This window comes from Nansenia antarctica, assembly GCF_963989245.1.
Source record: "Nansenia antarctica genome assembly, chromosome: 3".
Lineage (NCBI taxonomy): Eukaryota > Metazoa > Chordata > Actinopteri > Argentiniformes > Microstomatidae > Nansenia > Nansenia antarctica.
In genome coordinates, this window is record NC_137688.1 from 57,106,792 (window position 1) to 57,250,970 (window position 144,179).

The 144,179-nt window shown below is 41.6% G+C and overlaps 1 protein-coding gene across 7 annotated transcripts; it reads left to right on the top strand.

The window, feature by feature from the left end:
* Positions 1 to 13,852: 13,852 nt before the first annotated feature.
* epha7 (eph receptor A7) lies at positions 13,853 to 74,890 on the top strand. Of its 7 annotated transcripts, none has more exons than XM_080526393.1 (16): positions 13,853 to 13,902; positions 14,784 to 15,453; positions 34,611 to 34,766; positions 39,816 to 40,151; positions 64,531 to 64,655; positions 65,800 to 65,968; positions 66,953 to 67,097; positions 67,984 to 68,039; positions 69,853 to 69,978; positions 70,426 to 70,611; positions 71,000 to 71,061; positions 71,246 to 71,455; positions 71,691 to 71,906; positions 73,428 to 73,621; positions 74,318 to 74,473; positions 74,759 to 74,890. In XM_080526393.1, exons 2-16 carry the CDS (start codon positions 14,850 to 14,852, stop codon positions 74,871 to 74,873), a joined length of 2,856 nt encoding a protein of 951 aa, XP_080382519.1. In that variant the 5' UTR covers positions 13,853 to 13,902; positions 14,784 to 14,849; the 3' UTR covers positions 74,874 to 74,890. The 7 variants fall into 7 exon arrangements, with proteins under 7 accessions (XP_080382519.1, XP_080382520.1, XP_080382522.1 ...); XM_080526394.1 differs by having other exon boundaries at positions 66,953 to 67,061; XM_080526396.1 differs by having other exon boundaries at positions 13,854 to 13,902; positions 65,800 to 66,016; positions 66,953 to 67,061; positions 71,757 to 71,906.
* The last annotated feature ends 69,289 nt before the right edge of the window (positions 74,891 to 144,179 follow it).

Genomic DNA, 144,179 nt, shown 5'->3' on the forward strand with positions numbered 1-144,179 from the left:
AAACTATTATGGTTCCACTGAAACTAGAGTTACAGTACAGTATGTACATTGTTGTAATTATGTTATAGTTTGACCCTGATTCATATAAAACAGACACATATACCGTACGACCTGCAAGATATCTGCTTTCATACAGTACAATTATATCTGGATACATTTGAGTTGCAGGGGACAGTGCATCCAAAACATATTAGAAAGTCCACAGTACCATAACAGAAATCCTCAGAGGAAATGTAGTTGCATTTTGGGTTGTCTTTCGTGTCAAATAAACCGGTCTACCAAATAAACCAGTCTTCTCCACCTTCATGCTGCAAACATACCAGTCTGTTTTTGTCACAGAATTGTGTCACTTGTAGCTATGAGATAGACAGTGCTACTTAGCATTTAAGTACAAGTTGTAACATTCCATGCCATTACAGCTTTCTGATGTAATCTACAATTAATGATTTACGTGGAGCATACTGTGCATGGTATGTGATAAGAAAACATTACCTGCAATTAAATGTAAGTAGGGAATAAAAAAAGCCACACTATCATTTTCCAGAAGTTAGTTCTTGTGTTCTGGTTTTAGAGAGGAAAAACTACAGCTGCAACTATATGGGGCAGGACTCTGATGGAATGTCCAAGTTGTTCCAGAAAGAAGATGAATTATTGTGCATGTCTGTTGTCGACATGGGATATGCGGTATCCTGAAGTCTACATTTGTTATTGCCAGAAGTGAAAGAAAAACAGGGACTGGAAAACCTATATGTGATTGTGAGTGTCCTGGGTACCGAAGAGCAAAACTAGATGCACCCTTCTGACAGCTCGTACTTCTATGTCTGAGACAGCGTGACAGGTAAAGAAAGGAAAGAATGTTGAAAGAGATAGAGATAGGATCTGAAAGATGAGAAAGATAACAAATAGAAGAAAAAAACAAGACTTTCTAGGGTAACATAGGGTTCATGATTCACTTTTCTTTTACACAATGAACTTTGCTAACGAAAACATCAAGTGGGGTTTTCTGAGTGCTTAGAGCTTTTACGATACACATAAATGCTTGGAAGCTAAACTGTTATACCTACACCGCATTAAATGTTCAGAAAATAAAAGCCCTTTCATTATGACCGGGCATCATAGCGATGTAAAAGACCAACCAGAGGGTAAATGTCACTAAGTGTTTAAGCCACAATGGTCAGCTCTGTCCGACCAGTGAGAGAGATGGGGGATAGATGTGACCTGCATACATATATTCAGAAAACATGTTCTCAGCACAGAGGCACAGAGAGGGACACTTTGATCGGCGTGCCTGTGCAGGAGGAGTGAGCTTTCGGCATGTTCATGGCTAGTCATCAAATATTCAAGAGAATAACACTATGACGTTAGGGATCTTCATGCCCTAACAAGTAAGATGAGAGGTAATCAACAAACATTATTTGAAAATGCCTTAACTCTACCTCAGCATAACAGACTTATAGAAACGAAATGTTTACAGTCTTCACAATTCTAGAATTCCAACACTATGCATTACTGTTGAACTTACAGTTGTATAGCACATGGCAGTTACACGGATGACCTGCCCATGGGAATAGAACACAATTATTTTTTGCTAAAGCAGCAGGGGCAAAGAACATTTCTCTAAACAATGCATTTACCCTGGTACATGAGGACATTTATAAGAGAGATGCTCAGGAGGGAATGAGGTGTAATAGCTGTGGTGAGTGTCACTCAAGTGTCACCAATTTGACAGGAAGTACATTATCCCCCAAGCCAGGGAGACATAAATGTCCATTGAGGAGAGCTTAGGCTAGCGGGTAAAGTTGATGAGCTGTTAAAATGACTTATTATGTTTTCAGATGCCATATCTATTGTGTCAAGGGAACAGGATTTCAATTTAACGGCAAATATAACTTTACATCCATTTAAACCCATAAAGTGCTCTCAGGGCTCTTTTGTTATATGGTGGCTATTATTAAGCGAAGCTCTTGGAATGAGGAATAATTACGAATCTATTTTTTTTTTTAGAACATTGGGTTTTCTAATACTCTGATGTTGAGCTATCTCTGGGAATTAAAAGTGTGTCTGTTCTTGTGCTTTGTGTCTCAGAGTGCTGGTTTAGATTTCAAATGTTGAATCAGGCATTTAAGAAGATGTGAAAGACAATTGTTTCATGATTTAATTATCCGATAACATTGTCCTGTACAGTAGGTATGCTTTTCGAATTAAATTCATGTATCTTGGTCTTAATCCTGACCAAAACCCAAGTATTTTCTCTCCTTTCTTCAACAATTCTTGGATTCACAAAGTTAAGCTGATTGGTATCTCTGCCATGTCTGCTGTCTTTCTATGTTTGTTCCTCTTGGCATAACCTCAGATTTTGTGAGCTTGAAAGCTTTGTATTATGTCCTCATATAGGCTAGATACCTTTTTGAAACATATATTTGTACGTGTATTGTGTCAACTTGTTTCTAAGACAAAAGTCAATGTGCAAACCCTACAACCTTGGGGCTATGTGTTTGACCAAATCTGTATTATAGCCATAATCTACCAAATCATGTTACATTCCTGACCATTTTCACCTTATACACACTCTACCAGGAGGACACTAGGCTAGGTGAGAGTGAAAGGGACTCTAGAGGTCCTTCATGTCACTTTCTGGTGACCGTTCTAAATAAAACTCATACCTAATAATTTCCCTTCATTTAGCTCACCATAATTAGTTTGCCCTTTCAAATTAAAAGTGCATTCCAAACACAAACCCAGTTTTGGAGGTGACAATATATCATATTCAATAAATATACAATATACAAAATGAATTAGCATGTGAAAATATGCCACTTGTTAACTTGCGTGTGACTTTGGGGTTTGCGTGGCTGTCAGCAAGAAGTGGTGAGCCTCTCTATGATGTACACAAAGAAAAAGGAGGGAGGGTTGGTTCAGAGCGGGAACAGCAGCAGAGAAGATGGGAGCGTGGGGAGAAAAAAGGGGGGAGTGTGAGAAATAAAGATACCAAGAGCGGTATGCCGTAGTGGTTAGAAATGAGAGATGTTAGGGGGAGACACACACAAACAGAGGAAGAGGAATGCAGAAATGTATATGTATATGAAGAAAAGAGGTAGAGACAGATAAGTGCAGTCCATTTACACACACAATGTTGTGCAGAGAGCAGGGCTCTAGTGCCCTGTACTCAGAGCCGTGTGTGAGAGAGAGGGCAGGGCGGAGTACTGGTGCAGCCCGGCCCCCTTGCTTCAAAGCCATGCTCCTCTCAGCACTTCTGCCTGCTCTTTCACCCCAACCAAGAATTAACCCAATCAGAAGATGAAAAAAGAACAGAGGAGCAGGGCTAGATGTGGGCCGATCTCTTTAAAGCTTACATAATCCCTTTTGTTTCCCTGAAGGGGAAAAAAATGAACTGAATGTGAAGTCAAAAGTCCACCCGGATGCCTTAATGACAGAGATGAGCAGAAAGTTTGGAGCCAGCCAGTGGCATCTCATTAATGTGCACACAGGTTACAGCTGGTCTTAATGGATATCTTCCTGCTCCTTTATTTAGTCTCCCTTCTGAGTCTCGGCAGATAATGTAAAAAAAAAAGAAACGAAGGAGTAGTGTTTTTGAGGAGAAGGTTTGAAAGAATAGCAGACGGACAATTGATGTTTTAATGATAGCAGGTTCTTCCCAAGGTGTCTCGTTTCCATTATCTGAAAGCTCTAGGCTTCTTTGGAATCTGGAGAAGATAAGCATTATTTTACATTGATTCACCAGATGAAGGAACTTGACGATTTCTCTCCATATGCAAAGACATGCTAAACTAATGATGGTGATGGATAGGGGATAACTACTGTACTAATTAGCTTTGCAGGGCAATCTTCAGAAATGACATGAACTGTAACAGCTCACAGCTGAAAGGAGTTAGAATCAGAATCAACATCAGAATTGCTTTTATTACATCAATGTACGGGTAAGTACACAGAGTACAATTATTGGGTTCAGGTTCTTCGACATTGGCATTGCTGTAGAATACAAAATCAATAATAAAATAAAGCAGGGTATAAAATCAACTAAATCAACAATCAACAATAGCAGCAATAGCAGCAATAATAGCAATAGCAGCAGACTGTAAATCAACAGTAATAGAATAAAGTAAATGAGTAGGGTGATAATAGAAACAAGTAGGATGAGGTAATAAGGTGATAAGCTGATAGTAGTTGTGCTTACAGTGGGACCAGTCATGATGCTGTAGAACAGTAGTGCAAAAATGCTGTGCAGGTTAAAATGTCATGAAATGCAATATCATACAGTATGCAATAATATAGTTCAGATATGATACAGTACAGGAAGTTCAAGTAGTAGTCAGGTGGTGCAAAAGTGCTGTGCAGGTTGCAATGAGGTAATACACTATCATACGGTGTGCAATGTGGTACAGATAGGAGCAGTACAGAAAGTTCAAGTAGAAATAGTGTTCATGTAATCAGGTAGTGCAGGTAGTCATAATGTATATTATGAATGCAGTGGGGATGGCTTGGGGGAGACAGTCTATTGCCTTCTACCAGTGCATTTCCCTAGGAGCCTGGTTGCTTGAGGGAAATAGCTGTTCGACATCCTCTGGGTTTTAGCCCCGAGGCTACGGTACCATTTCCCCGACGGCAGTAGTTCGAACAGTTTCTGATTTGGGTGGCTGGGGTCTTTGATAATCCTGAGGGCCTTTCTAACACACCGGTCGCTGTAGGTGTGCTGGATGCGTCCTAACGATTCCCACCCGAGTTGGGGTAGACCACGCCAACTTCTGGAATATGTAGGGGTGGGACCCGCATCCCTTGTTCTCTGTAAAGCGCATTGTGTTGCCTCTGGGTATGAAATGTCTGCAGCTTCCTGCCTACGGTCCTTTAGAGATGGCACATGCTTACAATGCTTAAGATAATATTTTGCTTTTGGTATTATTGATAATGTTCATGCAAGGTTAAAAATGTCAGTAGGCCTAGTCTAGTAGCCTGCGTCTTATTCATTGCTGTAGCTTCAAGACTCCCCCCTTAAGTGTTAATCAGCCCCAGTCCCCAGACAGAGGAGCCTTGCTGGCGAAACCAACAAAAACGTTGTGTTGTAGATGCTATTATTTTAGCAATTTATTCTAAGTGTTGGTTAGCTAGCTAGCTATGCACTCGTTGGAGGGCTTTGAACGATTTTAGGTTAAAGAAGACGCTTGAACTAACGTTAGCTAGACTAGCTAAGGCTCACGTAGTCAATGGAGTTTAACATGGTCAGTTATGCTTAGCTAGCACGCTAACGCGTTAGCATAGGCTAACGAGAGAATAAATATCTGATTTGTGTTTCAAGTACATGGTGGACATTAGGAGTACGCTACAGTGACATATTACGTGGTTGATTGAAACGGTAATGTTTAAAATAGCCACGCAGTCCGCGAAAATGTATGCCGTTTCCATAGGGATGCAGCCTGCGGGGCGGAAGAACAAGATACAGAGAACAAGGGATGCGGGTCCCACCCCTACATATTCCAGAAGTTGGCGTGGTCTACCCCAACTCGGGTGGGAATCGTTAGGAAGCGTCCTGCGTCGAGGGAAGCACGCAACCGCTGATCTTCTCGGCTGTGCGCACTACCCTTTGCAGCGCTTTGCTGTTTTGGGCTGTGCAGTTCCCGTACCAGGCAGTGATACACCCTGTCAGGATGCTCTCTGTTGTGCCTCTGAAGAAGGCCCCCAGTATCTTAGGCCCTAAGCAACACTTTTTCAGCCGCCTGAGATGGGAGAGGCGACGTTGTGCTTTTTTCACCACTTGGTTGGTGTGTACATCCCAAGTAAGGTTGTTGGTGAAGTGAACCCCCAGGAATTGTATGCTGTTAACCCTCTCTACAGCAGACCTGTTGATGGAGATGAGGTCTTGTGCCTGGCTCGTTTTCCTGAAGTCCACCACCAGCTCGTTGGTCTTGTCAGCGTTGAGAGCAAGGTTATTGGCCTGGCTGTACTGAGCCAGACGGTCAACTTCACTTCTGTAGGCCGTCTCGTCGCCACCAGTGATCAGGCCAATCACTATCGTGTCATCGGTGAACTTGATTACTGTGTTGGAGCTGTGGGTGGCTGTGAGTGAAACATAATTTCATGTTTCCATTTGTTGTATTGGTGAATTCTACAGGGGAGTAAAAGGATGCAGAGGTAGACTGCAGAGGAGTAGCATCTGCATACTGTAGTGTTGCAGCCATGCCACTCCCCTGTTGCTCAGACCAATATTTGATAATGGTGGGAAATCAATAAGTCACAGGCTCCAGGACTTAACTGTATCTTGTCAGCCTTTATTACCACAAATGCTTTGGTGAGGTTGATTATAGTGTACATGTCTATTCTCATATGAACTTATGAACAGTATTTCCCAAAAAATGTTTAGCATTTCACCTGGGTTGTTCCACATAAGAAACAGAAACCAGACAATGCTACAGTAGCTGAAGAAAACATATTTAATTGACACACTAATTCAATGTGAGTGAAGAATAAACATGCAAATAACATTCCTAAAAGAGTGGGTGAAATACACAGTACATAAGAGAAAACAATATCTGAAATATGAATATCTGACTATCTAAAAGAAGAAATGGATAATAAATTGTGCAGGGATGAAGTGATAAAAGGAAGATTGTGAGAGAGGATATTTATTTGTTGAGAGCCGCCATTGCCGCCATTGACAGACAGCCCATAGAGAGAGACAGAGCTTGCAACTGCGCTGTCTCTCTGGCCGCCATTGGACTCTCTGGGGGAGACGCAGAGGAGACGCAGGCCAACCATCACCAAACTGGAGGCCGTCAGCATTTCAGGGAAGGCAGCTGGAGAAACAGTGTAATAAAACACCTTTCTGCTAGACATCCTTCAGATTCATGGGGGCCACCTTCTACTCGTTCACGCTATGGTAATCCTAACTGAGTCCCCTAGCAGTTTTTTTCCTCTTAGGTAGTTGATTTATAAGAGACAGTCGAGTAACGCTATACTGTTACCACATTTGGATCGGGGTGACAGTCTGCAATACCTGAGAGAGAGAGCCCTTTATTCAAGCTCAGTAACCCACTCCTTTTTTTGTCAGCGAAATTAGATTTATCAGGGAATGAACAGCTGAATAATACTACCGACAAATATCTGAGTTTGCAGTTGTGCATTTCTATCTCTATTCTAGAAGAATACAGTCACTATGCCACCAAGCTGAAGTAATGGAGCAGGTTATTAATAAATGTATGGTAACATGTCGCCTAACACTGTACTGTATAAAACACGTGTACACACGCTATGCTTGCATACATTATTACAGAGGAATATGATTATAATGTAAAGTGTTCCAGGAACAGTGGTCTGTGAGATGGAATAAGAGGTTTTTAAGTTCTTAGTGTCATTGTCACTCTACCGTACATCATAGGATGTACATGAAGTTATGAACTCCTCAGAGGTTTCATCACAGGGTACAACACAATGAAACAGTAAAGTAGACCATCATAACATCTGATCCCTAGTCAGACAACCTGTCAGTTCCCTCTTCGTGCTTTCATCTGTTTCAGACAATGTAAAGATTGCATTGTCAGGAACAGGTGAGAAAATGCTCATGTACTGTATATCGGTCTGATAAAGCAAAGCTCAATCAAAACGCTTGTACATGAGTACAAACAGCTCTTCAATATTGACCATAACTGCTTTCATTGTAGAAAACCACTGTTCCAAATGGTCCGCAATCTTATTTTTAGCCAAAGTGACCATAGTGTATTATTCATTTCAGCTCAAAGTGACAGGCAGGCATGTAAGACCATGGAAGTGGTGTTTTTCTTATTACGCCAATATATACAGGATGACATATACAGTAATTACCCTGGCAGAGCCAATCACATCGCTGCTCCTGAGACATGCAGGGAGAAACCAAACCACCACATGGTTTCTGTACAGACACATGGTTGCTGTATGTCTATGTCTGGAAGTCTTCATCTGTCACTTCAAAAATCCCAAAGTCTCAGGGAAAGCCCAGAGCCCAATGACATCAGTACGTTAGGCACTGACCCAGTCATCAAGTACCTCTGAGGGCCCAGCACAACAATGGCCTCTCATAGAATAGATGGGCTCCATTCAAAACTAGAATTAGAATGACAAATGCTTACAGAATGTAATACAGTAAATGGAAACCAAAGTATTTATAATTGTGTCTATCCCCATTTTTTTTAATGTATTGGTAAGTTTTAAAATCAGTGAATAAAGGCAATATTTTGTGTACATACTCCATATTGTGTTTGAGAGCTTTAATTAATTTCCACTCGCTATGAAATTATGCTTGGTTTCAAAGCACAAACATTGTTGGTGCTTAACTTTAATGTGAACACATCGATCAATGGGTGTTTTTTTCTCCACTGGTGTCACTTTTTCATCGTTTGAGGCTCCATTAGTCCTCAGTTGTGTCTGTAATTTTCATTTCCGACTGCTGCTCTTCCTGTAATTAAATTAAATATTAAAAACGTAAATTGTTTTTAGATTTTGATGACAATTAGTCAAGCTAAACAGCCTTTTTTTATTCACTGACAGATCACTGTAGCGTGGGTCCAACCCCCCATACACACACGAAGAGCACAGTGTACATTCTCTCTTTAGTACAAATGCTTCTGAAGGAACTTCGCTTCCATCCCGGAATAAAATGACATACTTGATAGAAATATGCTTAGTAAAGATACGTTTGTATATCACTCCTTTTGAACGGAAACATTGGATCACAACATATTAAGGATTTCCAACATATCTTCCCTCCTATTTTCTATTAGCCACTTTTTCATATTAACTTAATTGTGACCCACGGCATGCATTGGATGCCTATATCTCTTTAAATACTGAGGAAATTGGTTGGCATGATGATTACTGTTTCGCCAATGCTTTGCATTTTCAAACTTCACCCCGGCAGAGACAGACTCCGACAGGAATGTGATTACATCAACAAACCGGTGTCAGGTGCAAATGGGTGTGAGCTGCCCCACAACAATACCAGTGCATTTTCAACACTTGAGATTTCCTATGGGACCGACATAACATATTACTGAACTATAAAAAGAACTAAATTGCCCGCTAGCACAAACCAAACCACCATTTGACAGGACCTCTGGGCTGTTTCTCATGGTCCGCTATTAAAGCATTGGGTGGTGTTTTCCTTCAGGGCCTCACAGACTTCAGCTTGCCCCCACCCAGCCTGGACATCCGGACAAGCCTGTAGCACACTGCTGTGGAGGTGTTTCCCACTACTTACACACACAGCCAGAGGTGCATGGGAACACGGCAGAGCAGTAGAAGTATTCAGCCTTTTTTTATACATCTCAGCAGTTGTTGAGTTTCTCAGGGGTGAGAAACACGTAATTTAGTCCCGGGGTGAGAGAAGCTCCAACAGACGTGTGTGCATGTCACTGCCTGCTGATGAGGACAGGTCTTGTTGTTAGATATTGTAGATCTCACTGGAGGGGAAACCAGCGAATGAATTCATGGATGATATCATATCGTATCATATAATAAAGTATTGTGTATTTGTGTGTGTATAATTGAACCTTTAGCTACTGTTCTGTAACTCTTCCGTTGGTCACAGATGGTGAAGTCTTCTTGTTTACATTTTTAATATGTCCATCCAAAGTCATAAACTCATGTCACATTCCCACCAATATCTGCAACTGGGGGGTCCTCCGAAGCCTGAATGGACCCATTAAGTGTCTGTCAGTTCACAGCTTGCAATAACATTTAGCTTCAACTCCACATACTGGGTTCTGCAGCGACAGCTGCATCTTTCCCTCTAGCCACTACATAATCATTGTTGCCTGATATGATGGACACTTGTTTTGATCAGTGAAACAGCTTCTAGAAGGCAACTCAAATACTATGTTGTGCATACTGTATATGCACATGTAAACCGAGATCTTTCATTTGTCTCATACTGTATGGGGGCTCTTCTGCGATAAGCAATCAACTCACAAGAAGATAGGCCCTTGTTGCAGCTGATAGCTTTACTAGGAAACACTGATCACACCACAGCTTCCCTTGCACTTGAGTGTCACTTCCATATGACCACAGCATGATCATACTGTAATACAAGGGCCCAATTAGAGAGCACCATGGCAACAGTAAGTAAGAGCTGCTAAAAACAAATAGAGGAAACGCATCTGGCAGCTTCTAATGAATGGAAATCTAATATTATCTTATCTCCTTGAAATGGCAAGGAATATTGTTGCATAGATCACATTGTGAATGGACATACTGTATATGTTAATGTATCAATGTTGGAGAGATACCAATATCATTGAAAGAATGGCTTATCCTTTGTGTACAAACATATATTTCCCCCTGTATCTCATACCAGTGTGTTCTAGAGACAATGGGAAGCCTTGTTATGCTTGAGCCTGTCAGGGATTGGATTGTGCCAAATATTGAGAATGAATAGCAAATAGTGATGAATATTCACTTCTCTTTCATATAAACCTACAAGGCAAATTAGAATTTACCTTTGATAAATAGCCTCCAATCAACAGGTCTAAAATTAAACATCCCTAAACTGAATTATGTAAAATCTCTTTACAATTAACAATTGAAGGCACAGCTTATGTTATGGGGTTGTAACATCAAAAACATACAAAATGTTGTATTATTAAAATAACTTTAAGTCAGTTTAACACTCCAATAATTAGTGATACGGCATAATGCAGTTCTGGAGCATGTATCAAGGGTAAAAAGGATTAACAACAATTTGCATAATAAACAGGCCAAACAAAAAACTGAGGTAAATAAACCTTGAAATAAGTCCATGTCTGTTTATTAAACAGTTTATTAATCAATATTTATTATAAGCCATAATTACATCTGTTTTACTTGTACGGGGTAATGGAGATTAATTAGTGACCTGCAACAAATGCTGCACGGGCTAATGAGTTGTCTTTTATACTTTAATTTATCTGCGATTTGCCAAGTAATCTGAGTGAGTGGAAATGAACATTGCACTTTTTAATTATGCTTTTGTGTTTATCTTGATTCTTTAGTGCCACTTAAAACCCTAGCAGTTCAATATTTACTGTAAAAGTCTCTAATGCATGAACACATCCTCTCAATGCCCAGTCTCAGTGGGACGCCCCCAATCTTAAGGTGACCTTCTGAAGATGCATACTTCTCCTGCAATTCCACCAATTACAAAACATGGGCCAGTTTTAAAATAGTATTTTTATATACTGCACTTAGTATGGCACTTACTCATTGTTACATTGTACTCACAGCTACGGTATGGCCGTTGTCCTTAACCTGACCCCTCCCTGCCATAACCAAATACAGTGTACAGCACATAGGCCTACAGTGTAACTGCAATATTGTCTACACTGCATTAGTAGTATTTTTACTATACTGTAATACAAAGGAACTTACAGTACAGCTTTGTCAAACAACTGATCTAAATAAACTGCTATCCTGCCTTGAAAAAAAGGTCATAGGCGGTTTCTTTGAGTCCGTTTTTTTGACAAAGCTACTTAATAGGCCAACACATTGTTTTAAACTTTATTGAAGCATCCTAGGCATAAACATATCCTGAACCACGTTTTACTAAGAGAGAGAGAGAGAGAGAGAGAGAGAGAGAGAGAGAGAGAGAGAGAGAGAGAGAGAGAGAGAGAGAGAGAGAGAGAGAGAGAGAGAGAGAGAGAGAGAGAGAGAGTGTGGCCCTATGCATATAATGTGTCTATATTTTTTGTCTTAATTGATTATTGAAATGAATAGAAGAAAGGATAACATGTTTCTAATTTAATTCACCCAAATCAAAATCCACCATGTCATATAAGGTGGTCTACTTCATGCATTATGTTCTGAACCACCTCTGTGACATACGTATTGGTCGCTGAGATTGCTTGGTCTTTTTTCTTACGAGCCCTGAGTGGATATTTCTCCTGTCTGTGTCGCTGAGTGACATCATGTGTGTTCCAGTCTCCGCCCAGCAGCTGGCGATGCTATTTGAGTGAGAGACGGCAGTATCTTGTACATAGAGCTGGTTTAGCTTCGTAAATGGGAAGCACACGTTACGGTGGAGAAGCGAATACTCTCTAGCAAACTTACAATTACACCATGGTTTCCACGTCGAGTACGTGTTTGTGGATTACATTTTGGTTTCATTTATGTTGTTATATGGACACTGGAAAAGCACAGAATGCAAAAGAAGGTAAGTAATAAAGTTTGCTTCCCTCTCATCATCGCGTCATCCATAGCCTACATCCTGAAAACTGAAGCGGTCGCGTTGTGAAGTGTCATCCAAAGCAATAACGGGATTTGGCAATAATAATGTTTGCCTTATGTTTGCCTCCGCAAGTACATTAATAATTATTCTTGAATTTGTTTCAACATAGACATGTGTCACGTCTCAACATGAACTCGATGACTGGCTATAATGGATATATATCTCTGTCTGTGCCATAGTCCGTGCGTATTCACGGCGTTGTGACAAACAACCCGTTGTATTTTATTGCGGGGTTTTACGCATGGCAACGTACCCAAAATAAGCTGTATGTGTGGCTCGTGGTTAGGCTAGGTTTTAGTTTTCAAGGCATATATAGCCTACTTTTAGTCATACTGTCATTCCACACAGCGTCTGCTTGCTTACTGTAGGCTAATGATTTGAAATCAACTTTAGGGAAGATGGATAGACTGTCACAATCGCATTAGACAACTTAAAAAGGCTATGTGGACACAGTATGCCTCCTTACCTCTCGTTAGAGTGCATGTTAGGGAGATCTTCAAGACGTTTCGGCTATTTGATCCAAAGTAGCCTAACATGCACAGAGCGGAACCAGGAAAGTTGCCCAAATCAAAGAAAAGACAGGCTACAGTCGAACGACTGTTGAACACAGCTGTTGACAGAAATAATGAACTAGATTGCTCTGAGCCTACGAAATTCCCATATGAATAAAATGCTACAATTAGAGAGATGTTGAAATGAAATGACCTTCACTTATCGTGAATCATAAGAAACAGCGTATTATCTTTTCTGGGATGTTATTCTCATATGTCCATTTAAAGTTGGACAATTTTGAAAACATTATTTGTTTTATGTAATATATACGTCGTCGCATCCGATCGATAATTCGGTTAATATTTCCCGTTTTTCAAAAAGCACTTCTCACAGCCTTTTGATAGAAATCGGCAGTGCGCTCTAGCCTACGTATCCGATGCTCTTTTCGGTTAATGTCTCGGATGTAAATGTCCGGTAATGTGCTATTTAGGGTGCTGCATACCTACAAATAAATCAGATTATTTAAACTGTCCCTTTACAGTGACTCATATCACCGATAATGATCGAGCTGTTCTATAGTGCGCCTGACGCTCGTGGGCTGGAAGGTAACAGCAAACGAGGAGTCATGCATTGCTTTTTAATGCCCTAGATTTATAGGCAGGTGTTCTCTCATGACCACTATACCTGCACCAAAAAGACACACAGAGATAGATGAATAGATTAACCACTTTTCATGTTACATTTATACCTAAGCGCTTTATCACTACTCGGTGCTCTCTGTAGGCTATAGTTTTTGCTTTTTAATTACATTTAAAAGTGTATTGCTTTACATATTATGTGCTACCAGTGTCTCATCTGATGATTTCAGTTACTATAGTTATCACTGAGTGCCACTGGCACTGACTGAATTGTGCAAGAGAGCTATTGCCAAAAGCCCGTCTGCTCAACCTGTAATTGTGCATTTTAATAGCTGGAAAATGGGTCATGCGTATCTACTCATAGAGGCTATAGATTTGTAAAGGGCCCTTTATTAACGATATTCAGTGGCCTGACAGCGCCACATTCAGAGATGTAATCACCTGCTCCTTTATTTCCTGTCGGTAGTGATTCTGTTGGATTCCAAGGCGCAGCAGACAGAGCTGGAGTGGATTTCCTATCCTCCGAGTGGGGTGAGTGGAACACTATGAGAAGTGATTGCAATACTCCAATGATAAATGCGATGTTGAATATTACCACGCTCCGTGTCAACACTGACGAGCAATGTATGATCATTTCAATGGAAAATGTCAACATTGTGTATGTTAACTAGGTAGCATTTACCTCGCTTTCATTATGGATAGGCCTATGGGGCTTCAGTGTTATTGTAAGCGGAACTATCTCGAGGCAAGTTTTTTTTCTTCTTCAAATGTATTGTCCATGTGTATTAACATGAAACATACTACATCAAGTCAAGTAATTTAGTTAAAATTATATCCCTGGAACTTTTCACTCTGCAATAGTATTCTAAATAGATTTCTGAATAATAAACAAAGTATGCATTATGGAAAGTCAATTGTACACAATTGTACAATTGTACTACAATTGTAGGCTATACTTGTGCTTAATTGTTATGATTAGCAATTTATGATTCTCATTTTTATTTAATTACTCAGTTGCTGTTATCTGACACTGCACCCTTATTTATTTTTGTTTTCTAATATTTGGTTGGGCCTACTCTGTTAAGTATTTAGATTATGATTTTTTTGTATGATAATTGCCCACACTTTTCCATATAGTGTAAACCCAAAATGTAGTAGGCCTACAACACTTTTTGGAATGTGCTACTTTTATCAATGTTTTTGTTGGACATCCTCAATATAGTGGCAATTGAATTGTGTCTCATCATCTTTACGTTGTTAGTATCACTCCGTATTACCATTTTATTAAATGCATAGTTTTGTAGGACTGCTTGAAAACCACTTGTATAGCAAAGTAATTTAGATTTCATTGTAAAATTAGGGATGAGAGTAAATTCACCTTCACTTAACACGTTTTTGCTCTTTTCTTTCAGTGGGAAGAGATCAGTGGGTTGGATGAAAACTATACCCCCATTCGCACATACCAGGTTTGCCAGGTCATGGAGCCCAATCAGAATAACTGGCTTCGGACTAACTGGATAGAAAAGGGTGATGCCCAGAGGATTTTTGTGGAACTGAAGTTCACCTTGAGGGATTGTAACAGTCTACCCGGTGTGGTGGGGACTTGCAAAGAGACGTTCAACTTGTATTACCAGGAAACGGATTCAGAGGCTGGCAGGAATATACGAGAGAACCAGTATGTGAAAATTGACACAATCGCTGCTGATGAAAGCTTCACTCAGGGGGACCTGGGAGAGAGGAAGATGAAGCTGAATACAGAAGTGCGCATAATTGGTCCCCTGTCCAGACGAGGGTTTTACCTGGCCTTCCAGGATGTAGGGGCGTGCATAGCTCTGGTCTCTGTCAAAGTTTATTACAAGAAGTGCTGGTCGATCATTGAGAATCTGGCCACTTTCCCAGATACGGTGACCGGATCGGTGTTCTCTTCGCTGGTCCCGGTTGAGGGCACGTGTGTTAGTGATGCTGAGGAAGAGACCGATAACTCCCCCAAGATGCACTGCAGCGCTGAGGGGGAATGGCTGGTGCCTATAGGGAAATGTATATGCAAAGCAGGATTTCATCAGAAGGGCGATGCATGTGAACGTGAGTAACTACTCTTTTATTCATCTTTATCACAATATTCTTTCCACGTTAGAAGTAGGATAATGTTTTACTTCCTCAAACTCTGATTCACAGGGAGCTTGGTGGCATAGCACACTAAGGCATTAGCCATGTAATCGCAGGGTCCCCGGTGCGATTCCGGCCGTCAACATCCTGTATGTCATCCCTCCTCTTTCTCTCCCATCCTTCCTGTCAATCTCTACTGTCTCTATCCCATTAAAGCAGAAATGCAATAAAAACATATACTGTATATATATATACAGTATATATGTATGTAACTCTAACAACAATTGTTTTAATATTGAGCAATATTTCTTAACCCCAAACATTGTTTTATTCAGGGAAATGTTCTACTTATTTGTTAAGGAGTGTCCTATTGAAATATAGTTTTTCAATTTATTTTTTGCGAATTGTTTCCTGTTCAAACGTCAAAGTTGTACAGAGGATCACACAAGCCTAGAAACCAGAATAATCTGTGTAGCATTTGCATTTTAAATTATGCAAAGCAGCCAAATGACAATTTAGGCCTAGCTGAATAGTTGTGTTTGCAAATAAAATTAAACTAGCTGATTTGACAGCAATAATGATGGATAAAGTATGGAGGCCAGAAATCCTTAGTGTAATAATTGGAATCCATGTTAATTGTTTGATTACCAGGCTCTTAATTTATAGCCGTTGGTTCTGTTGACACTGGGATTAACTGATAACTTGCTCTTCAGTTTAGCTCAGTGCTCCTCGGTTAGAGCACTTCCCTGTCTAACTGGCATCAGGCCAAGGCAATCACTTGCAGAATACACAGGTCTGGAGGAAGTCCAGACAATCTTTCAGTATCCCTCTGCCCCTTCCAAACGACCCTGACAGAGCGGAAAACAAATAGCTGCCATACTGTGGCATTTAGGCCCCAGGATATTTATAAAGGACCCTAACAGGAAACACAATTATTGTGGCTGTGGATGTGCATTTTGTGTTGTTGTGTCGTATGAACCACGTGACCCTGGCCTCTGCAATTAGCATTAAAAATGCTCTGTCATTTGAATTGCAATGGATTATTTTCAGTGGCCACCTGACTGGTAAAACGAACATGACTGTGGATTAAAAGGGGAACCTCTTAGGTCTCAGAGTGGCCTGGCTTGTTAGCCTAGCTTTTTAGCAAAATGGGCAAACTCCATCTACAGTAAGAAGCTTATGAGGGGTACTGACCGTTACCCTGTGAAATGTATTGTATGTAGTAATCTATTAGCCTATATTGTTAAAATCAAATAGGTTATGTTATATTACATTTGGTAAGAGGTTGAAACTTATCTAAATCCAGGTCGGTTTTTTTCCGGTTGTTTTTTTCGTTTGTTTAGATTATTTGGGTATCTAGGTATGCATACTGTGTCTGCCCTGGGGAGGAAAGCAATTTGTGCCATTTTGTGATTCATGTCCTCTAAGCAAACAGTGTACTGTAATAGGAAATAGCTTTCTGAAAGTAAAAAAGAAACCTGCTTCTCTGCTCGTAAAGCACTGTACCCACAGCCAGTTAGAACAGAACTATTGTTCTCCAAGCAATTATCCAATCTAACTATCAGCTCAGTGTGTGTGTTAGGGTTGGGCGGTAATCCCATTTTTGACACTGTTCAACTGCCCCCAAATCTTACCGCGGTATACAGTATTACTGCGGGATTAAAAATCACATTGTAGGGCTTTGAGGGAGCCGCCAATTTTAAATTATGAATTTGTGACAGCGACTGGTGAAAGGTGGACCAAGTCAGCACAGTCATCTTTCAGTTACAGATTCAGTTTACAGATTATGAAAGTGCAGATCACCAACACTGACCCGAGTACAAAGCGCAGAACATGTTACGGCAGACAAATTGCATATATATCCTTCTCCTGAGGAGAAGCGGTCACGTGACACACATTTATGATTGCTTCTAAATAGTTAGTTTTAAACAAAAAGTTCTGTCATCACTTTCATAGCATCTTCAACCACACAGCCAGTGGTGCTGGACAAGCACTCTTATATTTATGCGCACATTGCACAGCAGAATCTTTTTATGACGGTATTGAAACGGACACCGTTGCTATTTTCAAATACTGTGGTATACTGTATTACTGTATTACTGCCCAACCCTAGTATGTGTGTGTGTGTGTGTGTGTGTGTGTGTGTGTGTGTGTGTCAGTGTGTGTGCGTGTGCGTGTGCGTGTGTTGTTTCTGTCAGGGAGAGGGGGACTGGTGTACGTGAATTCCATTCTTATTCAGTACTATACCATTATGAATTTTGTTTCCATTGGGGCGTAACTGGCCATTGTATTAAGGAGTAGCTAGTTAATCTGAATAAAATGAAAACCATATTGCAGCATCAGCATCTCCTCTTAGATATCCAGTGATATTAAATTGCCCATTCAGAAGTTTCCCTATAGCAAATCTAGGAGCGAGTCCAAGCGTATCCATAGTTGAACACCACAAGTGTGTTGGGTCCGAGGAAACAGGCCTGTAAAAGGCAGAGGATTCTGCCCTTTGTACCTGTCAGTAGCTTGCCCTGGCCCTGTAAAAGTACAGCTGCTCGTGCGTGAGTCTGCAGCCCTCTTCCAGGACTCTCTCATGGCATCTTGCCTGAGATACTGCGGCTCACTGTAGGAGAATAGATACATATTCTGTCATTGTCCTATTTTTCGATATCTGCAGTATCACAGAATTGCAAAATGGCCGTCACTGAAATATTAAACAGAAGGGTGCAGGAGGAGCAAGAGTTGAGCTGTCAGTCATGTCATTCGAGGAGCCCCCCTCTGTGGATACATAGGCCTCCTCCAAAATGTGTTGTGATCCACTCATTCATCACCGTCAGTGGAGAGGGACTGCTTGTCTTTCACTCCTCTCCCCTCCCCGTATCCTCTGTCTTTCTTTAACTTTTGTGTGGCAGTCTGTAGCAACTAAATGGCAGTCTTCTTCTCTCTCTCCCTGTTAGTAGAACCAGTGTTATGGGTGTTGAAAAAGGCCATTTGAAGTGTCCTGCAGCCTGCGCAGGGTTTATTTGCATAGAACTGTGTGGTGCTAAAATAGTGGCCATTCATTTGCAGGTCCTGTTTAGCAGTGGCCACTCACTGAAATGGAGCCACTGAGTCGTTAAGAAAAAGAGGGCCCTTGTGGACAGACATTGGTGTCTTTGTTTTGCTGAGTTTTGCTCAATCCCAGGAATGTATGGTGTCCAATTTTAACACATCACATAATTGCACTCCCTAAGTAACCAACTCCTGAGAAAATGATTAACTGTTGACCTACTCAACTTTCCCAAAGTGTGGGAGGCCTGTATCTGGGGTAAACAGATACAACAAGACTTATCCCACTGCTATCTGGTACAAGCTAACAAGAGCATTAACGGAAGGATACAGCCTCCTGCAGACACCGACACCATCCATCTTGGGTGTCAGAAACCTGGACAGAAGTTAGTCTGAGTCTGATTGATGGCTCAGGCCCTGAGGGGAAGGGCCTAGCTGTTCGGGTTGACCACAAAAGCCAAGGTGTGTGGATGCGTCAGGCAGCCAGGCAGGCATGCCCAGCTCCAGCTCCCAGGCAAGGCCATACTTAGCATTTTAAATGAAGCCAGGAGTCAGGGGGTCCTCATGCATCTTGACGCTGCCCTGATTGATAAGGTGTAAATGTAACACGGCAAATGGCCGTTCTTAACCAACGGCTCCCAAGCTTAATTATGCAAATGGAGGTCCATATGAAAACCCCCAGGAGACCCAACTGGACTTAAATCACTCAAGATTGAAATCATTTTGGTGATGGATGGTAGCTAGTCTTGTCACCTCCAGTGTCAGTTTGCTGTGAATGGCTGCATTCTTCCACAGCCCAGGGTTTTTCCTCTTTTTTGTTTTGACCTGGCAGGTATCTCCCGGATAGACACAGATGTGCTATTGTATCTTTATGGTATTTATACATAACAAAAACAAAACATGGCAGACAGCATGACAAAGTCTTAAGAGTAATCGGTTTTGGAGATTTTTTAGCAGGCTGAATATAAACCCATGAACTGACATTATCAAATCATTATTATATTATTATTTTATAATGAGAATTTAAATGGTTCTTTTTTACAATACCCAACACACATACACACACTTAACATAGCTACAGTGTAACAGTCTGTTTAGTACACAAAGAACAAGTCACTGGGAAATCAATTCTAGGTTTTCATGCTACAGAGCACTTCTAAGCACATTTTAAACCCCCCCCTCTCCCTTCTCCGGGTGTAAGTGAAGAAAAAGTGTGAGGTTATGTAATAAGTTATTGATTTTCCTCTTTAAGGAAGATTGAAGTGCAGCCTCCCAGAAGAGCATCCCCACTGACAACAGGGCCCTCCCTGCCGGCACACAAGGTGCTAAGTCCTGGGCCAAGTCACATATCACTTTCACCCACATGCCACTGGGACACAGGACTAAACGCCCAGACATTGTCTTCTGACATCGTGTTCGCCTGTCTGATCGCATCCCTCCCCAACAGTCAGCAGGCAAGCAATTACAAAAAAGACATCTGTGCCACAGTTTAGATAGCTAAAGAGAGTAAAGCCTACAATTGCAAGAGGTATGGAAGCGGGATCGATGGAGATGTCTGAACCTGTTAGTGCAAGTGGAGATGAGGGCCGCTGCACCACTGGGAGGGGGCTTTTGTTGTGCAGGAGAGGGGGCCGGAGAGGTGACTCTACTGGTGATCAGGGGTCAACTGCTGCGATCATCCATCTTCCGTCTTGGCAGTGTCCTGTCAGCCGGGGTGCTCACGTTACTAAGCACTGGAGGCAGGCCTCCATTGTAGGTTGGGGCTTGTTTGCAGCCATGTGTAAATGAAGTTAATATTCCCTGACCTTATGCATAGCCAATGGCAGACCCCAGTGTCACCTTGGAAATAACGCCATCTGACAGAAAGTGGCAAAGGTCTCTCTTTTAGGGTCAACAATGTCTTTCTCACATATCTCACCACAAGTCTTTGTTTTGGTGAAAAATACAGACTGTTTACCCGTATTCTGTCTATTCATGACATTTGACTTGGTTGTCTCTGACTTGGTGTGGCAGGTCTGATATCATGACACATTTGCAGATGATTAATGTGTCTCAGTTCTGACATCACTCAAATAGTAGTTCTATACAAGGATAATTGCAGTTTTGCACAATGTTATTCAGCAGTGGGTTTCCCATAATACTGTCTTTTGGACAAGTTGTGTGTCCCCACAACCGTTAAGGGGATTTACTTTACTGTCCACCGCTTTATATTCATATATACATGAGTTAGTTCCAGCAGCTTATCAAGCGAGGTGAAAGAAAAACCTATTATCAATGTCCAGGCACTGTGTGTTGTCTATTTCAGGGGACTTACTGGTTATTTTTAGGTCTGTGTTTTAGAACCTCTTTTTATCCATTTTATCTCTGGATATATAATATCTGTGAGAATGAAGAACAGTAGGAGAAAACATTAATACGATTTCTCATGATTTGATATATACCCTATGCATTATGCTAAAGTTACAAGTTAAGTATGTGAATCAATGCATACGCACAACTCTATTTTTGAGGATGACTTTGAAACAAATATTTACCAAACCGAAGTTAAATGGAAATGAGCTGCCCAGTGAAACTTTTGTTTGGAAAATGAGGCATTTTATTTAATTGGACTAAATTGACATGGCATTGCGATCCCACAGAATGTCCGCCTGGCAGCATACGTAGCGAGTAGCCTTTGTATCCACGGAAACATTTTATTTGTATTCTTTTATTTCTCATTCGGAAGTGGTGGTGTATATTTAAGGGGGAGAGACATTGGATTAAAATGAATACCCTGTTTAGTATAGCTCTCCAAATCACAATTTAAAACATTCTCTTTACATTCTCTGAGGTAGGAACTATGTTTGGGCTACTAATGAGAAGCAGAAGAAACTAAAATGTTCTCATAACAAAAGCAGAAACACTGCACTAAGGAATAAAGAACAAGCTACTTTATGAAGCAACCAATGACTGGGCTTTCCGTGCTAGGTTAGTACTGTAGCAAACCAAACGCTAAGTAGGCCTAAATTCACAGTATGATAAAAAGCTAATGTTCTGCACTAAAACTGCCCCCTCCCCCACAAATAATTAGATTTGCTCCTATAGGCCTAAGCAAAGCAGCACAGTGTATCACGTATTCAGTTATTGTCTAATTCACTTATTGTCTAATTATCATTATTATAATCCATAAATGTGTGATTAGCATTTGTTTGAACTGGATCACTGACGGTTGTAGCTGGGAGACTGAGTGTAGCTGTGGATCGATGGCCCTCCAGGCCCCGTGGGGGGACTCGCCTGTGTCTGTGTGCACGGCGCACACGGACATCTGAGGGCAAACAGGCGCCTTTGTGTGTCAGTGGAGGCCATGGGGGCCGGACCACAGTGGGACTAGCGGCTGGTTTGACATTGTCCCTGTGTTCAGTCCTCTCTCACATCAGTAGGACCACAGGGATTGGAGTTGGGTGGGGGATAGGAGGGGGAGGGCGTGGGGGGGGGGGGGGGCTGGATTGGCACAATTTGGAGATAATGCTTAGTTGCTGACAGGGGACATTTTCAGTGCTGATTCGTTGTGGCTGCAGGGGGCTTTGGGCGGGTTAGACCTTTGGGCCCGTCTGTTTTTATCTCCAGAAAAGCAGTCTCTTCTCTTCTCCCACTCAGATGTCTTTCAGCAGAGGTCTTCTTAGAGCTGACCACATCCTCTATTGAAGGTAGCTGGCTAGCTGGCCTAAAGGCTTCTTCTCCCGTTGGCCGTGTGAATTAAATGAACTAAACAAAAGATGATTAGGCAGGGACATTTTCCATGTCACTGAATATTCATTAGAATAATAATAAAAAAAAGCCTTAAACCACATGCTGAATTAAAGAAGTGAAGACCACTCAGGAAGAAGACGTAGATCCTCCTCTATCTGACACAAGAGTCACCTTCTGCTCAGGCAGAAAGAGAGCCATACATCCTGTAATGGCACTGATTTATCAAATGTTCAAATGTCTTTGATTTTCCATCTGCAAATCCATGCAGTAAATCAGTTGGATAGCATTGGGAGGAAACGGGTGCTAAGGTTTATTGTTCCATAGTTGTATTACTGTCAGCAACAGCACATGCAGCAGCATAGGCTGTGATACAGATATTCTGGACGTTTGGTTATGTGGGCGTTTGTGTTATGGGCGTTTGTGTTATGACAAAATGTTATGTTCTCTTCACACCTACCATGTGAACCTTACTACTGCTTGTTACTAGGGATGCACGATATTATCGGCACCGATAATGGGAAATTAATGTTTATCGGTATTTATCGGTTTTATAAAATTTTAGCCGATATGAAGCCGGAAATATTTCTGTTTCCGGTTTCCGCGCTCATGATGCTGCGCCTGCGTACAGGCACGCAGTGTATAGACCAGAGCGAAACATGAGAGCTTCCCCGGTGTGGACATTCTGCAGAGTTTCTGAGGCAGATATATATATAATAGTGCGTTTGCAATTTGCAATACATGTTCGACAAAGGTTCGGAGAGGAGGGCAAAGGTCTACGAGTTACAACACAACGAATCTCATAAGTCACCTTAAGATTCACCATTGCAAGCACGCTGTATGGAAGGAATATCTAAGCCGCCGCTATTTTGCAGAGTAGCAGAAGGTAGCCTAGCCGCGAACAAAAAAAGCTGCGGTGAGAATGTGAATGTAGGACAAGTTGTTTACAAGGAAAACATGCACTTTTTGTTTTCCCATGTCAGTGCAATTTATTTTGAATTCTTATGCAAAACGTTTGATGGGCTTTATCACAACCTACCTCATCCTCATGCACTAAAAGTAGCATAGCCCAGCCCTTTTCAGTTGCTTTATTAAGCATACTAGTGTAGCCTACTATGTGCCTTGTGTCATTCTGTTTATCTGCAGACTAAGCAGCCATTTGGCACTAGTTTCTGTAAAAGTTCTATACAATTTTTGGTTCTTTAAAAGTCTTTATTTTTGTATTGACTGATGCACTTTATTTATTTATTTTTTGATATTTTATTTATGCATTTTCAATTTACAGGGATAGACAAGATGCACTTTATTTTTGACACTTTTTTTGATCTAATTACTCTTAGGTGAGCCTTTTTTGTTTTCATGAAAGGAGGCCAGATCTTGGCTAAAAAAAGCATTGTGCACTGTCTATAACAGATTCTGTTTGTTAGAGGAAATAATAAATGAACATTTGAAGAGTCAGAAGTGTTCTCTTTGTTGTGTTAACAATAGTGAGATTTGGTGAGATCACTATGGAATATTAAATCATCAATCTTTGCTCACTACATAGCCTTTCTTACCTTCAGGTGTGCATGAACTACAGGTTATCAACTGTGAAATTATATCTGTTCTCATATCGGTTCTCATATCGGTTATCGGCCACGAAAAGCGGGTAAACATCGGTATCGGTTGGAAAAAAATGCATATCGTGCATCCCTACTTGTTACTTATTCAGATGTCACCGGATCTATTGATTCGCTGATGAATTACCATACTGAAGATCTCTAGCACTGCAAAGTATAATACACAATGACTGTTCAGATCCACATTTTTTTTTTTAACATTGATCTCTTAGCTTTAGATTTGACATATGAATAATGAGGAGCATAAGGCTTAAGATACTTTCTCAGCCGACACACATGTAATCGTCAAAAAATTATGTAGCTATTCAACAGTACCGTAATTGCAAGGATACTTGCCCTGCTGTTTCGCTTAATGTAAATTAAATTCAACTTTGCTTTGGAGTAAAACAAAATTAAATGTTCCTCTCTGGCTTAGATTTAAGCTTAATGATGTGTATATTTCTTTCATTCTGAAGCCCAAACTCTTTCAACCTAAAAACAAGATTAAACGTTTGTTTAGTTACCATCAACTTTTATACTGGTAAGTACTTTTCAGTTACGTGGCTTTGATCTTAGACCAGTACATCCGATCAGACACTTCCTCAGGGTTTTCGCTGCTTAGAGGGCAAAGCTGTATGCCCTCTAACACAGTGTAAGGGAATGCTAATCTTCTCTTTGTTTCTCATGGAAAAGCTACTTATCTGCCCCTAAGCACAGGTACCTCCGATGAATGGAGCGGTTGTCTGAATGTTCAGAGCACACCTCTAGCCAAACAGAGCCATTCCAGTTATATGTGGGGGGTTATGGGAGAATTAGGGACAATACGCTAGTTTGAGTTTTTTTAGTTTTTTTTTAACCATTTAATCTGCCGTTTCTAAGACTCTTAATCCAAGTTTTTTTTTTCTCACTGTAGGCTTCCTCCAGAAGCTTCTCTATCCATCCAAAGCCGCAGGAGGTGTAGGTGTTTGAATTGAGCTTGTTTGGAAGGGTTAGACATTGAAACTCTATCTCCATCCCCTGTGAAGAGGTTTCCAACATAGGGCCTCAGTTCTTTCCTCTCCTTTGTGTGTTGCGCTACTGTTTCCAGGAGGTGGGTAGGCGCCTCACCTCTCTGAGGTGGAAGATTAACATGTCTGGGGGCAAAAGCCCAGCTGTTCAGCTTTAGTTTTTCTTTTTTTTGTAATGTTGAAAAATAGATTTTCGAAAAATCTTGAATTTTTTTAAGAAGAGGTGGAAAAGTCTCAACACCTGTTGCTCAGTGGATGCTGTGAAATTGAGCAAAAGTTTTACTCTCTGAGACTACATTTGTCCCAAAAAATACCACAGGGCTTTAGTGTGTACATTACAGTGTACATAAAATCAGTCAGTAAACAGAGTTTGATGATGGATGTCCATACATAGTATTTATTGAGGCAAGAACACACAAGACAAATCTAATCATACCAACATATGCACCCTTTAGGCAACATTAAGTAATGCATAAGAAATAGACTTTGTGAGGGCTATAGACACCTTTCTCTAGTCACAACACATTGTCATAGTCATAATTGGATGCCCAAAGAAATAAACTAAACATGGACCTGAAGCAGGATATTGAAATAGCATTTCATGGTTCTATGAACATGTTTGGAATTACTGGCAAAATAATGTTTGTGGCAAAATTAACATTGAACATTGCAGTGTGATTCAACAACATGTCGCAGGTTAATAGTGACAACGATTTGTTTATGCTAGGTAGCTAGACAGCTGAGCATTGAGGTCAGAACAAGCAAAACAAGGAAAGGAGAAAGAACACTCAGAGGAAATGTAACAACCCCCTAAGACAAGCTTCCCATCTTTGCAGAGACTTGTGTTTATAGTTGATATTTATAAAGACATTTCCCTATCGTGGCATCGGCAGAGGCGACTGTTTAAGGATGGCAATGGCGTTTTTGAAATAAGAAAATAAACGGTTTCCTTTATTGCGTTTGACCTGCTCCACCTGGCATTCATCAGCGGTGGGGCTTGCATGTTGGTCCTGTCGGCTACTCTCTACCTCGGCCTCCTTTATCACTCTAATGGGGTGCTATCTCCAAGCTGCTCTCTCTCTCTCTCTTGGTCTCCGCAGCCTGCTCCGCTCGCCCCGACACGCATTCTTTCCACATCCATCCTGACACACGGGCGGATTTAACACATAATCAGGCCGGACGGGAGGACGGCCAAGGGGGAGGTACAGCCCTGACACGGAGACGGTCAGGGCCGCACCAGTCAAGCTCACTCCATCACACTGTGGGTCAGAGAGTTGGAGCGTAACGCTCACCTCCACTCTCACCCTTACAAGTCCTCCCTCTCTCCCTTTGAACCCCAGACCATAGTGCAATGAGACAGATGTGGGAGAAACTCAATATTACCCGGTGCCCATTTGGGGCCCTGTGGTGTAGTCCACCTTTGTTCTCAGTGGTTGATGAGGATAACTACCCTGATTAGATTTGAGGGTTAATGGAGACTGGAGAGAGTTGTTTTTGCCTATTTCACAGACCGCAAAGAAAGGGAAAACCTTTGCTTTTCTGTAACGGTAATACTGGCTGGAAGGTCCTTTGTCTAACATGATCTGTCAATCAAAGTGCATGATTAACCTAAAGGGAAAGCAGTTCAAGTGCCATTGCGTCACACAAGGACATTAGAAATGATTATGATCTGGTATGGTCACAGGAAGCAATATGTCAGGCTGTCACCAAATGTCACGCCAGGTTGAGAATCTCATCCATCCCTTTTGTTGTTTTCCCTCTTTGTCCTTGATCCAGATTATCATTCAATCGGCAAACAGTTGCAGTTGTGTACAATTCAAGAATGTTAAGAAGCTCAAAAGGATAGCTCATAGGAAAACCAATAAAATAAACCTGTCTGTAACACAATTGCAAAATGACATTTTGAGTGCGTGTTTGTTCGAGATAATGCCATTTTGTTTTATCCTGTCATTGTGGATTGTGATTGAGACATTTCCAGTTCGAGTTTAGGTCTACTCCTAACTGGTGATCTGAGGGCTTTTTTTTTGCTCCATCAGTGCACTGTATGCAGCCTGTACCCCCCCCCCCCCCCCCCCCCCAAATCGCTGAATGAGAGCGCTTGACCACCGGAAGAAAAACATCATGATGCCTCTGTTGCTTTCTGAGAAGCCTGGTGGTGGAACGCCGACTTGTATTTTTCCTGCTGTTTTCTCTACTTAACCTCGGGCCTGTTCTCTGAGGACTGACTAATTTCTCAGTGTGGTAAACGAGGCTGGTGATGTCTGCTGCTCAGTGTCTCTCAGGCTGCATTTACACCGCCTGGTAGAAGTGACACAATTCCGAATTTGTACCCATATGTGGCACAGATCGGATATGTAACATGTACAGTACGTGTAAGCAGTAAAAAAGCACATTGAATCTGATATTCTCAGATCCGATTCAGGCCTCAATCTCATACTGGCCTCAGATATGAATCGGATATGTGTAATTTCGACTGCAATCTAACCAGGCAGGTCGCATAACTCTCAATTTTGATTTGCACGTCATTGAAAATACGACGGTCTTCGCATTTTGATGACGTTTGAAGTGAGTTTCACTGACTTCAACAATGAAATCCTCTTTCTTCTCCACCTTAAAATGTGCGCAATATTTTGCGGACCTCTAAACATACTTCGGAAAGAAATGGCTTTATATTACAGTTTTTTACGGTCACTAAGTCACAGTGTTCAATACTGAAGCCACAGATTCACAACTCTTCATACAGTCTGCATTAGTAACACTCATGTTTTATCCTTTTTTTTCCGTATCATATTTGCAGAAAGTAAGTTACGGTACATTTACTTCAAAGTACACTACATGTACTTGTGTAAAATGAAAAGTGAAAAATAAAGTGGAAGATAAAAAATAAAAACAGAAATTCCAGGGCTACAATACAATAGCAATCACACCAAAAATGTCTCACTCCTGAGGGTTTTGGTCCACCCTCTGGTCTGCATCTGGTCACATCTAATGTCTTCCCTGGCAATGCATCTAGTCTATTTCATTTCATTGTATTCTGCTAATATTTTCTAGACATTTCAATATGATTACTGCAAATAGTGAAAATACCACCGCTCATCCGTTATCAGACTTTGCTGAGGTGCTGGAACTGAAGAGTATCAATAGAGTGCAAAATAACAGCATCTGCACACTCAAACATTGTGCAAAAAAACAGTTTATTGCGAGCTTTCTGTCATATATGATAGGAATACGATTACTGCAAAATTGCAACAAATAATTCCGTTTTGAACGTGTTCTTCACAGTTTTGAACACAATGGTTTAACAATGAAAAAATGTGTTGCAAATACCGTATTTTCCACACTATAAGGCGCACTTAAAAGCCTTTAATTTTCTCAAAAAACGACAGTGCGCCTTATAATCCGGAGCGCCTTATATATGGATCAATTGGTTAATTGGTTGATCCATACTGGTTGTACACAGATGGCCACAGTTAGAGGACAAACTCGAACAGTGGGTTGTTGAACAGAGAGCAGCAAGTAGAAGCGTCTCTACAGTCACTATTCGAATGAAGGCAACAGCGCTAGCAGGTTGGTGCTTTCAACTTGAAGTTTTAAAGTACCCACTCGATATAATAAACAACAGTTTAACGATCACTAAACACTTATCATTTGTTTATTGGATTCATTATTCTCGTTTGCCGGAGGCTACCGGTAAGGGAGGGTTGACTTGTAAACATACTTTCGTTGTAGCTCGTGTTCAAAAGCAAGAACTGTGTGTTCATCTATTTGTGTAGTTATGTGTTTTTAGCATGTCGATGTTCTCTCAGCATGTTGTGACGTTATTAAAATACAGTTTAGACCTTCGTAGCGATGTGTTTTGTTAGCCGCTAGATGTTAGCAGCGTTCGTAGCTGTGGCTGCGTTCAGAGTCACTTTTCTCCCATTCAGTGTTTGAGGTGCACCAACATTCAAATACGCCTGTCGTGTTCAATGTGACTCTGATTTCAATGTATGACACATCATTTGAAAGCTTACAATCTGTAGTTTAAGCACATGTAAAATGAAAAATTACGTTGCACATTTCACCAGGAGCTGTCACATATTGGTTGTTGGTTATAATTGTATAGCCTATTGGTTGTTTTCTGGTGTTGTTTTCTTGTTTTGCTCTGTTTGTAGTCTACTTGATGTCTTTTTATCAGCTGTTAAATCACCACAGCGGTTAATCCACTAATAGAGATAATAGCAGATTGAAAATGCTTGTAGCCAACTACTCTTTAGCTCGTGGTCGCAGCTATTGCGAATTGCTATTCACGCTGTCAGCTGTGAATCACCACAGGTCCTTGACGCTTGTTGCAAAAATGGATGACGAACGGCTGATACTTGAGATGGAAAAATATATATTTTGATATGCGACAAATGACGGTGGAGCAGGTAGAACGTTGACGGTGACGCAACGCTCAGGTGGAGCATGGACAACGGGAGGTTGACGCAACGCCGATGGCGAGGTGACACAACGCAGTAGGTGGAGCTTGGGCGTAACGCAACCCCTGTCAAACGTTTGACTGCAGTATCTTCTATTCTATGCGCCTTATAATCCGGTGCGCCCTATATATGAAAACAGTTCTAAAATAGGCCATTCATTGAAGGTGCGCCTTATAATCCGGTGCGCCTTATAGTGCGGAAAATACGGTACATAGTATTTTGCAGGTGGGGGAGTTTGAATGAGAGAAGTGTTATGGAGTTTGGGGAACGTAGTCATTGAATGCATTTTGTATGAAAGCAATGCACAAATCACAGAGAAAGAGTCACAGTTTTGTTCACATGGGTTTCTGCTCTGCTGACTGTATGAAGAGTTGTGAATCTGTGGCTTCAGTATTGAACACTGTGACTTAGCGACCGTAAAAAACTGTAAATGGTAAATCGGCCTAGTTGTACGACAGAGAACCATTGATTCCAATGTCACAGTATACTGTTTTCATAACTTTTTCAAGTAAAATAATAGACATTTATAAAAATGTTCATATCAATATGTTTATTGCGTCACACCAGAGGACTACGTAATTGGTCCCATTTCTAACAGTGCTGGAAACCTACCAATATTATGATCAATATATTTGAGCTAAAACTTACCTTCTGTTCAGACTGTGTGCTCCAGTGATGTCTTCTGTATAGGGATGTCCCGATCCCATTTTTTCACTACCGATACCGATACCGATACCTGGGCTTCAGGTATCTGCGATACCGATCCGATATTAGTATTTATTGTTTTACTCCTGAATAATAACAAATACTTCCCCAGTATAGTCCACAACAACAGTTGGCTATTAAAGACTGCCAGCCTTTATTCAAGCAACAAAAACAGTACTCTGCAGTACTCAGTGACCAACTGGTTAAAACAATTTAAACAGCAGCATTCAGCATTGTAGAGAAAAAAAAAGAGTTACTGTCTGATTTCTAGTTTTAGTGCCTTCAGGTTTGTATTCTATTTATCTTCTCTTACAAATGGCAAATCAATTATAGGACCCTTTTTAAAAGTGTAGCCCGCTGGTGAGACCAGAAACCAGTCGCAGAATCGAAGGAGTGTCAACAATATCTGGTTTTCATTTTTTGTACGCAGTCCATATAATAAAAAACAGTTTAACCATCACTAAATACTTATAATCTGTGGATTGGATTAACTGTTCTCGTTTGTCGGAGGCTACCAGTAAGTGATAATGACTTGTAAACATACTCTCGTTTTAGGACGTGTTCAAAAGCAAGGACTGTGTTCATCTAGTTAAGATGGGAGTGGAGGTGAGGGAGCTGATGAACTGGGGCTGGGCTCCCAGAGAGGCAGCGCTAAACTGAAAACAGACGCGCAAACGGATGCATTCAGAATGTAGTTATGTGTTTTTAGCATGTCCATGTTCTCTCAGTATGTTGTGATGATATAAAAACGCAGTTAGACGTTCCTAGCGATGTACCGCTGTTAGCTGTTAGCCGCTAGCAGCGTTTGTTGTTGTGGTTTGGTCAGAGTCACTTTTCTCCTGTCGCATTCCCATTCGGTGCACCAACATTCAAATACTCGTGTCGTCTTGAATTTCTTTCCGATTTCAATGTCTGACGCATCATTTGAAAGCTTACCATCTGTAGTTTCAGACTATGTAAATAACCGAAAAATTACTAAAGCAAATGGTTTATGATTTCACCAGCTAGCATCATGACATTGTCAGACTCATTACACACAGGTAGTCAACTCTCATGCCCGTGACCACTGACTACTACTGTTGTCATCACGTGAGTGACACGCCGGATCGCGCACGCGGATCGTAGCCTATTTTTTTTCTGGTGCGATCTGCGATCCAGCATTCAGGACCAATATCGCAGCGATATCCGATATCAATATCGGATCGGGACATCCCTACTTCTGTACTTCCTGGATGAGGAAGTACCCTTCTCAGTAATCAAATGCCATAATTAATGCCTGTTTTAGATTAATACATTGATGTCACACTAGGTGGACATCAGTTTTCCAGACGAAATGTAGGCTAATGCATCATAATCATTTAAAATTAGAATATGAAGACTTACAACCTATTGTTTCGTATAGTAAACATTGTTATCTTATGTATTTAATGAGTTTGTTATTTTTTATTTAATTACAGTAGTTTGAACATAGAGAATATTACCTCGGACAGTCACACCAGTGGACAACAATCATGTTTCAAACTAAATATCAAAAGACCTGAATTATATTTTTCAGTAATTTAAGAATGATTCTTTTGAAAAAAGTTTTATGTATATTCGTCACCGTTAACACAACAATGTAGCGTCACAGCAATCACCCAGTCGTCGTGATAGCAGAAGAAAGAAAGAATTATTCGAAAATGTTATCGAAAAAAAAAATGTACACAGGAGAAACGGTACAAGGGGGAAGTAGAAATCTTAGGAGACACAGTATAGGGGGAAGCAGGTGTCTCAGGAGGCACAGTGCTGGGGGCTAGTAAAATGTCTCAAGAGGAGCAGTTAAGGTGTAGCCTGAAGAGATGGGTCTTCAGTCTATGGCGGAAGAAGTGTAAGCACAGGTATCGGATATGGGTCATTTTAAAAAGTAGATGTAGCCTAAGCAGGCGTTCAAAGAAATCTGATATAGGCACTAAATCGGAACTAGGCATTACGACCTGTGGTGTAAATGTCGCCTTAATGCGCCTGTGTCAACAAGCGTAACCCATTAGCTTGCCTTTATCTGAGTGGCAGCAATGTGCTGGTGTCACGATAACCACGTCCTCCTCACATACTGTATGTCATTACCGTCTGTCTGTAGGGTCTGACATTAGTGTACGGTAGGCTAAAGATGATCACATGATGCATACAGCGTACAACATTAATGGGTTTCAGAGTCAATGTACTGCACAATTAGTATTTTTCTTTTCAAGTGCCCTGTGAGAGTCAGGGTAGGTCAGCAGTCATATTATACACAGCACTACTCGAGTTAACACCCATAGTGTAATTGCACACTGGTATTTCTTCTCAGAAGAAAGCGATTGCTGCAAGGGGAAGAAAAAAACAACCTATCACACGCTTTTTTACCTAAAGCGTCAACAACTCAGTTTAAAGAGTATGTTTTTACCGAATAGAGCCAGGAACAGGAACTTGCCAGCAGCGTCTCTGCTGCTGGGACAGGAATGCAGGGCCTGGATGGCTGTGTTTGTGCATGTCACACTGAGCACTGCAATGGGTGAAGAGGGAAAAGTGGGTTCTGAAATGGTTAGCTTAGCCATGTCATCCAGCTGCTTGATTTCAGGCCCAATTTGCCGCCTTGTTGCTTCTGCAAGATGCCAAAGCTGGTCAGAAACATTGATAAACACAAACTGATCAAAAAAACAACAACAATGTTTGCATTTAAACTTGGAGTAAGTAAAATGACTGTTGAAAGCCCTCCCATTCCAGAGCCTGTGTCTGAACCGGCAGAGTGGCAGTAGCAGTGGGAGTGAGCCCTGGGCTCAGCTGGGCTTCCCCCTCCACATGCTGGCCACCCAGTGGAGTAGCACTCCCAAACCCAGAGGCAAACAGACATGCTGGCTTATCAGAATGTTTAAACAGCCATGCGTGGTGGGGGAAAACAGACTTTCGACCAGCATGTCTGGCCAATCTTTAACCTGCTTGAAACCTGCCACAACACAGGCCAACATATGGGAATATTTACATAGTGATATCAGAGAATGCACTAAGACAAGGATAACTGTGTAGGTAGGAACTGTGTTTATGCTGAAGGTCTAATGTTATGGTAGACCAGTTATCAGACCATAGTATCAAAGTAGCCTGAATTTGATTAATAGGTGGTCATATACGTTTTGGTCGGTGGCACACCATTGCTATCACAAGGTACCTCTCACAGCCTTCGGACCCTGTTTTCAATTACTAGCTCTCACAGGTAAAGAAACATTCAAGATAAAATCATGTGTTTTTTCCCTCTCCGAAAAAAAGGTCTTGTTTCACCAGGCTGGTGCAGTGAGATAAATAGAGAGTGACAGGGCTTTCATGTTGCTGAAACAGGGATACCCTGTCCCTCGGCCTCCCCATCTCGCTATGTGGAGGTGTTAAAATGAGGAAACCTGGGTCCCTTTATCCTCTCGATTTTAGATCTGTCACAGAAGGGCGGGCAAAGATTGTGAACCCCTGGAAAAATAGTGTAAAATAGATCTGAGACCTTGGTATCAGAATAATTTGTTTATCCTATCCTATTTCCCCAATGCGTCATGAAAAATGCATTTTTGGAATAATTTGATAGTTTGTATGCAGAGCTATTTACAGAAGTATAGATTCCTTGCAGATTGGATGAGAAATCATGTGGCCTAGATTGCATTTTATTTTTTATACCAGGCTTAGCGTGGATTTCCACAAACAGCGGGTCACTGTGGATTAGCTGACTTGAAGTGTTGAAACTAAAAAAGCCAAACCCAAAATAGACATTTCCCTATTCACTAATGCTTAAAAGTGAATTTGAATAATGCACGTGATTCACAAAGCTCCGTCTGTATGAATAGCTTTAGTTGTTACACTGTGACTGGACTTTTCCTTTGCTAAACACTTAAAAAATATATATTATTGCAAGACTTTGTGAGGAATACTGTGCCTGTTTTGTTTCATTTTCCTAACTCAAGACTATTCTTTGGCTTAATTCTTGAAACGATGATCCCCCATAATTCCAGTGGGCAGTATGGATAGATTGAATTAGTGCCAGAATGAATGAATTGACTTTGGGATGTGTCGGACCCCCCTTCACATAGGCAGTGACGATACGGGAATAGCATATAGGCTACTTTTATCCCTGGAAGACAAGTAAATGCATGTCACCTCCATCTTTGAAGGTGAACTGTTGAAATAATCCATTTAGTTTTCCTCAACCTTGTCTATGTTCTTTGTTACACTGCACTGTAGGACTGCCTAGGACAGCATTGCTCACTAAGACATTGTGCTTTGATAAACGAAAGCCGTACTTATTCACTGACCAGATAACTCAACAGACCAAACCTAGCTCTACTTTTCCTCTCAGGTTAATACGCGGTAGTAGTGTTCCCCAGTAAAGGCTTTGACATAGTATTTGGAATGTGATTTTTTTTAAATGAGTTTGTTAAGCCTGTGATGAAGCCTGAGGGGCAGGCTGATCCAAACACCAGCTGCTCCAAGATGTAAATAGGAGCATAATGGTCTGTTCTATCATGCCCTGTTCTTTATGTGAATTCAAGTGTGAACCAAACTCTCTCTCTCTCTCTCTTCCCCTCCCTTCCCCTTTTTTCAATCCATAGCATGTGGGCGTGGATTCTACAAGTCCTCGTCCCAGGACCTTCAGTGCTCCCGTTGCCCCGCTCACAGCTTCAACGACAGAGAGGGCTCCTGGCGCTGTGACTGTGAGGACGGCTACTACAGGGCGCTGTCCGACCCGCCGTCTGTGGCCTGCACAAGTAAGTACTGTTGGTTACTAGGTAAACACAGGACGGACTAGTACGAGAGCCTGCGTTTATACAACCGTGAACACACACACACACACACGCACACACACTCACCAGATCCCCAGACCCCCACTGCCCACGCAGGGAATGTTCAGTCTGGATGAGTCTCATGAAAACCCCCAGATCTGTTCTCCATCCACTTCCAGAGCCATACCAGTGCTCTGCTTCCCAATATGTCTTTATAATTATGTTCATGGGCTTGTGTGTTTTTTTTCCTCTGCCTACGCCGGTAGCTAATGATCAGAGAAGCAATTTGCCATTTCCCGTCTAAAAGATTGCAATTACAGTGAGCAGTAGCCCAGGCAGCTCCCCGTCTCTCCATTTGTCCTGGCCAATGTTGCAATTATGTGACAGGCATTGATGACTTGTTTACACAGGCCAGGGGATCCATTTAAGAGGGCGGGGCTGATTTGCTCCCAAATCCGTTCCCAAACAGGTTCATTCACCAGGGCACGTGGTGTTTTTACACTGTGTCCTCCTCCAACATTTCTGGACTGGCTCCACAGACGAGCTTTCACAGGGAGTGAAGAGGGAGTGTGTGTGTGGGGCGGGGGGGGGGGGAGTACGGAGGAACACGACACAGGGACAGTGAAATTAGGCTTAACCTGAAAGAACAGTACTGTTGGGTGGTGAAAGCTTGGACTCGGCTAATACGAAGAGATTTGGGAAAGTGGAGTTCCTCTTCTCTCTGACAGGCTGATTTATTCTCACCACATTAGCTCAACTTCTTCCCACTCTCTTCCCTGTTGAACTTATGCCCGGATTTATCTGTTTAGTCCCCATTCTCTGTCTGACTCGAACAACAACGGAACACACTGTAAGCAAGTTGACCTAATTGTTGTCTGTTGATGACCCCCTTAATCCACAACTGGTAGCAACAAAAGGCCCACATTTTATGAAAGACAGATCCATTATTACCCTCCCCTCCACTGCCATGCTGGGGTTTTACTGTGGGGAGTTGAAAATACTAACTTTACTGCTCTACAATTGCCTCTTACATTGACCAAGGGCAGAACACACATGCAATAGAAAGATGAAAAAGTTTTTTTTTTTTGTGCTTTTTTTTCTATGCCCTCTGGCTGTTTCGCTATGAAGAATCACTTTGGTAGAAACTAAAGTATGAAATGCCCAAGCTGTCTAAAGTATTTAACAGATTTTCTTCCTCAATCAAGAGTTATATAAACTCCTCTTATATATTATATACAACTGTGGTTCTAAAGAGGTTCTATTGAAAATGACACTCAATCCAAGTCTTTTTTGCAACGTTTTATATTTCTTCGTGCTTTCTATTAAACCTCTGGTGCATGTCAGCAACACAAAAATAAATCAATCATTGCTGGATTAACATGTTGTAACCACATCAATGGTCATTGAATCCTCACTAACCCCTAAATCACTAAAGCACAATATACTAGCACCAATGTAAGGGCTGAAATGTAAGTATATTTTAAATACTGCCTTTCGCTGTCTTTGTACTTGTACTCTGTCAATGACAATGAAGTTGAATCTAATCTAATATTTCATGTAAGTACAAAAGTACAAAGACAGTACTTTAAGGAGGTTTAAAAAAAACTACATTTTAAGCATATTAATGACTCCTTTAATCTATTATCAATACACTTAAGTATACTTTTTTTTCACTTGGGTTGTCTTTCTGAGATTGAATTAAGCCGGAGCTTAAGTAGGCAGGTTAGGATTCTGACCAGAGATCTCCTCCGAGGGGTCTGGACTGGACTGGGATTGAATAGTAATTGAAAGTGAATTTACATTGCTTGAACAAAAAGCTTGATTGACAGATTTTTAAATGGGTGCTTTCAAACCGACCATATCTTAGGCCCTGGGCAAACATTGAGACAGAGCTGTGCAGCACTGGGATAAAGAATGTGTTCATGAGACTGAGATTGGTGGGCAGGGGGGGTGAAAGATACAGATGAAATGTGGATATGTTGAGAGAGAAGTCATTCAAAAGGTGCAACAAAAAAAAAAACATGTATTGTATGACATGTTGTGAGGGAAGAAAAAATACGTTGTATAACGTTGTTTATACAATATTTGCTCATTCCATTCTTATGCAGACCCATGAGATAATGAGATATATGTGGAAGGCTCTGAGCATTTTTCCAGAAGCAGGGCAAAGCTGCTTGAGCTGTTGACAGGTTTGGTAGTGGGCATCAATCATGTGACAGCTGTGAGCAGTGCTGGCGCTAGCAGGGTCTGAAAAGGGCAGTTGTAAGCAGCCATCCACCCCCCTCCCAACTCCCCCCCCAAACCCCCCGTCGTCCCACTCAAATTCGGCACCTCAACAAGTTGACATCTCTCAGAGGTTCCATCCTGCCTGTAGTTGCTAGGGGACGGCTGGGGGGCAGTGGAACGTACAAGTCCCCTCTTCCCCTCCTTCTCCTATCACGGCCTCCCTCTTCCGCATGGTTTCACTCATCCAGGTTTTTACCACAGCTACAATGTTAGGGCAAGGTCAAGGGTCATGACACATGTTTGTAGATTAAGGATTACCTCATGGGTGATTTGAATACCATTCACCTCCCTCCACCCCACCTCCCCTCCATCCTTCCAATTAGTGAGCAGCCTGCTTATAAGCAGTGGATGGGCTTAGACTGCCAAGAGCACTTCACACAGCAAATAAACACTGGATTCCTCTCTTCTAAGATCAGACTTACTCAGGTCGCGCAACTATCTACACAGAGCAGAGACAGGCTCCGAAAGATGACCTAATTAACAATCTGCTGCTAAATAAAAGCATTTTTATAAGACCATTATAACTATAAGTATTTAATTCGAGATAGATTGGAGAAAAGCCCCCCCCCCCACATTACTGTTTCTGTCATCAGGTAGGCGAGTGAGAATGTGATTTTTGGAGGGACTTATTCAGCTCCAAAATATCACAGGTTCGTACAGCGTCTAGAGGATTTGCTCTAATACAACTTGCAAGGGAAGTGACAGACCACACATACACCCCCCCCCCCCCCCCCCCCACACACACACACACACACACACCCCAGAGTCGTAATTCAGCGTCGGGGAAGAAGCTAGCATATGATTGAGACATCTCAGACTGTGAGGGCTATGGAAGGCTAATCCGTGAAATGAAACTTCACTGGGAGGAGGGGGTGAGAGGGGAAAACATGAAGAGATAAGACAGAGAGAGAGGGAGTGAGAGACAGAAAAAGAGAGAGGGGGGGAGAGGGAGTGACGAGCCCTTGAGCTACGAGGATCAGCAGACAGACAGCGGAGGGCTCAGGATGTGTCGCTTCTCTGAGCTGCAGGTAAAGCGGGGGGGGGGGGGGGGGGGGGACTGTGCCCGTCTCCCTGAGCAGAGGCAGGGAACAAAGAGGAGCCGAGGAAACAGGAAATTCTGTGAATTGCATAGAACCACAAGGGGAGGTTGCACTGTGTATATCTGCAAAACAAGACCAAGACACAGAAGATCTAGTTCACTCTAATCTATCTCTGAAATCTAATCTTGTATCTCAGAAAATCCCCGCCTTGATATCTGACACCTGAGACCCAAATGAGAGTTCCAGAGATAATGAGATATTATCATTGGTCACTGTGGCCATGGAAATGTAGCACAAACCGATCCCTGAGTGGTGTGTGTGTGTGTGTGTGTGTGTGTGTGTGTGTGTGTGTGTGTGTGTGTGTGTGTGTGTGTGAGTGTGTGTGTGTGTGTGTGTGTGTGTGAGAGGGTCTTCTCTTTGAGCCTGAAGAGGATTAAGAGAGCGGGTCGAGTGTCAGCGACAGGGCTGTCGTGCCTTGCGATAGTGAGAGTCTAGCCTATCCCCTTCACCTGCCACAGGTGGCTCTTTCATCTTCAGAGCGCCAGAGTCTCCCTCTACGGCCATGAATATGGATGCTTCCTCCTGCCCCATTCTTCCTATTAAGTGGAATGAGAAAAAAATAAACTAAGCGCTGTATTAATGAGCCAGACTGTTGTGATTGTAGTATTTGTTCTATGCATATGTATTACCTATTTGTAAGTGAATATGTCAAATTAAATGGGCTGAGCCCCATTTCCAACGTTCATTTAAATTACAATGGATTCATTTAGTATTTTTGTGAGAGAATTAAAGATGTTTTGAAAACCAGCGACGATTACAAGTCATAATCTATACTGCATTAAGGGGATATAAAACCAGCACTCAATTTCAGCATAAACATCTGGGTCATAAAAACCGAGCCATGAATGATAAAAGCAGCAATTTATAAATCATTGTTTTATGAGCTGAGCTACTTCTTTGCCGTTACGCCACGATTCACATTCGAACCGCATTCTCTGGGCATTATGGAATTGGTGCTTATTGTACCTAAAGTGATATTTTATCTCGCATCTATTGTGGGTGATAACTTGGATTTAATGTCACTCATAAATTCTTGGGAAGAGTCAGACTTTCAGTCTGCCTATTTTTCAAAAACATAAACGTGTCTCCACAATTCATTGGAAAGGAAACTCTTTGTCTCACAGCGGGGATAATTGTATTTTTGGCAGTACAGGGGGAGAGCCAATGCTTCTGACAGAACCACCTCTGATCCTCCTTTCAGAATAATTCCCGGAATTATGGTTTGACATTTAAATAATTTCTGTAGATTTGGTACAAATGTTTCAATCTGTCAGAGTCGGAGTGTGGTAGTAACTATAACATAACATAACATAATAACATAACATAATAGTAACATAGAGTGTGGTAGTAACTATGATGTATGCAATAACAGTTCCCATGAGTTGCTCTGATTCACAGCCTCATCCACATTGACCTTGGCATCGCCTAGGAGTTTGACTTCCTCTCAGTATACCTGAGCTACTTTTTCTGGAAGTGAGCTCTATTATAATTGTGTGTCAGTGCCTGGCCGAGGGGGTAGAACTGGCATGTCCCATGGCAGTCTCAGAGAACAGTGAATCCACAGATCCAGTCAGTGCACACAGTCGCCTGTCACTTTCCTTGGCACTCTGTTATTTAACCCTGGCTCCCTCCTTGTCCGCCCTGACAGGACCTCCCTCGGCGCCGCAGAACCTGGTCTACAACATCAACCAGACCACCGTCAGTCTGGAGTGGAGCCCGCCGGCTGACACTGGCGGCCGCAACGACGTCACCTACAGGATTATGTGCCGGCGGTGCAGCTGGGAGCCAGAGGAGTGTGTGCCGTGCGGGGGGAACGTGGGATACTCCCCTCAGCAGGCTGGATTAGGGGACACCTATGTGACTGTCATGGACCTGCTGGCCCACGCCAACTACACCTTCGAGGTCGAGGCCGTCAACGGGGTCTCCGACCTCAGCCGCACACAGAGACTCTTCGCAGCAGTCAGCATCGCCACCAGCCAAGCAGGTAAGGCCCTGCGTCATCACTTAGAAAAGAACTACAATGTTTTCTCCTTTTTTTTTTACTATTGCTAAATGACCTACGCTTTCATATTCCTATGCTGTATGCTGGTGTGGCAATGCTGGAATTGTTTCTATGATTGAGTTACAAAGATGCAACACTTGGCCTTCTACATTTTCTGCTGGGCAGAAAAGGCCCTTTTAGGATCCAGTATAATGTTGGATGAGGCACTTAGTCACTGCACTTTACATACTCTATGTAGCACATTTTGAATAAACTATATGACCATTTTGGATAATTGAGCTTAATGTTGAGAACCTCTCGCTAAACTACTTTAAAAGCCCGCCATGCCAGCCAAAAAAACTAAAAGGATAGAAGATGCTAGTCATTCACAGAGCTATTTGTGGAAGTAACGCCAGATATAGCTTGGAGCAATTCACAATAATGTGTCAAAAGGTTGTTTGACACCAAAAAGCCAGTGGTTAGTTATATTTGACAAACAGGCTAGCCACGACACATTTGGATCTGGATCCACTCTATGGATTGGATATATAACCCTAACCCGTTTTAGGAGGAGCTAAGAAAAGATCATTTATTATGTATTATCCAAAGTAAACATACATTGACCTAAATGACAATTTTCAGACTTGAATCATTGTGCAATAAGAGCCCCCAGGATCTTATACAGTACAGCATATCAGCAAAAAAAAATGCCAAAAAGACTGATGTTGGCTTTTAATGATACCACCGCCCTAATGATCAGAGGTTGACATTATTCGCCTAGCAAGGCTTGCTGGCAGTGGTACCTTATGAAACCGTGCATGTCGCTCACCCTCTGGGGAGTCCTACCATAATTAAAATGCTGTATTTTGCGGTGACACACACTCCTACTTAAGGCAGCCTAAACTCTTTTTAAATACATTATTTCTATGGATCCACCAAAGATTTCTCTTTCATGCTCAAGCATCCATGAAACACAGTTAAAAGGGCACACTGACTATGGTCATTAAAAAGGAATTGCCCATAACCATTGTCCCTTGTAAAGAGAGTTTGGGGAATACATTATCATAACCCCTGTTACTAACCAGTACACTAGCTATGAGCCTTCTGGGGGCTCACATGGAGTAGTTCTTGTGATGTATACAGTACATTTTAGAACCGTTCAGATTACTTTCCAACTACAGAGAGGATTCAATGTTGTCTTTTCAAGTATAAGCTTTCACCCCAACTTAATACATTTAATGCAAAAGGTAGCTGTGACTTATTTGATTGTGGTACACTCAGACACAGCATATCTGGGACATCGTTCTCTGCCATCGTCCAACAAACATAGGGTTATTCATTTACAGTATTATATTGCATGACTTTGTGCGCAGAAGAATAAAAATGACCAAGCAAGGAAGAAATATCCTAACGATTCCTTTTCTAAAATTGCCAAGAAGGGAGAGATAATTGCTGCCAGCCAGAAGAACGAATGTGGGATAAGCTATTGGGAATGATGTATGTTGGGTGACACAGTTCATGACAGAGACACATGCTGGAATGTGCTGAGGGTTGCCTGGTCAAGGGCAAAAGGACATTGGAAGGAGGGAGAGACCTGCAGAAAAAAAGGGGAAAACAATTAACACATGCTCTCTCTGAGACACTGATAATTAGACATGGCACGTTGACAACAGACAATTGCTCTGTTAACCCTCTGGAATATTCAGCTGTCGGACATTGTGAAGGATCTTGACGCCAGTGCTACTATTTGAAGTATGTGCTGTATCATTTGAGATGCTATCTGTGATTAGCTGTGGTTACAAATCAACCATAACGATTATCCACAGAATGGATTGATTGACAGATGCGCTGCTTTAACCCATAGATTAAACTGATTGCTTTCATCAGAGAGGTTACATTACTTGGCTTTAGTCCAATACTAACACATTGTTGGTGACTCAGCTTGCACATCGCAAAAACAAGTCCTTTCCGGGGTCTCTGAGCACCGGTCACTGGACCCTCACTGTGTCCATTCCTCCCTGTGGCCTGTGTTCGGGAATGCTTGGGTGCTTTGTAATTGGAACGTCGCCGCTTCCTAAAACAATGGCTCCTTCCCGAGCAGGCATGCAGGACCACTCGTTAAAGAATGACTGCATTATTAAGCCCTTTTACGGCTCATCATCCGGAATTGATTAACCTTTCCTGGGGATGGAGGTATGGAGTCCGTGGCCGTGAGAAAACCTTAAAGAGAGTAGTGAAGACCTCTCCCTGCCGTCTCTCCCCCCACCCCCCCACCCATCTCTCTCTCCCTTCCTGCATGATAATCAGCCAGTGCAGAGGAAGGAGCTGGGACTAGGGGAGGGAGGCGAATGAATACGCAGTGTGAGAATGCAGATGGTGATCCATCTGATGAAGAATTCACACCTCCCCTAATTATACCAAAGGAAGTGTCTGGAGTGAGACTGGGAGCTGCACAAGGTGCTGAGTGCTTATTGTTCCAAGAAACCTAATTACCTCTCAGCTCTGAAATTAATTTAAATAGCTACTGTTCGAATCTGTCAATTTCATAGGCTTTATTTCTCTCCTCTCCAGTCACATCCCTGAAGTTGAATAGAACCTTGTCATCTTGTTGATTTTTGTTTCTCTGGTGACATCTGTAGAAAGTTAGATGAGTGCATTTCAATCAGAGCTCTATTGTCAAATGACAGCTCTACAAAGCTGCCATCACTGGTGTGCTTCAGGCTTTATGCATACAGCACATTTGTATACAAGGCCTTTTGTTATGTCACATGCTTTGAGTGGGAATTGCTCATCGAACATCCATTAATATTTATTCAAGAGCATGTTCACATCTCCGAGCCAGAAAATCCACTGTGGAGAACCGCACAGAAATTGGATTGGAATTGGTTAAGGGAATGGCTACAGGACCTGTGTGTGTGTGCGTGTGTTTGTGTGAGTGTGTGTGTGTGTGTGTGTGTGTTTTGTGTGTGTGTGTGTGTGGAGGGGGGAGGGTGTGTAGGGGGTGTGTTTTTGTGTGTGTGTGTGTGTGTGTGTGTGTGTGTGTGTGTGTGTGTGTGTGTGTGTGCGCGTGTGCGTGTGCGTGTGCGTGTGCGTGTGTGTGGCAGAACATTTAGCTACAGACCAGTGAATGCCGCTTAGGTGGGTACAGCAAGAGGCGTAAACAATATAATAAAGAGAGCGGGAAGCTGTGGAAATCGATTTTAATGCTGACTGCTCATATTAGCCAGGAGCACAGGCCCAGGTTTCATAGAGATAGCAACTTCTCCAATCGTGGACATGGTGTTCAGAGGTGGTTTCAGTAGGAGTCAGAAAGCGGTAGCTAGGGATACAACTTAATTTAGGCTATTGTTTTATTTAGATCTGCGGGAGGCGGTCGTGGTTGAAAAATGAAACGAATCAGTATCGTGTTTCTGTTTCTCTGTATCCGCATAACGATGTCGGATGAAGTGCTTTTGGGGGAAGACACACATCGATAGCCTTTTTAAATTGTTGGTGTGTGAGAGTGAGAGTATTTCAGCACTCGTTTTTCCAGATCAGATGATTGATGCCGATGAATGGGTGAAGATAAGATGCGAGTTCCTTCTGGGTTTTATTTTTAGCTACTGCTCCGCCGGCTCTGTTGTTGTGCAGCTTCACATGTACTTCAAAAGGAGATCAGAGCACCAGTCAAGAAGTACAGACCTATTAAAACATTCAAAGGGAAACAACAGGCTATGCCATTTGCTTGCATTATGCTCAGCGAAATGCATTCTAGCACGCATGAATGTAAGCTAAGCTATTTCACTTTGATCTGAAATGCCTCTCTAGGCCCTAGCGTTGCGTGAGAAGCAAATATTCCTCCCCCCCCGCCCTTTCAACAAAGTTGTTTGGCTGGTATTGTCTGGCCTATTTGACTGTTTGGTGTGAAGCACCGAAACAATAAAGGTATTTTGTTCTATTAGCCAATCATCCTCTCTTAAAATGTTTTCGATCAGCTGGATAAACGTTGAAGTAGGAAGTAGGCTATTTCCATGGTCATCCGTGCACGCCGATAGCGTCAATCAATTTGATTGAATTTGATCGATTCAATCTATATATGGTCACTTTTATCTAGACTATCACCACAGAATGGATATTGTTCTATACATATGAGAAAGTAACACATTTGGGAACAATAAGGTCCATTGATGGATTCCTTTTATGTCCTAATCTGTCACGGTGGCCTTAAACAGAATGGATTGATTGATTCCGAGGGGTCCCCACTGACCACTGCCAGGCGGTGTAATTTTCTAGTTAAGCGGATCCTCCTTTGTAGCATTTGTCAGTGGTTTTACGTTACCTGGGAGCCCATTCTTTTCCCTCTTTTTTTCAGCTACTCCACTAGCAGTAATTTGATGAGAGCTGGGCAAAGCACTAAGATTCAACAGCTGCAATAAAACTGTGGTGGTCTCAGAGCACAAGCGCTCAGCACTTAACCTGTAGCTTTCTGTAAATGCCTCCTGATTTGTCTGTCACCCAATCCGTCAGCAATGAATAATTTTCATGGAAGGTGCACTTTAATTACTTTCCCATTTAAATGGCATTATCGTGGCCTATCTAGGTAATTAATCTCCCCAAGTATCCTGTTTCAGTCTTTTATTGCTGGCAGACGAGCCCCCTAAATCCCCCTGAATCTGCTGTGCTTGAATGAGCCCTTCCTCACAGTAGCCCCTGTTCCCTCTTTCCCTTGAGTTGGCCCCTATCACAGCCTCTGGACAGGCAGTGGCAGAGGGCCTTTCTCTGGGAACACAGGAGTTTAAGCGCTTCGTGCTCCCTGTCAGATTGACAGCCTGTTACTCTGCCTTGGGAGAGCACACACACACACACACACACGCACACGCACACACGCGCACACACACGCACACGGTGGTGGTGGTGGTGGTGGTGATGGTGGTGGTGGTGGTGGTGGTGGTGGTGGGAATGTGGTGGGTCGAAGCCGTGCCAGGTTTCTGAAAGACAGCAAGTGCCTGACTGGCAGGCAGGAAGTCATTTAAATGGACTCTCATATTTTTTAGCGCATTGGATTATGAGGAGGTGCGATACAGATCGGTCTTGGAATGGAATGGAATGGAATGGACTTTATTTGTCATTGCTACAGTACAGGTACCAAACAACGAAATTTAGGAGGGGTGGCTCCCCTGGTGTTAGGAAAGGCAAAATTTTTTTTTTTTTTAGAAAAAGCACAAAATCACAAGGTAAGGTAAGGAGCTGGTTTACATAAATAAAGGCTATGTACACAATCCACTGTACTATACTGCACAGATAGTCAACTAGGGTTGTCATATTGCACAAAAGTATTTTTTCACGTCTTCCTGCGCTATCAGCTTCATAAAAGAAAAATACGCCTGCTGTCCCGTAATTTCTTTTTGGGTGTGTCATGCTAATGACTGTCTATCAATATCTCAGTCTAGGTGTATGTGTGTGTGTGCGTGTGTGTGAGTGAGCGAGTGAGTTATGAATATTTGTAGAAATTGATATTGTTTGATGTATGGATTGGAAACACTGTCAGGAAAATTGAAACTTTCTATGATTATGATGTTTTTGCTCAGCTGGGAATATGTTGAAGTTAAAAGGCTGTGCTGAACTGATCTTATTCAGTTTCATCTTCTACCTCACGTCTGGCAGAAGTAGGTTTGGAGACTTGTTTAATTATTCATGCTCCCGTGAAGCAGAAAACAGAGTTTGATACAGAGTTTTTAGCCAGGCAATCTGTTGTTTACCTTAGCAACACAGGCACACAACTTTTCATTAGAATCCTCACCTCCTCTGAATGTTGACTTTTCATGTCGAAAACCACGCATGGTTATTTTACCCTGTAAGAGTACCTCTGAATGCTGTAGTACAGGACAATTCCTTGTAGTGCACATTATGAGTTCAGTGACAATTAATGGCCCTGCAAAGAGTGGAGAACTGTCATTGAGGGTGAAAATGAAACTCTAATATATTTAATTTCAAGTCCGATGGTCCCTAATAATGAGTTTCTTTGATTGACAGTTACTAATTGAAGTAGTCTGTCAGGACGTAGCAGATGAGGGGGATAAATAATCGCACGACCTGAGAACAAAGAAGTGGTAATGGAAATATATTTAGCACTGACAGAAAGGCCTCATAACACACAATGGTGTGGTTTCTGGTTCAGAGACAATGCTCTCATTGTTATGGAGGAAGGGATTTGGCAATCCATAACCTTTCTTTTAATGAGGCGGCACTTATTGTGTACCTCTTGCGTTTTTACAAATGTATTCTGTATTAGTATGTATCTGTTGCCTCTAATGAATCAAATCATAGAAGTGTGGCTGAATGAAACTACAACAATGTTATCAGGAATTGAACACTCAAGCTTGCAACAGTGGTGTTTATGATGAAGGAGGTGCTCCCTGGTAGGCTGAGAGGAGCAGGCTGGCTCTAAGTCATGGGGTGTCAAAAGGGTTCCCTTTACTGCCCTCGGGTGACTGTGGGGCCCCAGAAAACACTAATATACAACTCTCTCTCTCACACACACACACACACACACACACACACACACACACACACACACACACACGCGCACACACACACACACACACACACACACACACACACACACACACACACACACACACACAGACCATGCACCTGTGACTCCCAGACACTCTGCTTATATGGAACACATGCTCCTCCATGTCAGATCCCAGACTAGAGAATGCTATGGCAGTTTGCAGTAGGTATTCAAGTGTTTCATTTCCTGTAGAAGAAACCTAAAGGGCTTTGGTCATAAAAGCTAAAGAGTGATGCATGTCAGAGGTGCCTGATAGTGTTCCTGGACAAGGGCAAAAACAACAACCACTCCCTACCAAGGCCTTGATAAGTTCTTGTAACAGAGGACATTTCCCCAGCACAACTCCAGGTGCAGAGGGATAGCTAACAGCCAAGCTATACCTAGACGTGACAGGTAAAAGTCTATCTGCAACACGTTGCAAAACACCACCATCAGCTTGATGTTACAGCCATTTCATAGCTATTTGCAGTCTGGTTGAGCTTGTGACCTCGACTTGTGTACAGAGAACATTTTTATTTAGACAACTCTTGTGTTACAGAACATGACCTTAAACATGTCTGCAAAAAAACCAACTTCCTGTTTCCACAGAGGTTTTATTTTCTTTCAATTTAGTCTGAGGAGAATCACAAATTGTCTCATGGGAGAGAAAACTATGGCAGGGTTTTGTGTGTTGAGTAACACAACTATGCGCATGGATTTGGATTTTCAGAGATCTTGCGGTGATGTGAGCATTATTCACTGGTGTATTGTGAGATAAAAGAATAGAGAGAGATTGACAGGTCTGTTTTTTTTCCAGCCCTTCATTTTCTCATCAGCATACTGTCTCCTGCAGTGAGGAGAACTAATTATGTCTTAAACCCCCTGCTTCACCCCCCCTCCCCTTTATTCAGATCATCACACTTGGAAATCATAATGAGTCTGAGTCAGACCACTTCGGCTCAGGAAAAAGGGGGAGAAAAAAAATCCAGAAAGCCCCAAACTGCAGTTGCCATTTCTGAAACGGCCCTGCTGGTAATTACGGACGACCTTTTGACCCCCAAAGCTGTCGCTTCAAAGCCTTACGGCCCGACCATGACTCGGTTTCATCTCACACACCTGCTAGTTTCCTCAGCTGATCTCATCACCACCCTGCTCTGTTACACCAGCTCTGTACAAATACCTCACTTTTTATCAAAGCAGGGAGAATATGACGGCCATCTGGTAGGTTGCTTTCAACGATTTGGTGTAAAACAACAGTAAAAAAGATGACGGTGTCCAGAGAGTCAGCCGGTATTAGTTGTGGAGCAGATGGGACATACATCTGGTGCCAGAGGAAGTTACCAAGAGTAGGAGGGATGCTGTGACTCTGTAAAAGTGGGCCCTGGGCTTTAAAAAACATCTCCTGCTTCTTCAGTACCAATGCCCAGATGATCTATTATCCCAGCAGTGGGGAAGGTGGAGCCACTGTGGTCATCTTTAGTAGTCATTGGAGATGAGGCCTTTTTTTAAGTGTCTCTTCAGAATCAAATATTCTAACAAGGGAGTCATGTAGCAGGGAATTTAATTGCCTATTTAACCTTGTGCATCAGTGAAATGTAATCATGTTATACACAGCTGACAAGAACATGCCTTTACAACACGTTTTCTGCCGAAGAAACAGCTTAATTACCGAATTTGTGTCTCTGAGGATATTTTGTCTTGTAGTAGACCAAACACCAGCTTGTGTTGAAGATTTATTATATTTGCTTGCATTACCAAAGGCGTCTTTTCCACTAGACCTATACCTTTAGGTTTGTTTGCTGTGGCTGTGCAAATGCTTTGTTGACAGGGTGGTTTCTGGATCACAGACTTTCCCTATGCAAATGTTCCAACCATATTATTTCCTGAAATTGTCAATGCCTTTTTCTTTTATAAGGTGAAGAATAATTGTTTGCTAGAATTGTCCTCTGAAAAAAGGAAATTCTCTGAAGGAAAAATCAATTGAAATGAAACTCGGGAAGAGATGGCATCCTCAGAGACGGAAATAATTACATTTGTAACATCCTCTCAAATAATTTCGCTGTCAAACAGTGATGGGCGGTACAATAGTGCCACAAATACAGTCATATTCAGTAGCTGGAAACACTCAGGCAAGACCTAGTGTCTTGAGTACATTCTAGGTTGAGTCTTTAGGATAGCTCTCATTAGATGTCCTTAGATTCTCATCAGGGATAGTTACCTCTCAAGTCAAGTCAAAGTGTATTGGCCATGTACACATGATACAGATTGTAAACTGTACAATTAAATGCTTACTTTGCATGCTTCCTCTCAACAGTGCAGTCTTATTGCCGAAGTAAAAAATAAAATAACAACAATACAATAGACAATAAGGTGAGGTGCAATAGGAGTACTAATGGCGCTTTTCCACTACCGACCCGAACCGGGCCGCATTTGTATCCGAGCCGTGCCGTGCCGTGCCGTGCCTTACTTTCAGAAACGCTTCTCCATTATACTGAGGGACCCGGGACTGTAGGGGGAGTTACGTGTCATAAGATTCCCCCCGCTATACAGATCAGCGGGGGGAAATGCGATAAGAATTATGTCAAAATGCAGATTAGCCTTACAACATGTAACGTTAAGTGCCTGTTACTTGCCGCTTTCAGTTCTAGTAGACTAGTTTAGATCTCGCAACCAGGGAAATGCTGACATGAAATGCCGACACGATTCTATTTTTATTTCTCCTGACACTTTGAGCACTGTGCTTTTTTTTGTTGGTGAACTACTGTAATAAACCTAAAAAAGTTAAACTGTTCAAAAAGTGCAACTTCTCTGCTTTCAGAAACTGTTTGAATTTTTTAGATTGGGCATATAGTTCATGAATTACGATAGTTTGAAGGAACGCTGTAGAATCCGCTGTAGACAGCTCCGGTTTCGGAGCAAGGCGCGAATCTATCGGCATTAGTCAAATACATGCTCACATCCAGTCATCCGCTCACTGCTCTCCATCAAAAATGGCACATCCATCAATAATATGACATAATAACAACTGCTCTGATTAGATTGCTTAGATTGTTTAATACATCAACGGGGGGAAAAGCGAGATGAACTCGCGAGTATCATGCTTCCTCCATTGAACGGAAAGTCCTATCTATTCCATTCAAAGTGTTTTAGCCTTCCCCCTTTCCACTGGTAATAAGGAATTGGCAAGAATAGATCGATATAAATAGATCAACATAATGCAGCACTATCATGCACAGATCAGCCTTAAAACATGTAACGTTAGATATATAACGGAGCGATGTATTTTTACGGAAAGGCTGACTGACGCGTGGCTCATACAATCAAGCGGACGTTTGTTATAGATACGAGTGCTCCGGTGTCTTGCTGGTAGTCAAATATATTTATTTATATATACAGCATATGGATGTTACGTGCCTGTTACCTGCCGCTTTCAGTTCTAATAGTTTAGATCTCGCAACCAGGGAAACCGACATGTGTTAAAGGGAGCAAGACACGAATCTACCGGCATTTGACTGCCGCTGGACTGAGGAACAGCATAGGCACAGGACATCGCCATAATAGCGATTTTTTTTGTTATGCTTGTTGTAAATAAAAGTTCTATGATGCATTGAAATGACATTAAACTAAGATAATACGATGGTTATCATAATTTTTCTAATCTTTATTAATACGTTATTACAGAAACAGTAAGTGACATTTTCCGAGAGCGAAATCTGTTGTGGTATTTAAAGATGGCGGTTAGCGAAGAAATCTATGAACATGGGATGACGATTTCCATTGACCAATCAACGGTGTGCAGCGTCACACGTCACACGCAGCCTGGCAAAAAGGTACCTTTCGGCCCTGTAGTTCCTGCTCGTGAAGGGTAGCTAAAGAACCGAGCCGGGCTGGCCCTGTAGTGGAAAAGCGCCATAAGTGAATTTAGGAGTGTGTGTGTGTGTGTGTGTGTGTGTGTGTGTGTGTGTGAGAGAGTGTGTTTTCTGTCTGTCAGTCTGTCTGTCTGCCTGTCTGATTGTCTCTGTGTGTGTTTAACAACAAGTGCAACTAAGTTACATTTAGCATGCAGCGTTGTAATATTTGATGCAGGTCATCATGATTTAGGATTGCTCTATCAATTATTGGTTATTTAGTAATCAATAATTTATAGCGTTATTATCAGATTATCTGTATTTTTTTGGGGGGGAGCATTTAGCCTTAGCTTTAGCTTTATTTAGCTTTATTTAAAGCAACTTACAATAAATAATGAATCATCACTCCATCAGTCATCACAATAAAAAGTAATTTATGCTCGGGCCAGGGGCCATTGGCGTGCACACGCACACACATACACGCACACAATGTTCTCAATTAATTTTAGATGGTTAAATAAAGGTAAACATTTTTTTTAAAGAATTGGCAGTCATAGAGATAGAAGAAGGAAGATTTGATCTGCCTGCATGCACATTTTAATGACATGTTATTCAAGGTGAATCTACCTGAATGAACATTGTTTGTCAGGATTCCTCAGTCGATGACTGAAGACAGAACCACTTATCAGTGTTGACATGGACAGATCATTAGTGGCACGTTTTCTGTACTGTAAGGGGATGCAATGTTTAAGGTTTTATTGCGGGTGGGAGTACACTGGTCTCCCAGACTGTCAATAAGGCATTTGTTAGTTTGTTACCTAGAGTTAACTGGAGGTAGTTCATTTTGAATTGTGTGAGCATTCTCTGGTATTTACATAATAATAAGACAACATCCTCCAATTAACTGACGACAAAGTGGATTTGGATTTGCTAAGAAAACATACTGTGTGACACACAAAGCGAGGCATTCTGTCACTGTGCTTGGGTTAATTGGGATAGGGTTTGGGACAAGCTTGACACCCTGAAATAACGGTCGTACGGCCCTCCCACTTAGCCGTAAGCCTCCCCTTTACTGTCTAACACGGAAAAATCACCAATTACTGTGGTGACAAATCCTGTCCCCAATACACAAAGGCTGACTAAAGTGACACCTGGCTGGTCTTTATCAACAAGTTTTTCTTGATCTCTCACTTGAGAGGGCTTCAGTGTCTTAGTCGTCTGTACACACAACTTTAAGCCGCTTTAGTCCATTTTAAGATGACTTTGGCAATTGTTAGTAGACTTTGCTATCTGTGTAATAGATGCTTGTGTGTGTGTGTGTGTGTGTGTGTGTGTGTGTGTGTGCGCGTGTGTGCTCTCTACATTGCGGAGGTTCTCGGTGTAGAATTATCTGCATCACAAACACCCTGCCCCCCCCCCCCCCACCCACCCCACCCCAGCCCCACCCCCTGCTGCCTCACTGGGTCTGAATCCACACTGGGGCTGCATGGTCAAAATGGGGAGTGGGATATGGATATGAATGGCTGGACTACCTACTGGATTCTTTTTGTTTAACAGTGAGGGATTAAGGCAATTCAGACTGATCAACAAAGAACAGGCTGGGGCAGCTTTTTAATTGTGCTGTTTGATTAATGGCTGTTGCGTTAGGCCAGGCATTTTAAGAGACAACACAATTAAAAGTGATTAGTTCCATGTGGAGGCTGATCATTTGTTTGACCAGAACGTGTTTTCATATACATTTTTCCCGTTCCTTTGAAAGAACTGTTTCCACAGAAGATTCAGGTTGTACAGTACCTACTCCTCTCTTTGAGAAAGATGAAATACTATTCTAAAAGAGCACATTTGGAGTAAGTAAAGATTGAGTTTTTGTGTCTGGCCTAGCTCCGAACTTTAATCAGCCTGCAGACTTCAAAGAGCCATTCAGCCTTTCTATTTTTCCCGCACTTTTCAATACTTTCCACTGGCCTTATTCCTTTCATACACAGACAGAAACTGATTCATCTGCCCAGCTGAAATGATTTTTATTTGACCATTCCTTGGGATTGTCATTTTAAGCAACTTGCAATAACCTCACCACAGAGCCATGAAACGTCTTGCTTTGAACCTAAAACATTATTCAGTTAACTGAGCAGTTACAGTCCCCATAGGACTACAGTACTTAATGACACAAGGTATGCTACCTACAAGATTCACCAGAGTTATGTTGTCAAACCAACTCTCCTGCTCATCCTAGGGTACTTCAATTGATGTTTCTACTCATAAATATTGTTTTTCAGCCTTGAATTATGATTTAGCTAATCATTTTCGATTTGTTTCTTGGCCTTTGACATTTTACACTTATCTTAGTAGACTGTTTCTTATTAATATTGCTTGCAAACGGCTCTATAGTAGGCTAACACACTGAACGCATTGATGTATTGCTTAACGGCTAAGATGAATTGCAGTAATTTTTCAAGCCATTTAGAAAAGAGTCATTAGCAAGTCCATTAGTACAGTTGGTAACCGTATGTAACCGTAGGTAAATTAATGCTTTTATCTGACAAACTCTGAAAAGTGCCTTGAATTACTTTCTAAGGGATAATTATCATGAAATGATGTCAGTGTAATTCATAATGATAGGGACAGTGTGCTCTGGCACTATGTCAAAAATGTGAAATAGTATTCACACACTCATTGTATACTATTAACATAATCCCTAAGATGAGCACATTTTCATATGAATAGCAAAAAAGCTATGTGTATGACACACAATTTATTTCAGTGATTTCAGAAGGTAAATAATTTATATTTTGTTGACAGACAGGTTTTATTTTTCAAAGGAATGCTCCCCAGAGCAGTCTAGGGGAATGAGTTTAACCACAAGCCGTTCAGGTTGCTGAATACTAAACATCAACAAACAGCAGCAACTCCTACCTCAGTGGGACCTCCTGGGGCCCGATTTCCTGGGTCAAAGGTCACTCTACTGTGGACGATACAGCTTAGTCAGTTCCACCAGCTGAGAGGTGGGACGGCTCCCTCCGATCCATGACTGTTATTGTTATTCTCACCCCACACCACCATGTTAAAGCGGATTAGGAGGGCTGCTTTCTAGGGAAATGGAGCTGACCTCTTTATATCGAGTAGGTATTACAGCGGTGGCACTGGTGGGCGATTTGTGCCCAGCGATTATGGCCAATCACATGCTCCTGGAAAGCTCTGTGGAGGCAAGGAGAGTATAGGGAGGGACAAAGGGGACACTCTCTGGCTTGCCTTTGTAGGGCAGAGAGGGCCCTGGCAGCTCTGGGTTCAACTAGGCAACCTGAGAGAACGCATTGTTTTAGCAGGTAGCTGATCACTCAGCACAGTCTAGTTTTCTGCCATTTGAAATCAGCAATGCTTTCAAGGGGAGGGGAGAGAGCAGTGAGAAAGCAGTGTTGTCTGATTCAGGGAATAATCATCCCTTTCTCATGCTGTTTGCCTAATAACCAACATTGGGTGGAAATGTAAGACTCCAATGATTTTACAAAACAGCTTTTACCTGACGCTTTATAATAAATCTTTGTTACAGTTCTGATCAAAACAGATTGTTACAAACTGGGAGATACGGCAAACCAACTCTGAAATGATATACTGTATAATGTTTTATCCACTGGTATCGGAAAGCCCCTTAAACACTGAGTCAATGAGTTTCTCTTTGTATGCTAGCCAGCCATTAATCATAATCAGTTACTGTTTCCATAAGCGAATACAACACAGAAATAATAGTGGCTGGGGGGGGTAGATAATTTATAGAATCAACAAATCTGTATGGTGTGTGAATCATCAATGGTGAATATGTAATGAATTTAAAAAAAAACGAAGAAAACATATGTTTGGAGAATGTTGTTATGAGGTGTATAGTGAGCTAAGGGCTCACGCCCAATCAATGTAAGAGCACTCGTCTGTTTTTTGTTATGCCCTGTCATTTTGTTGTTGTCGGAACATAAAGAAGACATCCAGTGAGCTAACATCAGACAGATGAATGATAGAGGAGCTCCCCGGTGATGACAGACACACAAAAAGCCCGGCTCAAAACTCCAGTCAGTGTGACTAAGCAGACTTTGCGCAATCTCTATCCTACAGCTGTGTGCTCCGATGGATGAGCGCTGAGGAGGGCTTGAGTGTGTCTGAGTGTCTGGGGCGAGGGTTACTCATCACGGCCACTGCGGCTTGCTTGTGCGGAGTCCATCCCAGTGATTACTGGCTGGTGCAGTCCAGTGGGCGTTCCGGCGCTGTCTCTCATCACTATGCACATACTCCAGTAATGCACTCTCTTTTTTCGTGGAAGGGGAAAAGCCACAGCTCGAGCTGATGTTGTTTATGCATGGACAGGCACACTGAGCTGTCACAGAGAAATGAGTTACAGTATGCACAGCCCCTACGCCCACTTTGGCAAATCCAACTTCCATGTAAAGTCATTATCACCTCCATGCCAAGCTGTTTTGCTTTGGTGTGGCCGCGGTGGCGGAAGGTGCCAGTGATCATGTTCATGCGAAATATGAGGTAGAATGAGGTTGCTAGGTGGGGTTGTGACGGAAGCATTTATTGGATTTGTGTGGGATTTACCGGCAGACATGAAAGAGCTGTAGCATACCTCGATCGTGACTCTTTCTCACCTGCACCGTGCTGCAACAAACAAAGGATTAAACTGCATGTTCAGAGCTGTGGGGAAGGCAGGGGTTGGCTATCTCATTCAATATTATTTATTTCATCATTAATTACATTTTCCTTATTTGTTTTTTTGGCTGATAGTCTGAGCTGGGGGTTTTTTTCTTCCTATTTCCTCTATTTTATAACCAACCATCCAAGTGTTTCTTGAACAGAACCCAATGTATAATGGACCATGTCCACACTGTCGCAGATGTGTCCTGCTCTCAACCAATGCTTTCCAGTCAGCCCTTGCCAAATGAAACAACCAAACAAAACACCAGTCTCATAGATAGATAATAATAGATAGTAGCATGGGAAAAAAGTACCTTTCTTGCTTGGCCATTGACAAACCAAGGGTGATGATGATGTATTTTATTTCCACATACCGCACCCCTACAGCTGTCCACAATGATTGGAGTTTGAGTTATTTTTTCCACGCTGGGGAGTGATAGTCTGTCTTAAAACTATAATCCACAGGTATGGACCTGACTCAGTGTTTCAGTCAGCAGCCAGCTTGGCCTAGATCTGTTGGCAATCAGCAGCAGAGTGCGTCCAACCAGACTCCTCCGTGCAAAATTACAGACGCGGCTGGAGGGGCTGGGGATATGATTTTCCTGCGATGGATGCTGTCCAAGATTGTGATTAAAGAGCATATGAGGTCTGATTAATATGATCATCTTCGTGATGACAGAGGTATTTCTATAATAAATGGCTGTTTATGATGCCAACTGCTCAGTGATCATATGTTCCCCTCGTTCTGTGGAACGGGCTGTGGGTTTTTTAATTGAAATTGTAATATTCCCAGTGCCTGATGCCAAACATAAGATTTATTCGCTGCTGATAAGGAAACGAGAACGTGGGCAGCAGGAACTGCCTCTATGGGAAGACGCAGATAAGTGGCCATAATGCTCAAAATCCCTGAATAATAGAAGCGCCTTAGGATTCTGACCCAAGCAGCCTCATCAGTCGCACTGCAGTCGCACCCGCACACTGCATTTTGTGAAATATCTCACTTTTCAATCCCTGTATGTCTCAGTTGTCCAATCAAGGCTTTAGATGTGTGCGCTGTGGGGCCCGAGGCTGTGCTTTGACATTTAACAGAAATGAGGAGTTGGAGGCTGGTTAGTGGCTCCTGTAAATAGCCACAGTCGCAAAACCTACTTAGAAATGTCCTGGTAGTAATCTGCTCTGCGCCTTTTTCAGTTCAAAGCCTTTGTTTTATTAAGATAAATCATAAAGCCACTGTGTATGCAAACACATATCTCTGCTTAGCTTCTTTGGTGGATTCGAAATGACATGCCTTGCAGCTGCTTGTACCAGAAAGGTCATGGAGGCAGCCCGATAAGCAAAGCCAAGCGTCTACATTACCGCATGGCCCAGTACTGTACTTTCATTTTTCATCTAGGCTGCGTCTGTTGTTTCCTAGTGTATATTCCCTGTGACATCCAATGTGCTGAGCAGGAGTTAGAAATCATCATTATAATACGTCTCACCCAAAAAGGGATTTGGACAAGCCGCGGCACATTGTTATGACTTCATCAGGCTTGTCTCTGCGGTGATTCTTTGTGGATTTCAGGAAATTCTGCAATTAAAAAACAGGGATATCGAACCGGGCAGTTCTGTGGGATTTACTCTGATTAAGTGAGTTCAGATGGAAGACGGACTCTGAACGAAAACTGAGATTTATTTACAAAGCCACTGACTTTTTCCTCCTCTGTTTTTTGACCGTGTCATTTATTTTCCGACGACCTCCCCGAAACACGTCCGCGTTTACTACGGTTTACATTCTCCTCTCTCACATGCCGACCTGATGTTTATTGTCAGTGTAATTGGCGCCATAAGTCAGCGAAAGCCATCATTTGGCAGCTAGGGAAATTTATTATATTAAGTAGGATTCTGCGTCCTCTGCAACTGAGGAAAAAAGTGGACATTAAAGGTGGAATCTGTAACTCAAACAAACAAACAAACAAAGCGGGCTTCTGGTAAACAGCTAAGGGATGAGGCTGGAGAAATGTAGCCACTCTCAATTTCACAGACAACGCTATGGATGCAAGGAAGCTATATATTGTTTGTTTACAATTGGTTTGTTTACAAACAATAGAGTAAAACAAGATGATATTGTAATTATAAGTTCGGATGCGGTAAGACAGTTGATCTAAACCAGGGGAGGCTGGTTCATTAGGGGCAATTGGACAATGCCCCACCAAAGGGAGAAGAGAGAGATTTTTTTCTATGACTTCTAGACAGTGTTGCTTCTGAATATCATAGTCCAATCAGCTAGTGTTCTGTGGAGTATATCATAGTCCAATCAGCTAGTGTTCTGTGGAGTATAATCCAATCAGCTTCAAGACCCGCCCCTTTCAGTGCAACTTTCACTCTACTCGAAATTGCACTAGGCTGTTCTCGTAGACTTGCATGTAAAATCTATTTTGGTAACTTCAGGCCATTCGGTCATTTGTCTATGGGGTTTTGGGACATGCACAAAGAATCGTACGTGCTTACGTCATGTCATACGGCCGGCGTAGCTTTAGACGAGCTAGCCAATTAACCTACATTTCAGATCACGTTCGTTCACCTGCTTCACCATGGCTATGGCGGCTAGTAATGTTCTGAACAACTCGGTTGAATCTTTAAAAGAAACACCGTTCAGCCGTCGTAGCAACCAGGAGAAATTAACAGTAAAGGAATTAGGACCACCCAGACCAAATTTAATTATAAAGCAAGTTTATACAAAGGCAGGGAAAATTATCAGCGACCGTCTCCGCTGCCGTCTCCGCGACCGTCTCCGCTGCCGTCTCCGCTGCCGTGCGACCAACACGCAGGGGGAATATGGAACTATACAGCAAATCACACAGCAAACCACTACCGGACTTTGTAAACAAATTGAACAAAATGGATTAGAAGGAGGCATCTTTTGTTCCCAACTTGATGATATTGCAACTGGACCTATTACCGAAGTCAAACTTGTGTAAGTAAGTGAATCATCTGTCCTTCAGTCATGATAGGAAAACCAAATCGATGCTGGGAGAAGGAATGGCAGACTGTATTCTGATTGTATCTTCTATGCTCTTTGTATGTTTCTATGCTCTTTGTATGTTTCTATGCTCTTTGTATGTGTCTTGGTGTAGGAGAAACGTAGGACCACGTTGGAAACAAGTGTTTCGGTACACGTTGACGTGTAGAAACTGTAGAGAGAAAATTGTAGAAATTGTAGAGAAAACTGGGGGGGTAGAGGTGATGAAGAGGTCTGTACAGGGGGGGGTAGAGGTGATGAAGAGGTCTGTACAGGGGGGTAGAGGTGATGAAGAGGTCTGTACAGGGGGGGTAGAGGTGATGAAGAGGTCTGTACAGGGGGGTAGAGGGTATGAAGAGGTCTGTACAGGGGGGTAGAGGTGATGAAGAGGTCTGTACAGGGGGGTAGAGGTGATGAAGAGGTCTGTACAGGGGGGTAGAGGTGATGAAGAGGTCTGTACAGGGGGGGTAGAGGGGATGAAGAGGTCTGTACAGGGGGGTAGAGGGGATGAAGAGGTCTGTACAGGGGGGTAGAGGGGATGAAGAGGTCTGTACAGGGGGGTAGAGGTGATGAAGAGGTCTGTACAGGGGGGTAGAGGTGATGAAGAGGTCTGTACAGGGGGGTAGAGGGGATGAAGAGGTCTGTACAGGGGGGTAGAGGGGATGAAGAGGTCTGTACAGGGGGTAGAGGGGATGGAGAGGTCTGTAGAGGTGGGTAGAGGGGATGGAGAGGTCTGTAGAGGTGGGTAGAGGTGGGTAGAGGGGATGAAGAGGTCTGTACAGGGGGGTAGAGGGGATGAAGAGGTCTGTACAGGGGGGTAGAGAGGATGGCGAGGTCTGTACAGGGGGGTAGAGCTATTCTCATGCAAAAATCGACTGTAAATCCAGATTTTAAAGTTGATATTCTTCCCCGTGGAGCATGCCCCCATAACCTGTGCCCCACCCAAACATTTTAGCACCAGCCGCCACTGATCTAAACTCATGAGACATTAAATACGTTAATATTCAAGAATGAGTGGCTATATATGATGTATTTAAAAGAAGAGAAAACAAGAATATATCAATTACAAATTGCCCCTTTAACGCGCTGAATGAGCTGAAGCGCTGTTTTAGAGCCGTGTTATACTGCAGGAGTGCGTGTGTGATTTGTAGAAGGCAGACAAGTCTATGCTGTTTTTTCTTTTTTGTATTACTCCATATTATTGTTTATCAACACTTTATTAGGCAGGGAATTATTTGGCTTGGAAAAACATATTATTTCTGAGCTTCACTTTCATGTGCAGAGTGAAATGTCTGGTTTATCCCCAAGAGGACATTTATCACTCTGCTTTTTATGTCCTCATGCAGAAGATGGTGATGATACATCGTTTCACTAGCATACATCACTATAACTGATATATGATGATGGTGATAAGAGGGTTGTATTGTACAGTGTAGGTGGGAGGTTATTCTTTTACTGCCCTACATGAGGGAAGATGAATATGTCCACTGCAGCCCCAGTTGTCGCTCTGAAGAATCAGGGTGTGAGCTAAGATGCTGATGATAGCCTGCCAACTCTGCTCCCTAATTTGGACACTGACAGAGAGCAGTTGAGTGGTTTTCCAATGGGAATCCCTGCTGGCTAAACAATTATGTAACAGAGCTGACCAGTGATTTCTGCATCTGTTACAGAACGGAATGCTATTTTGAGATTTACGAATGAGTTCTCAGCATGGGGCGCCATTGGAGGTTAACATGAGCACAGTGTCAGCCTGCGATGGAGGCTGCAAAATACACATTTGGGGTACATATCAGTGTAGCATGAGTGGTGCAATGTCCTCCCTGACCCTCCATTGTAAATCACTCTTTCTGGTCTCACAGTTCTGCACAAGGCGAGTATTTTCCCATAGAGATAAAAATGCCCATCAATAAATTATCTATTGGAGATACAAATTCTGATCGGGAAGCGTTCGTTTGATCTTCGAAATATGCCGCTAATGCATGTCATTTCAGAACAGACATGGCGTCGTCAACATATACCGTGGACGGTTCCATATCTCAAAGGTTTCGGAAGTGTCGAAAATTGGATTTGACGTCTCAATGTGGAGGCGGAGAATACAAATTAATATATGATAGGAGGTTTCTAAAAGGTTATATAGCAGGGAAATAATGATGTGAAATTGTCATTTTGATGGCCAAGTCTAGCTGTCAGTACAGAAGCGTTGGATATGTATTAATCATCAGGCCTTCAGCTGTGGATCTGTCAACTCTCCCATGGAACATGAAAGACCCGTCCTAAGCCTCCCCCCCCAAATGAAATCCCTGCTACCGTAATTTCTTTCGAATGGAGGCCCTGTCCATGCCCATCAAAGGTGCCCCTACTCCGGCATTGTTATGCAGGCTGTGCTCTGTCCTGTCCTAGTCTCTCTTTAACTTTTATTTTTAAGCACATCCCTGTTCAAGGGTATTTCATACACCTTCATTTAGAGTGCTGCTCACCATGAATTAGAGATGTGGAAATGATCCAATCAAATGCCCATCATGTGTACCCATTATAGCTTGAAACCACAATGTATACTTAAAGCCTGAGGATCAACTTAATGAGTTGAGAGGAGAATGAGTTTGCCAAGTGATCAGACGGAGTTGGGAGAGCTCCTGTTTTAGCTGTGGGTGCGGAGGACGGAGAGTTTCTCCATTACAAAGGGCTCCAGTCAGGGATGTCATCCACATGAAAGCTGAAGCCTTGGATCGCTCTGGAAAAATGAAAGCGTTACTTAACGGGCTGAACAATTTACGTCTGCGCTGGTCGGTTTCATCATCTGCCTTCACAAACTCTAAGCGGAGGAGACAAAGCTCTTGAGCGGCGGTGGGCGGCTGGGGGAAGCACATTTTCTGTGTGGCGCAGCAGTTGCCGAAGAGGACACCGGTGCCGCTGGCCCGCAAGCCAGAACCGTGTCACGCCAATTCCAACGACAGTCCCCTCACATTCATCAAAGCCCAGGCCTATCATTGTTTGCCGTTTTTATTTTCTGACTCACTGAGCCTCTACTGACTGAGCAGAGACACAAAAAGGGAATTCTCCTCTCTCTTTTTTTTCATGTCTGCTCCCAGTGTGCAGTCTACTGAGTGATTGAATAACCTTGCTAGGGCCAGCTCTTCAGCCAGTCAGGCTAGCTTTGACAACCTGGAGATACAAGGAGAGAGCTCCCCGACTCTCAACACACGCACGCACACACACACACGCACGCGCAAACACACACACCAGCTCTCCCCCTCCCCAGGCTCACCGCTTAAATGTCCCTCTCTCTCCTGTGCGCCAGCAATGGTTAATACATGGGACTTTTCTATCTCTTATGGGAGTCACAATGGCAAATGGAAGTAATCTCGATTATGTCATACCTCGTTAGTGTCAACCCTGGGCGACACTGTCGCCAATCTTGATGTTTTCATAGACTTCTGGAAAAGATGTCTAAAAAAGGCTTCAATCTATTACAGTTGAGTGCCTTAACAAAGTGGGCCATAAATATCAAAGTTGTGGTTACGACAGGATGACATCTACTAGAGGACGCTGAAGAAAACAACACCCTGTGTGTAAAATATGTCTGGGATGTTTCCTTTGTGATCCAAACACCACCTTCCTTGTTTCATTGTTTTATATCAGAAGTTTATAACAAGTCTGTTTGCACGTGTGTGTGTGTGGTGATGTCATTGTCATCACTAGATTTCTATTTTATTCTACAACGCCTATATAGACCCAGTATTTTCCCACTCATATTTAATTTAAACACTATGAGAAACCTTGCTTTTTAAAATACAAGTGATCAAGCACACGCAATCAGAGGGCATACAATAATCAACCTTGACTTGATTAGTTTTGGCAATTTGAAAAGATGTCTTCATAGCCATGGTATGGTCCACAAGCCAAGCAGAAGAGCAGAAAAATAAGTTTATATAATGAACTGCCACTGCCACTGTAGAGTTAGAACCAACCAGCTGAGTGAAGGAAGGGAGGATATTAAAGTCTTCATGCGTAATGTATTCATAAGGTATTGAAATTCAGAGCATAATAGAGAGTGGCTTGCGGATGAGTTAGCTTTACAGGAGGTGTTGGGGTCACTAATACGTTCTCTAATATTGCAGAATGATTGCACAAACGCCTTCCAAAACAGTCCCTTTAAGACAGGCATAACAATTATCAAATTTTCTGGTACACTAAGCCCCTCAGGTATGTTGGAAGTGTCTGAGTGGCTGGCTGACTGGTCATAATGTTAAGTATGTCTTTAATGGCTGTCACAGGGTGCTGGTAGAGTAATCCACAGGGGAAAAGGCACGGAGCCAGAGGAACATGTCTCCTCCATATTCACAGTGAACCCTCACTTCTCATTCTCACCCCAACAGAGGTGATAGTAAGGGCCTTCCTGTTTGGAACTGTACCTCAAACACATCTGTTAATGCTGGTCAGTGAGCTTCTCCGTCACCCATGGCTAAAGAGGAGGAACGGCGATGACTGTCTGAGTCACTGGAACCCTGGGGGCAAAGGGGAATAAATGTGCCAGATTTTGTCCTGAAGAAGTCTGCGTCAGACTGCGGGAGAGGAGGGAGTTAGTGTTAAAACAGCTCATTATTGAAACACCTCACCGTGTTCGCAGTGCTTCATCAACAGACTGTGCTTCTCGCTCCCTTTACAGCCTTTCTTATGGTTTCGTAGGCCTACTATGGGTGTGGTGACTCACACCGATGTCCTATTTCAGTAATAAGGAAGCGACTCAGAATGGCGCCTGTAAACCCCCAAACAGTCGATGTGGCAGTAAAGTGGAAAACAAAAGCAATTGACACTTGTATACAAGGGATTGGGTAGTGTAGTGCAAACAGAATTTGTTTTGTCAAGACGCCCCTACCCTGAGTGTTCCTCCGTGTCTCTATCATTAAATGGCATCTTGAGGCAGTCCTAAACTCACACCCCCCCAAGCATACATCTGGAAAAATAAACCCTTTCCTTCAGAGGCTAGGGGTAGTCCCATCCACTAACCCACTCATTTAAGCTGCCCTTAACCACTTGTTGTGACTGGGGAATGAAAACTTAATCGCCCCTGTTAACTGAGTCATCATAGTCAAAAAATGACATATTGCCGGGGTGTTTTGGGTGGATTATGTGGGACATGTCACAACAGGGGTCTCCGGTGTCCACTGTCGTGTGCATTACTGTCAGGAATGTAGATGAGGCCTAATGAGGTTTTAATCCAGTAGGAGTCATTAGAGCGAGGTCATCTTAAAAGAAGAGAGAGGTCAGCCGGTGTTAGGGCCAGAGTGCTCCACTTCCGCCGGGTCACTGAGCATGACACACACATCAGCACATTATCCTCTTTTGAGTCTTGAGCTCCCCAAAACCCCTTCCCACAGAACCTGTGTTTTTTTCTTTTCTTTCCCCCCTCATTTTTTTTTCTCTTTCCCCCCCTCGTATTCCATATGTAAGGATTCTCCTAGCGTATTCTCATTAGGACTTTATCCACGGTTAAATACAAACGAGGAGCATTTTCCGTTTTCTCTGGCGATGTTCAACTTCAGGTCGTCATTTGTGGTTCTCTGAAAATTAAATCTTGCTTATTTCCTTGAGAAGCCACCTGGCTTTAACTGAAGCGTGATGTGTGTGGTTGATATTGTATATGTATCTAAGGGTATCACAGATCAATCTGTCCCATCTTCCCAGCACACACCAGCAATGCATGCCCCATCTGCACAAAGGAGTTCAGTGTATTCATTATCGCTGATTTCAACTTGGATATTCAATTCAAGTCTATTCAGTTTTATCAGAACTCCTGCTGTAAAAAAAAACAGCACTGAATACCTGCAGCGAGACACTTAAAGTTAAGCAGGGGACAGAAAGAGACAAACTTTCTAAGTCGATGCAGAGTGCAAGCGTTAATTGCTGTTCATAAAACGGGTGTCTCGAAGGTTACAGGTACATCTCTCTCTAAAAGCATTTCTGAATGCCTCTGTCATCGAGGACAATAAGTGCCTGCCAGTTCCAACGATGTTGTCGGAATTTATTTAACTTAATTGTCATTCACAACCCACGTGTTGCAGTTTTTACATGGACTGGGATAATGCTATCTTCCGCTGTTTGCACTGTAATTGAAATTTCCATTATGAGGTGTAAACATTTAGAAGCGGCCTTGTGAATATTCATCAGGGCGCCTGAGACATGAGGGCCACTGAGTGTTGTTCAGGCGCCATGGAGGAGCGGGACTCAGCGAGGGGCTGATTGGACAGGAAGGTGTGTGGGTGTGTGGGTGCAGAGGGGGTTGGCTCCTCTCTTATTGACATTTTCTTGTTCAAACAGCTCCGTCTCAAGTCAGCGAAGTCATCAAGGAGAGGGTGCAGCAGCGGAGCATCCAACTTTCTTGGCAGGAGCCCGAACAGCCCAATGGCGTCATCACCGAATATGAGATCAAGTACTACGAAAAGGTGAGTCTCATGCACCGATTTCGCTGTGCAATAAAATCAGTGTAGCTGTATCGATAATCCATAAGCAATCAATATTTTTTTATTTTATTTTTTTACTTTTTCTTATTTATTATTATTTGGGTAGCGGGGTTGGGGGCCAATTTGTTCCATGAGTTATATCAATAATGTATGGTACATACAGACTACCAATGTGGAACACACAATGCAGTTCTCTCTCTTTCTCTCTCTTTCTCTCTCTCTCTCTCTCTCTCCCTCCTTTCCTTTTTTTTATTTAAATTGTGCCTACTCTTCATTTCACATTCTGTCTCCTCACTGCTGTGAGTGGAATCGACAAGATCCTGCAAGTACATTCTTTGTCCTATAATTGCAATAATGAATGAGGCGCTCATAAGATTTTAATCAGTCCATGGTCTTTCACAGTCACACCCACACACATGCCAGAACACTCCATCAATGTACCCGGGCCAGGATTAACAATCTGTTACTGTATCTCCTTCGCCCCCTCATATATACTGTAATATACCACAGCTCCCGTGTGTTTTAAGTCTGAACAGATGAGCAAGGTACAGCAAGGTTGAGATGAGTGGGTTTAACACAACAAATCAAAAGCTGGTGGATACCAGAGTCTGGATGTTATCCACGTTGGCTCAAGACGTCCGGGAATCAGTCTCTTGTGCCGCGTACTATGGCTGTACCCAGGCCAGCTGTAAAATAGGAAACGACCATGACTTCACTCCTAACAGGCTTTTGGCACTCCATTTAGGATTTGTCGGGGTAAATCATTTACAGATCAACAAAAATACATGTTACATGCGGTACATCCACATGGATTCCAAGCCTTGGAGTGCCCTTCAGGTTTTGAAATTGTTTCTGTACAAGACAGCCTCATTTGAGTGCTTTTTGTTTATCAACTGAGATGGTATAGATACATATTATCTTTGTTACATATTGTCCCCTTTATGAACTGAGGCATTCCAACATGCCGATTTTTTTTTTTACAAATTCAACTCATCTTCAGCATGAAAGGCCCATATAATGTGTCTGTCTTTGACTGATGAACATAATACAGATAACAACTTTTAAAGGGATCATAACAGATCATGAACACACCTGAACATGTTTTTTTTGTTTCCCCTCTCTAAAGGAGCAGAAGGATCGTATTTACTCTACTGTGAAGTCCAGGTCCACCTCAGCCACAGTGAACAACCTGAAGCCCAGCACTGCCTATGTGTTCCAGATCAGAGCGTTCACAGCAGCAGGCTACGGCACCTACGGCCCCAGACTGGAGGTCACCACCAAGGAAGAGGCCACAGGTACCAGCAGCTCAGACACATTGTTTACAGACAGATGGGATGATGAATGTAGATTAAAGCTTCATTAAAGTTGCATTGGAGTTGATAACATAGTGTTTACATTTGATATTGGCAAGGCAAATTTGTTTGTAGCCTATTCCACATATTCATACAACTAAATGCAAATTCATAGTGCTGTACAAGAACGATAGATACATTAAAGAATATTAATATTAGAAATAAATAAAAATGCAATAAAATAACAATTAAAAAGTTCCAAAATAGAAAAAGAAATCAGTCAGTTCAAAACAGAGCCTAAACTGTCAGCATTTAAAATACAGTAAATTAAAAGCAGAATGAAAGAAGTGCAATATAATAACAATTGAAAAGTTCAAATATTGGATTTAAGGAGTGGTGTTTCCTGAAAGGAGCAGTAGGTTTCAGAACAACTAAAGTGTCTCAGAAATCATTCCTCCTTTCTCTAGCATTTATACCAGCGTAGGCTCTGATTTAGAAGGCATGAATTCCCCAGCCGTACACCAATGCACAATGACAGTATAAAGTGCCATCGCTCCCATTCTTTGGAGCAATCGGTGGTGTGTCAATGCAAACAGTCCACCACTGTAAGAGCACTGAATGGGAAACGGTTCAACCTGAATGTGTCATTGTTTTAGATGAAGGGCACCAGTGTATCCATCGGGGACTATTAAGCCCACTTTCTGAAACAGAGGAGCCGTACATACTGAGGGCCCTAAATAGAAGCAACCCTCCTCGTCTCTCAGAGAGGGCGAGAAGAGGGTTATCACTCTCCTTCCTCCTCATTTGCTCTATTATTTCCTAAAGATTTGAAGACTTTTGATGTGCTGAAGTTCACACTGTATGCCTGTGTGTGTGTGTGTGTGTGTGTGTGTGTGTGTGTGTGTGTGTGTGTGTGTGCGTGTGTGTGCGTGTGTGTGTGTGTGTGTGTGCGTGTATGCCTGTGCCTGTGCCTGTCACTCTTGGCAGCCGCTATTGTCTCCAGCGAGCAGAACCCCGTCATCATCATTGCGGTGGTGGCTGTGGCGGGGACCATCATCCTGGTCTTCATGGTGTTTGGCTTCATCATTGGGAGAAGGTACGCTATCGCGGGCCCCATTGACTCTCCGCTGCTGTGAGTCTCTGCTTGTCAATTAGCCTTTCTGTCACTCACTGGCGTCCATAGCCGTGGCGTCCACACTCGCACCCATCATCTGTGGCATGCTGTGCTAATGGATTGTGATGCATCATTTTCCAGTCCTCACACTGTGAAGAAAAACTGATGCTATTTTTTTTGCATGTATTCTTTTGTAATGGATCCATTATGAAACAAAGAGTACTCTAAAACGAGACATGTTGGCTCCCCTTGGTGCGTGTGTGCGTGCGTGATACAACTGAGGTATGCACTTTACTCAGGGCAAGATGCAGTATGGCAGTGCCATGACTGACACATCCCTATGTGTCAGTCACCATTAAAACCATCCCCCCGTTGTTCTCCACAAAGACGGCTCACCAGAACGGATATTATTTCATCAGAGCAATACATACATGCAATACATGCAATACATGGCGATAGAGTAATTTCGATGTATAACAAAGTACACATGTGTGAGTTGTCTGTCCATTCCACCTGCATGTCCATCACTTTTTGACTCAATGTTCTCCCTTGATACATCTGTCAGCTTGCTGTCAAAGAACAACCTTGCACTATAAATAGCCTGCTCCGGGGTACAGTCAATACATAAGTGTTGAATAGTCTTTTAAAGAGCATGTATTATTTGGTATGTTATAATATCAGAGGGTATCAATTATGTGCAACCACAGCAAGCAGCCAAAGCCCTTTTGGTATACTACTGTAGGCTATTCCTCCACAGGCCCACATGCGACTCAGCTGGTATCTGTAGAGACTTGTCATGTGCGCTGCTGCGCATAGATTATTTTTTAAACAAACTTAAGAGACAGTGTTTTACCTCAACAACAATCAGTTGAATTTGTATTCCTCTTTCTCTCCCCTTATCAAGGCACTGCGGGTATAGCAAAGCTGACCAGGAGGGAGATGAGGAGCTGTACTTTCAATGTGAGTGCCAGCTTTCATCATCTCACCCCCACACACACAAACATCTCTGTTATGACATGCACCACAGGAAATGTGTCCAAAAACAAGACCGGCTATAATGTTGTATCCCATTTTATTGGATAGGTTTTGATTTGAACTAAAAGCTGGGGAACAATCACACAAAAACATCTGTTTGGGATTTGATAGACGACTCTGTCGAGATGAAGACATTGAATATTAACTCGTCAGAGAAAAGTGAGAGCGAGGTCGAGCTGAAAGAGAGAATAGACTTCATTAAAAATGTAAAAGGCCCATCTCAGGCACTTTTGTAGGGGGGGATGCGGAGCTCCTGGTGGTGCTCGAAGTGCACATAGTTCAACACTATCCCAAGGTTCTCCTTCTAGGCTCCTTTTACCAATAAGAGTTTTTTTTTTTTCTTCACACACACATACACCACCCGTAATGATGCCCCGGGAGAGGCAGCTGCAGACAGCTTCCCAAGCGAAGCCGTAATGATCTGCGCTGTAGGCAAACTGCTGATTTGGAAACAAAGGGTCAGGGTGCCACATGGCGCGGCGGTACAGGAGAGGCAGTGTGTGTGTGTGTGTGTGTGTGTGTGTGTGTGTGTGTGTGTGTGTGTGTTTGTGTTTGTGTGTGCTGGGGGTACTGCTGCTAAGTATCTGACAGATCAGGCCCAGGTCCTCCTGCTAAAAAGCAAGAGAAAACACAAACAAGACTTGCCATTTTTAAGACCACCATCCTTGGACCCTAATGGAGGGTTCCGCTCGGAGATATTAAATGACAAAGCGCTAGCAGGGGCGACAGAAGCCAGATAGTGTGTAAATTCAACATGTAGGCCCAATTTGTCCGCCGTGTAGCACAGGAAGTCTTGATAAGATGTCTCCTATCAGATTCAGTGACAGCTTGGATGGACGAAGCAATTATAGGAGCGAGTGGAGGGAAATATCAGCTGCCATTGCTCCTTACTGGAGCACAATGCATTTGTGTTTATGTTATTGGACAGGGCCAACGTGCCGTTCAAAGACTGGGAGGATATTAAGTATTTTGTTCTGCCAGGCCATTATCATGCCCGGAGTTGATTAGTGATTTAATGATGGTGTTTTGGTGGGTCTGTTCTCCTTTGTCAAACTTTACCCAGTGTGTTGTAATATTGTACTACTACTGAAAGTATGTTAAGAACTACCAGTCCCGTCTCCAACCGACGCCATTCTAGTGTTTGTTTTCTTCTTGTCAACCTATTTCCTGTGCATGCATTTTTATGAACCTATTCCCATCTCGGTGTTACTTAATATTTGATATTATAGTAATACATGATTAAAAGCTGTATCAGAACCGACACCGTTCTATGGTGTAGCTAGATTCAGAATTATATTATGTCAAATCACAGGGCATAAACAAATAACAGCTTTACAGTCTTTATGACTGGTATTAAGGTCTGCAACTAGACGTGTCAATGAAGCAGCAGCAGTTAGAATATTAAGAGAGCTCAGAAGCCTGTACAAGATGGCAGTCAACCTTAGCAGTAAATCCCATGCTGGGCTGCTAAAATCTGTTTGGCTCTTTTGTGGGGAGGTTAAGAGGAAAATATTATAACATTTTCATTTCTATTATAGTGAAAGAAAGGGGAGGGAAAAATAATAAATGGTGGTTTAGCTTTTTTTTTAGACTGACCTCTTGACACGGGTTCTTTCCATCGGCTGACTGTTTAATAATTCCTTCTGAATCGTTGCCCTTGGTAATAGGGTGCCTGGCATGCGCCTTTTGCGCTGTATGCATATTTAATCGTAACAGTAATCCTCTTACCTTTCTACAGTTAAATTTCCAGGCACCAAAACATACATTGACCCTGAAACCTACGAGGACCCGAACAGGGCTGTCCATCAATTTGCCAAGGAGCTGGACACCTCCTGCATTAAGATTGAGCGAGTTATTGGAGCAGGTAAGCCTGGCCGTGTCTTTTAGCTCTCTCTGTTTAGTCACACCACGCACTCATATATCACAATGACAGGCAAATATTTACTCCTTGAACGGGGACACGTTTTCCATGCCGCATATTGATAGCACAATTGCGAAGGGGGGGAAAAGTTCATTGCAATTAATCTGTGGGCCACATCTTGTTAAAGGTAGATAACGCAGAGATGCCGGCCTGCTAATAAATCGCTGCCACATCAGTTTTAGTGACTCGGTCAATGACAGTATCTATACATCGCTAGCATGTCTTATTACAGACTCCCGGTTACACTCCCTTGAGTATAACAAGATGTCGAGGTCCAATTTGTATTCTCCTGCAGTTTGCTTAGTGGGAAAATACTCGAAGCAGTTTGTCAAACACGTAGCTCCAGTTCCTTCTCTGTAGGTCCTGACTGTTTTTTCTGTCGTCTCACAGGAGAGTTTGGGGAGGTGTGTAGTGGACGGTTGAAGCTCCCTGGGAAACGAGACATGTCAGTGGCCATTAAAACCCTGAAAGTGGGTTATACAGAGAAACAGAGGCGGGACTTCCTCTGCGAGGCCAGCATTATGGGCCAGTTTGACCATCCCAACGTTGTCCATCTGGAAGGAGTGGTCACTCGAGGTAAGACTTTTTAGCTTTAATAGAAAATGCGAGCAGGAAAATAGAGACATATGTATGACAATGTTAATTTAGTTCTAAGCAAACATTCATGTTTATGTAAAGTGACCATGTCAAACATATTGAATTGAAGACGGTATCGCAGTCAAAGGAATGACTTTGAGAAGTAACAGACTCATTGAATTAGCTGTGCTCCCTGTTTTACATTTCCTCATTAAGACACTCTAATATAAGGAGCAGATGTTAACACTTAATTACAAACCAATGAAACAAACTGCTAAAAATAACACTGAGGCGGAAATGTAGTTTTTGTAGGCAGTCATTAATAATCACTCGCTAGCAAGCAATATTTATGAGTCCTTTAACAAAATTTGTCAACCCTTGTTTTCAGGAAAACCAGTCATGATTGTGATTGAATATATGGAAAATGGCTCATTAGATGCTTTCCTCAGGGTGAGTACTATGTACCCCATGCATTCAAGAGGCTCCAGAGACAAACTGCTCTTACCAACTAGTGATAGGTGTATGTTTGCAGTATGATTTCCTTATTCTATCAACAAAAGTACTGCAATACTTGATCTAAAATGTTCTGTTGAGATAGCTGACCTGACTTTCTGTTTTTCTCTGTCGTGTGCAGAAACATGATGGCCAGTTCACAGTCATCCAGTTAGTAGGGATGCTGAGGGGCATAGCGGCGGGGATGAGATATCTCTCTGACATGGGATATGTCCATCGAGATCTGGCTGCTCGAAACATCCTTGTCAACAGCAATCTCGTATGTAAAGTGTCTGACTTCGGCCTGTCAAGAGTGATAGATGACGATCCCGAGGCGGTCTACACAACCACGGTGAGTCAATTAAACCAGCTCCGTACCGCTTTCTCTCTACATTGACACCTAGAGCTCACTATGAATACCCAAATCAGCCAATGCATGAAAATGGAGTAGAAATATGGATGCATGCCCATGCATGCCTGCGCCAATTCAATATGCAAAGCATGCAGCCGCTCAAGTAAAGTTTGTTTGAAAGGTTTTTTGCTGACCCTGTGTGCAATGTTGTAACTCTTTTTAATTGATGTTTTAGGGGAAGATGCAGGATATAATGAATTTGATCTTTACTCCAGCCATTGACCTGCATTTTACTGAACAGGGCGGAAAAATACCGGTCCGATGGACTGCAACAGAGGCCATCCAGTACCGTAAATTCACTTCCGCTAGTGATGTTTGGAGTTATGGCATTGTCATGTGGGAGGTCATGTCCTATGGGGAACGACCTTACTGGGACATGTCCAATCAAGATGTGAGTTGCTATATTACATGACGTCAATCATTCAATACATGCATGTTCATCACTTAACTCTGGGGTTACCACTTTACCCAGGAATTATTAGGAGTCAGAGTATATCTGAGTTTTGATTTAAAAGTAGGGTCAGGATTACTATTCCAGGGATGAATGGGAATACGTATATAAAGGTTGTAATTAATTTTGAAGCAGAGATTGACATTCATATGATAACTAAAAGAAGAAAAGTTTGGCATACACAATTTCTTAAAAAATTACTTTTAACCTTCATAATGAGTTATGGTAATGTGAAACAAATGTGTCATTAGCAGAGTTTAATACTTCCATAATAGAGCTACTATACATATCTACTTGGTCATGTAGAAATCTGCAGTTTGAGCCTTCAGACAATGCTTTGTTTCAGCTAAATCGGATCAGATGAGCATTGCACAGCTTTTCATCTTTCAGACAACGAAAGGCTCGCTTTAGAGGAGTTTTGACGCAAATTTACTGTTTGCAAGTACTTGTCTGAGCAGTGGTTTTATAGTTTAATCCTGTTTGAAAATTAAAAAGTGAACAAGAAAATAATCCCAAAGGACAAACAGTCCTCTCCTCACCAGAGACTAAACAGGATTGTGATGCTCAGCCCCTCCTAACCAGGGGCCCACTGATTGAACAATCAACTGTTAGAAATGCTAAACAAGATGATTAGGCATTTAGGTAGTGTATGTGACTTGTGCTCCTTGACAGGCATCAATGTCAGAGATTTATGTGCCCTGTCAAGGTGTTGGCAAACAGCTCCTCCGGGGATGCAGAAAGATACATATTTACATTTCTTCAACAGTTTCAGTGTTTTGACACTTTTCCCTCCATACCTCAGTCTTGTTTGAATAGTCCTGACAGGAATAACAGATGAATACATGCAGAAAATAAACAACCTTGCATCCACAGAATAGAGGAAGAGGTAGTGGAGACAAATCAAAGGTGTCAATAGCCTGAGATGTTCCCACACAATTGACTTTCAATGAACTTGTTTACGACACCATGCACTTATCCATGCAGTGTAAATATGTTTTGCTTAAAGGATATGCAGATGCATTTCCTTCTTATTATCCATTAGACGTGTGTAAATACAGTGTATTGTTGAGACATACAGTACCGTAATACACAATATGGAGGACGCATCAAGGGAAAACAGCCCCAATGTTTGCTTAATTAATTACATCCTGGTCTCTTGGTATGACTGCATGGGCAGCTGCTTATGAGCAACCTCTCTCTGTCACACCGGAACTTCTGCCATACAGGGGTGCTACTCTCAATATTTCCTAATTGTAATCCTGTTATCCTGGGTCCTTGTGTTCACAACCATTTTAACAAGCTGACACTGAATGATCACGCAGTACCTCCGTAATAAGTAACCACAAAAGAGTCATCTTGTTATGTACCGACACTGTTGTTTACAAACATCTTGATTAAAGGAACATGGTGATTCTGTGCTAATGTGGCTGTTTAAAGACTTCTCTGTTTTGGGTGTTCCAGGTCATAAAGGCCATAGAGGAGGGCTACCGCCTCCCTGCACCTATGGACTGCCCTCCAGGCCTGCACCAGCTGATGTTGGATTGCTGGCAGAAAGACAGGGCTGATCGACCCAAATTTGATCAAATAGTTGGAATCCTTGATAAGATGATTCGCAATCCCAATACCTTGAAAACCCCAGTAGGAACCTGTATAAGGTAAGGATATATGTATATATATATTTTTAAATATCTTTAACCTCAGTAGAATAAACTTAATTGGTAACCTCTCAGATTAGAATTCACATTGTCAAAACAGATTTGTTTCTATTTCTAGGTATTTCTGTCTTTATTCGACTATCAGTGGACAGTCCAAATCATCAAGTGTTTGATTTATCCATTGTGGTTCACAGATGAAAGATAAATCTCTGCAAATCAATAAGCCAAAGCAGCTTCCATGGCTTTATGGTCAATAGCAGAGCTTTTAAATCAATCCCTATAATGAGTTCTTGGGACTTTAAAGTGCTGTGGGAACTCTGGACCCCACGATGACATTTGTCAAATGAAATGTATTTTACAGTCGGGACACAATCTCTCTGGTTGAGATCGAGAACGTGGGGTCCAGAGTTTCTGGAGAAACAACTGTGTGGCTCAAAGAGAGATTCCCCTCCAACTGATAGAGCATTGTGATCATTTGCTCTGCAGAACTATTTGGAGAAGAAAGAGATTAGATGCTGCATATGCTTTTGAATAGGATATTGAGTGCAATTTTGTTCATTTGATTTTTGCTTACAATTATTGCATATTGGATGTCTTTGATGGTTTTTGTATAGTATTTTGCTCCCAGATGATTGCTTGTCTTGGAACAATTCTGGATATTTCACATGCAACATTAACATCTTTATTCTCCCACAGACCGATTAGTCCCCTGCTAGATCAGAGCACACCAGACTTCACCACTTTCCGCTCAGTGGGGGAGTGGTTGGAAGCCATCAAGATGGAGCGATACAGAGACAACTTCACAGCTGCTGGCTACAGCTCACTGGAATCTGTGGCCAGGATGTCTATTGAGTAAGGAGACAAGCCTCTGAGTCAGAACGTTTGTGCGTCAGCGAGGTTCAAAGCGTCAAACTTTCTCAAGAGTTTTAATTTGATATTTCTCCCTAGCAATATCCTTTGACATTGCAGGGCTGAATTTGAATTTTATCTTTGTGACTCACGAACAAGCCTGGCATGTTTTAGATTTCACTTTTCCCTCTCATGTTAATGAAATACCTGAGCCTATAAATCATGCTTAGTTGTGTGCCCCTCTGTGGTCCAGTGCTCTAATTTATGAATGAATGTCTTGTCTTGCAGGGATGTGATGAGCTTGGGGATCACTTTAGTGGGCCATCAGAAGAAGATCATGAGCAGCATACAGACTATGAGAGCGCAGATGCTGCACCTCCATGGCACAGGTGTCCAGGTGTGACGGACTATGGCGCCCCCAGTGGACAGGGCAAAAACAGCTAACTAGAGCAGTGCTAGGGCAGAAACGAGGATAATCGAAGTCTGACTCTTCCCGACGTTCGGAGTCAAATCATTCCTTTGTTCCTTGGCGAAGGATGTAGATCCCTCTTTAGAAAGAACAGGTACTAAAGAGAGAAAGAGAGCCTACTACCTGGTCATGCCGATTTCTTTCGAAGCTCTGAGGAACTCTAAACCACATATCAAAATGAAACGGTGCATTGGAAAAGACTTGGATGCTTATGACCTTGTTCTTTTAACTTTGTGAATGATTTAATTGCGCACCATAAATATGGATTTCACTTAAAAAAACAAAAAAACAAATCCAAACAAAAAATGTTTTCCCTTGCAGTATTCTTTTTTTCTTTTCTAGTTTGTTCATTTTCTTTGTGTGTCAACCACAGTGCTATGATGTGGTATGTACAGTAAATACTACATTTTTATTTGACTTAACAATCTTTTGTTCCTTTTTTTTCTCGATTTGGAGTTGACAACAGGGTAAACGCTCCCATCCAAAAGGAAAGGGAGGATGAACACGGTGTCTGAACATTTTGGTGGAGTTTTAGCGGTACTTTGACCAGTTTGTCTTGAGACACTTCTGGCTGTTTTAACTGTTTGCAGTGAGTTGTGTTTTGCTCCCTGTGTTTTTGAAGTGAACAATGGTACCCTGCACCTCTGACAAGTAACTTCAGAGATAGTATTCACTCGGTTGTTTTAAGATTACAGGAGTGGTTTGCTGTATGCGTTTTTCTGAACACTGATGCTCACATTTTATGATGAAACATCACCTTTCAAATTTTTATGTAAGAATTTTGAAACAATATGACACCAACAAGGCAAATCAATTTAAGATTGATCACAACTTTTATATTGTATACTGTATCAAGCATCAAATTGGCAATATTCTTTGTTCATGCTCTCCCCATGAGTCAGTTGATCTTATTGTCCAATTGTTTCAATCTGAATTCTGTTTTTGTTGTTTGATAATTTGATCAAACTTTCCACAGATAGCACTATTTGAAAGATTGTATTGAAACTTAAGGGATGTCTTGAACGATCAAATTGAACAAATTGATTTGCCATTGTAATGCCTAAAAATACTTTCTTTTGCAGCGAACAGTATTTGTATTGTATTTCAATTGTGAATACAGTTGTTAAGGGTGAATCTATGAAATGTTGTGCAAGTTCTATCTAGAAGTAATACTGCCTTAAAATGTGTTAGTTACGTATTGCTATTATTTTAGGCACTTCAATGGCAATGTTTTATGCGATTCAATTAGACAGTCTTATATTTAGGGTTGAATAGATGGGTTCCCTACTTTATTTGTGGTGTCCTTTCATCCTGAACTTGAATAGATGATACAAGTGCATGTACACTTATGTTGAGTACCACGATTGACAAAGTCAGTGCAGGATAGATGATCGACCAAACAGCAATAATTACCCTAGGAAGAAATGGTCCTCCTCTGAGATGTCAAGGTGCTAGGTGTTACAGATACTGGATGAATTTGTATTGACCTTTTTCAGCTGAAGATTGTCTTGAGTGGGGCTGGGAGGGTACAGTATATTGGTTTACAGTTACAGTATACCATACCATCAAATAATGAAATAGTTTAGCTATTTACCAACTGGGATATTGTAATATGCAAAAGGATTAAAGACAATACCACAGGTATGAATACAGTATATAGAAATGATATGGCTATAACAATATGGGAAATGTTATTAAAAGCAGCTGAGAGGTGCACATACAATGTTAGTTGTAACATCATCCTTTTCTTTGAACCACACTAAAATCCCAGACCTTCGACTTAGGAACCGTCATATACTGCAATAGTCCCTGTAGTATCATTATTAAAAAATGGTGTGACCCAATATGCTGATATTGCCAAAATCTGGTATTTAAGATCATACTGTGAAAACCGTATACACGTCCAGCCCCAGCCCTATCAAAGAGAGCCACTCATTTGTGTATCCATGTGTCTCTGCTCAGCCTTCACTGGCATACAGTACATTGTCTTGAAGTAACGTGCATAAAAGTGTCCCTATTTTTTGTTTTCCTTTTCTCCTTGCCCCTTGGAATGGCAATCAGGGCACAGATGTGAGGAATGGGCTCTGCAAAGATGTGCTTAAAGCCAATCTGATGGTGCCATCACAGTTTTCACTTTTACAACAAACGAATGTTATCATGTTGAATGTCTTCAGCATTGTACTCTCTGATGAATGGTTTGACCCATTTCTTTTCCATTGAAAGGAAGGAAAAATATAGGTATTTCCAATTGCAATTGTGTAAAAAAAAAAGAAGAAGGGGTGTGGTGTTCACAGTATTTTTGAGAAAAGGTTCCCGTTTGATAATGGATAAGACATATATTACAGAATATAGTTATAACTGAGGCTGTATAGCATCTGCACCTGTGGACTGATCATTGACCTAGATTCTTACAAAGCTACAGCTCTTTCTATCATTTATTTAAGAGGAATCCTTCCATCTGCCTATAGAGGTTACAGTATGGTCTTCAGAAAATCCACCTTGAGCTCCATCATGGACCTTGTCTGTGAGCTTTTACCATTTGTAAAGCCATTAGTGACTTTGTCTATTCTTTTCCTAGATTCATGTCCATTGTGCTCAGTCCAAAGGGACTCTCCGCTGTGGGGGTACCCAGGAATCAGACCATGCTCTGCTCCGGGCCCTGTGTCACAGACCCACTCTTTATCCATACAGCAAAGCTCAGCAATTGGGCCCAGGCCAATCCTTTGAATTGAATACCAGCGTAAAGGCATTCAGTCAGCACAAAACTCCCCAGTTCACAGGCAGCAGTCAGTCCTCTCTCTCTCCCCTGCTCTGATCTCAAACAGCAGGCCCCAAGAGGCCCTCACAACCTGGGGCTGGATGCCTCTCTCCCTCCCTCTCCCAGTGGAAGGGTCCTGTAGAGACAGCAATTTGAGCCAAACTGAGATTGAGGCCTGGATACAATCGATCCGCCATTTAAATCATCGGTAATCTTCAAAGACAATGTCACCTTACTGTCTTTTTAAATTTCGTTTCTTACCCTCATTTTCTTGTTCAGGTTGATCAACTCTGAAAAAAAAAAAAATGTTATGGTGTTGTTTCTGTTCTAGTTCAACAAAGTTTAAGATAGACTGTTTGGTTGGTTGATATGAATTCAGGAATAGGAAGACATTTGAAATATGAAGTTGAAATTGTTATTTTTCAAACCTTTTGGACAAACAGTTGGAAATTGTGGACACTCCTTTACAAAGGTGGTGGATGATTCCAAAGAGTATAGCACTGTTGATTGTGTCAGAAAGATCAGAGATCAGAGGAAAACTTTGTATATGTTCTAATTGTAAAACTTGTACATTTTATTTATATTGTTGTTGTTTTTTACACACATTACTCTGTAGTGAGCTCTGAATACATTGAAAATGCACTATATTTTTCTATCTCACTTGCAGATGATTATTGTCACCCAGAAGATTTCAGTTGTACATAATTTCTCATTTAGGACCAAAGACAGCAGACAGCAGTTTTCCATCTAGAATTTGTGTTTGTTTTATTTGGCCTTTTAGTTTAATGTACAGTAATATGAATGGTCAATTTATTATTTATTCTTCTGTGAGAGTATCGAGAGTATTCACTGGTCAAGAGTATTTTCCCCAACAGCAGAATTGTAAAATCATTTACTTAGACAAGTACTTGTTACATAGACATTTCTTTTTTGCTTTGTAACCTTTGTAATAGACTGTACATATATTTTTGGAAATATAATACAATCTCTATAGAAATCCTTTGTTTCCTATTGGAGTGTTTTCCTTCATTAAGGTTTTACCGTTTCGGTCAACATGATTACCTGAGGATTTACATAGGACGTCCATGTGCATTTTGGTGTATAACATTTAAGTTATAGTAAAGTGCTTTATACTGTACATTCAGCAGTGAGCACAATGAAGTTCATCGAATTTGTTTTGATTCAATTTCATCTAAATGTCATGCACAGTATGCCTGCATTGTGTATGTCAGTAATGTATGTGTAATGGTGTGAGCATGTGTCAGTAGGCTATGTTTATATGGGTGTGTATGGAGAAAGCATGTGTGAGTGTTTGTATGACGTAAGTGTGTATGGAGAGAGTGAAGAGGGGATGGTGTATTTAAAAAGACATCACCAGACCTCCAACCTCACAAAAAAAATTCTAATTAGCTTCATCTTCTGGGACTAAATCTAAAGATTATATCTCAAGTTGTTTTGTGTATATATATATACAGTATATATATATATTTATTTATTTATTTTACTAAGTCTTGAGAAATCTTAACATTATCAATGTACCGGAGGCCAAAGGAATACGATCATAAAACATATATGGTATCCAAGGGTTTCCAAACCTTTTTCCCAGAAATCTGGCCTCCTTCCATATATTTTCCTGTGAGGAGGAGATGACTCCATGGCCACTCCTCAGGCTCCACTAGTTCCTACAGTACACTCCGGCATCCAATCTCCCTGACATCTAAAATGGAGGCGGAAATGTTTGGGTATTTTGATATACACAAAAGAGTTGAACTGATTTTATAGAACATAGACCATCATTATGATAGGGGGTCCACGTTTAGGGTCCTGAGGTAAAGTTTGTGCCATTAGGGAAAAGTATATCAATTATAATTCATCCAGTTTTCTCAAGACAATGGAGAGCTCTTCTACATGTACAGTAGGGAAGGCTGGTGTAGGTAGAAATTGGAGGACAGACTCAATGAATGGAATGGAATCAAACATGTGTTTCATAGAATTTCTCATACAGTAGCATTTTGCATTTAATTCCTTTCCGAAGTCTGCCTCCACCAGCCTCCCCTGATGTGCAGTACTACAACATGCACCTGTAGTAGTAGCTTACTGATTGGAATCCTGTTGTTGCAGTACCTACAGTATGATCTCTTTAACATAGTTGAATCCATGTTTGAATACAAAAAGCTCACACAATGTACCTGAACAGTATCTGTCAGAGTTACTACTACTGTACGCTAAACTCTACTGTACCACTCAGTCAGAGAGAAAAAACTGGAACACTGCCAGTAGAAGATCAAGTGAAAGAAATCATTCATTTTTGGCAGTTCTGCAATAATCTGTAGCACTAGTTTCCTATTTCGATCCTACAATTTGCATCTAATAAGGAAATAGAACGTGGATATTGAGATGAATCTTCAGGAGGCAGTTGAATATGATTATATGCTTGGGCTGGATCATACCAGTTTGAGTCTACAGGTTAAGAAGATCATGACAATCTTAGATAATGAGGGCTTACCACCACCCAGAGCTCAGATGCATTCGATTCTTTTGGGATATATGATGTTGACAGCAAGTGAATAGTGCATTATTTAGGACAGAAATAAAACATTTATGTGTTTCTCCTTAAGACACATCCAGGACTGATATGAATAGTGGACCAAGAGGACTTGTCCAAACAGAGAGCCAATGTCATATTTACAAATACGTATTAAAAAGCCCAAACATAGAAAGGTGCATGGGTTTAATTGACTGGTCATGGACCTATTTATCATCCCAAGGTGACATCATTAATGAGATGTTCTAATGCTGAATAATGACATGAAGATGAGTGCGAACAAGACTGTTTATTTTCTATTATCATGGAGAATTGATCTCAACCAATCATGGGTTTTACACAAAACTAAAACTCCCATTGTCTTACCCACTATGTATAGAAAATGTCTTCAGAACAAAACCTGCAGATGGTTCGTAAATGTGGTCCATTGTCTGTATTGTGCAGTACATGTGATAGAAAGACCATTTTAAAAATCGGTTTTAAAAAACACCTTATTATTATCAGGTTATATGACAATTACACAACAATTACAATAGACAATGTAGCATTGCAGCAATTCTACCAAATGAGAACAAAATCTAAAACTAAAAACCTTATGTTAATTGGTCTTAATCATCACTCTGTTTTGATTATTACAAGAGGAAGAATATTCAGATATATAAAAGGAAGCATTTATTTGTATCCTCTGGGGCCCTATTTAGTTGACAACTGAGGACAAATGAGTGGGATTATATGCAAATACAAGGACATTTGAAAAACACATTTGGTTTTAAGAAATAAGAGAGAATTAATGAGAAATTGTTCACAAATTGAAAAGAAAAACTGTCATCAACTTCAGTAATCTACCTCAGACATGCCTACCTTTCAAGACAAACAGAGAGGTTATTCTTTTGTAGATATATATTTGGGTATATTTTGGGGGAAATGCAGAAAATAATTGGTGAAGTGCAAAAAGGTCTTCAGATAATATAACCTCCAGTCTCCTAGCCCTCTTTGAAGATAATGACAACAGAGTCGCTTCTTAGGATGACATTCAAACATGCTTAAAGTAATAATCATCAGTTAGAGTGATGAAAATAAAGACATTTTAGGCTACTCCACACTCTTATGCAAAGCTGATTGAAGCAGCTTGCTCAAGGCAGATTAATGGATAATGGACACTTGCAAATCTGACAGTCTCACCCTGAAGAATACTACATTTTTACCTTTCCAGATTTCTACTTCTGATGAAAAGCACTGTGACTCAAATCAGGTAGATTATATCCTTTATTAAAAGCCTTTTCAGATACTTTTACCAGATAGTCCACCGTGGGCTTTTTTGATTAGGAATGGCCTGGCTGCCATAGATTCACACTGATTCCTTTTTATGGCCTGGCCCATGGCACCTTGCAGCATTAAGTATTTAGGGGCTAGTAAAATATGGCTCCCCCCTCTATGGACTGCCATCCCCTGGGCAGATGATCAATTTCACAGGCTGGCAACAGCCTCTGTGGAGAAAGGCTGATGGATTTGGCAGATCTGATGGTTTCTTCAAAGACACAGTGAAGTGAAATGAGTTATGGCGTTCCTGCCATTAGCTAGCCAGTTGCGGAGACAGCTCATATGCCATGCGCTGACGCTGAGGCCCTATTTCCAGGCCTGTAATGGCCGCTCTGAAGATGAGCCACACAAAGCGATGTACCTGCACATAGTATGGCGGAATATATTCATGATAACTTCTAGCTGAGAAAGATAGAGATTGAAATGCTGTTTTTGGTTAAAATGCCCTATTTACATAGTTTAACCATTATGTGCACTACAGTATGTGCATACTTGCATTTTTGATGTTCACTGATTTCCAATGAGAGAGCATGGTGACTGTTGCATAACATTTTGAATTCCAGTCTGCTAATGTGCAAAGATCATTGATTAAAACTTCACTAAAACCTCGAGAGGAGACAAATCCAACCCCAAAAATAACAAAATAACCCCCACGGCCTCACGGGACTGATCCATCCTACACAGAAGCATCAAGTAGAGAAAAAACAAGAAATACGATTTGATCTGTACCATCTATGCATGCACCATGGGTACGTACAAGTACTGTACAGCAGTTTGCTGCGTGGGTGTGAGCCTGTGGAAGGTCAGCACGAGGGCCAGGCATGCATCTTCTCTGCAAATCACCCTCTCATTGGACAGCAATGCTAGGCATGAAGAGCCAGGGCAATCACAGAATAGCCCATTGTCAATAGTGCTGAGTGAGAGATGTGGGCCAGCTTTGTGACACCATTATCTTTCTATCTCACATGAGATGTGCCACATTATTCATGGCAATGAATAGATAGGAGATCCCAAAGGCTCGGGCAAGGCTAACTGGTTATACGTGATAGACCAGGGTTTTTTCTAATCATCATAAGGGAAATCTTGCATTCAGATTGCTTATGAACGATATATGCATAATACCACATTCCTCTCGAAATGATGAGCCTGCCTCACATACATTCATGTGCATATATAGATTTGTCTGATATTTTTAAATTAACTGACGATTGATTGTTAACCTCTTATTATCCCAGTTTTACTTAGCCTGAGCTAAGTATACAATAGCATTAGAACATCTCCACAAGGTTAGATGAAATCAGCCACAATTCATCGAGACCCTAATAATACAAGAAATGCAGAATAGTCCAGTTGCACTGCCTTGCTGTCCTCACACACGATACTTGATTCTGATAAACACAGCATATGAATAAGCTAACCGATAATCACTGCTCATAATAACATTGGCTCACGCGAATAAATGAGAGGGTGCCATTAGTGCAGTGTACCTTGGATGTACCGTGGCTCTAGAGAGTAGGGCCTGATGGATGAGTGGAGCAGAGCCTTTTGGAGCTCACCACCATCCAGGATAGGCAGTCGATGCCCAGAGCCCACCGTCAATGGGGGTCCATAATGGGGCCAGTATTGATCGACACCCGGTGCTCTCCTCAGGGGTCTAATGGGAAATTCTGGAACTTTCCAAACAGGAAGAAATACAGAGAGGGAAGCACATTCTGTTTCGGATCAAGTAAAGGTCACAACGTATTTACTCTGCCCCAACACGTACAGTTCTGTATTTGCTTTCTCACAGATATGAATGAATGAATGAATGGTCTTTATTGTCATTGATATAGTACAGGTATCATACAACGAAATTTGGGAGGGGGGGCTCCCCTGGTGCTAGGAAAAAAATACTAAAAACAAGAAGGGAAAAAGAGCTGGTTTACATAAATAAAGGCTATATACACTATCCACTATACTATACTATACAAATAAAACACTGTGCTGTACTCTATGCTATGCTATAAATATCCTAACATTTCCTATCTCTGAACCTTATGTACCCGAGGGTTGTCATATTGCAAGTGTTGCAGTTTGCAGGTTTGAAATGTTCACAGTTGTGTTTCAGTATTGCACTTGATTACAATCTAGTAGCTGCCATCAAATTGTCTAGATTGTCCAGGGCCAAGAACCTAGGTCTTTGCTGTGTTCAGGGCCTGAATGGCCCTAGGGTAGAAGCTGAGCTTCAGTCTATTTGTCCTTGCGGACATGGTCCTGAACCGCCTGCCCGAGGACAGCCGAGCAAAGTGTTCGTTCCCAGGGTGGGATGGGTCTCTGGAGATCTTGGAGGCCTTCCTGAGGCAGCGTGTGTTGTACAGCTCTTCCAGAGAGGGGAGGGGGGCGCCGATGATCTTCTGGGCCGATCTCACGACTCTCTGTAGCGCTTTCTTCTCTGCGGCTGTGCAGCTGGAGAACCACACGCAGATGCAGTAGGTGAGGATGCTCTCCACTGTGCAGCGGTAGAAGGTCACAAGCAGCTCCTGTTTGAGGTGGTATTTCCTGAGGACTCTCAGGAAGTAGAGCCGCTGTTGTGCCTTCTTGATGATGGCTGCTGTGTTGGTCTTCCAGGACAGGTCATCCTGTATGTGTACCTCCAGGAATCGGAGGGTTGAGACTCTCTCCACGCTCCCTCCATCGACGAGCAGGGGCTGGACCTCAGATTTTTTCCTCCTGAAGTCCACGATGATTTCCTGGGTCTTTGACTGGTTCAGCAGCAGGTTGTTAACCTTGCACAGCTTGCCCAGCTGCTCCACCTCATCCCTGTATATTTTGGTTAAATAATCAACAATGTAAACTATGTTTATTGTGGAACTTTGCAACCGTTAACTCATCCTTGTACCAGTAATATTTAAGTTGCAATACGTTATGCCAAACATGAACAAACCTTCCCTATAGTGTATTGCCCCCCTTTTCACTACAGCTACTGTACAGCCTATTTGATGTATGTGGTACAAGTCCCCTAATAACCTTGGCGTGGCATATTCAATGTAAACTAGGTTACGCACCAGTCACCTTTGCAAGTGAAGTATGGTATGTGGTTCTAGGGGTCATGGGAAGTCGTAAGCCCAGACTAGCATCCATCATGCCCTGATTCCAGCTCGATAAGCCCTAGGGCCTAGGGGGTTCAATGTAGGAGATTTTGCTAGGCACGGATGTTTCTATGCACTAGATGACTGGGAATGGTGCTTAAGTACAGTGTCAGAGAACTGGAAAAGGAACAAAATAATCATACATCAATACTCGCTGATCTATATGGAGAATCTACAGGAAGATAAGTATGCCTAGGACTGAGAGAATGTTTTCATACTGTTGGATGACTTATTTTAAGCAGTAAGCCTACTCAAAGGTTCTATTGAGATGGTGCGTGTGGAGGAGTGTTTTTTCACTTCCTCTGAACTGCACCACAGTCAACTTGTAGGGGCTGAACTTCTATAAATGTTCACTTTGGGAAACACATCCTATTTCATCAATTTCAGTGGGAATGCCTCCAGTTTATATCATTTAGTGCAACTCTCATTTATGCAAATGTACTGATTACTAAATTAACCTCCTGGCCTCCGTTCAACTGTAATCGTTAACAAGAAATCGAGCTTTCATTTACGATTGTTTATTCTACTTTGGTGACTAACGCAGCTGTCAGCTGCAGTGCACATCTGCAGGAAAATTGGGCATAGGGAGAGAACAGGCTTAGCTAGAACAGAGATCCTTTTGAATACAATAAAGTACATCTATTTTCCCCTTCAGGGCTGAATAGAAATATGCTGGATTGTGGGGACTTTTGATATGGATAGCAGAAATGAATCACTGATGTATAGTATGGAAAAAGACAAACACCAGATCCAGTTTGAGTAACAAAAACAATACCATATTGCAGAACAATGAAGGATTGAAGTCTGTCTGGTGGAAATATAATGGGATACAGTTTTGCCTATACAAGGACATCATTAATATTATTCCACACGCAGTAACCCATATTTCAGTTGTCTGACATTGGATATACATGGGGAGCAATTATAGGGCATGAAATTAGTGGATTAGTGGATTCCTTCCAGCAGGTTTCAATTAGATCCAGTTTGACAGTCATAAAACCAGTATTGACTTCACTAGATATACACAAAGACAGCTTTGTAGTATGTGATTTCTCAGCAATATATTCTTTAGAAAGGATTTGGAACCAGTGAAAAACCCATACATCTGGGGCCTCATTTATAAAAAGGTACTTGAACGTCATCTTTGACTTTCACGTAAGCACATTTTTCTAAACGGACGTAAGCATTATTTATAAAACGGTCTGAGATGGTTTAAAGTTGCGTACGTGCTTCCTTCTATAAATACCAACGCAGGTAAAATGAACGCAGGTGAATGAGGTTTGTATTAACGCCTGTGATAGCGGCTCAATTATAGCGGCTGAATTAAGCCAAGTGCTATAACATAGGTTAGGCGTTCGTCTGGAAGTGGGAGAGGGCAGAGAAGGGTGGCTTCTCGGTAAGTTGCATTTGTAACGTTTGATCATGACAACTAACCAGGCACATGCTTACTCAGTACTCAAGTTGTAAAAGAAAATCAGGGGAGGTGGTGGATTTTATCATATGAGTACAATTTTAGCATCCCCTCAGCGTCAGTGACTTCAGTGTCAGTAACTTGGTAAAAATGTCATTGCATGTGTGCGTGCCCCCTCGCACCTTGAAATATCAGTAATACCACGTTCATTGATAAAATGACATAAAGTATGGAAAGAGGTGGACGATTTTGACAGTTTTTATTTCTGGGGGGATGCCATCCCCCCTCAACTCGAGTGCTGCTTATGCTGTAATAATATAGTGGTCTTATTCTTATCAGGTTGTCTTATTCTTATATAGCTGCTCACTCCCTTTGCGAACTCCCAGACACCGGAGAAAATCCAGTATCATTTAGCTCGTGGCCGGGCAAGGTCCGTTGTGGAACGCACTAGGCATGTTGAAGGGGAGATAGACAGCTCCGGAGGGATATAAAGGAAGACTGAAATACAATCATAAACATCAGTTCCTTTTAAATCTTGAATTAAACTCATTTTCTCGGCTGATAACAACATCGTTAATTTTATTATGAGCCACTTGCATGAATTACAGTAGGCAGTGCGGCTCACATGCCTGTAATAACTCCGCATAACCAGTAATGTGCGTAAGCAAGGTCAGAGCTACGATCGTTTCCACGGTCAAATTGACTCTTGAAATTGTATAAATCACTACGTTGACGTGGTTTTCTACGTACAACACGGGTAAGATCAACATTTTATCTGAGTACTTTCTATAAATGAGGCCCCTGATTACTTGGCTTTGAGAAAGTCAAAGCGAAAATAAGAGGTTTGTTTAAATGTACAAAACAAAGAATATGCAAGTGAGTATTCCATTCATTTCATTTCATTTCATGGTTTACATAGATAAAGAAGTTCAGCATATTTGATATTCTGATGTTGTTCACTGTAAAGTTGATCTTTTCTCATGATCAAACATGAATTAGATTTCTTAATAGGTCCTGAAGGGATATTCTCACAAAATATATGATTCATGAAATGACTTCATCAGGATTTTGTCAGATCTGATCTGCTTGGCATTTACATTCATATAAAATGAGAGTTGGAGAAGAAATGTGATCATTAAACAGTCATCTAGTATTCCATCGTTCTTAGATAGGTAGATAGATAGATCAAGAACAAAATAAAGTGACAATTGAATAATAGAATAAAATAAAATAAAAATAGGCATCTGAACATTATATACAGTAAGAACAGACCAGTATGATTTACCATCCCACAGCCTGACTCTGATCACCCCGATACAGCAGATTTGTTCAGTCTTATTGAAAGTAGCCTTGAGAACCGATGGTTCTCGAGCCTAATGGCCCATAGGCCCATAGGAGCAGGAGTCTATCTCCTGTTTCAGTAGCGTGAGGCAGCTTGATGTACAAGTACACCCCCTGGACAAGACGCTGGTATGTCGCAGGGTCTCACCCCCAATCCAACCCTGAGTGCCTAGCAGGGAGGCATCGGGTACCATTTTACCATTTTGATAGTCTTTGGTATGATTCGGCCGGGGATTGACTTCAGAACCTCCCAATCTCAGGGTGAACGCTCTAACCGCAAGGCCTCTGAGCTGGTGAGCCTTATTGCGGCAGGCAGAAAATATCTCCTATAGCGCTCCTTAGTGCAACGTGGTTGTAATAGTCTGTTGCTAAAGGAGCTTCTCTGCTCTGCCACAGTGTCATGTAGGGGATGGGAGGGATTGTCCATGATGGACAGGAGTTTGGTCGTCATCCTCCTATAGGCCACCTTCTCCACTGTGTCCGTGGTGACACCGAGGACAGAACCTTGTATGTAATCTACTAGTTTGTTGAAATAGGATGTTGTCTACTATACGTCTACTAGACTATAATGGGTAGAGATGTCTATTTGTCAGCCAGTAATCAAAGCCCATATTTGACAGCTGAATAGAAATGGAGGAGAATAAGACAACCCATTCAGTTCACAAATACTGTCTCCATCACCATCCACCACAAAGTGAGGAGCATGATTGATTGACTACAAACAGAAGGGGGAGGGATTGGGTATGATCTGATATACAGTATGTCTCACGGTCAGAACAGTTGAGAAATGGCTGCAATTAACACAATGTCATTGGTGGCATTATCATAAATATTGCAAGGTGAGAGGTAATTTGCATGATTGATAGGTGTAGTCGTTGACAAAATGCTTCTTCTAATATTGTTCTAAAATAAGTAAAATTGTTATGAAATAAGTTTGTGATGAACAGTGACTTCTGAGAACCAGAATACATTTGGTCAAGTCAAGATAGAGGAAAGACAGATACTGTATATTCTTTGGAAAAGCTAAATCTTTGCCAGTACATTACAAAGCTTGGGCAGGTTTTGTGACGCATTCCAGCCAAAACGGAATCCTCTAAAATGCATTTTCAAGATTTGCATAATGATTACTTTACCTCGTAGTACCCATATGCTCCACCTGTGTTAATTGGCTTATGGCACCATGAGGGGGGGTTCGGTGTTCGGTGCTGTGGAGAGCATCTTGTTTATGGGAATTGCTTTCTGCGACAGGAATGTTGGTTCAGATTTAAAATGACACTTTCTCATTTTACTTGTGTAGCTGGAAAGCAGCAATGACTCTTGGTGGAAGAAGCTGTTGACCCTTTGTCAGACTTTATATAGGAGGTCGCTCCGACGGCAGAGGCAAGATCAATTGTATTCATGTCATTTCCGCTGACGCGGCTGTCTTGTAGCGGGTCACTCCACTCACTCGAGCTGTCACCACACACTAACTCAGCCATGTGGCTGCTTCTCTGATCTCATACCCATCCACCCAGGTCGTTTCCCCTTGTTGCTTCTGATTTGTCTAACACAGGTTTCCATGTAACTGACAAATAAATTACTGCACATTGACATATGTGCCCTAAGACCAGACTGTGCTGGAGACAATAGGAATTTAAAAACTTGACAGAATCAGGTCCTATTAATATATATTTTTCAATAACTTGCCTCAGTAAGAGGATCATGCAGGCTCAGTATATGCCTTAAAATGTAGAATGTGGAATGTTTTTAATGAATTTCATGTGCCCCCTTTTTGTCACTTATTGTAAATGGGGTCACTGGTATACCATTTGATGTATTTATGATTCCATATGACATAGTACTGTACGTTTCCTCCATTTAAAAAATTCCAAACTGCAGGATGGTGTATGACACGGCCATATGGGCTATCCAACTCCCTTGATTGCGGAGTGTGCTGGGAGCATAACAAATCAATGGAGACATTTCACATTTTGTTCTCAAGGCACATGCCTCGGTGATGAGTGATCAGAGCTTGCAGGCAGATTGGGATATTGGAACGGATCTGCGTTTGTCTGGTCCCTTGTCGATACACGTCATCTGATGAGAAAAAAGCGACTACTTAAGATATGGAGGATGTTAACTCCAAGTTTAAAGTGTAATATGTACTGTTATCCCTCTGTAAATGTTAAAAACACCCAGAATAATAATATCATAGTGTGGATGTATGGATATATTGCATGTCTTCTGACCTGTGTAAATCACATCATTTTTCATGAGAATACAATACCAGCAGCTCGATCAGTATGCATCATGGTATCCCAGAATGCAATCTGCTGATCTCTGTGCTATTTCTGTTTTTCATTGTGTATAAAGATTGTTATCTTTTTATGGGGGACACAATCCTTTGTTTGCTGACTGTAGGTCAGTAGCAGTATTGACTGAATATGTTTGCCCGTACAGTAAATCTAGTGGTAATTCCTGAGGTCATTGCCTGAAGAAGGTTCTTCTTCCATGTCACAGAGGATCTTAATACATTTTTGAAAAATCAATGAATTTTCATTTGCTAACAGGATTTCATAACTGCAAATCACTATAACTTGCATTGTGCGTGTGTGTGTGTGTGTGTGTGTGTGTGTGTGTGTGTGTGTGTGTGTGTGTGCGCGCATGTGTGTGTGTGTGTGTGTGTGTGTGTGTGTGTGAGTGTGTGTGTGTGTGTGTGTGTGTGTGTGTGTGAAATGTGAAAGAGAGAGACAGATGAAGATAGAGGTGAGATTTAATAATGCAGTTTGAGTCAAACCAGAATGATTTAACAGTTATTAGCAGAAAATATAGAACATTCTCAGAACGTGTAATTTCTTAATTTGCTCACTTTTCTAGACTTTACTGTCCTGTTGTAGAAGTTAATGCACATGGCAGTTTAGACTGCCATTACATGTATTGTTGTTTTATCTAAAGTAAGTGGTAAAATACAACAGGCCTTACTGTGTATGCCAAACTGCCTGTCTGTGATATAGTGAAAAGGAATCTATGTAATTTATACTGAAAGACCTTCATTGGATACACACAGTTTGTTCTGGATACAGATGCTAATTGCATTTTAATGTGTCATTAAAAATAAACCCATAAATCAACTGGTAGCAGTGTAATTGGGGTTTAGAGATTTAATGGCCCCTTAGGAGACATAATCCCACTTTCAGAGGAGTGGCGAGGACTGTGCATTGCTGGATTTCAGGGCAAACACAGATAAATGGGCAGCTTTTCAGTGTGACCACAAATATGTCCAGTGGTGCTATTCAGCTCTGAGGCCAGGCTTGTGAGGCCAGTAACATGACTGAAACGCTGTGGAGGGGATCCAGGATCCAGAATGTATTCTAGGTTCAAAATTGCTCACAGACAAATGAAAACTCGCAATCTGCCTGTGTAAAATGTGCCAGCGCATGTAAAGGCATGAAGGTACCAATCAGTCAAAGATTAATCACATATTGCATATGAACACACACACACACACACACACACACACACACACACACACACAAACTGCAGTATGAGAGCTACAGTATGAATGTAAAATGAAGGAAATTCAATCTTCCTATCAGATTTATCAGCTCTGATCTGTTGTTTTAACAGCATTAGAAATGGACACTTGTGCTTAGCTATTCCATGCATTATGTAAGTATTTCATAGTGTTGTCAAAGTGATGTTGAGACCAGAGGAATGAAAAGCTTTGAAATGCCTACAAGACCCTGAGAGAAGCAATGGAGAAGGCTATTGGACTCTGCAGGAGACATCATAATTACATGAGAACATATTACCATTCACCCTGTGAATCAGGGATTAAATACATTCCAAAGTGATTACATGTTGGCAAAAGAAACTTCTTTCTCTTAAAACCTCACATTGCTTTGATGCCATGTCAAATTAACCCTGTCAAATAATTGTTGAGTGATTTGTCATGAAGTGATTTTCTATTGGGCTGAAATTAAATCAAAGTTAATCTGACACGTTACCTCTATTACACAGAGGCCCCAGTTATTTTACTATGTCAACCAGATGGACACAGTCTGTGGACTTTATCTATCTCATTATGATGACAAATTAATTAGAGTAAAATCAATAATGAATAGGATGTCTTGAGGAGGGTCTAAGCTTTTTGCCCAAAAGCAATAGCAAAAGAATGAATCATGATACTGTACAGTGTTTTTGATGACATAGGCAGTATATCTCTGTTCAAAAATGTTCAAATTCAAGAGCAAGCTGAAACAAGTAAGAAAAAGTAAAGGTGAGAGAGATTATGTTTTAAAATTCCAGTCATTTTCTACTGTTGTCCCTCAGCAATATGTCATTGTCAAATGCTTTATCTGTCAGCTGCACTCTAGCCCATAGACAGGCCAGGGCCCTGTGGGAGATTTCATGCTGGCTTTTTTCTCTTCTTCCCATCTGGCTGTGGCAGGTGTGGAGTCATCACAACTCTATTAGCTCTACCATGGCAATAAAGGCACATTAACCTGCTAGCTAAGATCTCTGCTCATTACCCTAGTGGTGGAGCTCAGTGGACCAGAGCATGGGGGCTCTATCCAGAGGGGCCCAAGCCAACCCAGCCCTGTCTCCTGACGACATCCACTGGCTCAGGCACAGCACCTCAGTGAGAAGGGATCACAGGAATGAAAGCATCAAACACTCTGCTGGATTCCGATCACATTCCACTCTGGCCTTCACAGGCTCTGGCTCAGAATGCTAAAATCCGCTCATGCTCCCCCACCATCACCACCTTTCAACAAAAGACAGGGATAATAGATGACCACTGACAAGACCCTCCACCCTGCCCACAGCCCCCGACCCTTTCTGCGGTCATCATGGCAGGCATCTCCATTCACACCCAGATAAAGAGGCCTGGTGGTGGTGCTCGCCTGGAAGGGGCTGCCTCACCACAGGGGCATGTCCGCCTCCCTCCTTCCCCTTGCTAATCCCAGGCTAGCCTACCCCGAGAGGACCAATGAGAGGATGTCTGGCAGACCCTCCAAATCCGCCCAGGTCTGAGATAATTAGCCTGTAGATTTCTCTTTATCCCCACTGCCTGTGTGTCTCTGAGAACAAGCCCTTTGTGAGAGACACATAGGGTCTGAATGGCCTCCTGGAGGAGCAGAGTGGTGAGTGGTAGGGGCCAGTGGCCCTGCGTCCCTGTGTTTCAACCTCCTGAGGAGGATTAGAATGGTTCCTTCTTTTTTTCTCTTTTTTTTACTTATGGAGCTTTTCACTTTGGAGATTTGGAGATGATTAAAAACTCTGTAACATTGTTGAAGTGAACCAGATTATTTTTTTCATATTAAATGCCTCAGATAACCTGAATACAAAACGGTTTTCTCTGGCAAGAGACCAAAAAACTGCAGCTTTGTTTTTGGACATTTTATTAACTGGGTAAACGAAGCAGTTACACAATCAAACACAATCCTGGCTTTATCTTTGCCTCTCCCCTCTAAGGAAGCCCAGAGAAAGTAGACACTATCTTCTTTTCACACTTTTTTAAGTGACATTCTATATTTCATTACACTTTGCTCAAGGAGTGTTTGTCTCAGTACTTTCATGGAGCTGGACCCCCCCACGCTCAAAAAAAGAAAAAACTGGCTAATGCAAAGTATATTCAAGGTTTGAATGTGTGAAGAAACGTGAACAGATTTTCACGCCCAATACAGAATGAACTAATTACTGATTGTATAGATTGTGACCATCAAGAGCTATATTGTACTAAGTAGAAGGTCTATACATAGCAGACTTGGATCCAACTCCACAATCCAAACCCCTCACTTCATTTCCCGCCCATTCAAGAATCACATTAGGGTTACAAAGTGCTGCTTTATTGCTTTTAGCTTTTCAATTAGGCTAAATAATTTGTGTCCACCTCTTTTAGATTAGATTTTAAATGAGAAACATGTTGTGTCATTAATTATCGCAATTCTTATTTCGTGGACAAAGCTCTTTAACTGCAGACAACAAAGAAAAAAGAGAGAGAGAGAAAAAAAAAAGAGAGAACAGAATGCAAATGTCGTGTTCATCCCTTTCCCTGAATGGCTAATGTGATGAGCAGAACTGGGGGCTGCCTAGCCGTGCCGGGCTGTGCCGTGGCGTGTAGTGGACAGTCTGAGTGATTAGCTCAGTGACGATGAGAGGAGCTGTGACAGCGGTGCCACTGAAGGCCCATCAGAGCCCTGCAGGACCATGCTGCCGTGCTGGCACTGCGTCTGTCATCCTGCCTGCCTGACACCTTCACGCCGGGGTGGTGTGTGTGTGTGTGTGTGTGTGTGTTTGTGTGTGTGTGTGTGTGTGCGTGTGTGTGTGCGCATGTGTGTGTGCGTGTGTGCGTGTGAGAGTGATGATGGGGGCCATCACTGGTGACGTTCATTGCTCTGCGTTGCCGCCCTGACAGTTGTGGAGCTAACTCTTTCCTCTGCTGCTACTTAGCTCAGAAACTGGGTCAGGCTGCTGTTGCTTCTGCTGCTGCTGTCTCCAGCAGTTTCTGCCCCTGAATTTGAGTTGAGAGAAAAAGTGCTGCTGCAGCAGGAGTGTTATACACTGCAGGCCCTGTGTTTATATACTGTACCTTACGGTACATGTCCTTCATCATATACAATTTCTATACGGACTGTATATTGAATTCCTCAGGAATCCTCAGGAGCTTAATGTGTGATAATGTTTTGAGGTGGATTGCCTGCTTCTGAAGAGAAGGTAATTACTGTAATGTACTGAGTTGACAGGCAGATATGTTGAGAGGCCTTAAGGTAGACGTTGGTGACAATAGTGATGTTGTGCTAAATAAGAGTTCAGATGGGAGTTTTGAATGGAAGGTTTGAGAGTATGGGTGCTGCTCAGTATACAGTATGTGTATGTTTCGCTTTCTCGACTCCTTACTATGGGAGACACACTCTTCAGTCAGGACACTTACGTCTGTGTAATGATGTTTAATGAAAATGGTAGTACCTTTAAGTTTGGCATAATTGAATTGGTCTGCGTCTCTGTATAACTCCCTACATCGTTTTATGAATACACACACACACACACACACACACGCACACACACACACACACACACACACACACACACACACACACATACACACACACACAGGGCCAACCTACTGTGTAGTGTGTCTGTACAGTGTGTGTGTGGAAATTAACAACCTTTTTAGAGGAGATTCCTTAATACGTACAATACATGTTGGTACTGTAATATGTGTAGCTACACCAGTTTCTGTTTGCTAACATTTTGGGTTTTGCAACAGAAATCCTAACAGAACACATAGGCCCTCTAGGGGCTTAGGCTTTTTGTTTCATATTCCTGCAATTAAAGCATACTGTCCTAATTATCACTGTATATACTCTAAGCCTTTTGAAGATGGACATATTTTCCTCCTCTCTTGAAGTTATTAATAAAACACTGCAAAAAGGTTCTGTTTCAGAAAAGACAAATTCAGTTAACAAAATTCTCTTTTGCACAACACTTGCACAACCAAATAGCTGACTTAATTTTAAATGTTTATGCTGACTTAATTTTCCTTCATTATCTTACCAGCTAATTATTTCATGCAGTATTTAAAACATGTCTTTTTTGGGGGGGGGGGGGGGGGCTATCCTTTTATGTGGTTATAGTATATAACCTTGCTGCATGCAAGGTCAAGCCTCTGGTCTACAAATTACCCCACTGTGGTATCACTGGAGAGTTCATGCCACTAATGGAATCATTGACACCTGCTTACTTGAGTGATATGTTAATTGCAGTGTGTTCAGTCCAGGAACCTCAGGAGATACTTGCAGGCTGCCCCATAATGTGTTTTTCTCATGACCTGAGAGCCTTTTGTTCAGCCTGACTGCAAAGACCATCAGCAAACAACTGGAAAGAAAAACCCAAAGTGCTCGAGCCAAACTGAAGGTGTTGGAGTAGTTTGGACATTTGAATTTGAATGACAACTTAATGACCTCCTTTCCTCTCGTCAAGAGCTCAAGCAATTCATTAATCCATTTTGTGTTGCTTGTCTAATTTGACTTTCACTCAAACTCCCAAAGATCCTTATAATTAGGGACAATAATTGAGTTTGTGATAATGCGATACACAACTGAGCCAGGGCAGAACTGGGAGCAGCGATTTGTTTTCGCTGGTTTGGTGGGATGACAGTGATCCAGAGCTGCAAAGACAACAAGTGTGGCATCTGTTTAAATGTTTGGTGAAATGAAATGAAAGGTGACACAACAAGAGGAAAGGGGAGTAGACCCTGCTGCCTCAACCGGGGTGCCTGTAATTAACTTTGGTGTGGCGGAATCACAATTAACACACAACTGTGTTTATGACAGACCTGCTATGCTCGAACGTTGTCTCCATCAGGGCCCAATGGGGAGAGCCATGGGGTTTACCTGTCAACACTTGATCAGGCGCTCTTCCTCCTATTGGCTTAGAACATCTCCTGATGGAAGCATGAACTCCTGCCAGGGTTCTTTTGCTAAAAGGACAGCTCTTTCTGATAGTGACAGTTCAGCCACAGGCAAGGACAGCATGCAGAGGAATAGCTACAGGGTTTTTGAACTGGTTTTTGAACTGAGGCCTGTGCGGGTAGGTGTATAAATCATTGTTTGTCAGTCCATAATTATCCTAATAGGTAGTATAACACTACCTGCCCAGCCATTGTTTATAGCTAAATGTACAGTGTGTTTGTGAACTTCTACACTGGCAATGTCTTGGACTGGTGCCTGGTCTGGTGCCTGAGAGTGACAATGAAGAACAGGACAGGGACGTGGTGTGTCTGAAAGGAGCAGAAGGTCATGGCCTCCAAGCCCTGGCTGAGCACCATGCTGGTGTTGATGTCCTCTAGAGTGGTCCAGCTGTGCAAATGGGCTTTGGAGTGAGAGTGTCAAGAGTAAGGCCAAATCACACAGATAAAAAGACATTCCGCTCCACCTAGCCTGTTTTGTCCGCTACTATTTATTTACAAGCTGTGTCACTGCCAGTTGCCTAGTTGCCATATGACCGTCTGGCTCCCCATCCTCCCATGGACCTGTACACTGGGATCAGGCCAGCTGGAAGGAGACCCTGTGTGATGGGCTTAGGGGTCAACCTTTGGCCTGCGATGTGGACCTTTAAAGGCTAGGTGCCAATGAGCACCAGAGAAACAAAGCAGGGGGGACCGCCTAGATCAGACCGCCTCAACCTTACATCTAACGACATGCCCAGTGATGTCCCTGTCCATAAATTGACAATTACCGTCACGGATTACGAAAAACCAGCTATTCCATAACAGTTTTGATACTTTTGGGTCAAACCTGAGGACCAAGAAGTCTTTCGGCCTGTCATATTTGGTTCATGTCTCATGGGAGCTGCACTTTTTTGCTGAATGTGCTTCCTTGGAGTAAGGTATTAATCCTAATTAGGATCTGCTCACGTCCCCATTGACTGCTCTGTGTGAACTACGAGCCTTGGGGATGTCTCTCCTATCCAATGCTGTGAAAGGTGGCCCAGTTATGTCCAGGGAGCATCCCCCCATAGGAGAGGCTGAAGCTGGGGAGGTATGGAGGACATCAGAAGAAAACAAAACCTACTATATAGACCTTCAGTACAGATGAACTTACTTTAATGTGATTAAAGAAACACCTGTTGAAGGAATATTTTTACTTTGTTCAGTTTGTTCTGGTATCTGGTTTGGGACCATCAAACGACTGTACATAATACATCATAATTCAGCTGTTTGACAACAAAATTTCCCCATTGGGGACAATAAAGGTTTTCAATCAATCAATCAATCAATCAATGAAAGAGTATTTCTTAAGAGATATTCAATCCATTTGTGGTTCCTTACCCTGAAATGAGTCTAGGACCAGGGACAGGCTTTCAATCGACTCTTTGGTCTGTTTATCTGGGCACTGTGACTAACAGCTAATTGATAACATTTTTAACCAATGGAAGTCAAAGGACCCTAAATTAGCATGTTTGAAATGCCATGCCCAAATCATCAGGGTTAGGGTTTGTTCATTTCAAATATGCTAGTTGCCAACCGCCCTCTGAATTTGACTACTGTCTGAACAAAAAAACACTAACGTTTTCATTCGACTTTTTGACATTCTGGTACCCTAGGAGATTGCCTTTTCAGCCTATGTTACATTGTCAGGAATGTGATGGCTAGGTTTATTTCAAGCCGATATATGACTGATATGCATGGCTTACTTTTTTAATTGTCTTGGTGCGTTGGACCCAAAGACAGACATAGCAATCTTTGTAGTCCAGTAATGTATGCGCTAAAATGGCTGTAAAAGTGAATTATCACTTCAAGCTTTGCTGAGGGCATTCTGTTGCCTCCAGAGATGCATATCACAGTCACCACAGATAGGCAGAGCTGCAGATATACAATACTGCACAAAACAAGAATTATACACTTTATTTGTCTAGAACGGCCATGCAATATATCCAATCTGATCTACTGAAATGGTCTGATGCCTACCTGGATCAAACATCTTTGGATTCAAATATCTGGAACTCAACTCATCTTTGGATTCAAATATCTTTGAACATCCATAACCATATGCAACTAAAGAAAAAGCTGGCTTTTAAGACCTCTATACATATTTTTCTACAAGAGGCGAGTACAAGAAATCTCTCTGAAGTCTTGGACTGCATAGAAAATATCCATACAGGTTTCATATTTTGAGAGTAGAGTTGACAGATTTAAGATGTATACATGTTCATTGTCCTTATGCAGTACAGTAGAGGGAACTTGTTACAAGGTCCTGCTGTTACCCTGCACATGCTTGGTTTAATCTAATGTGTACTGTAGGCTCTCTATGAATAAGTCAAGATGGGTATATTTCAGCAACTGTAATCATGTTATTTGTGTATCTTTTTATCAGGCCAGTGAATGTTTGAACTTTTAATAACTGCTTATTGGTTTCATGGATTAAAATTATACAGTACGTAATAGGATTAACTACAATACTTCCAGTTCTAGCTCATTTAAATGCCCTGGACGGTTAGAGGATGTGACCATTATATTTTAATTGCATAATCATTTTTGCAGAGCTTTCATACTAAAACAATGTTGGATATTTAAGTATAATTCATTTCTCATGAGTACCCGCTGTTCCTTTTAAGCAATCCATAACTTTTGGGGACGTCAATGGTAAAACCAGATGGAATTTGAGAAACATTTTTCTATTTTTGGGATCGATCATATACAGTAAATTTCCTTTGATGGTGGAAAATAACTGTTTCCTATCGAGATAGATTCCAATACCTTTATGTCTTTACCCAGTGAACCAGGATAAAAAATACAAATATTGTTTCAAAGTGTTCAAAATGTTTCAAAAGATCATTCACACTCCACTATTATTGTATGAGAGGTTGGTAGACATGTCCATCTGTCACACACTGACAATTTAGTAGCACCACACTAATTACAGTGTCTGATAGTATGTGTTTAAATGAAGCAGGATCACCTATTTGGCAAATGACAGACTCTAATGTTATTTTTGACAGGATTTACACATCTATGACAGACGTCTCCTGAGGGTTGTGGCTAGGTAGTTCATTTGTCTGTGTGGATGTGTGATTGGCTTGATATTTGATGGAGCCAAGGAGCTAAAGGCTAATTATTGTCTCATCCCTGTGACCAATCAAATTAAACATCTTTATGTTTGCTATACCCATTGGCCATACGGCCACTGTGAATATATAGATGCTCAGAGTGAAATATCTGTACTTTGAGATGTTATGAAGAGATGCTAGTCATATAGAGTAGAATAGAGTAAAGAGGCAATATGGCTGGAAGTGACACAAAATAAAAACAACACAAAAGTAGCGTATTTCTTTTTCTTTTTAAGAAAATCCAGTCATCAATGACAAATAGGTTGAATTATAAGGCCCAACAGATTTTTGCCAAACAATAGTTTGTTGGATAGCCTTTTAACTCAATGAACAATGCACTTCACCTTTGTGTACAGTACATGAGATAATTTCAGGGCGATTACCACTCAGTCTCTTTCATTACCTTGCACCAGCTCATTTCCTCAGGGGAAAACTCCAGGCAGCACGCTCCGATCCAAGGTATTGTTTGTGTTTTTAAATTGATAAATGAATCAGAGGGGTATTACATATTAATTATTAATTTCACAATGTGACACAAAAAAACATCACCAGATCAAACTGCTGAAATGAATAAGAATGGATCTTTGTGTGCAACAAAGGAGGGGTGTGTTGCGTTGAATATAAATGGGCTATTTTTCCCAGGACTTGCAGTAAGTCATAATGATGCTCCCTGCACTAGACCCTGTGGAACCGTCCATTAATGACCTACTGTATCAGTTTGAAATTGCTATTGGGATTGCCGAGGGATATCGCAGCCCGTCCCCACGAGGCTGCCCAGGTCAGAGCTGAATAGAGTGGGAAAAAATTACATTTCCTGAAAATTGGGGGAACATTTGTTGCATTACTAATGCTCCATTTTCAAACACATCAGATGTACAGTGACATCAAAATCCAAAGTTAAGACAATCAGTCAGCCCATTTGCAGACTGAGCATCACCTCTGTCGCCTGGGATAATTCACACAGGCTCTTCATAAATCTGCTCTTGACCGTTAAATGAGGTCTACAGTATCTCTTTAAATGTGTTTTTTAGGGCATTTCTGCTTGAATGGGATAGAGACAGTAGAGATGGACAGGAAGGATGGGTGAGTGAGAGGAGGGATAGCATGCAGGATATGTTGACGGCCAGAATCAAATCGTAGACCCTGTGATTACATGGCTGACGCCTTAGTGTGCTACAGCACCAAGCGCTCCAGGTCTACAGTATCTATTATTACAGTATGTAAGAGCCTAAAATGCTCTGTGTTTGTATCGTATGTGTATGTGTATGGGCAACATTTGTGACACGTTCTAGTCTTTTAGTCAGCATGTCGGCAACCAATCAAAATGTTCAGACTTTTCTTTTGAAACATGGAACTACGTTTCGACGTTATTGAGAATTACAATACAAACTCGCTAGTCAAGCCAAAATACTGCAAGGCAATGGATTCAGTGAGTAATCGCCACTACTATACCAGTTAACTATAACTCTACTTTACATTGTTAGCAGGCTCACAAAACAAGCTGCGTTAGTTGACTATCGGTGTGTCATTTTTCGAAAGAAAAGTCTGATCCTTAGTTTGGATCCCGACATGCGCACCAATGATCAGACTGTGTCACATTTGAGGAGGGTATTTCCCTGTGCCACCTATCTGAGGTAACCATACTACATACCAGACAATTTGACCAGCTCCCATACAACCATGGTCAGTTGCTGGCATGGCCAGAGTCAAGGCCTGACATGGTGGAACTATTCCCAGTTCAGTGGCAAGGGCTCCCAACCACGACCTGAGTCAGCCACATACAGGGCTGGACTGGGACAAAAATTAGGCCCTGGCATTTTTGGCCCAGACAGGCCCACCCCAATCGGTCGGACCACACCCACCAGCACAAAAATACTTGCCTTATATACTCGTCTTATATACTGTGCTGTACAGTCATATGACAAACTGTAGTATTCCCCCAAACCACTACAAAGACGACTACATACAGTAAGCAATGGTACCAGTGCAAGTAGACCAGTGTACTCAGTGATCAGATTCCAGAGCGAATTTACGAACGCAGCCTTGTTGTTCTAGATTTTTTTTTCCATTATCAACCTATCATTGCGCTTTAGAGTAAAACAAAGCACGCAACTGTCGCGTCTATCTTTTCATGGCAACTCTACATTGTGATTTACAAGGGATATTAACTAATATTAAGTAATATTATTACTTGGTTACATTTTGCAATTGATCCGCGGTACACATGCGTGCCGAACCGTGGGGGGCGATCCGTTACACCCCTACACAGCTACCTATATTTTCCTTACCGGGTCAACGGTTACAGGCTGACTCGGCCCCGCTTCTTCTGTATCCTCTCTATCCTCTGTATCTGTACCCTGATCCCGCTCCTCCCTGCCAGCCTCCTCTTCAACCTGTTGCTGTTGCTGCTGTGGTAAACTTGAGGGTGCAGCAAACATGTCCCTAATGTTTACACATTTGGCAGCATCTGCCTCGAGTTTCTTCTTGTTTTTCTCCCTAAGTTTTTCCCAGCCTCCCTTCCGTTTTAGTGTGCTTTTGCGCTCCATCTCTCTCAGTAACTATCTAGTAACTATCCAGGCTAACAACATTTATTTTGCCGGCCGGCTCGGCCCAAAACTACCGCGAAACTGAGACGGAGGTCTGGTGCTGCGTGCGTGCGTGACCCCTGACCCCCCCCCCCCCCCCTTCTCTCTGTTGATTGGGCCAGCCCAGTGTCTGTATAGAAAATTGACCAATGGGCCGCTGTCCCTGATTTATGGGCCGTTCAACGGTAGCTTTCGATTTATGGGCCGTTCGATGGTAGCTTTCGGCCGGGCCGGCTGGTTTTTGCCGGTCGGCTCGGCCCAAAACTACCGCGGCCCACCGGGCAAATGCCCGGTATGCCAGATGGCCAGTCCAGCCCTGGCCACATATTACAGTACTGTGCATCCAAAATAAGGTGGAATATAATGTTTGATGTGTTAATTACAGGATAACCTTGTTCTGTGCAAGGGATGAGCTTATTAGATAGGCCTACTGTATACAGGGACATACTGCAAGTTGGATAAATGCACGAGTGTCAGTTTAATACCATTATTGCAGTGGGTAGATGAAGTTCCGATCCATTGTTTTGAAAATATAGTAGCAAATAAAGCGTCCAGGGACCTAGAGATATGGAGATGTATACATTATGCCTGTAAGGCATGGGGCATTGTATTCCCAAAGGAATAAATGTGATACTTGTGTAGTGTCTCAGTGTCCAATATGTCTTCATTGCTACTTTACTGAGAGTTTTTCATATGGGGCCAATTCATTGGATAAATAGTTATATAATACAGAAACAGAGCCTTTCCGGGCATGAAAGTGATCGAAATATGGGTGTTAAGCACTTGATAAATGTGTGCGAATGAGTGAGCATGCGTACACTGGAAGCAGAAATCACCTCAATAAAGTTCAGTTGTGCTTCCAGAGAGAGGTGAAGGGCGCAGAATGCCAATGCCGCTACCGTAATCATCACGTCAGGAAAACCCATGGACTATTTTGTTAGAAAACCAGTTTTGTTTTGCTACCAACCAAAAACCACACTTGAACTATCGCATTGACCACCGCCCGGTCACGCCCCTCATGGGAGCTCAGATGGCCCAGGCAGTGCCCAGGCAGTGATTCGTAAGGTGTGTACCCTTTTGGTAAGCTAACCCCATACTGTTATTTATTTCTGATTCTTCTTAGAAAACCAGAACACCTTTTCTGTTCTTTCCTTGTATTTGTCCCTATACTACACTCCAGGTTAGGAGGGGGCCAAATAACAAACCCTCTAGACTGCACCAGTTGGTAACATTACTGATGTGGAGCTTATGTCACTAAACTGATTGACTTTTCACTTGAAGTCTGTTGTTGAGAACGTCTCTAGTTTCCAAATGTTTTTTTGGAACATTGTCAAAAATGTTCTAAAGGATCTTTGCTTTGACAGAGACCACAATTCACATCCTCAGCTATGAACTTTCTTTCAGTCTTTAATTTAAGACTGACTCAACCACAGATAAGCTACATTAAAAAGTGTAGACCTCTTTTGCTCCTTTTATGATGACGTTTACTCACAGAGAGCAATGAAGCCACTGCTCCAATGGTTTGTGAAAGGTAAAATTGTTATAGTGTTTTGTATCCTATTCTGTATAACTTTTGGTAACTGGAAATGAAATTAAAGTATCAGTGCAGATGGTTCCACTACTCTTGTACAGACTACATGTAAATAACTATCCCTTTCAGTTCTCTCGTACATATTCAGAGAGACAGCACAGTAAGGGACGTCAGCAACTGTAGGATATATGTTCAGCTGTCTGTCTTTTTCTCTGGGAATGCAAGAGCAGGCTATTTCTTTGCAATTAAATGCATTTACAATGATGGACATGAGCAGTCTGAATTTCCTGTCTGTCACGAGTCACCTAATGAAATACAGTAAGCAATTACTTTTGCTGGGTTGCTATTGTATTCAATGCTCTCTTTCTGTCCCCCCCCCCTCTCTCTCTCTTTCATTCTTTCTGTGGAGTGGTGGATTGAAACCTTGCAGAGCACGAGGGCAGATGAAGAGAGAGAGGTCCAGGAGAGGTCACATTGCATGAACTCAGCTTTCAATTATTCAGTTGCAGTTGTGTGGGTTAAATGCCTTCGAGCTCAGGAAATGGTGATGTTTGAAGCAATCTCATATGGCGCTGTTTGTTTCTCTAGAGGTAAGCCTGTTTTGATTACAGATATGTGAACAGTAGAAAAAAACAATATATCTCCGAGTTCAGATGCAATCTTAACAACAACCTTAACAAAAACAATCTATAAATGGACAATGAGTCAAACATAGAAGAATCTATAGATATAGAGCTGTATGGCTTTAGTTTACATGCTGTCATAATAATCATGTTTAACAACATAGGTACTATCAACTATGTCATACTATACAATTACTGTAATGTGGATTAACTTAGTATGTCAATTATTCTATACCTTTGATATGCTAAACAACATCAGACATTCAGACAAATGAGTCAGGTTATGGTTTCAATGACTCAACAACATAATATCTGTAAGATCGGTATGATCCCCATTTCCACCATTCTACTGTGAGGCGAATGTACAGTACTGTATAGAGTGTGTATTCAGGTTGAAGCGCATCTCGTGAGAGTCATCCACCCTGTACAATGTGTGTCTACACATTAGTGCAAACTACATGTACAGGATTACTGTAGCAGAAGTAAAGATCAAAAGGGCCTTAGTCTCTGGGGCTATGTGGAGGAAGTCAACATGTCAGTTTGATTTGGTATGAACAAGACTGGGGTGCTCCACACACTACGTACAGTACAAATACATCTAGACCGAGAGAGGCGAAGAGATACAGACCGAATTGACTAGCGGATTACTCTTTTTACTGGGCTCCTCGTGTCAACTCTCACTGTACAGAAGCCATCTGGCATCCTTGATTGTGTGTGAGGTCAGCTCCCCTTCGTGACAGCATCGGGCGCCAGAAATAAGGCCGGCGGCGTCCATAGGTCAGTCAAGGTCACTGCACGGCATGAGAAGTGAGAAGCCGAGAGCGTCCTCATTCTGAAGACTTAAGAGGCACGCAAGAGTATTTTTCTGTTGTCCCTAGATTGATGGAGATGTGTATTTACACTGATAAAATGGATGACACTAGCATATGTTTGACCAAAGATGAAAACAAATACTGCATCTGTGTTTTTGTTTGTCAAGTTGAACTCCCAAAGTGGGCCACTAAATGTCGGCACAGTGTTTGACGGGCCAATATTTCTACTTCTTAAGTAGCTAAACAAATATGAATTATGCAGGTGGTATAAACACACTCTGAAGAACTCTCTTGAGCTAAGAAGGCCACTTCACATAACTGTATACATAGCAATGTATCATAGCAGAGCTCCACTGTTATATTTACAGCCGTTTCAGACTGACTCCAGTGAAAGCTCTCCTCTACTACAACATGCTGGTGATGTTCTGTGGACCCTGTGTTTATTCATGCTGTGGATCTGGTAACCTGGAGCTGTATAGCACAGGGAGAGCAGTCCAACAGAGCGCCAGGGAACCTACGCTGGTGGCACACATCAGAATCTGGCCTGGTCTCTCGGCGGATATCACAGTGATGAAAGATGAAGTGGGTTCAGTCATGCAGAACTAACAGACAGGCAGGGCGGAGAGTGGTGAGCTGCCAATAACCCCCCAACGCACGCCTCCGCTACCCCAGCCTCCTCAGTGCACCCCCCTGAACACACACACACGCACACACACACACACACACACACACACACACACACACACACACACACACACACACACACACACACACACACACACACACACACACACACACACAGAAAAGCCCCCTGAGTATAGGAGAATGAGAGGTGAGCCAGTAATCAGAGAACACTTCAGTGGCTTCATCAGCATCACTTGTCTGATGAGGAAGAACACTTCTGGTTTTTGTGGGCAAGAGCCTTCATTAATCATCCTCAAAAGAAAGACCACTCCACTAAGACTCGAGTTGAGTACCCTCTTTCCCTCCCAAAAATATTTTCAGAGCAGAGACATTTTTGACAGATGTTGAAAAAATGGTGACTTCTCCGTTAGAATGTTGTCGATCAAGGACACAGGACTGTGTGGACTACTTCCAACCCTCAGGTAGGTATTTCAGTAATTAACTTACAACATAAATCAAGTTATAGTCCGTAAACTAGGACACTTGGCCAATACAGCATTTTGAGCAAAGCAGTGCCTAAATCAAATTATGCTCATGATACTAGGATACTTGGGCCTCTATATCGAGCAAATCAGGACCAAAGTGTGCAGAATAATTCATGTTGCTTTTTTATATGAGGAAGATAAAAAAAATAAACTCAACAAGACTTGCCTTTAGGGAGTCAATAAATGCGAATGACTAAGGGTGAGAGTTTAGCAATCCACCCATGACCCTCTCGTCTTTACAATAATTATACTTCCAGGCCACGCACATACAGGGAGATGCAATAATTTGATTCAGCATGGCTAAGGGATGTAATCTTAATTAATTTCACTATGTTATTTTATTAAAACTTAAGCATGAACAAAATAAATCCTCTGATGGTAATTATTTGCTGATGATCATACAACCAGATTTGATGGCTCCCAGATGCTTTTAACGTTACTACACACATTGCTTGTATTCCGTTAGATCTCCTAGGTAAACAACATTGTATTAGCCTGCCTCACCAACCAAACTCACAAAACGTGTGTGCATACTTTAAGAACATAATAGGATATATAATTGAGTTGTATCTGTAAATGCATGTCTGATACCAATGATTGCTTGCCTTCTTTTGCATCTTCTCATGCATGTCATGGTCTAACATAATGATATGGTTGATTATGTGCTGTAATAAATCCAGTTGCCATATCTATGATATACATATTCCAGGCTCTCTAATGTCATGTCCGCCTTTCTATTGATTATACAGTACCATGCTTTTGGAGGACTAGTGGTTGAATTTGTAATCATTAAGATATAATGTATGTAATTCTCTGAGCCCTCCAGCCAACACCAGGGACCAACTACTATTGATTCACAAAATATCTGCAGCTCTAATAACTTAGTCCATGTGCTTTCTTGAACGAATCGGATGTAGAAGTATCACAGACCCTCCTGGTGGTGTCCATTGAAACGGATAGTTACTTATTTTGTTCACCCTGATTAAATGAAAATGCCTTGATGAAAGCTTGATAAATTGTCATCTGCAGACCATGTCATATAATGTTTTAAGAACATAACAACAACAACAACAACAACAACAACCACCACAAGGGTAATATCAGCAACACCTTGCTATTTTTCAGTAAGTTATTCCTCCCAGGGAGGGAGGAATTAACTCTGAAAAGGCTATAAAGCCCTATTGCCTGAGGTCAAGTGATTCAGGTATCCCCTATCCTCTTAACGCTCTCTGCTTAGGTGTGTGCCATAGCCAATCAGAGATCAGGCTGCATAAAATTGGTGCAATCATCATGCTGGCTGTCCTTGAGCCCATGATATGGCCTCCTCCAGGCCCCTGATCACCCAGGTTTATAACACTGCCACTGTTTCCTATTTATACCACAAGGCAAAGCCCAGCGCATAAATAAGGCATCCCCATAAAACACAGGAATAATAACTGACGTCCTGTTTGCCTGGGCTTTCACCCCTGTGACCTCTCCACAGCCCCTGTTTGTTTCCTGGTGATGGGCTAGAAAATACTGCTCTGCACTACTGTGTGTGTGTGTGTGTGTGTGTGTGTGTGTGTGTGTGTGTGTGTGTGTGTGTGCGTGCGTGTGTGTGTGCATGTGTGCGTGCCTGTGTCGGCCTGTGTGTGTGTGTGTGTGTGTGTGTGTGTGTGTGTGTGTGCGCGCGCGTGCATGTGTGTGTGCGTGCATGTGTTTGGTACATACAAAATGTCCTTAGCTCAATACGCTGCATAAACAGATGGTGCTCAATGGCAAATTTGTTTTTGTCAGCACCTGAAACAACTTTGCAGACAATAGAAAACAACATATCCTACTGCTTTCTTTTCCTCCGTGGCTTTTGTAAGCAAAGCTAGAATTTGTGTTGTATCAACCCCCAAGATGGCCTGATATTTAATGATTGTTGTTTGTGACAGGTAATCTCTGTAATTAATGTGTTTTGATTTATATAATGAATGTGTCTACTAGGGAATAGATGTACTATTCTGTCTAGGAAGCTTGATGAATGAACCACATAGCCTACCTGTATTCAGATCATTATTCCTTTTTTGCAAAGCTGCACATTCTTGCAGGCATTGCTTTTCCTGATTTACTGGAATATTTTGAGAAGATTACAGGTTGATGTTTTATCTCCTCAGCTCCAGATGCAGCTCTGAATAGATATTCTGCTGCTGAGAGTGTACAACACATTACTATATTTCTTTTAGCCATCAAAACTAGATGGTCAGTGAGAATCTTGAATTTATTTAATAGATAGTGACAGTTGTGTCTTTGTGCATGTTTGTTTGTGTGTGTGTGTGTGTGTGTGTGTGTGTGTGTGTGTGTGTGTGTGTGTGTGTGTGTGTGTGTGTGTGTGCGCGCGCGCGCGCGTGTGTGTGTGTGTGTGTGTGTGTGTGTGTGTGTGTGCGTTTTAGGATGGGGGGGGGGGGGTTGCATCAGTTTAGATTTTATGTCAGAATGACAATACATTTGATTAGTGTGACATTGATTAAACTGGTCTCCTTCATTTCGTTCAAGGCTTTTGCAGAACAGGAAACTGCACTCTCAGCAGAGTGTGCCTCTTTATTGAATGTGAAAAAGATGAGACACACTTAATTGAGATGTTTCACATATACCAGGGTGCAAACATCCCCTCCCTATCATATGCATTTAAAATGCTGCTAAGGAAAATGTTTCATAAAACCAGCATTAGTAAAACTATAGGTCTGTGGTGGATTTGTTTCTTCTCTGCTTAATCTGAACCCATCACACATAACACGTCTGTGCTTGCTATTCATTTGTGCTGTCAAAGATGCCGATGTGAACTCTGTCTGGCCTGAAGACATTCCCCAGTCTCCCCCGCCTATATTGGTGATAATCCATCACTTTCTAAACTGTTTGGCACAACATTTAAGTGTGCCATTTCAAAAACACAACTGGGCTTTGTCAAGGGCTGGGCATGGAGGCCGCTCAATCACAAACCTGAAGATGGGGATATTCACTGTGCTGGATTCCAGTAGCTGGACAGATTTAATTCTTATTAAGCTTTAGCCAATTTTGAAAATGATTGGAACATATCCAGTAAAAACAGTCATCTACAATTTATCATTACCGATTTTTCCTTAACCTTTCATTTAGATTGGTTGGGAAAGCATGTCCGGACTTGCTGGGAGTCTGCCCAAGTTCGGCCTTCGGCCACACTCCCGTTTTGGTTGCAATGGTGTTAACAGCCAGACCAGGTCAAATTCAGTGTCACAGCATTCGATTTTGGGTGTGCGGTACAGTACCTTGGTATATAATAACCAAACTTAGGACATAAACATTCAATGGTTAAGTATTTGACCTGACACTTGTGAATGGGGCATCCAGAGGAACATACAGAGAGAGAAAGAGAGAGGGACTCCTAAATGATAATGCATACAGTACAGACCCTGTGAACAATGGCTATGGGGCATCACAAGCTTGGGATAAATCCGTAAGTCTCATCTCTCAAGAGATTTCTTCTCTGTAAAGCCTGTATCCTCCCTAATCCAAATATAATTCAAATAGATTCATAACAGATGGAAACATTTGATCAGATATTTGTCAGATGTCCTTGTGAATACAGTGCGTTCACAAACCAAAAGAGAAACAAGATGACAGGAAACTACAAAATTATTCCTCAACAATGTACTGAAGTAAACTAAATACTCAATACACATACGGCATATTCTCATAGTGACCTCTCTGAAGTATGCATATCAAATACAGTTTTGGGGAAGCTACTAAAAATGTGTTGAACTAAGTTACAAATTACTTTAAAAGGGAGGAAGTTGAGCTACACTATAGCTACCCTTGAGGGAAATATTGTTTCTAACATTTTTGGACAGCAAAAATGTCAGTAGTAACCAGGGAAGGATTAATGGATGGATTACACTAGACAGACTGTATTTTTCGTCTTTTCCTGACATTTTAGATGAGGTGAAGTTCTCGATCATGTCTTCATAATCCCTTCATAATCCAGGGAGGACCTCAATTGCCAAAAGGGCAAAAGCGTTTTTTTCCCCTTACTGTTGATCTCAGGTATATTTTCACACATTTCAACAAAGAAAACTACCTTTCTCCTGAACAGTTTGCAATCGGTAATGTCAGATACATACGAAGGCAAATGTCCACATTAGGAAAAGCATCCCTCAGGCCTAGCTCTCTGAGTATCTTATACATGTCCATGACTGATTGTCATTTTTCACCATTAGACCATTAGGGACACAGAACTTTCCCATTTTCCCCATATTTGTCAGCGTCTTTGAGCCTCGGAAAAGCGCTATATACATATAATGAATTAGTATTATTACTGAGGCATTTCGAAGACAGCGCCTCAGCCAACTTTGGACCCGGAAACACGTCACGACTTAACAACCGAATAGCTTCCAAATAACATGAATTTCAATACAATTTTTTAAATAGATACATTTTATTGAAATTGATACACTACTAATTCAGACACTACAATAACTAACCCTCTTACTGCTAATATGCAGAGAGCATCAAGAGCCTGTGGCCTGTTGCCTGAAAATGACTATTCAGACAAATCTACCTGAGTGATGGTTATACATTCATACACAATAAAGTAGAGACTGCAGTATCAGGCCCTCAGTCCTGCAGAGTAGGAGTGTACCTGGATCACAGGGCAGGTACTCTGTCCTTCTAAAGCGTCTCCTCTGACACAATGACCCTCCTCCACAGAGTCCACTGGTGGTGGTTGCCAGTGGTGTTAATGATCTCAACAACATTGTGGGCACAGCTGGGTGGGAGAGGGGGGAATTAGGAGGCTTTGGTGGGGTCTGGGGTTCTGGCCAAGCACAGGTGACAGCTCCAGCCTGCCGACACACACACCTCTCAGGTGACAGGACCGTTCCAGCTTGTCCCACTTCATTCAGTGATATTAGTAGCAGTACGTCTATTTTACTCAGGGGTCTCATCAGAGGCCTAAGCATGAAACCTAAATGGATGTGCAATCATTTACATTGGAGCCACTGGTGCAAGCAGGTCTGGACAGTTTTCAAAACAGAGTTTTCAAATTCTGGGGGAATGTGGATTCCACATCTTCCGAATGTATTTACTCTTCAAAAATTAGAAATCAGTCTTGAACCATCTGCCAGGAGGGGCATCCAGAATCAGTGTGTGAAGTAAACGGGAGGAATTCTAATGTTGATATCATATCTTGCACAGACCTGTCTTCAAAGACCACTGCGTCACCCTCTTGACCCCTAGAAGATCCCTCCATCGGCCCTGTCAGAGCTGGGCTCTGTGATTTATGTAACATCAAAATAATGTAATGTGTGACGCCTCTTAGGGCCGGGGCTGGGCAGCACCACTGCTATGTGTAACAGATACCCCCGTGGAAGGTTCTCAGGATCTCTGAGAGGCCATTAGTGTTGTTTTGAACTCCCACCCAAAACATGTTACATTATACAGGCTTTCAGAAGTATAGGGGTCTAAATGGACATCATCTCCCTCGACGACATGGATTGCATGTCCAGACTAGCATGGGCTCACAGGTGCCGATAGGGACAATGGCTCTCCATTGTTGGTGAATGACTGGCACTTCCATTTTGGTTTGATCTTTAGTATGCTTGTGACCACAGAATGCCAGATCTTCCAATCGTTGAAAGTAACAGCTTTCTGCTTTTTACGTTAGGGCCAGAAATGGGTCAATTTGACCTTAAATCCATAATCCATAACTCATAATCTACAGATTGTCCAATCAGAAAAAGTCAAAAAATCAAAGTGCTGTAACTGTGAAAAAAATTATAACAGACTTGTTGTACTGGATCATTATCCTTATAAAGGCCACGTTTAGATGGTATGTTTCCACCACCAATAGATTGATAACTATAATTATTAAAATGATATGTTTGTATCTCTTAAAAGGAATAGATACTTGAAGCACAAATAAACTCACATTTGTTAAAAAGCCGGGTGTAAAACCATGCAAAATTAATGAAGACATCAGCAGGAATAACAGTGCTACATTTTTAATCAACCTTGTCACCTGTGGGACAACTGCTGCATTCTCCAGAGACATCGATTAGCCAGAGACGGAGTGACAGATGACACCCCCAGGGAGTGACAGGGAAAGCGAGAGAGCAGTGTCGGAATGGGAGCCATTGTCCACTGAACACACTCATCGATATACCATTAAACAATGACAGTGCCTCAGGCTGTTTAATGAAGTGTTTGCGATCTGATTTGATTCTTAATAGCAGAGGCATTACAGAGTGCTGGGCTTCTGCTAGGGCTTCTGTATACCAAACAGCAACCCTTGCCCAACCCCCATAATGCAATATTACCAACTGTCAAATAGAGTGGGATGCAGTCTGACTGAGAAAGCACTAAGTAGATTAGGTTGTACTGGGTGCTAAAGAGCAGGACTGCATAGATGTTAGGCCACGTAACAGGTATGAGTTGTCCTTGAAAAGAAGCAAGCCATCCAATGCATATTACAGTTGACTATCAGTAGCATTAGGGCAAATAAGATAACATCAGTGAGCTAAGGGAAGTAGTTCCCTATAAGCTGGTAAAGTGTAATGTCACTGGAGACACCAAAACAAACATTCTTCACTATTTCACTTTCCCCTATTCCACTTATTTTTTCCGCTTTTCAGCCATATTAGTAACTGGTCATGTTAGCCACGACTGCTACTTTTACTAGCACACATGTCTCATATCAAATACAAATACTTTACCACACTCAACATTCTAGCTTAAATAGCTATATTAGCAGTCTCCTATAGAGCTTTCTATACAAGCTTGTTATGTTTGTCTCCAGATATTTTCATTGTCATGGTATTCTTTAATTACAATGCAATCACTTTACCAGTGTAATGTTAATTATGATTACACGACTCAACTCAACAGGTTCTAACACTCTGCCAAGATCATAAGGTCCTGAATAGAGCCTTAAGAACAATGGTGTGTTTTCCTTGGTTAGGGGAATGTGTGTAGATAAAGTCCAAAATACAGGAACTGATTTTTTTTTTTTTTACAAAGGTTGGATATCGTGGGCCAGGGCGGAGGGGGCAAAACAAAAGAATGAATTAAGGTGTTTCTTTGAAGATAAGAAAATGTTTAATATTGGACGTATGAGTTTTCTAATGAACTATGCAATAATAGAAACGTATTTGAATAATGTCCTGGTTTCTTGGCTCAGGTGGGCTGCATTGAATGAGTGGAAAACAGGCCAAGGCTAAACTGCCGGTGACGAGAGCAGAACATTGCTTAACATTTACTGTGGAACAGCTTGATGCATTTCTCTCCTACAGCATATGATAAAGAATCCTATAAACATTATTTGTCATTATTACCAATATGATCTGTAGATCTCAGGGACCAAGATTGCATATGATATGATCCTATTCTGAGGAATGTCAATACACATTTCTTGCTAAATCAAAAACAAATAGAGGCAGATGACACCAACTTGGAAAAATCTGTCACTTGGGGTATGATTAACTGGATCAAAGTCAAGATTCAGCTCCAATTCATCTATCTCATCTTCAAAAAGTGAGAGCATTTCCCCCTCCCATAAAAATAAACAATAATTACTCATGCTGTACTGTGTGTGTAGGCACACATAGTGTACTTTGGCCAAAGGCTTTATTTAGAGCCTCACTTCCTCCTAAGGCTCCTCCGTTCACATGACACCAGTCTGTGTGACCAGCAGAACAGTAATTGGTGGCTGTGTGAAAAGGTTCTGCTTGCTTTCAATCCAGCAACACGATTGTGCAAACTGTCATACCTTGTGCCAAGTTATACAAAGGGAAAACCTAAAGTAAGCATATTCTATCTGGGTTGCTTGCATTAGTTTTCTTTTCGTGATAACTGCAAATGTTGTCATTTACTGTATAATGGTAGCCTTCCTTTCATTGTGTACTCTTGTCTCTAGCAAAACATGCTGACTGACACACCACTCAACAACAGTTTTCAGTATAAATTAGCTATGTTTGTTATTATTTCGGCCATAGAATCACTGTGCTTATCTCAGGTTTACCATATTTTTACTCTAAAAGTCAATACATCATGAGAAAAATGGAGGCTAACAAGTACACTTTAGGAGACATCTTCATCTGATTCTTTGACAGCCAGCACTTGCAGTTGACCCTAATTCAAGTAGAAACTGTCGACACAAGATAGAGACATTTTCCATTACCTCACAATATGAGCAGACCAGTCAAGCAATGCATTGTTGTAATGATGTCTTGAAAGGGATAAGCTATGTGCATGTTTTCTCCTGAATAGACATGAACATGTGAATTTCCACATTTGATCATTTTGCACAATCCATAATCCATGTGAATCACCAGGCTATAGTGTAGCTCTCCAACAACAGCCCAAAACTCACAATTCCGAAGTGAGTTGGAAACGTGAGTTTGTGAAATGTAATTATGACAGACATTGGTTTAACACTAGAACAGCCGTTCTTTTTTACCTATTTAAAGAGCCGCCCCTCTTTACAATGCTCAAGCTGCTATTTACACACAACGACCACTAATTGGCCGCTTGTAAATTGGCCTGCTTCCTACATAAAAAAACTGCAAAATAGCTTTATATTAGCTTATCCTGATGTGATTTTGAAAATGTAAGGATACTGGGTGGTAGAATGCACATATCTAGTAAAAGTCATGAAATTTGATCGAGTGCAAAGATATACCATTTGTGACAGGGTTTCATTAAAAGGTCCCCATCTCTGCAATTGTGAAAGCTCGCAATCGAGCCAAACAAGTCTTGTTGTGAAAAAATGTGTTATCCGTTTTTTGACATAGGACGACAAATGAAGCGATGAAGAACCCACTCGATATCATATCCAACAGTTTTACATTCACTATATACCTACATTTAGTTAGCAAAGTCGGGTGGGGGGTATTAGTGTGGCAGTGTGTGTAGCCACGCCCACCCCAGCTGTATGTAAGGAGCCATCTGCGTTTGTTGACAAGTTTACAAGATGGAGGCTCAAGCTCTCGCTAATGCTATCAACAGAATTTCATAAGCAGGCAGAAATATCGACAGTGGGCAATTAATGAACTCCTTCATATTGGACTATACATAACGGGAACTCCGAATCTGACGATGACAGATGACAACGGAATTTCAGACATTGATCTCCACTTCACTTTCATGGGACAGTCCAGTGGCGGCTGGCCAATAGAGGGCGCTAGGGCGCCGCCCCCACCTTCCAACGCAGCCCCACTTCTTGTAAAATATGTAAACATTGTTTATTCATAAAATGCGGCTGATATTCTGTCGGCGCCTATCAGCATTCATTAAAAATCCTCCAATACACTAAACATTTTATCTGTGTGTGTGTAAAATTCACTGTGAAAATACATAGGGGAGGAGTCGGGGCGCCGGCCGAATGGCAGTCTATCCAAGTCCAAATACTTTTGGCTTACACGTGAGCTGTAGCAGCGCTCCAATTGGCTGTCTCCTATTTCTCGGTCGGGGCGCAAAAAATGCGCCCCGAGCATGCGCAGATTATAGGCTTACCGGTACCTAGGCTGCAGCCTAGAGCCACTACCACTAGGGGTAGTAAAAATAAAAAAATGTGTGAGACTTGAGAGCCCTGAATATCCGGTTGTTAAGTCTGACGTCAAACGTGACGTTTTGCAATTTCCGGCTCCAAACCAGAAATTCTCTGCACCAGAATACCAGTGTACTACAGCGGTAGAATGACAGTTGAATCGTTTTTTAGACTCGGATCTATTCATACAACAAGGGACACAGCACTTTCCCGTTTTCCCCATATTGTCAGGGTATTTGAGCCTCGGAAAAGCGCTATATAAATATAATTTATTATTATTATTATTATTGCGGCATTTCGAAGACAGCGCCTCAGCCAACTTTGGACCCGGAAACACGTCACGACTTAACAACCGATATTCGGACAGACAACAGGACAGCAACAGAGAGACAGACAACAAGGAGAGGAGAGCAACAGAGACAGAACTGAGGTGAGGTGAGCAACAGAGATAGTTCAGGATGATAACAAACAGTTCAGTATGACAGAGACAACTAATAGAAAGACAACTGTATGATTATAGAGTTTACATGTTCAAGGAAATATTGTGTGATAATAGAAAGGTACACTTTAATTTAATTAAAGAAGTAACAAAGAACACATTTATTATCACAATTGCATTGTGTTCCATGTCTTTCTCCATTGAATAAATAATGCCTAGTTGAATGGCTAAACAAGACAACTGTCTGGACAGTACTGCTAGAATTATACACCTTACCGCTGCACAGATAGACAAAGGGTATACGTCCATTCTGTTAACATTAGGTCTACTCTGCTAACAAAGACTATTCCAGTTGATTTGTCAGTTGATTTGTCATATTTTTGTTGTGTTTGCAGTTTGCCCTTTAATAAGTTATATATAAAAATAATTAAGTTATATATATATTCTCATGCTAAAATCGACTGTAAAATCCAGATTTTAAAGTTGATATTCTTCCCCGTGGAGCATGCCCCCATAACCTGTGCCCCACCCAAAATTGTTATCACCAGCCGCCACTGGGACAGTCGTCTGCAGACAGACCTTCTGCTGTGTTCTTGGGTAAGTTTTAGTGAGTTACATGTGTACTTAACTAGGATTTTGTGTTGTTTACTTAGGATAGCCAAACAGTTATTTGTTGTTTTGTGAGTAAGGTAGATAGCGCCTTTGTTAGCATCAGTTATCAAACCACTGAACCTGCTCACCACAATTATGCCACCCCTCTCCAAAACTAATGAGATGGTGGGAGGAAGAAATACGTTGTCAAAGATAAAACATAATGAATAAATACATTTGTTGCAGACCTACTAAACATGCAACATGTTTCATGCACCATTTTAGTGTGTTTGTGTGTACCAGCTAGCCAAACAAGTGTTAGCTTGTTAGCTAGCTAGCCAAACAAGTGTTAGCTTGTTAGCTAGCTAGTTAGCTTTGTTAGAGATGTAATAGATTATAGAAAAAGTAAATGCTTTTGTAATGAACGGTAATGTTATGTGGAATCAAAAATAATGATTAATTCATTGATATGTATATTTGCTATAGAATAATACTGTGAATTGAAATGATTTCACTAGCCTACTTCAGTACAATGGAAAACCTACACTAGAGAAGTGTCCACACCTCTGACTTGAAATGTGTGTTACAGAATGAGGAGGTGAGAGGTTCTGAGAGATGACACCTTGATGAGAGTCACCAGCACTTCAGGTATTTGTCATTGTCATTGTATAAGCAATTCTATTTTGTGAAGATAGTAGTAGGCTATTTCGTAAAAGTGGTGTTGGTAACAGTGGGCAATCATTTTAAATGTACTGTCTTCTTTTTGTATTGCAGCTTTGATGCCCAGATGGGATGGGAAGGAACTACGCCGAAGTCCCACTAGATGCTTTATGGACTATAATGATAAATGCATGCACACGTACAACATTATACTTTTTTTACCATTCTATTATTGTATTGCTCAATTGTATCTTGCCAAATGTTTTCCATTGCCATGAATTTTACTCTCTTGTACTTAAACTTTTGGCACACATGGCAATAAAAAAATCATGAATCTTGAATTATTATTATTATTATTATTTAGCTATTTAAACGTGTAGCCCTGCAATTTTGTTTCCTGAGGGTTAGCTGACAACCCCACTGACAGATGACAGGTAGGTAATTAAATAAGAACAATATTCCATTTGTTCATTTGCTTTAATGAAATCTCTGCGAGATGACAATAATTAAACAAGTCCTGAGCAGGGCGAACGCAGGTGTAAACATTAGAACAGTAGTCTATCTATTTCCCTTTCCGGTGCGTGCACCTAAACATATGACCGTAGTGCAATATTCCCTAGTAATGACAGGTAGTGTAATGGGGGAGTGGTTGTCTTGAGGGTGTGGTTGTCTTGAGGGAGTGATTAGGGTGGAGTTAACCAGCTATTGTTCCCACCCATTACCTCTGTGAAAAACATCTCTGAAGATGAAGGGGTATCACCATTAAAATATCCATGACTTCTTCAACTTGTTTCAGATTTCAATGTATGACACATCATTTTAAAGCTTACAATCTACCCTTTCATAATCTGGAAAAAACAGAAAAATGATTTTGCCCTACTTGCGGACTTTTTAACCATGCCATGTCACATTTTTCTTTACTCAAATGACCCCTCATGGCTGTTCTAGTGTTAATCTAATGCAGCATTTGGCATAATAGAAAGGAAATGACCAGTACCTCTGAATGAATAAATGGATATTGGAAAACGTATAATAAAAAGAATCCTACTGCAATTACAACACATGGGAATACAAGGAGATATTACAGTTTTGTATAATTGTGTTCCCTGTATGTCTTGAATAGAATACAGTGAACCCTAACCCTAACCTGTTTTTATTATGCTCATTCCAGATTGTATTGAGTCACATTTCACTTGAGCATACTGAAAATATCAAAATTACTTTACTGTACTGTACATGTACAGTTGGTTATTTTAGGGAGTGTATGGTATGGTACAAAAAAGGGGTGAAAAGGGGTTCTGGCTAACTGCTTATACAAATCATAATGGTGAGGCTCAACTTCCAAACCATAAACAAGTAGAGAGAAGTGGCAAAGATAAGGCTCATGAGTGGCAGCCACAGCCGGCTCACTTCTGCCCCGGGGAACAAATGGGTGAGGAGAGCAAGGGCAGGCCACATCCGGATGCTGGTAAAAACAGATACTAATTCATTGCAAATTGCCAACCCTCACCCAGATCTGGCCCATATAATATGTTTCCGGCACTGAGCCATACAGCACATAAAGACATACTATATGTGGCGGGCTGGAGGAAGGTGTACCAAGTCAGCAACCTTGAATTCATGCAAATCATAAACAAAGTGTTGAAGAGCCCACTCAATATAACAAACAACACGTTTAGTATCACTAAATGCTTATAATTTCTTAGAAAACTAGGCTTGTTTTCGATACGCGATTCACAGCACTCGTTCTGCACTTTTTGTACTCGGGTGAGTGTTGGTGATACATGTCTTGTGACTGGGATCATGTTTAGGGACTGTGATCATTTAATGTAATTATATGTTTTTAGCATGTTTATGTTCTATCAGAATGTTGTGATGTGCTAAACATGCAGAGCAGCTGGGTATCAAGCTAGCGTGATGTTCTTTGTTATTAGCCAGCTAGCTACCTAGCGTGATAGAGCACAGTCTGAAACCAGTGCGTTTGTTTGTTTTGATTCAAAGCAATTTTCTCTGCTAGTTGAGTTGAGGTGTACTAACATTTAAATAAGCGTACAATCTGCACGTTCATAATCTGAAAAAAAAAAAAAAAAAAACTTTAAAATTACCTTGTTGACTTGGTCCACCTTTCACCAGCCTCTGTCACATAACATGCTAACACAAGATCCGATCTGGGGGGTATTCCACGATGCATTTATGCCATCCATAGCTATTTCATGTGTGAAATGAGCAAATACACAAAAGATATATACTTTGAAAACATGTTTCCATTTTGCCTTCTAAATGAATTAGATAAATATGCTGTGTTAGCTACATACAGCATGAGAACAACCTATTTTGTTTGTGTGTTTTTTATTTTATTTTGTTGTTGTTGTTTTGTCTGTATGTTCCGCTCTGTCTTGCTTTTGTTTTTAGTTTTTTCTTGTGTGCCCTCGGTTGTCTTTTTTTGTTTGTTTGTTTTTGTTTTTGTTGTTGTTGTTGTTGTTCTTCTTCTTCTTCTTCTTCTTCCTCTTCTGTGGGCATCTGTCTGTCTTGTTGGATGTTGTGTTGTCGCTGTGCTCCATGTTCAACCCTCAAGGTAAACAATAAATCTATAATTTTTAAAAAGTGAACATGAGAACAACCTTTGGTAAATGCATCTCAGCTCAGACAGTTTTTCCCAGTAACAAAAGACAAAAAGTTTGTGGGGATTCAGTTCAGGTCACTGGCTTCGGGTGCATTGTCTCAGCTGCAGCTCAACTCTACAGTCTCTGATTGCTCAACTTCAGGGATGTTTTCTTAGCCTTGTGGTATCCTGACCCCCAACGGCAGTCTCCATTTTTTATAAGACTAATGGACACCATGAAATTACCTTCCGTGCCTCCTGTCTTATTTATAGCCGTGCGAGGTCTCTGATAATGTGCATTGTCTTTTCAGGAGAAGCACGGAAACAACATGACGTGACCTGGTGGATCCACCACCAGACTATTATTCCCTTGTTCTCAAAAGCACTGATTCAGCTTTTCCGCAACAGAGCTGATCTTAACCACACCAGTCACAGCCACACAACTCTTGGTTTTCCCTGCCAAGACACCCACATGTGACCCGAAATGTCACAGGCCTGGCTTCTTACCATAATTGACGATACAGCAAACACACCCAAAAGCAGCAGAATGACCTCAGTGAAGCTTTCCAAGCACTTTTCAGTGGTAATCTGAATTGTTAGTTGTATATTTATTCACTTAGCATAACACTGTTGCTGTTGGTTCAACACAAAACATAGCCTTTGTACTACAGTGGAGGCTAGCATTGCCATTGTTCTTTCAAGGTTTTGTCTTTCCAATAACTTTCTTTTTTCAGGAAATATGTGTTGACTTGACTTGACGTGGGATTTCAGAGACATGTCTAACCAACAGCAATCTGTACCCAGTTCTTACTTCAAGTAATGTAAACCTATTTTACACCCCACACAACAGAAATGTTAATTTATCTCTCTTTTAATTTCTCTTCCCTTGTCCTCGCCTGGCCCTTTACATCCCTTTTTCTCTTCAAAACATCCTCTATGAAGTCCTTGGAATTTATCTCTTTTTGTTCCACTATCCATCTCATGGGCTGTTTTGATATATGTTTCTCTATTCTCTCCCCCAAAACCTATGGGGGTAAAGCCTGTGTTCTGCCTTCTCTGGATGGCCCTGGTCTTCCTTTGTACTGGGTCCACATCCCTCTCCTCCTCATCAGGCATTCTGTCTGTGTACAGGCTTGCCCTTGCTCTCCTCAGCTCCTTTAACCCTTCTAGCTCCGGTTCAGTGGCTATAAAGGAGCCGCACTTCGCCGGGGCCCCGCTATCGATCCGTATCACATAGGACACTGTGCTCTCTCACTGAGCAGCAGGGGCTTTTAAACAGTTTGTGTTGGAGAGCCAAATGCAGCAAGGTCATCAAAGCAGAATTGTCAAGGAGAGGCATGATATCTTGATTGTTGTGTAGAGCTGTGTGAGTGTGTGTGTGTGTGTGTGTGTGTGTGTGTGTGTCTGTATCTGTGTATGTGTCCCTGTGTTAGTGAGCATTTGCTGCTCATGTTCTGCTGAATGAAGAAAAGAGGTGTGATGTCTTGATTGCTCTGTGTGTGTGTGTGTGTGTGTGTGTGTGTGTGTGTGTGTGTGTGTGTGTGTGCATCTGACTTTGTGGCTCTGTGTTCATAAGCATTTGCTGCTTGTGTTCTACTGGATTCTATCTTTCTTAATCTTTCATTGTGGTATAGTTCCTTCCTTGCTTTGAGAGGCTAGTCATGAACTTTTTTTCACCTGATAAAGTTGGGAAGAGTAACTTTGAGTACAGGTCAGATGAATGAGGAATGAAGAAACTGGGGGAAATGCTTTCCCTTCTATTGCAGCAATTGCATCAGATACACATAGATATGCGAGAAGACGAGGCACTTAATCGCAACTACAGTATAAAACACAAGGTCCGATACCATTTCAGCTTGAAATATAACGGATATTTTCATTTGTAGTGGGCCATACACACACAATTTGTCCATGTTTTTGCCATCTTGAATTTTCATGGTCAGGGTGAAAAACATCAAGTATTTAAGCAATAGAAACTCATGGCCAGCTGATAAACTGGTGACAAAATACCGTGAGGAAAAGGTGAGGGAGAGTCAGCTATAGAAGACTCTTGCGCCGGTTGAGGGAAACCAGACCAAATGTGCTAGACAAGATTACGTAGCCGACAACACAAGAAAACTATTTATATACCCTGTTATTTTATCACAAAAACATGCCTGTCAAGTTTACCAGTAAAATCTCTCAATCCTCTTCATTCAACCGCTTTTAAACCCTGTCTTTCTGTCTGTCTGTCATCTTTCGCTACTGTAAAAACATTCACAACCAATGATGACATCTTGATAACATCTTATACATCAATGTATGAACTCAATTGTGTAGTTTGAGAACTCTAATCTTGGAGAGAGCAATTGCAAGACACAAGGATTTTGGCAAGGCTGATTGCAAAATGTAAGAGATTGTCTGGTGTTAAGATTTTAGACCATGTGTACAGTAGTATATGCCCAGCATTAGAATTCTCCAGGACTACAGTGCAGACGAAATCTGAAACCAAATCTACTGCTTTTAGGATGTCGGTACATTAATGAATTTTGTCTAATAACTGTTGACATAATAATCCCTAAAGTCTGTGAAAAGCAATGAAAGGGTTAGCAAGGTTTGAAGGACATACACATTCAGGTTTGCTTTATTTTGAACAGTCAGAAGTGAGTAATGGTGATATCCCTCAGGAATGAGAGGAGGTTGGGCCTTCACTCACAGCAGGACAGACAAATGAGGCATTATGGAGAAGATGCCTGAAAGATCATAGAGGATACTTTACAGTACATAATGAGAGGCTTGGAAAAAGTCACAGGAAGATATCATTCAACAACTTCTAAAAACACTGGCTGAGAGTGAGTGATCTTCTGCCACTTCACTTGATCTGTGATCTCAATCTGTTGCCTGTTGCTCACTTCATAACTAACGTATACTCGCAGAGACCTTCAGACTGGTAAGTAAAACAGTCTCCTTTTTGTCTTTGATTCCCAAAGTGACATCTTTACGATGTTGCAGCGTGGATGGAAGGTCCACGATGGCACATCCATCACTGTGAGAGCAAAGGGGGATTGAGTTTCCAGAATTTCATGGCGTGTCTTGCTCTTTGTCTGAAACAGCCCTTTATGAGTCACCTTGTCAATGTCTGTGAAGTTGTACAGCCTTATATTACTGTATGGGCCTGTCTTTGTTTTTTACACTTGTGGAAGAGGGAGGATGTTCAAGTGTCTGCAATAAAACAATATCTAGATAACCTCTGTGAGAAAAAAAGTTCACTGCTACGGTACGTCCTCAGTTGGCAAAATATTTTGGACCGGTGCTTGTGTGAAATACTAGTCGTGGCCCTGATAGAGCATTTTGATGTGATTTACATGGCATTCAATCTGACCTAATACACTACACTATCTCTCATAGACTGATACTGTACTACCTCGCCTCTGCATGAGGCCAGGTGCTCTAAATGATAGACCTTTTCAAAGCATGGCTGATGCCCAAGACTGCAGGATCGCTGTCATAAATTGATGCTATCATTACTAAATTGAACACCTCTTGGGCTGAAGTATTCAAATGTCATTGGAAATTCATTCCATCCTAAAATGAACAGGAGGCACAGGCCATGGCTGATAATCATCTGAGCCACTATCACTCTCCATTGCATCTGGCTTTCACATTACTGCCTCTTGTACTGGAGACTCAAAAGGTCAGCCGTGAAATGCTAAATGTATGATTATTGAGCTTGCTGTGCACCCAGATAAGATCACACAGTCAGTTTATCTCCTGAAAAAATGAAACTGGATGCATCTGCAGGAGGTTTTAGTCAAGTTTTTAATAACCGTATACAAACATTTATTTCCTTTCAAAAAGCCACTGTACAGGTCAGTGAGATGTGCTAGAAAATAATGAATTCTAAAGAATCTGGAATGTGTTTAATTGTTACAGTGGATCAGTGGAGGCTTGCTGGTGGTAGATTTATGCCTCCACCAGCCTCCCTGCAGCCTGGCCTTGGCACTCCAAATAAAAATGTGTCATTGTGTCTGAAATTATGAGGATTGGCTTGAAGTAAACAGAAATCTGGAGGGTGTTTAGAGGAGAATGGGGAAGAATATTCACTTTTGTGCACAGTACAATGATAATCCTCCATAATCGTAGTTCTGGTTTGCTATTTCACAAATCATGTTTCACTCTCCTTTTCTCTCCATAAACAAAACGTTCCTGTAAAATCACAACACTACACAGCACTATTTTTATTTCACCAGATACTGTATGCTATGGATGAGTTCTACAACCATCTAATAGAATATTCTATACAAAACTGAATTCTTTACAAAGTAAATGACTAAATTGAAGAACATGCTTGCACAAAACAATATCTCATGTTGAAAATGTCAACTGCTAAGTAATTACAGCCTAAGTGTACACTCTACAGTACCTCCCATGACAATGCCTGGCTTATCAATGATTTATAAACATGCAACCCATTCACCACTGTGATTACAATGTCTCCAGGTCCTACAGGAAGAAAATAAAACAGAAGTCAGGAGAGAAAAGCACACCTCTCTGGCTTTTCCCAGTGTATTTCTGCCAAATGGAGTAAGATGGACATGTTTAGCTCCCTGACTTGACAGGTAGGATACGGGGCTGAACTCAGGCTGTAAATGTACAAGAGAAGTCTGCACTGCAGGGATTTCTGTGATGATGGAGTAAGTGGCTTCTCTTGGTGGTAAAGCATACAGATCAGGCACTCCTTAGACAATACTGCCAGCTTTTGAGTGGAGAACTTTTTCCCCCTCTGGATAAAAGACGATAAAAATAGCTCTGGTTTCTTTTTCCATTCCACCTGACAAAATGTTTTTTGCTCTGACAACATGGCCATTTCCTCTAGTGGATAATGTATTTCAACTATACATCATTCTACCCGAACCCAAACGCTTCAATGATTTTCAACAAAATACAAATTTGTTTTAACCTTTAAATAACCCATCCAGTTCTGGACAGTTCAATATTAATATCTCTCTCAATATGGAAAGGTTGGAAAGATTCATCCACCTTCCTCGCTAAATTTCACTTCCACAAACAACATCACGGTATATACACTCCAGGAGTGTCTATTATGTGAAGATAAGAAGCTTTTCCAGATACTGTATGTCTATCAAGCCTTCAGTATAGTACTTAAATTGTGTTTGTATTAAAGAGACCATTTGAAAGGTTCTTGTTGGTTAATATTGACTGGTTTCTTAGTTACTCAAACAATGTTGTATAATCAGTTCCATTTTACCGTAGATGGTTCACAGACACCGTTAATATACATCCATGAGACATAGAACATCGACCATACAGAACAATAGAAACAGGATTGTTAAAGGGTACACTCACAAGATCAAGACGAATGTCACTTTTCCAAGATCAACATCATGGTTATGAGACGTGAAAGGATGCAAGTGACTTTACCTCATTTGTAGAGCATTGTGGGCATGTTCATCACTAACACAATTAGCTACCGCAATTATCTTAGCCAACTTTGTTCTCCAAAACATTGAATTACTTGAACCATTCATGGATTTTTAAATTAAATGCAGATGGACTGTCCCTTCTCCCTAACAGTAGAACAGCCATGGGTGGGGTCATTTGACCCTGTGAGTAAAATTGGTTTTATATCTTTGCACTCGATCACATTTCAGGACCCTCCTTTCATGACTTTTCCTAGATATGTGCGTTCTACCACCCAGTATCCTTACATTTTCAAAATCACATCAGAATAAGCTAGTATAAAGCTATTTTGAAGTTTTTCTGTGAAGGAGGCAGGCTAATTTACAAGGCAGCCAACTAGTGGTCGTTGTGTGTAAATAGCAGCTTCCCATTCTAAAGACTATTGTCATTTGACCCCCGAGGAGACTCTTAATTGTCGGTGAAAAAGGCAGGGCTGTTCTAGTGTTAAATGTATGTAATTACATAGCAATAAATGTAGTATCGATATTGTACCTACATAGGAACTACCACAGTTTGTAACAGTTTGTATGTAATTACCAGGGAGGCATGGGATATTTCATGTATATCCAGCTGCATCAGACACGCGCTTCACCCGGACGCATGAAGACCATATTTGGTTCGGACTACGTCATCATACCGCGCCTGCATATTTACATATTTGGTTCGGACTACGTCATCGCCTTACTACGGTGGCTGAGGAAGATTTCAAGTTCGTATTTCAAGTATGAGATAGATGCATTTTTGTATTTCAAGTACTTATGGATATGACCGATCGTATTTATGGATATTTTGATATGAGATAGATCATTTATGAGATAGATAATTTAATTTGTGTTATTTTAGCTGTTTACCAAAACATCTTAGTTACATACACAAGTTACAGTCATATAATGAATATGAATGAATGAATGAATCTTTATTTCGAACATGATTTAAAAATAAAAATAATAAATAACTAATAACTAATATGTAGAGTACAGTCCTATCAATTGTTCGAAAAGGAGTAGAAAGGCTTATCCTGTCCTACCCCTGTTTATACTTAACAATTATGCTTACATTATATAATCCAATTAATTAATACATTTCAGTATCATCCGTTCTAATACTTTTTCATTCTTAATATTGATACAACACAAAATAAATAAATAAACATACATTTTCCATTCTTAATACTGAAACAACACAAAATAAATAAATAACAAACATCAGTATCCACAATGTAATACAGAAGAAAAAGACACAGAAAACCACACCTTAGTTTCCAGAAGATTAACAACCTTCCCTTTCCTCATTTTGGTATTTAACACAAATAATTTCATTAAACCTTTTTTTAAATAGAGCAATATTTCTGCTTTCCTTCATATTTTCCTCCAGCCCATTCCATATGGTAACTCCGTAGAATGATATGCACCTGCTCCTGAGATGGGTACGAGCATAACCCTTGTTAAAGTTGTGGTTACCTCTCAAATGATATCCCTTATCCCTCTCTATAAATAATTTGTTAATGTTACCTGGGAGTTCTTGAGTCTTTGCTTTATACATTAACTGTGCCAATTTAAATTTGAATAAGTCCATGAGCTTTAAGGCATTTGACATTAGGAACAAGTTATTTGTGTGATCACGATATCCGACTTTATGTACAATTCTCATTTTTCTGTAGTGTAATCAATGGGTTTAAAGTCCTTTTTATGCATTTCCCCATATCTCCACACAGTAACTCAAATAGGGTAAGACTGTAGACAAGATAACAATATAGAGTATACAACATCCTCTGTTCCAGAATATGTTTTGCCCTGCACAATACTGCAATACTCCTTGATACTTTGGATCTAACGTATCTTATATGATATTTCCAACAGAATTTACTGTCTAATATAGGAGTGGGCTTAAAGTGCAGACTCTCAGCTTTAGGTTAAGGGTATTCACATCCAAATTGAAGGAAGGGTTTATGAATTATAGCTCTTTTATATATAATAACCAAAAGTAATTGGACAATTGACTCAAAAGCTGTTTCATGGGCCAGTGTGGGCTATTTATTCCTTCATTATTTCTTTATCAATTAAGCAGGTAAAAGGTCTGAGTTGATTCCAAGTGTCGCATTTGCATTTGGAAGCTGTTGCTGTATACGCACAACATGCAGTCAACAGAGCTCTCAATGCAAGTGAAACAGGCCATCCTTAGGGATAGTGGGAACATTAATAGTGGCCAAATTAACTGTTTGGTACGGCACCACAAAAAGGTCTGGACGTCCATGGAAGACAAGAGTGGTGGATGATCACAGGATCCTTTACATGGTAAAGAAAAACCCCATCACAACATCCAGCCAAGTGAAGAACAGTCTCCAGGAGGAAGGCATATCATTATCCATGTGTACCATAAAAGAAAGACTTCACACAAGCAAATACAGAGGGTTCACCACAAGGTGCAAGCCATTCATAAGCCTCAAGAATAGAAAGGCCAGATTAGACTTTGACACAAAAACATCTAAAAAAGCCAGCCCTGTTCTGGAACAGCATTCTTTGGACCGATGGAACTAAGATCAACCTGTACCAGAATGATGGGAAGAAAAAAGTATGGAGAAGACTTGGAACGGCTCATGATCCGACGCATACCACATCATCTGTAAAAAAACATGGAGGCAGTGTGATGACATGGACATGCATGGCTTCCAATGGCACTGGGTCACTAGTGTTTATTGATGATGTGACAGAAGACAGAAGCAGACAGATTAATTCTTAAGTGTTTAGGGATATTCTGTCTGCTCAGATTCAGACAAATTCAGCAAAGTTGATTGGATGGTGCTTCACAATACAGATGGACAATGACCCAAAACATACTGTGTAAGCAACCCAGGACTTTTTTTAAGGCAAAGAAGTGGAATATTCTGCAATGGCCATAGTCAACCCAATCAAGCATGCATTTCACTTGCTGAAGACAAAACTAAAGGCAGAAAGACCCACGAACAAACAACAACTGAAGACTGCTGCAGTAAAGGCCTGACAAAGCATCACAAAGGAGGAAACCCAGCATTTGGTGATGTCCATTTGTTCCAGACTTCAGGCAGTCATTGCCTGCAAAGGATTCTCGACAAAGTATTAAAAATGAACATTTTATTTATGATTATGTTAATTTGTCCAATTACTTTTGAGCTCCTGAAAATAGGGGACTGTGTATAAAAATGGTTGCAATTCCTAAACGTTTCATACAATATTTTTTTTTCAACCCCTTGAATTAAAGCTGAAAGTTTGCACTTCAATTACATCTTGATTGTTGCATTTAAAATCCTTTGTGGTGGCATACAGAGCCAAAATTGTGGAAATTGTGTCACTGTCCAAATACATAAATAAATGAATGTCAATGACCCCAGGTGTGGGACTTTATTAGGTCAAACAGGTTTGAGGGGTCAGGCAAAGGACTTGGTGGAGTCAGGCAAGGGTCAGGCGATCATCGTTGTAATCCATGGAGCAGGGCAGGAACCGTGGTGCAAGGTGCTGGGCTGGAGGTGTCCATGGTGCTGAGTGCCCACTGATGAGCTAAATAAAACATTATATTTCTGATGAGTCAACAGCACTAGGGCTCCTTCACAAAACCCTTACTGGAATCTTCATACACTCTGTGAATTAGTCTTTACTTTCTGATGAGTCAACAGCCCTAACCCCATCCAGTGCGACATGTAGATAGCATTATTTAGAATATGTAAAATGCAAACACCAGAAATGCAAGAAAGTTTATGAGGTATACCAAATGGAATTAATAACAAGTGTTACAACCCTTCTGTCTAGAGTAAAATAAGGGCCTAACAGGGTAGAGTGCAGAATGTACAGGTGTGTTGCAACACAAATGCCAAAAAAAGTGTACAAGGGATCAAATCAATTCAAGTTTTATTTGTATAGCGCATCTCACAAGATGCGACTCAATGCGCTTCACGTAATGACAGATGTTCAGTGTCCAGTGTAGTGTAGTGTTCAGTGTTGTGTCCAGTGTCCAGGTTCCAGTGAAAGCTTGGTCAAAAGGACGCAAGGGTAAAAAACCTGTGCAATGTGCATCCAGGAAAATTCCCCTGCAGCCCTCTAATCGTAGAGCGACTACTTACCAGTTTGCCCACCAGTGCAAAGCCGCCACAACCCCCCCGACCCCACACGCCCGACCCGCCCCACCACCGGCGCACCCGGCCCAGGCTCAGACTATCATAGCCCTGCACGAGGCTAGCCGGGTCAGGTGCCCCAGCGGCAGAACAGACCAAGCACGCAGGCCGGCCGGGGGCCCTCGAGGAGAGGCCCAAGGAGGCCGGCGCACGGCAGGCAAGCAGGGCGAAAAACCTGTACACAGCGCCTCCAGGAAAAGTGCCACTAGACCTTAGGGGTCTAGCCGGTGTGTATCTTATGAGTGATAAATCATTGCTGTTTGCACTTTATCGCCAATGCTCTTTTAACATGGTCTCTATGGTCTTTCAGCTTCCTTTTTTCTTCTTCGCTCAAATTTTCGACCATGTAATGGTCAAACTGCTGCTTCTCACTGTTGAGACAAAATGTTATAAAGAAGTGATTAATAAATAATTTAAGAAACTCACATGCATCAGTGGTTGCAAACTGTCATGGAAATTGTATTAGCACTCTCCAGCTTACCTCAAGTCATGCTGTGGTCCACATTTATACATTTCCATGGCTTTCTTATTGGAAACACAGTCCACAGATAATTAAAAAAACAAGAATTAGACATAAATAGACATAAATAGGGGGGATATAAATAAAAATAGAATAGAAATACATTAACTGTACATAGCTCATAACTGTATATACTTTGTTTTGTCACTATTTGCACTTCTGGTTATGCCAAACTGCATTTTGTTGTTGGTACTTGTACTCAGCAATGACAATAAAGTTGAATCTAATCTAATATCTGATAACGCTAAACCACATAGGATTACCCAGTTAGCCAAGCCTGATTTATGAACAAAACTATGTGCGAAACAGCCAAATGCGTAACACATCCAACAACCTAAATAATAAATACATATGAAAACTATAACATGTTCATTAATCATATTTCGAAATTCTCACCTGAGCTGTATTTGCCATTGTCCTTTAAAATCTCGGTCCTCTAAAGTCCTTTAAAATCTCGAGGTTTCTCGCGGTTACTTATGTGATGACGCGCTCTAACCAAATATGGTCTTCATGCGTCCGGGTGTCGACACCCTGCGGATGCAGCTGGACCCTTCTCTGATTTTTGCCGTCATGTTTAATTAATGGAGTTATACTGTTATTACCACAGTTATGTCTATGTAGTTACATACATACACTTGCTCCTTGTGCAATCAATGTTGTTTCAATGTTGTATGGCTTTTCAATCAAAAAGTGTAATAAAAATACACTGGCCACTTCATTAGGTACACCTTGCTAGTAGGCTACCAGGTTGGGCCCCCTTTTGCCTTCAGAACTGACTTAATTCTTCGTGGCATAGATTCAAAAAGGTGCTGAAACATTCCTATGAGATTTTGGGCCATAGTGTGCCAAGAAAATATTCCCCACACCATTACACCACCACCATCAGCCTGAACCGTTGATACAAGGCAGGATGGATCCATCCTTTCATGTTGTTTATGGCAAATTCTGACCCTATACCATCTGAATGTCGCAGCAGTAATCGAGACTCGTCAAACCAGGCAACGTTTTTCCAATCTTCTATTGTCCAATTTCGCTAAGCCCGTGCAAATTGACAGAGTGGCACCCGGTGTTGTCTTCTGCTGCTGTAGCCCATCTGCTTCAAAGTTTGACGTGTTCAGAGATGCTCTTCTTTATACCTTGGTTGTAATGAGTGGTTATTTGAGTTACTGTTGCCATTCTATCAGCTCAAACCAGTCTGGCCATTCTCCTCTGACCTCTAACATCAACAAGGCATTTTCAACCAGAGAACTGCCACTCACTGGATATTTTCTCTTTTTCTGACAATTCTCTGTAAACCCAAGCGATGGTTGTGCGGGAGAATCCCAGTAGATCAGCACTTTATATTCAAACCAGCCCGTCTGGCACAAACAACCATGCCACGTTCAAAGTCACTTAAATCATCTTACTTTCCCATTCTGATGTTTGGTTTGAACTTCAGCAGATTCTCTTGATCATGTCTACATGCCTAAATGCATTGAGTTGCTGCCACATGATTGGCTGATTAGATATTTGCGTTAAAGAGCAGTTGAAAAGGTGTACCTAAGGAAGAGGCTGGACGAGTGCCCAGAATGAGGAACATTTGCCAAGTCAGGAAACCAAGTCAAGTTTCGGGGTCCATGGTCGTTGAATTGATAATCAATGCAGTAAAATGAATCATAAAGTCACTGAAAGTACTTCCACCATCAGTGTGCTTGCTAAGTGATTATGAAGTCTTGATATCAGTGTTGGACCATTCTACATTATTACCATCCCAATTTTATTGCCAGACACTACTCAGCAGTCTCTACTAGCAGATTAAAGAAGAAAACGGCCCCTGCTTGAAGCATACTTGGGTACAACCATATGTCACCAGATCAGTTTACTTGGAATCAGACGCAGTGTGCGCCACATGTAAATCGCTCCATTAAATGCAGCCGTGGTACTTACTTTTATGCCCGTCATCCCAGTAATAAATACCCTGACTGCACTGTCACAGCCCACCACATCTTTATCCAGTCTTTTACAGCCAGACTGAGGGAGCCGGCGGGGTTGTGTTCGATCTGAGCGGCAGCTACACTTGCCCCGCAGGAAAACCTGTGTGTCCTTGTTTCATAGCAAACACATTGACCTTGCTACAGTCGGGTTAAGGAGAAGAATGAGGACTTGCAGGATCGTCTTTATCCTGCTCAGGCACTCAGGTGTACTTGGACAATTAGTTTTTTTTATCTCCATGGTCAATGTCCAGCCATCTGTGAAACCTTAGCGTGAGCCGGTCTATAGAGTGAGCAGAACCTTAGACCACTCACCTTGACCAAGCCGTACCACCTCCCTTTTACTGCCTGACAGCCACTTGTCTGAGAATACCATCCTGACAAAGGGAGGATGCCTAAGTGGTGTGAAGTGTGCTATTTCACACAAACATGAATGAAATGTTTTCTTTCCTTGTATGGATTTTTTACGGTATTTTTCTGCTTGGACACTCATACCCCTTTCAATCATGGCCCTTTTGAAATACAGCATAAATAAATGTAAAATGGTGTAATACAATGCAATATCTTCTAAAATGTTACCCTGCACTCTTATAATGTTAACATTATGAAGTTATCTCAGAATAAGCATCAAAGAGGTTGTGAAGCTACTGTACAGAACCCACAGTGAAACCAGTTATCTGACAGGTTCTCATTTCCATCAGTTCTTCTCTAACTGCACAAACACAGGCAGGATCAAGTCCGATCATACTATAGAACAGGCTGGGAGAATGAAGCAGAATTGACAGCAGAGACCTTGTCTCTTTTTTATCTTTCAGAGAAAAGACCTGTATTGATAGGCAGCGCAGCTTAGAATAGTACATTTACAGAGGCTTTTCTATCACAGTCCAGATAAAAAAACGAAGAAAAAATCATCTTAACAGCAGCCTCCCAAGCTGTGCTGAACACATCCTCCTTAAACCTGCAGGAGCTGCCCCCTTTAGTTCCAGTGCCAGCGTATTGAGAATGTTAGAGTGCATCCGAACGTGAAAGCCCCTCACCAATCCGACACAGTTGAGGACAGGTGCAATGCAGAGGAAAAGGTTATCAACATCTCACACAGATTGTTGCCAGCACTTTCCCTTCCTAAGAGGCCACTATTATGACCTTGTGCTGACCACAATCCAAGGGGGCTTTTCGTGATCAGGAACAAGGAAGTGATCTAATGGGCACTGCACGGCGGTGAGATGTCTCCCTGTCACACTTCATTCAGACTGATGCATCAGGATTGTTCAAACCGCTCTGGCCGGGCAATTACTGTCCAATTCCAATCTACTCCGCAAGCACCACTGTAATGAAAAATAATTAAGAGGCTGAAAATGAGTTTTCTCATGAAATGGTTTCGGTGGTTGAACACAATCGCACTTGGCAGTGCGGGTGTGCTTTAATATAGCAAAGATAGTTAATCATCTTCAAGGTGCATTCTGCAACAAACTTTTAATGCTACCCCTGCCAGTGCGTGTGAGAGAGAAAGCAGTGGATGTGTTGTAGCGTTGAATGTTTAATCAGTGAGGGTCCACCTGCAACAGGAATCTCAAGAAATGCTGAACATGAAAGAAAAAGGTGTGACGTGCTACCAGCAGCTGTGATGTAATGTGAGGTATTACAGTGGACCCCACAGCCATGTTATGTAAAACATGCCAACCCGTTTGAGTAGACAACACCACACCTAAACCAATTTTTCACAAAATACATGCCAGACGAAATTCAGTATTAATAAAACAATTTATTCATTATTGATCACCAGTGTCATAAGGATTTTACCTCTGCAACTCTGTTGGTGAAAGAATCATTATACATTCTGAACATTAGGGTGCCCTGCTCTGTGGGGTATACGGTGCATCAAGAGTCTGTCTAACAATACTGACAGTCTGGTAATAAACGAATAGAACTTCCCCAGTTCATTGCATAAATTACCACAGCCACAGTTGTATGTGTAAATCAGTACTAATGTGTTGCGATATGCTTCTCTTGATAAGGAAGGTGATGATTAAACAAGGAAAGCATTAGTGCTCAAAGGGTACTGTCAAATGGCTCCATATGCTCAGCTCCCTGGCTCCATATACTGTAGATGCTGTTAAATTTAGATAAATCAACTATAGGATTGCAGAAATAGGATACACTGTGACATTAGACTTCAATCAATCCTCAGAGCACGTTTCTATGACAAAAGCTAGTTTATTGTTCTATAGCTAACTCGTTTTGTGTTTGAATGGCAATCGTGTTTGAATGGAATTGGAATCTCTGAACTAAAAAAAGTTATGTATGTGCAGAGCTGTGGAATTTACAGCTGATTTATGGTGAAAGACATATTCAATCAAAATTCTTTCAGCTGTCATCATCCCTCCCCCACATCTCGCCGTACTTTCCTTTGGAGGCCATTGTCTGCTGCTCACAAGATGTTTTCTGTTTTACATCTATGGAATTACAAAGATGCGGTTCTGAGTCGATTTTACCGTCTATCCTGTTTGGCAAATAACTCAACCTACAGTCTAGGATTACTAGCTGTGCTTAGCAAATAAACACAACTCAACAAAATTAGAACTGCCATAGTGATGCATATTCTGAATGTATTATATTGAGAGGTGATACTTATCCAAAAATAACTAACTAAAACTGACTTCAAAAATAGGATTATTAAAAATGGTGTCATGTAAGTGAATGTCCTAATTTGTGTAAATGACCTAAGCAAAATACTGAATTCCTCAATGACCTGAATTTCTATCCATTCATTGAAATATCAACCTTTGTGGCACGTCCTACAGCCAGACTCTATTCTAGAAATTCATCAGTCTACCATAATGTGCCTCTTTCCTCATCCATCTTCATATCATGTGCATCAGAATATTGCAGCATTATATGGTTATCCTGGTAAACAGTCCGACTATGGTTACAGGCTTTTAAGGCCCTTTTATCAGAAAATAAACAGTGTAAATGAGAAAGTTAATCAATTACAATAAAACTGCACCTTGGCTCACACTCAAAACAATGTCTCAACATAAACAGATCTGAACAATGTAACAGCTGTCTGTTCAAACATCACAGTAGATGGATGTAGGCAAACCCATGGCTTGTCGAAAGTAAACCGAGATACAATGTGTTTCATGGAATTCATACAGGTGAATTTGACAGAAAAAAGTATCAATCTGTCAAACTTTATTTATCATACAAGTCATACATTGAAGTCATACATTGAATGCAAGTCATACATTGAATTCAACATTAGGTTCAAGCCTTCTAAGTCTCGTTCTCACAAAGGTACCAACAGCAAAATTGAGACACAATCACTGTATGAGCAAAATGCTTTGCTTGTCTGCTGGATGACTAAATATCAGGTGGAGGAAATATAATGTATTTTTCTCATCCATCATATCCTTGACAGCTCTCCTTGAGATAAATGGACACCTCAGCCAGAGAGAGTGAGTTGTCTGTGGTTCACAGTGGACGCCGACCATGAGAGAAACACGAACCTGTCGAATGACGGATGTGACAGTACCATCACTTCTCATCTCCAGGCTCCCCATTGCCCACAGGTGAAGACGTAATGGCCCTTTCCTTTAAATGGCACACAATAACCTGGCGAGGAAAGAGCACGGTTGTTTGTTATAGGCACTTGTGGGACAGCCGTTGTTTGAAGTATTTTGTCATTTCATTGGCTCCACAGCAGCCTGGCATGCCAGACATAAATACTGTATCGGTGGAGAATTCAAGATAATGCTGTCTCCAAAACAGTTAAGCAGCAAAGAATGCGTGTCTTTATATGAGACAAATCCACACCATATGTGTTTATGTTAGAAAGAAAGGTTGGTCTGCTTTACTTTGGAAGGCAGTAGTAATCAGTTAGGAAGCTCAACTCGGCAGAGAGAGAGAAAAAATACATCTAGTGGGCAAGACTGGGTCAATTTCCTATTCCTTCAGAAGAACAGAGAAAGACCCATTGGCGTCATGCTGGACTTAATGCTTGGAGGTCAGAGAGTGGCCCAGTCTGTATGTGTGGCAGCCTCTCTGTTGTCTGGCAAGTTAACCCTACTTGACTCTTATATAAAAGCCCCCAAAAGCTTCTGTGTAGTCCAGTCTGTTCAATGAGTGCCTCTAGTACAGTATGTCTATGTCACGATGATGGGATTATTATAATTCATGTTAATGGTAAAGATTTATATTGGGTTGCTATTATTCCAGTGTAAAGACACTTTAATGAATATAGTAGCATCATAGTAGGCCTACTGTATAATGTTTAAACATGTTTTAAATAGAATAATTTCTGAGCAACCACCCACATGGTGTTCACTAACAGTGTACAATTATGTTGAATATGAAATTATTGTTGTATGCATGCATTTGTGTCACAAAAAGACATCGCTTTTACATCAGTTAGTACTATTGGTTTCATTAAAGCTTATATCCTTCTGGAAAATGGTTCCCTCCCACATCATTAAGAAATGTATCCACTTTCATGGAAAGGACATTTGGTATATTAAGACTACCCTAACTGTATTTCCATGGTTCAATGGCTTCTCAACAACAGCCTGGGATAAGACGTTGCTTACCAACACTGATTTTAATATAAACAATAATCAAAATAATACCAAGTATTTGCTTTGTTGCTCTAAAATGTGATATTTTCTCACCTTTTTTGGGTCCATACTGTATAAGTTCCTCTAGCTTCTATGTCAAAACGTCTTTAGAGGAAAGATCTAATGACAAAGTTGCATCCTGGTACAAGTACATTAATCTGTGTTTTCACTTCCATTATATTTTGTATACTGCACATCTTGTAGAGGCCCTTAATAACTGTTATTCTCCTTCTCTGTGGGGAGGAGGTTCCGCTTCATTAATTATTGAGCCAAATTCCATGCAGCTACAAGGCGAGCCACTATTTCTGCCTGGCGGAAGCCCACCTGCCCTGTAATTAATAAAGACCTGCCATTTAGTACAGCACTCCATCTTGATCTCTGATTTCCCTGTCAGAAGCTATTACAACACCCCCTGGTCTTCAGCAGAGAGCCTGCATGGGGCAATGTCTGAACTGAATCAAACTGATTTACTGTAGTTGGCATCATATTTAATAATATATATTAGTAAAAAGAAAACCTAAAGCGGATGTCTGACAATGGAAGAAAACTTTAGAATATGAATACAGCCAGATGCAGTGTTAAACTCTCATATTTCGGGGTGATTTGTTATTTTTTGATAAATGTTGTATAGTTAACCCTTTTCCATCATACAAATCGTATACTGACAGACCGTTCTCTGTTATAAATGTTTGCCTCAAATTTATTTTATGCAGAACATTACAACAAAATGCTGATAAAATACATGTTGAATCCTTTATTGAAAACAATGTACATTATTTACAATATTGACTACAAACTTCTAGAAACAGAAACGATTTGCCATTATTTATTGACTGTAGCACTTATAAACAGATGAGAATGAGTTTGATTTAGCTTATGTTGTCAGAAAAAAGAATACTCGAGGCTGCAATAAATAACTGCTATTTGCAGTGACGGGCTGGTGAAAGGAGTAACGTAAGTAAGTAAGTCGGCAAGGTAATTTTTCAGGTTTTACAGATTATGAAAGTGCAGATGATGTGTGGACAGTGGCGGGCGGTGCATTTCACACCTAGGCCTTCAGTGATGTCCTACCTGAATTATTCCACCTCTTAATACCATCATTATGACGCCATGGCTCTAGAAACTATACATTTAGACAGAAACGCAGTATAACCGGGCGTTGCCATTGTTATTATAGCGGCACCTTGTCTGGGTGTATTCAATTCATTGCATGAAAACGAAAGCTTCAGTTATTTCCCGAACTTTGCGGTCTGTCGATCTCGATAGGAGAACCGTTTCGAGGTTCCATTTAAGGATGGTTATCTTCCTCGTGTTCATACGGTCACGGGGGTGTGTCGTTTTCCATGGTAGCAGCCCGGGAAGTGGTTAGAAGATCGCATTGAAGCCCCACTTACTCACACAACTGAGCCAGGCAACACAACACACATATCTATGGACCACAGGGTCGCTCCGTATGTCTACATCTCTTGCAGAAAACATTAAATGCTTTGTACTCACCAAAACAACTGATTATTTGAACACAAAATCCATCCTCCTTTCTTTCCTCAAGAAGACTTCAATGTCTCTGTTGTACAGTTGATTAGTTCCACCAATAAGTCATTTTCTACATGGATAGCGTCGCTAACGTCGGGGTCGGCCGTTCTCTTCTGATTATGTCTACTTTTCTTAGAAGGTTCTTCTTTGTTGTTATAATATCTGCCACCAAATCTACCTCTTCTCCTCCTTCAGCCATTGTGGCTGCTTGTAGGCTCCGCCTCCCAATAGTTTGTATCCAATCAAAAGACGTGCAGGTGCTGATCAGGTGCTCCGCCATCCAGCAGGCCCCTTCGTCGGATTTGCTTGGATTTGCTCGCCAACTCGAGATCTGACTACGGCACGCCACAGTTCTTTTCTCGTTCACTTTAAATTACAATCTGTACTCGCGCCACTGTTGAATCTGCAGGCGGGCAGATTTCTTGGTACCCTGGCAACACATTATGGCTGAAATATGATTGGATAAAAGCTAAAGGCCAGCCCTCCAAATGTCTGGAAGCAGCGCAACCAAGAGGAAAGCTATGAAATGAAGAGAATAGACTACGGGAATATATACAAAATAATACATATTTGTAGAAAAAATATATCAAAATTAAATGTATATTCTGATTATGTTTAGGCCAGCAGAGAAGGCCTTGCTGGCCCTGACGGCACACCACTGTGTGTGGACCTGTGTTTCAAATGATGTCATACATTGATCTGAAAATAGTTGAAGAATATGTGACAATGTGGTTTGATGAAAAAGTCTGCAAGTCTGGCAACGTCATTTTTCTGTTTTTTCCAGATTATGAAAGGGTAGATTGTAAGCTTTCAAATTATATGTTGAAATCTGAAACAAGTTGAAGAAGTCATGCATATTTGAATGTTGATACCCCCAAAATCACAGAGCCGAGAAATGCGGCCTCAAAGTATTCACAGCCTTTTTTCACAGAGGTAATGGGTGGGAACAATAGCTGGTTAACTCCACCCCAACCACTCCCTCAAGACAACCACTTCCCCATTACACTACCTGTCATCTGTCAGTGGGGTTGTCAGCTAACCCTCAGGAAACAAACTTGCAGGGCAGACATGTTTAAATTGCTAAATAATAATAATAATTCAAGATTCATGATTTTTTTCATTGCCATGTGTGCCAAAAGTTTATTACATCCCATTAACTCATTGACTGCCAAAGACGCCATTTGGCGTCTTATAAAATAGTAACGTTGACTGCCAAAGACGCCATTTGGCGGGGATTGCCATATTGACGTCTTATACACCTGGTGTGTGAATTTCAGACTTGGGTGTAATGTATTTCTGCCCCAGATGGGGGCAGCAGTTCGATTTAGCTCAGATATAAAAGCTGGAGAAGAAGCGTGTTGTGTGTGGGTTGTAGAAAATGGCGAAACGGATAGCGAAGACGAGAGGAGACAAGCAGTATAAGCAGTTGACACTGGCACAGAGCTTGTCTGGCAGTGGATCTGCAAGGAGTGTGGTGCCGATCAGTTCAACTGCAAGCAGATCTGCAAGCAGATCTGGTGCAGGAGATGCGCCAAATGTTGCAGATGGTGAGAACCGGAGCAACGCGCAATGCTACACTCGTGGTAGCATTGCTGGGCCATCGGAGCCACGTCGCCGCGACTCTTCAAACAGTTCAGGGTTGGAGGACGTAGAACCAGACCCCGACTCGTCGGACGAGTGGTTGCCATCCGGATCGGCCAGCAGCAGGGAATCCTCTCCAGATCAGCGCGGATCCACGATCCAAGACAAAAATGCGAGTGTGAAAAGCAAAGGTAAACATATCATATATAGAAATATCATTACACTACACTACACTATTACACTACACTATTACACTATTACACTATTACTATTACTATTACACTATTACACTATTACTATTACACTATTACACTATTACACTATTACACTATTACTATTACTATTACTATAACACTATTACACTATTACTATTACACTATTACACTACATCATTACAAAGCAATAAAACATGCCTTTTGTATATATATTTTGTATAAAATGGTATATATTTCAATATTTTACAGTCCCTGAATCGAGCAGAGGACGTGCCTCAACCAGAGGGTGTGCTGCAAGGAGACGGCTGTCTTCAGAGAAAGATGCTGGTTGGGGTCAGGGTGAGTGGCAACCCACAAAGGTTCCATTCACGGCAACCCCTGGACCCCAGAATGCTGCTGCAGAGCTGGAATCTGACCTGCCGGTTGATTTCCTGGAGCTGCTTATTACTGATGAGCTGCTGCAGCACATTGCAGATCAAACCAACCTGTATGCCCAGCAGTTTTTACAGGCACATCCCGACACTCTGCCACACTCCAGAGGGAGGTTATGGAAACCGGTGACAGTCCCAGAACTGAAACAATTCTTTGGACTCACTTTCATCACCGGTTACATAAAAAAGCCAAATCTAGAAATGTATTGGAGTGTGGATCAACAGGACGCCACTCCATACTTCAATAAAACCATGCCCAGGAACAGGTTCCAGCTCATCTGGAAGTTCCTCCACTACAACAATAATGCATCACAGGACGCCACAGATCAAATGTATAAAGTGCGTCCTGTTTTAGATCATGTTGTAGCCAAATTCAAAGAGCTGTATCAGCCCTTTGAAAATATATGCATTGATGAAGGAATGATGCAGTGGCGTGGCCGCCTATCATTCAAAGTGTATAACCCTCAGAAGCCGGTGAAGTATGGAATTAAATCCTACATACTGTGTGACTCTTATACTGGGTATTGTTTTAACATGAAGCCTTATGTTGGCCAGCATAACACACTCCCAGACACAGTGTTCTCCCTCCTTGACCATCTCACAGGACACGGATACACACTGTACATGGACAACTTCTACAACTCTGTTCAACTGTGTGAGCAGTTGATCAAAGCCAACACCAACGTCTGCGGAACACTGCGAAAAAACAGGGGGGAACCGCAGATCATAAGGGAGCCGACAAAGACCGACTTGGGTGTGGAGGGGAGGCTGGTGCGGCACAATGGCAGGGTGCTGGTTATGGCATGGCAGGACAAGCGTCTGGTGAGGATGGTGACAACCTGCCACCATGACAGCATGCAGAGGGTGGAGGTGTGGCAGAAGGGGAAGAAGGAGAAGGTGGGTCAGCTCAAACCGGAGTGTGTTGTGGCATACAATGCCTGCATGAATGGGGTGGACAAACTTGACCAGAACATTGCATACTACCCATTCATTAGGAAAACACTCAACTGGTCAAAAAAGTTTGTGGCGTACTTGTTTCAGCTTTGTGTGTTCAATGCCTATGTGCTGTACAAGGCCAGGAACCCGGGGAAGTGCAAAACACACTTGGAGTTCATGAGGAGGGTGGCGAGGTCGTGGACTGAAAAAACCTATGTGGAGGAGGAGGAGGAGGAAGAGGAGGAGAGAGGAGGAGGAGGGGGAGGAAGAGGAGGAGAGAGGAGGAGGAGGGGGAGGAGGGGGAGAGAGGAGGAGGGGGGGGAGGAGGAGGAGGAGGAGGAGGAAGAGGAGGTCCGACAAACCAGGGCAGCAAGACAGAGAGACCCAGACAGCAGGCTGGATGGCCGGATGGCCAGGCATGAGTTGGAACGCTTAAGGCCCACCAGCAATAACACACAGCCAGCAAGAAAATGTAGGGTCTGCATTCGAAGGGGTAAAAGGAGAGAGACCAGAATGTGGTGCAGGTCCTGCCATGTACCCCTGCACGCAGGAGAGTGCTTCAAAGCCTACCACACAGAAAAAAAATATTATTGAGTGATGATGATTCTAAATGTTCTAAATCTGTGAATAAATGTAGTTATTTTGTCATCAAAAGCCTTTTTTCCTGTGTTGTTTTTATTGTTTCATAGAAGTAAACAACTTTTCAGATGTTTGAGGTGTCACTAAAACTAAAATATGTGGACGTCAGTCACCGTATTGCTTGAATTTGCTTCTCTGCAGAAAAAGCTCGTTTTCTCTGTTTATTGGTCAAAATCAGGTGTTTTTGCTGAAACCACCCTATGTTCTACGGCCGATTTCTAAACACTCAAAGAGGCTAGAAACAAACTTTCGTTTTCTGATGAAAGAAGAGAGTCTAACGTCTTGGTAGATATGTTCAATGTTTATGTAGTCCGAAAAGTCAATATTTGGTGGGTCTTCAAAGTTCAGCGAAAATGCCCCAAAAGTCTGGCAGTATGGAGCTCTCCGCTCTGAACATGGCTGGCAGTCAAAGTTAAGTACAAGAGAGTAAAATGCATGGCAATGGCAAGATACAATTGAGCAATACAATAATAGAATGGTAAAAAATAATAATGTTGTGTCTGTGTGTATGCATTTATCATTATAGTCAATGATAAATGTAATGTATAGCTAGCGGGACTTAGGGGTAGTTCCTTCCCATCCCATCTGGGCATCAAAGCTGTAATAAAAGACAGTACATTTAAAATGATTGCCCACTGTTACCAACACACCATTTTTACGAAATACTACTATGTTCATAAAAAAGAATTGCTCATCAATGTGTCATCTCTCAGAACTTCTCACCTCGTCATCCTGTAACACAAATTTCAGGTCAGAGGTGTGGACACTTCTATAGTGCTTTCCATAGACTCTGTGTACTGTACAAGTAAGTAAGAAGTAGGCTAGTGAAATCATTTCCTCCACCGTTCCACCGTTCATTACAAAAGCATTTACCTTTTCTATAATCTATTATATCTCTAACAAATCTAGCTAGCTATCTAGCTAACAAGCTAACACAAACACACAAACACACACACACACACACACACTAAAATAATGCAGAGCTGCCAAGTCTCACGCTTTGGCCGTGAGACTCACGCATTTCAACCAGTTCTCACGCTCTCACCCCGCACCTCTATTTCTCACGGCGAGAAATAACAATTGTTTTACGGGACTTTTATTTTTGAAATTCCTTGAAAGAAAGCTACCGGACATGAGTTTCGTGGCATCTTTCTGCACGTGCGTTAACTTGAGTCTGCAATCGAAGCGGCAGGCGAGCGCTGATGGAAGAACCTGTGTTCACGCGATTGATTGATTGATTGAAAACTTTATTAGAAGATTTGCAGAAGTAGGTACATGAAAGTACATATTACATACAAGGTCAACTAACAGGATAAAAACCCAAGAAAGCCACTGGCTTATTTCAATTGGGGTCCTTGATTCTCAATTCATCGTTACATGTAAGACAGACAAAAAAAAAACTAGTACTATCTACAAGATAATACAGACAAATAACTAGTACTATCTACAAGATAAATATACATCCAACATGGGAAGAACAATACAACAAAACATAAGGTATGTACAGCGGGTAGGACAGGTGGGGACATACACCACAGGTGGGGGCGGGGGACAAAACACAAAGTATGTACAGTGGGTAGTTCGGGCAGGGGGACAGACATATAATATGTACAATGGGTAGTTGGGAGACATAACAACAAAACCACAAGAATATATAGAGAGTAGTCCTGGTGGGGGTGTAGTCTTTTAATTTGATTTTTGATTTAGAGGGTCCAGTTACGGATTGCAGCCTCCTGTAAATGTTTTTTGAGAGTGGTTTTGAAGGTGGGCAGTGTTTTGCACTCCTTTAAGATTATAGGAAGGGTGTTCCACATTTTTATTGCATAGTTTGCAAACGAGTTTAACCCCTTGTTTGTGGTGCAACGCGGTTGAACGTGGTTCGTGGAGCTTCCTCTGGTATTGTATGTGTGGACGTTGTTCACTTTTTGGAAGTATGTTGACAGGTACTTGGGTGTCTTTGTGGTGTAGCGTATCTTGAAGACCAGGCCCAGTGCAAGCTGCTGCACTCTGTCAACTACTCGTAGCCAATCAAGGCTCAAAAAATGAGCAGCGGTTAGAGCAGTAAGAACGTAGCAAGCAGTGTTGACAGATTGGGCTACTTTTGGTCACACTGGACGGGTGGATTCGGCAGCTTTTAGATTGGTTGGGCTGGACATTGTCAATTCCATCTGGCAACCGTGGTAGCAAAATATGTGCATACATTACAACATCGTATCTGGTGGCCTACTGGACTGGGTTGCACCAATCTGGCGTAAGTCATTACTAAATGCAGGCATTTAGTTACTAAACCCCTAGTTGTTACTAGCTAGTTTCAAACTAGTTATTTACTAATTTCGGTTGCACCACGCCAATCTTTTGCCAATCTTAGATAGTAAATACTCCGTTTTGGTAACTGTTTTTTGTTTCTCTACTGTAACATAACCAGGTACATTAATAATAATAATAATAATAATAATAATAACTACAATTTACAATGCAAATACAACAATTGGGGGTCCCTCCCAAAAAAATTGGGCGCGCACAAGATCAACCACCAAGCCCTCATTCTGACCC

Coding starts and splice junctions, on each gene's coding strand:
- epha7 (XM_080526393.1), top strand. CDS start 14,850: ATGGAGCCCAATCAGAATAACTGGCTTCGGACTAACTGGATAGAAAAG. Junction 15,454..34,610: donor GAAGGGCGATGCATGTGAAC/GTGAGTAACTAC, acceptor TTCAATCCATAG/CATGTGGGCGTGGATTCTAC. Junction 67,098..67,983: donor CCCATTGACTCTCCGCTGCT/GTGAGTCTCTGC, acceptor CCCCTTATCAAG/GCACTGCGGGTATAGCAAAG.